General features: G+C 37.1%; 1 long non-coding RNA gene and 1 pseudogene across 1 annotated transcript; one reads left to right on the top strand and one right to left on the bottom strand.

Annotated features, from left to right (window-relative positions):
- Positions 1–57,036: 57,036 nt before the first annotated feature.
- Positions 57,037–105,558, top strand: Gm2033 (annotated as a pseudogene).
- Positions 105,559–116,106: 10,548 nt separating this feature from the next.
- Positions 116,107–142,038, bottom strand: Gm36741. The gene is made up of 4 exons (XR_870388.2): positions 141,931–142,038; positions 124,396–124,463; positions 122,149–122,233; positions 116,107–117,310 (listed from the first exon to the last, which is right to left on the bottom strand). It is a non-coding gene; the product is annotated as a predicted gene, 36741 (long non-coding RNA).
- Positions 142,039–144,179: the final 2,141 nt, after the last annotated feature.

Here is a 144,179-nt window from a genome sequence, read left to right as displayed (position 1 = left end):
CCAAGCCAGGCGGACACCTGTCCTCTGGTCCGGATAGTGGCCGGTTATCTGCGGCCCGCCCAGGCTGCTGCCTCAGCGGCTCTCATATATTCTTGTCTTCACATAAAATTGCATTGAAGTACAAATGGGCAGAGTAGCTCTCTAACATACTGCTAATGTGAATTTCAATCATTCAAATGTCTAAAACGTTTTATTAAGTAATAGGATAATATTCTAAAAGGAAGCATGTATATGCAAAAATCATTTAAAATATTTACCATAGCTTAGGTTTTGTGAATAATGCTACAATAAACCGAGGTGTACAGTATCTCTGTAAAACACTGGAATCACAAAGGTAAATACCCAGGAGTATTACCGTTGGGTCAAATAACAATTGAGTTTTAGACTTTTGTGGTGCTTTCATACTGACTGCAACAGTGGCTAGACTAATTAGGTTTTTACCAAGGGAAATAAGTATTCCCTTTGTTAGTATCCCTAACAACATTTATTCTTGTCTCTTATTGATCTATAATGTTAGTACAATAAAATAGAATCCCAGTGTAGCATTAGTTTGCATCTCCTAAAGGTTATCCTGTTAAACACTTTTTATATCTTTCTTAACCATTTTTATTTCATCTTTGTGGAAATGTCTGCTTATTTTCTTCTCCAAATAAGGGATTTGGCTGTATTCTGGATAATGATCCTATCAGATATACAGACTGGAAAAATATTTTTTGATGTTGTAGGTTATTGAAAATACTGCATTTTTCCCATTGGTTTTATCTCCTTTGTCAAAGATGAAGTGACCATAGGTGTGTGGGTTCATTTCTGGGACTTCAATTCTATTCCATTGGTCTACCTGTCTGTCTCTGTACCAAGACATGTGGTTTTTATCACTATTGCTCTGTAATATAGCTTGAGGTCAGGGATGGTGATTCCCCCAGAAGTTCTTTTATTGTTCAGAATGTTTTTTTTTTATATATCCTGGGCTTTTTTGTTATTCTAGATAAATTTGAGAATTGCTCTTTCTATCTCTGTAAAGAATTGAGTTGGAATTTTAATGGGGATTGCATTGAATCTGTAGATGCTTTAGGCAAGATGGCCATTTTTACTAAACCCAGTAGCAAATTGTCTGTGGTATTATAGGAGAGGCTAACATACTGCTCCTGTTATCAATACTACATAAGTATTTAGCAGACATCATTTGTGATAGAATTGTGAAGGGCACAAGCTAGGACAATATATTAATAGAAACAGAGTAAGAGAAAAGGAAACTGCTGCTACAAATTCACAGAGTCACATTAGTGTAGCTCTGTGTCCCCTGAACTTGACCCTACTTGAATGCTCAAAGTCTAGAGAGAAAATAACGTTTCTCTCTATTTTTCTTTCAAATTTCTCCAATTATAATTTACTTCCTTTTAGCTTCTGCTCCTTGCTTATGATGCTTTTTAACATAAAATAATTCCCTTTAACTAAAATCCTTATTTACAAGTTCACGTTCATTTGTCTCTGTTGAAGCCTTTCCAAAGTAGTCCATGTCAATATATGTATGTATGTATGGTTTTGCCGAGACAGGGTTTCTCTGTGTAGCCCTAGATGTCCTAGAACTCACTTTGTAGACTAGGCTAGCCTCAAACTCAGAAATCTGCCTGCCTCTGCCTCCCTACCAAGTGTTGGGATTAAAGGCGTATGCCACCATTGCCCAGCTACATTAATACTTTTATTTAAAATTACATATATATCTGTGTATGTGTTTGTGTAGCAAAGTGAAGTGCTGGTAGTGGTTGTTGTCGGTGGTGGTGCTGTGTGTTTGTGTATGTGTATCACAACTCTGGTATAACTATTTTTTAATTTGGTATATGGCATATGATATCGTATATACTACATCATAACTATGATATAAAATTTTTCCCTTATATATTTTTTCACATCTATATTTCAATATTACTTCTTTTGTTAAGGATAGCTGCAATTTATTTATTCAAAACCTACTTAATGATCTGATATAATCTTTTCTATATGCATCAAGAGTGAATATTTTTTCCAACAAAATTTTCCAGTAAATATTTTTAAATTCTTGTGAAATCATTTGCTGGGCAAGTACTAGAATGAAGGAATGCTGCTTCATTTTTCATTGTGCTAAAGTGAATTCCAGTTTGTTTTCCCCCTAGGCTCCCTTGAAAGCAGACTTCCAGGGAGACGCAACCATTGGTGAAGATTTCTCATTAGATTGACAGGTGAAGGTGGCAACAGTTTTTTTGTCTTTTTCTTTGGTGTCTCTGGTGGCAGCAGAGGTAGCATATGGAGGTGAATTGGTGACATAGTGGCAGCTGTAGGTGGCATAGCCACCAATGCGTGGGTATTTCAACAGAACTAGTGATATGAATGCACAGTTTGAGTTTATGTGATATGGCAGGCAGAGCAGATGAAGGATCTGTGTCTTTAGCAGACAAGAGAGTGTGTGGTCTTATGATTCTATTGAATGCCAGCATGGTACTTGAAAGACAATCTTAATCCCCATAGCATACTCTTTGTTGCAATGTTTTCCCATTTTGGTGTTTCTTGTCCCAGTGGTCTAATAAATTTGGAAATATTACTTATTTCCAAATATTATTTATTGGAAATAAATATGGAAAGTCTCATAGCAAATTTAATTTTAAGTTAAACTTCCTTCACATGAAATGTCTGCAATTCCTGCTACTGGTGATAGAGACCAACAGAGCTTTCTACCAGTTTTCTGTTTGGGGCAGAAATCATGATGGTGCACCCTCTCAAACAGGTACCACTTCTTTCCCAACTTCATCCTATAGAATTTTGATAGACTCAAAACAGTACATCTTATTTCTAAACAGCCTTCATTGATAAAACATTTTCTGTTGTATTGGACTGAACTCTTCCACTGTTTCTCCTTCTAAGTTTCTTTTTAGAGTACCTCATGTTCATTACCCCAGACTAGGTTCTGAGGATGTTTTGTTTAGATAGCTCCATCAATTTCAATACAAAGATCTGTCAAAGTATTCTGTGGTGCTTGAATTTTTCTTAATATAGAAAGCATATAACACCTTTATTTCATATATTTGAGGGCTCTTAAATTAATCAAGCATACCTGTAAATCTCAGGTATATTGAGATTGAGTTATGTAAAATAAAATGAGTCCTTCCTAATTATGTAGTTGAATAGGCATTGTCAATGTATGCAAATTTTGTGGCCAAAGTCCTGCATGCCCATTTATGGGTAGTTCGCCTATCCTCCCTTGCAGCCATCAATGTGTCTTGTTTTGCCATTCCTGTGTCTTAGAAAAGATTCCTCTGTAATAAAACATCCCATCCAAGAGGAAAACTTGTAAAAAATCAGAAATTAACCCAGATACTGAGGATCATAAATAACTTGTAAGTCTCAGGAAGTCCCGATGATGTCTGGGATCCACAAGGTTTGTCCCAAGGTTTAATCAACAGGAACTGCTGAGAAAGGTGCTCTCATCTGTAAAGTTGTCTGCAAGGCATACAGAGAGTTTGGGGAAACAGCTCTTGAATGTCATCACTCAGGTTTCAGTGGTTTTCTCAGTGATGAGTCTGCCATTGATTCATCTGCACACACTCCTGCAAACAAAGAAAAATCATACAGCTTTGTAAAACTCGAATATTGCCACTGTATGCAAAACATAGGTTTAGAGCTTTGGTCAAAAGTACTTGTCAGTCCATCATATGAATTAATCAATTTATTCACCGACATTCTGCTGTTTTCCATACAATCAATACTTCTTAAGCCCAAGTATTGATTCAGGCAAAAGCTAGGCATTGGCGTGACTGTAGAAGAACCAAACAAACTGATTCCTTAGGGAGAATCTTGAAGCTAATGCAAATATATGTGATGATCCATTTTAAATGTACGATATAGATTAGTTAGTTCTACTTCCCATGAGTAAGTAAATAAAAGTCATGAGGAGAAACCTGGAGAAAATAGAAACATAGAAGAGACTCAAATTGAAAATCAAAAGTCACAAAACACCCATGGAAGGAGTTACAGAGACAAAGTTTGGAGCTAAGACAAAAGGATAGACCATCTAGAGACTGCCATATCCAGGGATCCATCCCATAATCAGCCTCCAAACGCTGACACCATTGCATATACTAGCAAGATTGTGCTGATAGGACCCTGATATAGCTGTCTCTAGTGAGACTACGCCGGGGCCTAGCAAACACATAAGTGGATGCTCACAGTCAGCTATTGGATGGATCACAGGGCCCCCAATAGAGGAGCTAGAGAAAATACCCAAGGAGCTAAAGGGATCTGCAACCCTATAGGGGGAACAACATTATGAATTAACCAGTACCCCGGAGCTCTTGACTCCAGCTGCATATGTATCAAAAGATGGCCTAGTCGGCCATCACTGGAAAGAGAGGCCCATTGGACCTGAAAACTTTATATGCCCCAGTACAGGGGAATGCCAGGGCCAAAAAGTTGGAGTGGGTGGGTAGGGGGGTGGGGGGAAGGGTATGGGAGACTTTTGGGATAGCATTGGAAATGTAAATGAGGAAAATACCTAATTAAAAAAAATAAGCTTAAAAAAAAAAAGAAAATCGAAAGTCAGAAGACAGAGATTCCTTTGGCTTTGACGATTCCTGGCCTTTATGAAAACGCAGACACAAGGGAAGAGAGATCATACTGAAATTTTTCTTTGTTTAGATGTCCGGTTGATGAAACTTGAGAAGAGTTTATTGGAAACAGATATCAGGTGATATTTAAAAGGTGTAAGAAACAGTTTGTAGTGGACCCTGAACAATTGGAGTGGAAAACGACTTGAAATTAACAATGGCCATAGAGAGGAGGTCACTGAGAACCAGATAGTTGAAAGAGACATTCAAGGTGTGAGGAGGGGAAATCTGGAGCTATAAAAGATAGAATCACCAAAGTATGCCTACTGACACCTAGCCTGAACACAAGTCTAATTCTAATTTTATTGAATTAAACAATCAAGAGTCACTTTCCATTCTGAACCTTTTAAGAGCTTTCAACTTTTAAATTATTGGGAATATAGGCACTTTCATATACAACAAAATGTAACATTTGTTTGAGACTGTGTAAAAAATGTTTCTTATTCCTCAACTAAACATAAGTATTAATGTATTTCTGGTTGTATATGTCAAGTTCATATGCTTTATTTTTTAATTATATTCAACTTTTTGCACTGCAATTACATATTTTATTTTTTATGATATTGTTTCATTTTTAATTTTTTATTATTAGAGAAATATTTGATATGATTCAAGAATATGGCTTAAATCTTGATTATCACCAATACTAGATTCATTTATTTTAAGTAATCTTAAGAGAGACCCAGTTTAAACTTCTACAAAGTCTAGTTTTCATTGTCTAATATAAGATATTATGAGTATTAAAACTATTTCTAAGATGGGACTTTTCTATTTCATTTGTAATTCTTACACTGTCAAAACGAGATTATGATTTGCATTCAAAATTAGAAAAAATATCATTTACATCCTTTGTGGATTCTGGTCCAAATTTTATAATCCTGACAAGATAAATTTACTTTTGTCTACTATTACTATAAAATGTGAAGTGTTTATGGTAAGCACACTTTAATTTTCTAATATACTATCCTCCTTTCTTGTTAAATATTTTTTTTTCTTTTTAAAGCTGAGAACGTAGATAACTTATTATGAAGTCAAAAATGGGAGAACAATTCCTTTCTAAGCTTGTTACTAACAGGCAGTTGATAAATGTATTGAATTAGTTTGACAGTTTTATAATATCATATCTAGAAATATCATTAAATTAAGGAAATAAAAAGAAAATGCTAGATTTCTAATTAGAAAAAAAAAACAAACAGTATTTTCTTAACATGCACCCACCTAAACATGCACCCAAAAAATACATATTTCAACTTTAAAACCAAAGACCTTTGATCTTGTAAAACATTTAATATTTATTAATTTTAGCTATAACATCTCATTATATAATAACTTACATTATGCCATTATAGTATAAAGGTCTGTTTGTAATTTTTATAGCCTCATTTTAGAGTCAGTTATCACATCTTTAAGATTACAAATTTTATCTACCAAAATTAAATAAACATAGAAAAAATTTCAGTTTTCAGTGTTTTTAATCCAAACTCCGAAATAATATTTAACATTAACTGACAAGGGCTAAGTTAGTGAACCTAAACAAACAAGATCATTATTTCTAGGAAGGAAGTTTGCAAAGATACTATTTATAGTTTCTATATTATTATTTGATTATTAAATCATGCATCAATGTTATAAGATTAAAATCATATCTTGAGAGGTGGTATGTAATTTTGAATGTGTTAACATTAAAGGTTAATCTAGTTATGCTTGAGCTTTTTTTTTTTTTAAATCCAGTTATCTATTAGCATCCACATGTTCTTTATCAGTGAGACGGAAAGAAAAGGGAGATTGAATTAAAAAGCTTAAGGAGCCCTGGCTTTAAAGACACTTTCTCAACATTACAGAGTAAGTTGTAATTCCATGTATTGTATATCATACTAGTTAAAATATCATTTTCAGTATCAAATGTGATACAGCCTTTTTAAATAGCATTTGCATTCTAAGTGATTTTGCTTTTGACTTTCTTTTTCAAGCATAGTTTCAAATAGAAATTTTAATGTCCTAATAATATGTAGTAACTAATAACTAAACTCTTCCATCAAAGTAATAATAATACAGTCATTATTACTTTCCCTCAAATATTGGGAAAGAAAGCAAATATTCAGAAATGATCATCATAAATTTGTCATAACTGAAGACAAGTCCACTTGTCCTTTCTTGTGAACCAATTAAACGTGATTAAAATCAGCTTCACATTTGTGGCTGAGTCATTATCTTTGAAAATATAAATTTGGATCTAGGCATATAAAATAGAAAAGACAGATTATTAAAGGAATTTACTTAAAAATTTATCCTGAATATTTCCTAACAGAAATTTCAAAGCATAGATGCTACAATGCAGGATAGCAAATGTTGTTTTAAAGATATTTAAACCATCTCCTAGAAGATAAAGAGTAATAGAAATGAATATTATGAGTATTTTGTGGTTATTGATACAGTTTATATGTTCCGTTATGTAAAAAACTTATTGTGTCGACATGCCATAGGTCTTTAGGAATGAGCAGGACCATTAACAACAGTGTGTTCATGATTCTTTAATACACCTTTCTCTGAATCCAACTTGGGACATGATTTGTGTTTAATTATATCTTCAACCTTATTAAAGATGCTAAGGTCTTAACATCCAGCCTTTGATAATGAGATCTTATTTGGAAAAAGGATTGTGACAAACATAACCAAGTTAAAACAAAGCCTGGATAGTGTTTTTACAAAAAGAAAATCTAAACTTCAGAAAGGCCACACACTAAGGAACATGTAAAGATCTACAGATAGCCATTGGGCTGATGTGATTCATAGACCAGAGTTCCTGGAACTAGAATACTGAGATAAGTCCAAACATATTCCTATCTAGAAATTTCGAAGGAAACATGACCTTGATCACATACTTCAATAGCCCAGACCTGTGAGACAACACATCTCTGTGTGTGACCTACAGATGTGTAATACTTGGCTATAACTGTCCGAATATACACCTTCTGATTGAATTTTGAGCAGAAGGGAGAGTAGAGATCACACATTTGTATCCAGCACAGGGAACAGAGACTCGGGCTTTTGCATCATTTCTACCCATGAATAAACATCAAAGTTTCAGAAATCAAATTTGCTAAAGGCAGAATTTATATTGTACTCTTTTTAACTTTTCCAAGAAGCCAGGATCCTGAAATAATAAAGAAAAAAAAAGAGTAGAGAACATACTTGTCTTATGAAACCTTCCTTGGAAATATCTCATGGAATAGGTAATTTACCAATAATGTACTAACTCTATTAGCTTTCTTTAACTGATTTAGCAAAATGGCATAAACTTAGTTGCTGACAGCACAAATTTATCTTTTATCGTTTTGAACGTCAGAAATCCAAATTCAGCATTTCTGGGATGAAATCAAGGTATTGGCAGAATTGATTCTTCTGGAAGCTCTAGGGGAGAATCAATTTCTCTGCTTTTGCCAAGGACTCACCTTTTTGGCTAGTGGCTCTCTTAAACCTTCAAATTCAGCAGCCCAGGTCTTCCTGTCTTTCCTCTTGGATGTTACTTTCACTGTGTCACCTTTGCAGTCATTGAGCAGCCTGCTTTCCAGGACCAAGAATCCTTTGATCTCCTGGTGCCCCAGGTAACTAAGAACAATCTATTCCTCTCCAAATCTTTACTTTAGCTATACATCCAAGAGTTTATCTATCTGCTATGTTTTATGAGTTGTTCATAGATTAGGATATTAAGATGCAGTCATCTTTGTGAAACAGGAATAAGTTATCTGCAAAATACGTTGCTTTAAACAATGATTAAATCTTCAACATAAAAACATCTAACCTTCTCCTGTTGCTCCTAAAGAAAAATATACAAAAAACCTCCACCAACTTAGCGCATCTCCTATATCACTATAATGACAATGTTTTCATTAATTCAGGTCATTTTTTTATTGAGCATATGTGCTAAAACACTTAGATTTCTCTGCAGTAAGACCGATGCCTTAATTCAGAGAGGAGGCCATGCTTACATAAATAAGTGATCTAATATTCTACCGTCAGGTCCAGAGACATCTTGTAAAAAGGCAAATGGTTTAACTGAAGGAATTGATCATAGGTAACTACAGTAATGGGGATGTTTCTCAGAACCTGACACCTGCAGAGCATTGAGTTAATACGGGATTAAATTCGTATAGACAAGAACTAAAACGAACTTAAATAATTAACTGAGATTATTGATTGGAAATCTTGAATTAATTGTAGAAGGAAACAAAGTAGTGAGCACATGGATATGGATTTTCTGGATAAGAAATTTGTATTCATCACTTTTAGTTTCTATTCCAAAGACATACTATTTTTTGTTTTGTTTTGTTTTTTGTTTTTTGTTTTTGTTTTTGTTTTTGTTTTCGAGACAGGGTTTCTCTGTGTAGCCCTGGCTGTTCTGGAACTCACTCTGTAGACCAGTCTGGCCTCAAACTCAGAAATCTGCCTGCCTCATGCGCCATCACACCCGGCTCATACTATTTTTTTTTAAATTATCTTTTGTTTATTTACACTCCAGATTTTAATCCACCACCACGTCCACCCTTCAACTGTTCCACATCCCATACCTCTTCCCCATACCCCTGTCTCCACGAGGATGTCACCACTACCCACCATCCACTCAACCAGGCCTTTAAACTCCCTGGGGCCTCCAGTCCCTTGAGGGTTAGGTGTATCTTCTCTGACTGAACCCAGACCCAGTAGTTCTCTGCTGTATATGTGTTGGGGGGCTCATATCAGCTGGTATATGCTACCTGGTTGGTGGTCCAGTGTTGGAGAAATCTCGGGGGTCCAGGTTAATTGACCTCCTACAGGGTTGACCTCCTCCTTAGCTTCTTCCAGCTTTTCCTCAATTCAACCACAGAGGTCAGCAGCTTCTGTCCATTGGTTGGGTGCAAATATCTGCATCTGACTCTTTCAGCTGCTTGTTGGGTCTTTCTGAGGGTAGTCACACTAGGTCCCTTTTTGTGAGCGCTCCATAGCTTCAGTAACAGTGTGAGGCCTTGAGCTGGATGCCACAGGTCCACTGTCACTGGACCCGCATTTCCTCAGGCTCCTCTCTGTTTCCATTCCTGCAGTTCTTTCAGACAGGAACAATTACAGGTCAGAGTTTTGATTGTGGGATGGCAACCCCCTACCTCACTTGATGCCCTGTACTCCTGCTGGAGGTGGTCTCTATAAGTTCCCTCTCTGCCGCAGACCCTCTGGGCCCCTTTGTCTGCGTGGAACGGGTCTCTAGTTGCAGGTGGGCAAAGCATTGGATGGAATGACAGACAGATGCACACAGGAGAGGTTGTGTAGAATCTGAATGTAATTTGTTAAATCGAGCATCAAACTTTTTATACAGAAGAAAATAGGGAAGTTGGGTGACACCCCAACAAGGTACAAAGAGGTTACTGGATTCTTACACAAAACAGAGGAATACAAACACAGAAGGGAGCCGTCCACCGTCTGGACCAGAGGACAGGTGTCCGCCTGGCTCGGGAGGCGGCCTCAGCCTCAGGAGCAGCGGGCGCCATCTTGGTTCCAGGACTCCCTGGAACTTAGGAATTTAGTCTGCACAGGTGAGAGTCTGCACCACAGAAGCTGACAGCTTCTGGGACCTGCCAAAGCAACACAGCTTCTGAGAAAGGTCCTGTTTTGCGCCTTCTTCGGCCAGGAGGAGGTCCAAACACAAGATATGTGCGCACCTTCCCTGTAAGAGAGCTTGCCAGCAGAGAGTGCTCTGAGCACTGAAACTAAGAGGAGAGAATCTGTCTCCCAGGTCTGCTGATAGACAAACACAGAAGTTCTAACAGGAACCATCTGGGAGAGAATTCATTGTTAACAACTGGAATCAAAAAAGAGCTCCACCTAAGATTCACTTAATCTTAGAAGCCAGGGTCAAGGACTTCGTGCCCTTGCCATAGTTCCTATTTTAGTCTATTGTATAGTCCACCTTTCCCTTAGGCCATTGTAAATACGTGTGTATGGGTGTAACTCAGCTATCTATAGTTCTAAGTATCTATTCTGGTTCCTCTTTAGGTCTCACACTTCCTTCTTCCTAGAAGATGGTAAATTCCTGTGTAGGGTAGTGACTTAGCTTTTATTCAAAGTGATAGTGTAATGCCAGAGGCAATTCTGAATGTCACTGAATAGGCAACATTCTTACTGAATTCCAAGCCCATGGTCTGCTCAAGGACTTTCTAGGACTGTTGGAACACTGGTGAAGGCTTAGCTATGTCAGAATTCAATTTTAAAAGGCACTTATAAGAAGATAATACTAAAAGAGAGCAGGTAGATCCATATACCAAACTAACGCGGGAATAGAATATGAGTATATGGGTTAAAGAGAACGCCAGACTCCAGGAGGTCAGTTTCTTTGAAACTCTTTGCCTCATGAGTGCTTCCAGGCCTCTCGGCCTGTCAAGCTGACTCGACTGGAGTGCATGGCACCTCTCCCTACTATTAGGCATTTCATCTAAGGTCCCTCCCTTTGAGTTCTGAAAGTCTCTTAGCTCCCAGGTCTCTGGTGAATTCTGGAGGGTTCCCCCAAACTTTTACCTCCCGATGTTGCCTGTTTCCATTCTTTCTGCTGGCCCTCAGGGCTTCAGCACTTTTCCCTCACCCAATATCAGATCAGGTTCCCCTCTCCCTTACAACCAGTGTCCACTTTCTCTCTCAGGTCCCTCCCTCCCTCCCCACTTGTGTTTGCTTTCTTCTCCCTCCAAAGTGGGTCTGAGGCTTCCTCTCTTGGGACTTTCAGCTTGTTGACCTTTTTGAGTTCTGTGAACTGTATCTTGGGTATTCTGTACTTTTATTTATTTATTTATTTATTTATTTATTTATTTATTTATGTCTAATAGCCATTTATCAGTGAGTACATACGATGTATCCCCTTTTGGGTCTGACTTACCTCACTCAGGATGATATTTTCCAGTTCCATCCATTTGCCTGCAAAAGTCAGGATATCCTTGTTCTTAATAGCTGAGTAATATTTCATTGTGTAAATGAACCAGATTTCCTGTATCCATTCTTCTGTTGTGGGATATCTAGGTTGTTTCCCACTTCTCGCTATCACAAATAAGGCTGCTATGAACATAGTGGAACATGTGCCCCTGTGGCATGGTGGGGCATCTTTTCTGAGGAACCTCCAGATTGATTTACAGAGTGGTTGTACAGTTTTCCATCCCACCAGCATTAGAAGAGTGTTCCTCTTTCTCCACACCCTCTGCCATTATGTGTTGTCACCTGAGGTTTTGATTTTTAGCCATTCTGATTGTTATAAGGTGGAATCTCAGGGTCGTTTTGAATTGCACTTCCCTGATCACTTAGGACTTCGAACATTTCTTTAGGTGTTTCTCAGCCATTCAAAATTTCTCCATTATGAATTCTCAGTTTAGTTCTATACCCAATTTTTTGATTGGGTTGTTGATGGTTAGCTTCTTGAGTTCTTTATATATTTTGGATATTAACCCTCTATTGGATGGGGACTTAGTTACAATTTTTTTTCCAATCTGTAGGTTGCTGATTTATGTTATTGACTATGTCTTTTGCTTTACAGAAGCTTTCCAGTTTCATGAGGTCCCATTTATCAATTCTTTGTCTTAGAGCATGCACCACTGGAGTTCTGTTTGGGAAAATTTTCCTCTTTGCCAATGAGTTCAAGGCTCTTTTCCACTTTCTCTTCTATTAGATTCAGTGTATCTGGTTTTACGTTGAGGTCCTTGATCGAAGTGAATACCAGTTGGTGGATATCTAAATACAGCTAATACATTTCTTTTAGTTCATTCCCATGACAATTATAATTTTATGGATCTCAAAGCAAAATAACAAATAATGATACTCCCTTAAATATTCCATGCAGAAACTGATATTTTATTTTAAAGAAAACAACTTTGGAAAGCACATGCCCATGATCTTTAAGACAGGTAGAAAGGAGGGTTATTGAAACCTCCTTTTAATTATCTCAAGACCATTTTCCACATAACCTTCTTACTTGTTGGATTAGCAGTTAAGTTTAGAATCATGGACCAAAAGAAAAAAAAGTATGCAAGATAAATACATATGACTTAGATGTATGTATATAAGTCACATAGGTATGTAACTCGGTATTTCTCATTTAGATGATATTTAATATCATAATCTCATATATAAATTCTACACTTAATATATATGTATGAGAATTGTTGGGACCCTGGCGCATATGTAGCAGAGGGATGCCTGGTCTGGCCTTAGTGGGAGAGGATGTGCTTAATTCTTGCAAGACTTGATGCCCCAGGAAAGGGTGATGCATAATGGAGGGTGGTAGAGGGAGAGCACCCTCTTGTAGGCAATGGGGAGGAGGAATGGGATGAGGAACTGAGGGAGAGGGGCCAGGAGTTGGGGCAATGCCTGGAATGTAAATATAATAAAATAATTTTTAAAAACTGTTGGAGATGTTACTTTTATTTATGAATAGGAGAGGCTATTTAGAAGTGAAAAGACTAAAATGTCAATATAGATTTATATATATTAGAAACCACAAGTTAAAGTATAATGTAGTATAGTACAGTACAGTATAGAATGGTATAGTATAGTCTCTAATTGATGGTGTACTGTTCTGATCACATGAGGTAAGATTTCAGTGATCCATTACACCTCATTGAGAAGCAGTATCCCAGACATCTCTCCTTTCCCTTTAAAAAAAATTCTTGGGTAGGGGATTGGGGGGGTGGGTATGGGGGACCTTTGGGATAGCATTGAAAATGTAAACGAGGAAAATACCTAATAAAAAATATTAAAAAAAATTCTTTCCCAGGAAACAAAAACAATAAATAGTAGTACCAATTGAATCTCCTGTTCACATGGTAATGGTATTTACAAGGATAAGAATTGTCAGCTTTAGAATTATTCTTATTAAGATTAATTTAGTATACACAAACTTTCTCATGGAAAACCAACCGTAAATTTGTATATTGTCATTGTGATGTCCTATTCAGGACATAATGTGAACATGATTGTGGTGGACAATGGACAAAATACTACTCCCCAAAGATGTCCAGACACTTTTCTCTAGAATCTATGGATATGTCCCCTCATTGAGGTATAGATGGAGTTAAAGTTCCTAGCCAGGTGGCTTTAAAGAATAGATATTTCAGGTTATTTATGAATATACAATGTCATCATAAAATTTAAGTTTAGAATAAACCATGAGCAAAATTATGAAAAGTATACTTTGGGAATATATTGAAGAGACTTTTTGACTTTGAAGATAAAGTACAGACTTGGGAATAGGGCCAGTTTGTAAATGGAAGCATAACTCTGTTAATCCTTTGATTTTAGCCCAGTGACATAACATTGGGATTTTGTCCACAGAACAGTTAAGGTATTAAAGTAATATTTTAAACCACTGAGTAGTGGTAGCTTATGCTTCCATTAAAAATTATTACAGTAGTTTATAATGCAGCGGTATTTTTTCTTTTTGCAATTGGTGGCATGCAAAGCGCTTGAAGAACTTATTACTAACTACAAGTGATAGTGTTACCAATAGGTAGAGCCTGGAGTGGCCATATCTAAGCAAGAATAATCTTGCTTCTTATTCAAAGAAGGTAAAATAAGGCTCACCAGACTTTCAAAAGGAGCAAGATAATTTTATTTGTATCAAATTGATAGTAAAGATTAAGACAAATATACTTTCAATTTTGACTCTGGGCCACATTAGTGAAAATACTCAATTTTCTTTTATTATTATTCTGGTTATTCCCTGTGACTTCCTTTCACTGGTTCAAGAGAACAAAGAGTTGCTTCCTAAGGGGCATAGTCTGGGTGGCTCCATATTTTGATAGAAACATTTGATCATACAATCATTTCTCTATTCAACATGCCCTTTTTTGTATGGTGTGCCAGATTTTATTCATCTGTTTGTGCTACTGTGCATATCCTCAAAATATTAAATAACAGATTTTCCCTAAAAAGTTTCTGAAGGTTACATTTCACTATATACATATATACACACACACATATGTATTATACATTATATATACACACACATACACACACACACACACACACATACATACAAATATATATTTTTTCTTTTACAGTCCAGTCCTTAACTCCCTCTGGAGTGCCCTCTGCAGTTCCTCATCCCATTCTTCCTTCCCAGTCTCCAAGAGGATGTCCCATCCCACACCAAACCAACCCAAACTGCCAGGCCTCCCCACTCCCTGGGGCTTCAGTCTCTGGATGGATAGATGCTTCTCTTCTCACTGAAGCCAGACCAGGCTGTCCTCTGCTGTATATGTGTCCGGGGCCTCAGACCAGCTAGCCTTATGCTGCCTGGTTGGTGTCTGACTGTCTAAGAGATGTTGTGGGCCCCAGTTAGTTGAGTCTGTTGATCTTCCTATGGGATTGTCCTATTCCTCAATAGCCTGATATTTTTAAGATTCCTAGTTATCTAAAATATTTAAATCAATTTAGTGTTTCAGAAGATCTTCATTAGTGCTTGAGGTTTTAGTAGAAAACTGGAAAGTCACCTCACACAGTTCAATATACGTTCTGCGTTGTTTCGCATTCTGAGGGAAGATGAAAACAAACATAAAAGATATAATTCCAGAGAGAAAACATACTGATGGCAGAACAAAGAACTCAGAAGATTTTGGGTGGTTCCAGAGTGGCCCTAATATGGATAAGTGTAATTCATTAGAAGAGTTGTCAATTCCATGCAGAGACAGACCACAGTATGACAAGGCCTCTGAGGAGAGTACAGACCCCAGAACCCGATATCTGGACCCATTTAGCAGAAGCCAGAATCATTAGACCTTTTGGGGAATGGAAGGAGGTTTTAGAGTGGGAATCTACAGTTAGTTTTTCTAGACAGAATGCAAAGTAGGAGCTAGGGTTCAGAATATATAGTTACCAACATATGTTTTGATATAAACTTGGCATCTAGACATCTTTTAGCTACAGTTTCACTAGACTGCCTGTTATTGTCTGCAGCAGGTATTGAAGGTTTAGCAGCAGCTAGATTGTAACATTATATTCTTTTTTTCTGTTTTTTAAATTATTTTTCTTTAATCTTTTTTTTTTTACAGTCCAGTTGTTATCCCCCTCCCAGTCCACCCTCTGACCATTCCTCTTCCCATTTCTCCTCCCCTGTCTTCAAGGGGATGCTCCCCTGCACCCCACCAGACCTGGGGCCACTCTGTGGAGCCTCAAGTCTCTTGAGGGTTATGTATACCTTCTCTGACTGAGTCCAGACCTGGCAGCAGTCCTCTGATGTATATGTGTCAGGGGCCTCAGATCAGTTCATGTATACTGCCTGGTTGGTGGTTTAGTGTCTGAGGGGTCTCAAGGGTCTTCCTATGGGGTCGCCCTCCTACTCAACTTCTTCCAGCTTTTCCCTAATCCAACTACAGTAGTCCCTGGCTTCTGTCCATTGGTTGGGTGCAAATATCTGCATCTGACTCTTTCAGCTGCTTGTTGGTCCTCTTGGAGGGCAATAGGAGGTCGGGGGGAGGGGGACCCTCTAGGATGTATCAGAGACCTGGGAGGTGGCAGACACAAAGGACTCAAAGGGAGGGACCTTAGATGGAATGTCATATAATGGGGAGAGGGAACTTGTAGAGTCCATCGCCAATAGAAAAATTGTTCATTGAGTAGAGGGATGGGGTTGCCATCTCCCAGTCAGAATCTCTGACCCAGAATTGTTCTTGTCTAGGGGAACTGCAGTGACAAAAATGGAGAAGAGACTGAGGAGAAGGAGGTCCAGTGGCAGCCCCAAATTGGGACCCATCTCAAGGGGAGACCCCAAGGTCTGACACTATTATTGATACTATGGTGGGCCAACATTATATTACAGCAATGGTTACACCAACGTCTAACTTGGTGAGCAACTGAGTTTTTTGGTGTTACATATAGGAATATGGATGAGGGTTTACTTATAGGGCAAAGGGTATTTCAAAGGCAACTACAGCAACAAAACAAAACACTAACAGGAGTAATGGCTTCCAAAAGTTGTGATCCTGGAACTTTTTTTTTCCCATTTTTATTAGGTATTTAGCTCATTTACATTTCCAATGCTATACTAAAAGTCCCCCATACCCACCCACCCCCAGTCCCCTACCCACCCACTCCCCCTTTTTGGCCCTGGCGTTCCCCTGTACTGGGGCATATAAAGTTTGCAGGTCCAATGGGCCTCTCTTTCCAGTGATGGCCGACTAGGCCATCTTTTGATACATATGCAGCTAGAGTCAAGAGCTCCGGGGTACTGGTTAGTTCATAATGTTGTTCCACCTATAGGGTTGCAGATCCCTTTTGCTCCTTGGGTACTTTCTCTAGCTCCTCCATTGGGAGCCCTGTGATCCATCCATTAGCTGACTGTGAGCATCCACTTCTGTGTTTGCTAGGCCCCGGCATAGTCTCACAAGAGACAGCTACATCTGGGTCCTTTTGATAAAATCTTGCTAGTGTATGCAATGGTGTCAGCATTTGGATGCTGATTATGGGGTGGATACCTGGATACAGCAGTCTCTACATGGTCCATCCTTTCATCTCAGCTCCAAACTTTGTCTCTGTAACTCCTTCCATGGGTGTTTTGTTCCCCATTCTAAGGAGGGGCATAGTGTCCACACTTCAGTCTTCATCCTTCTTGAGTTTCATGTGTTTAGCAAATTGTATCTTATATCTTGGGTATCCTAGGTTTGAGGCTAATATCCACTTATCAGTGAGTACATATTGTGTGAGTTCCTTTGTGAATGTGTTACCTCACTCAGGATGATGCCCTCCAGGTCCATCCATTTGGCTAGGAATTTCATAAATTCATTCTTTTTAATAGCTGAGTAGTACTCCATTGTGTAGATGTACCACATTTTCTGTATCCATTCCTCTGTTGAGGGGCATCTGGGTTCTTTCCAGCTTCTGGCTATTATAAATAAGGCTGCTATGAACATAGTGGAGCATGTGTCCTTCTTACCAGTTGGGGCATCTTCTGGATATATGCCCAGGAGAGGTATTGCTGGATCCTCCGGTAGTACTATGTCCAATTTTCTGAGGAACCGCCAGACTGATTTCCATCCAGTGGAAGAAAGACAGCATTTTCAACAGTTGGTGCTGGCACAACTGGTTGTTATCGTGTAGAAGAATGTGAATCGATCCATACCTATCTCCTTGTACTAAGGTCAAATCTAAGTGGATCAAGGAACTTCACATAAAACCAGAGACACTGAAACTTATAGAGGAGAAAGTGGGGAAAAGCCTTGAAGATATGGGCACAGGGGAAAAATTCCTGAACAGAACAGCAATGGCTTGTGCTGTAAGATCGAGAATTGACAAATGGGACCTAATGAAACTCCAAAGTTTCTGCAAGGCAAAAGACACCGTCAATAAGACAAAAAGACCACCAACAGATTGGGAAAGGATCTTTACCTATCCTAAATCAGATAGGGGACTAATATCCAACATATATAAAGAACTCAAGAAGGTGGACTTCAGAAAATCAAATAACCCTATTAAAAAATGGGGCTCAGAATTGAACAAAGAATTCTCACTTGAGGAATACCGAATGGCAGAGAAGCACCTAAAAAAATGTTCAACATCCTTAATCATCAGGGAAATGCAAATCAAAACAACCCTGAGATTCCACCTCACACCAGTCAGAATGGCTAAGATCAAAAATTCAGGTGACAGCAGATGCTGGCGTGGATGTGGAGAAAGAGGAACACTCCTCCATTGTTGGTGGGATTGCAGGCTTGTACAACCACTCTGGAGATCCTGGAACTTTTGTATGAATTAAAGATAGTGAGACTGCTGGAGGAAGAGACTCAAGCCACCTGAGCTACCTGGAGGAGACTCTGTCCTTGACTGGGTTACTGTACATTTTGTTTGTTTCAGGAATTTCGTGAAACTTGTGAATTAATTACTTCCTAAGTCATATGAGCTTCTAGCTTCCTTCCTGGGATCGGGGGGGCGGGGGGATGTTTAAACTTAGAACATCCTAGGTTTTGAGGACTCTCCTACAGGGATGAACCAGATCAAGTTGGAGAAAATCAAGTCATGGTACTTCTGTAGAGCATCTTCATACTCAAATAACACTTGGGATCAGAACCTTAAAAGATATTCTGATGAAACAATAGGAGTCTAGGTGAATATTCTATGCAGAAGGGAGCAAGGCACGGGAAATGAGAATAGAGAAAGAATTTGTCACCTGGTCACCTGGAGTCTTAGTCTGCCTGTGTTTGTACTGAGGTGAGCTGAAAACTATCCCATCTCCTTAAGACAAATGCTAAACCTTTAACCATATTACTGTTACTTTTATCTTTGACCAAGTTAAAGACTCTTCCACGCATAGAATTTGATCTGTGTCAAGCTTCCCTAACCTCACATATTTCCATAATTTCACCTTTTTTTAAAGCTTTTGTTTGATTAAGGTCAGGAACACTATAGTTAATTTACATACTAGATTTGTGGCCAGTTAAAAGCATTGCTTCTGGTTTGCATTCAGTCTAATAGTAGCAAGCCCAAGCTGCTATTTTGATCATTTTTAACTTAACACTGAAAAGTGTTTTGAGCATTATTTTTCTAAAATATTAGTGCCTAAAATAATAGCAGGTTCTGCTCAGAGAATTTGTTACTCTTCCCTAGTCCCTAATGCCTTGCTTCCCCAACAGATTGTGTGTTGAGGTACACTATTAGATACCATGTAAATGTATAATAAATGAGTATGATCATTTCTATAGCAAAGATTTGCAAATCTACTTGAATCGTTTCAACTACAACTAGAAGATACCATAATAATATTTTAAGTTGTCCTTTGCACAAGATGGAAGTCTACAGTACTTACCATTGACCTAACAAGAATGGTTATAACTATGCAGTAATCTGAGTAAACATTATATATTCTTACTGATAAGAGAAAAATAGCTCTAGAAAAACAGTGTCAAACAGAAAAATAAAAATGTCTAAGAATATATTTAATATTGACAAACTTCATATTCTCAAGGAGTTATGTATCACTGAACTATCACCAAAGTTAGAGTATAAGCAAAGGATTAGAAATAGTTTGTTCTACTCAACTTTTATTCCCTGTATCAGTGTAACAAGGATAAAGATAATTCAATAAGGTGAAAAGTCCAAACTTGACATATCAAGAATAAATAAACACAAAATCTGAATCATTATTGCATTAGAGATTAAAAATGACTTAAAAATTGCTATTTTACTTTTCTGTGAAACTAGCACATCAATTTTGAGAAATTGATTTCATTCTGAGATGTAATGTCTGAGCTAAGATAACAAGAACAAAATAAAAATAAAAGTCTCTAAAATGGAGAAATTAGTTTAAAATCCCTGACGATATCATTAATACCTGATTAAGTTTCTATAGATTAGAAGTGAAAGCAGTACAAATAATTGAGATTATTGAAAGGTGCATAGAAAGAAATGATTTCTTAATATGTGTAATGATGACTTAATAAAAGATTTCAGAGGAAGGAAATATTTTTTTTAATTTACACTACCTGAATATTTGTCATTATTATTTTTCTAACTGAATGCCCACATCATAAAGCACTTTGCAGCCAGGAATGGTAGCCCATTGCTGTGGTAACACAGCCTTTAGAAGGCTAAATAGCCTCTTGTTTACCAGGCAATTTTGGTGGTTTCTGTAGATGTTGTATCAGAAGAACTGTTTGATCTGGGGGCAGCTATAGAAATAATAGCTAACATTTACTCTAGGCTCCTTAGATATCAGATATGAAATTTTTTATGAGCACAAGGTTAATTTCACTAGTTTCTTTTGCATTCCAGATGAGGTTATTCATGTTTAGCCCATTCTTTTTATTAAAAAATGAGGCTGATTTTTATTATATTTACTTAGCACAGTACATCTAAAATATAATTTTAATATGTAGTCATAAAATAAAATCTTTTTAAAATTTAACTTTTTTATTGATTCTTTGTAAGTATTACATCATACACCTCAATCTCTCTCATCCCCCTATGCCTCTGTACCTTCCCTTTGTCCTGGTAATCTCCCCACCAAAGAGAAAAGAAAATATCATCGTTGAAGCTATAGAGTGTCATGAAACTCTCTCCTGTCCCTGAAACCTATGAAATGAGACATCCATTCAGTCTTGTGAGCTTAAAATTACTTCAGAGTCCCTTGTATCCTGTCTGTTAGCATCACATCATTCCATGCTATTAATAACTCTTCAATAAATCTTTTAACTCAAAGGACAAATATGTCATTGACCCTTAAACCAAAGACGTTTCAAATAATGAATGCTTTCAACAAATGGCATATTAACTTATCATCGTTTCTTTCTTTTGTTTTTGATTTTTTTAAATTGTTTACTCATTGTGATGATTATTCTCGTTTGTCAACTTGGCTATATCTGGAATGAACCACAGTTCAGAAATGGAGGACACACCTGTAATCTGCATCCTGAAACAGAAAACAATGTGTAATTTTTGATCTGGATCTTAAGTCAGGAAAACACATGTGTTTGACCCAGATCTTGAGGTCAGATGATACATGCTTTTGATCTGGATCCACACATACCTTTAAATCAGATCTTAAGGCACACTTTTAATCTTGGCCATACCTTCTGCTATAAGGATAATGGAAGAAGGAAGGGATTATTCTTTTTTTTGCCTGCTTACAGTCTGCCTGAACATCCACTGGAACCTATTTAATCTGGATCCCAGTTTATACAGAAGAACAGATGTTATACCCAGTTTTATGGGACTGAGCAACTACTAGATTTTTGGACTTTTCCTTCACAGCTGTCCATTGTTGAATTAGTTGGACTGTAGCCTATAAATCATTTTTTAAAATTCCGCATAGAATCATATGTTTGAAAGCTTGGCCCATAGGGAGTGGCACTATTAAGAGGTGTGGCCTTTTAGCCTGGCAGCATACACTAGCTGGTACAAGGTCCCAACACATATTCAGCAGAGGACTGCTTGGTCTGGCCTCAGTGAGAGAAGATGCACTTAAACCCTTGAGAGACTTGAGACCCTAGGGACTAGTGAGGCCTGGTTGGGGGAGGTTGGTGGGGATGGGAATATCTTCTTGGAGACAGCAGGAAGGAGCAATGGGATGTGGAACTGTGGGAGGGTGGACCTGGACAGGGTAATGATTGTACTGTAAAAAAAAAAGTTAAAAAAATAAGAGAGAGAGAGAGAGAGAGAGAGAGAGAGAGAGAGAGAGAGAGAGAGAGAGAGATGGTCTTGTAGGAGTAGGTGTGACCTTGTTAGAGAAATGTGTCTCTGTGGAGGTCAGGCTTTGAGGTATATGCTCAAGCTCTACCCAGTATGGAATTCCAGTCTTTTCATGGCTGCCTCCAAATCAAGTTGTACAACTCTCAGCTCCTCCAGTACCATGTCTGCCTAAAAGTTTCCATTCTTCTTTCCTTAATGATAACAGTCTAAACCTCTGGACCTGTAAGCAAGCCCAAATTAGATGTCATCCTTTATATAAGTTGCCTTGGCCATAGTGTCTCTTCAGAGCAATGGAAATCCTAATTAAAATACTCATTTGTGTTCACCTGTGGATGAAACTACATTGAAGCCTTAGATCAAAATCTTGTCCTATCACATCACACATCCCAGACACATTATAGTGTATTGTTTTTTGATGATACACAGACAAGGTGAAAGTATTCTTACGTAAAGAACATTTATCTCTGTAGCAATTCTTGACAGCAGAAGTCCCTCCCCCACGAAGGGATGAGGAGAGCATTACTGATGATGTGCAATTTAGCTGAATGAGAATTGCTAAACATCACTTAATGAGAAAACATCGAACAGCTTTAATCATGTTGAAAGATTTTCAGGCTTCAAGATGGATGGATGTTAAAACACAATGAATATCCAGATAGTTACATTTGTCGTATCAAATTGCTCATTGTTTTGAGTATGGTTTAGAATTTCCCAATTTATTCACCATTCTACACTTCCTGCTTCATATTCAATGTGTAGACTCTTATGGTTCGTTCATGTCTGATTCTTCTAGAGACCACTACTTTACAGTATTCTAATAAAAGGTTAAATTTGATCAAAGATCATATTATTTTACAAGACACACACAGAGTGACTGTTTACCTTTTACAGTCAACTCTAAAGTCAGTAACATGTCATCCCCAAAAGTAATTAATGTAATTTATGTACAGGGAATTTTAAAAGTACCAAGAAATCACTGTCATCACAATATTCTTCGGAGGGTTCTCAGTGATGTAAGAACTAAAGTGTGTCTTTTTTTATTAGATATTTTCCTTATTTACATTTCAAATGTTATCCCCTTTCCTAGTTTCCTTTCAAAAAGTCCCCTATTTCCTTTCTCCCTTCCCCCTTGCTCTCCAGCCCATCCACTCCTGCTTCCTGGCCCTGGCATCCTGCTATACTGGGGCATAGAACTTTCACAAGATCAAGGGTCTCTCCTCCCATTGATGACTGACTAGGCCATCCTCTGCTACATATGCAGCTAGAGACACAAGTCCCACCATGTATTTTCTTTAATTGGTGGTTTAGTCCCAGGGAGCTCTGGGGATACTGGTTCATATTTTTGTTCCTCCTATAGGGATGCAAACCCCTTCAGTGTGTCTTAAAGAATAAGCAGAACTCTAATATTAAATTTAACACATAAAATAGTAAATATGTAAAAGTGTTTATTGTTATGTAAAGTAATATAATATAGTAATACAACTCAATTATTTTACTTTGTCCTCTGAACCTTGAGTCATATTGTATGAGAGGTAGAAGGTGATAAAATGTCATTGAAGTACTACACTTCCCAACACATGACCAATTAATTGTGGGTGCCCTGAAATTTTTGGAACAGCAATGATGTTACTATTGAATTCAATCTATGAAAGACTGGGTTGTAGTAGTATAGAAACCCCCAAATCTGATGGCATAAGCACGTTTCCAGGGCTGTCCCAGCGCCATTTTCTGAAAAGGGCAGTGTTTATTCAGAATGGATATGCTTTCTCTCTTATTGATAAGCTGTCATTTTTTTCTTTCTTTTCATAATATTTGTATTGATTATTTAGGAATTTCATATCATACACCCAAATTACACTCACTTCCAAGTCCTACAAGGTCTGTCCTGCACCCTTCTGACCCCCCTGAACTCCCAGAGAAAAGAAAAAAATGTCCAATTTGTATTGTCCATGTACTAATTGAAGTGTGATCAAACTTCCATTTACCATCACCTTAAAGAAAACTGAGTCCTCCCCCACCTCATACTTCAACCAGAAACCATCAGTTCTGCAGGCCTACATTTCAACATCCTTATTACAGTTTTTAAGAGTTTACTTTGATGGCTTTCTGTCTAGCCTGTTATTTTTTGAGGAAATGGGGGTGGAGGATGTTGTCACAGAAACCTTCTATGCCCCTCTTTTGTATGAGATCTGGAAGGCCAGATTTTTCTTTAAATTATTATGTGATGACATAAATAGCTTATCAGGCTCAGAATGACACCTGGTAAAGGTCACTAACACAGGATGATTTCTCAATATATAATTGTAGGTATGTGTGAAAGAATATATTTTAAAATTTAAATATTACCATTAAAAATGAAAATGACTGTTAGGACATTTTCTAGTTTGATTTTGTTTTTTGAAAAAAATATCATTTTTTCCCCTCAAATCATTAACAAATTGTCAAGACTATTGAATGCCCACTAGGAAAGAATGATACAACTATATACTGTTTAGATTTGAAAAACTTCAGTTTTGTGGTATATTCACTTTGCAGACCACCAGCTTCCATCAGCCTAAGTGTCATCAGTTTGCATCCTCTTATAAAACAGATAACAGTCTTTGAGAAAAATAAATGTGTTTTATTAGCATTATATTACACCTGGTTATACAGTGGTAGTGATTAAAAAGAAAGCATGGCTAAAAGTCTATCATGCTGTAATTTTTATGGAATTTTTTTTGGTTCGGTACAATATTATATTAATTTAGTTTCTATAGCCATGATAAACACAATGAGTCAAAGCATCCTGGGGGAGGAAAGCATTTATTTGACCTTCATGTCCAGATCAGAGTCCATCATTCAGGAAAGTCAGAGCAGGAACTCAGTTAGCAGCAGTGACTGGAACCATGGAGGAATGGAATTTACTAGCTTGCTTGACATGGCTTGTTCATCTTTCTTTCTTTCTTTTTTTTTCCTCTTTTTTTAATTAGGTATTTTCCTCGTTTACATTTCCAATGCTATCCCAAAAGTCCCCCATACCCACCCTCCCAATCCCCTACCCACGCACTCCCCCTTTTTGGCCCTGGCGTTCCCCTGTACTGGGGCATAAAAAGTTTGCAAGTCCAAAGGGCCTCTCTTTCCAGTGATGGCTGACTAGGCCATCTTTTGATACATATGCAGCTTACTTTCTTATATAACCCCGAACTACCTGTCCAGATGTGGCCCATTCACAGTGCACTGGGCCTTGAGCCATATTTTTAAAAATATTTTTTATTAGGTATTTTCCTCATTTCCATTTCCAATGCTATCCTAAAAGTCCCCCATACCCTCCCCCCAACTCCCCTACCAACCCATTCCCACTTTTTGGCCCTGGCGTTCCCCTGTACTGGGGCATATATAGTTTGCAAGTCCAATGGGCCTCTCTTTCCAGTGATGGCCGATTAGGCCATCTTTTGATACATATGTAGCTAGAGACATGAGCTCCGGGATACTGGTTAGTTCATAACGTTCCACCTATAGGGTTGCAGATCCCTTTAGCTCCTTCGGTACTTTCTCTAGCTAGCCATCAACTTTTAATCAGGAAAATGCTTCACACATTTCTTTACAGGTAGTTTGACGGAGGCATTTATTTAGTTGGGGTTCCCTCTTCCTAGATAATTCCAGCTTGTGTCAAAGATGAGAAAGCAAGCAAGCAAGCAAGCAAACAAACAAACATAAATCATATGAAATGCTTTTTATAAAAAAGGATGTACAGATAGAGTGTCATAAGATAGGAATAGATTGCTAACTATGGACTTTAAACCATTTCAATACAAAACTGATTGTCTCATTGATATTAACCTGTATGTTCAATGTTCAGATAATTATATGCAATTTCTGAAATCAGACATAAGATTGCTCGTGCATGTGATCAAAATATCTGAGGGAGGGAGGGAGGGAGGGAGGGAGGGAGGGAGGGAGGGAGGGAGGGAGGGAGAGAGAGAGAGAGAGAGAGAGAGAGAGAGAGAGAGAGAGAGAGAGAGAGAGAGAGAGAGAGAGAACCCTTACCTCAAAGGAGACATCTTTTTCTGGATCCAAATGTATGTATGAACTTGTGAACACAGATTTTTATTACTTCTAATTCCATATCTTAACACGGAAGGTTTTCCATGAAACTTTTATAGCAACAAAACAAAGAAAGTAACAAGTTGAGACATTTGAAATACACAGTTGGTAATGAAAGACAGACAGTTAAGCAGAAAACTCTCAGCTATAGAGCAAGATGTGATCTGATGAGTTCCTTAGCTCTTGTGTTGGTGGAAGCTAAAGGGTTGTTATGTACTTTGCTGCTATATTCCAAAAATTTTTTAAATTTATTATTCACAGGATGTTAGGTCTCACACAAGGTCGGACAAGGAATGGTTATTCAGGGGACTAAGATAGTCCATGATAATTTGTAATTAGACTCCAGACTTCTAATATTTCCAACCTTCCAAAAATCACTGAAATTCGAATCAGTTTATAAGCCTTCCAGAAGGTTCAGCTTCTGTCTGAGACATCCAACAACATACATATGTCTACACTTAAATTCTGAGTTGTGGATTAGCTTTCTGGAATTACCATAGCCTAGAAACACAATGGCTTAAAACAATAGAAATCTATCATCTTGGAGTTCTAGATAGCAGCATTTGGAGATCAAAATGTGAGCATGGCCTTGCAACTCTGAACCCTCAAATCCTCATGTCCTCCAGCTATTACGATCACACAATATCTTTCAGCACTACCAAAAATCATGTGAAAATCCATTTCCTTGTAGTCAGGGCTCTGTATTTTTTGCCTAAATTGCCCATTTTAAAAGGGCAGTGTATAGAATCATATTGGATTAGAATCCACTTTAATGATCTCATTTTCACATAATTACCTCTGTGAAGTCCTTTTTTCTATGGCAAGCCATAGTCTTAGGTCCTGAGGGTTATAACTTCAATATATATTTTGTAACTTTAATTGTAATTTTAATTTAATTGTAAATTCAATTGCAATTTTTGAAAGCTGTGATTTTTCCATAGAAGCATATGAGTTTTGGCTAGTATTTAAGTCAGTGGTAAATGCGCTTAGCATTGTGTGGCCTTGGTTCTATTCTATTCATTTTATAATTTTGAGACACAACACATTATAACGTTTTATTGAATTTGCATCCAGTTGTTCATAAAATATTAGAACTGCCTGTCAACTAGATTTGATTTGGCGCAAAATATAACAAATAATTTCAAATTCATCAAAATTAATCTATTATAGTTAGGGTAACATAGTCCTCTTTAAAAAAAGCCAACAAATTACTTTGGACTAATAATATTTCTGTAAATATTGCTAGTCATTATTAATGTTGTCTCCAAAAACTTTTATGAACTGGTGTTGGGAAACATTTTGGTTCCAGTACCTGTGGAATATTTCAAGCTGTGTATGTGATGGTTGTAAATACTAAGAAACAGAGGAAGCATATTTGAGTTATTTTTCATTTTTAATTTTTGCATTTCTCTCTTCAAATTAAAGTGTGTTCCAAGTAAGTGCTACATTTTTTCTTTTTTATTAGATATTTTCTTCATTTACATTTCAAATGCTATCCCAAAGCTTCCTATACCCTCCCCCTGCCCTGCTCCCCAACCCACCCACTCCCACTTCCTGGTCCTGGCATTTCCCCTGTACTGGGGCATATAATCTTCCCAAGACCAAGGGCCTCTCCTCCCAATGATGGCTGACTAGGCCATCCTCTGCTAGATATGCAACTAGAGACACAGCTCTGGGGGGTACTGGTTAGTTCATATTGTTGTTCCACCTATAGGGATGCAGACCCATTCAGCTCCTTGGGTACATTCTCTAGCTCCTTCGTTAGGAGCCCTGTGTTCCATCCAATAGATGACTGTAAGCATCCACTTCTGTATTTGCTAGGCACTGGCAGCCTCACAAGAGACAGCTATATCAGGGTCCTGTCAGCAAAATCTTTCTGACATACGCAATAGTGTCTGGGTTTAGTGGTTGTATAAGAGATGGATCCCTGGGTGGGGCATTCTCTAGATGGTCCTTCCTTCTGTTTCAGATCTGAACTTTGTCTCTGTAACTCCTTCCATGGGTGGTTTGTTCCCCATTCTGAGAAGGATCAAAGTATCCATACTTTGGTCTTCCTTCTTGAGTTCATGATATTCTTAGGCAAATGGATACATCTAGAGGATATCATCCTGAGTGAGGTAACCCAATCACAAAAGAACACACATGATATACACTCACTGATAGGCAGATATTAACCCAGAAACTTAGAATATCCAAGATACAATTTGCAAAACACATATTTGAGGTTTTTAAAAAATATATAGTTGCTTGGAAAATGATATCACTATCTATTCCATGCTTGTGAAACACAGTAAATTGTAGAACCTTTTAGCTCTCATTTCCAAGGTATTAGTACAAGACCAAGATTACTAAGGACAGGATTTCTTTATTGGGTATTTCAAAAGAGCACATTGACCTGTATATTAACTTAAAGAACTTAAATCACAGCTTTCATGGAGAGATGCACAGGGAAAATTTGTTGTATTAATGTCACTTAATGAAAGATAGCTCTAGAATTTGGGATCCCGGGAAGCAACACACACACACACACACACACACACACACACACACACACACACACACACACACAAAGGGAAAAAAAAGGAATTTTTCATGCAGTATATTTATTACCCTTTTGGGGGATAAGCCATCAAAGAAAATAGGGATAGGTAGGATTAACATAGAAAGAAATGAACCACAATGCAAACTAAAGGCAGATTTGATCCCACGGAAAAAACTGCCTGCTTTACAGGAAAAAAATGCTTTATTGTCCCTGGTTGGGTGAACATAACCTGTCTTTAAAATCACTTGGAAAGTAGTCACTGGGTCATATCCTGAGATGGAAATCCAATTGCAGTAAGTGACCTTCTCTAACTGAGCCAACCTCTGAAGAACCTGACAGATGACTAATTTTTGCTCCCAGCTCTTGTAGCAACCAGACATGCTTAGCTGGGGCATCTGGCAAGCACATGACATTGTAAGCACAGGATTAGGAAAATAGGACAATTTAAGACATCATATCCACTATGGATTTTCTGGCTTGAACCGTAATATGAATCCACACATACTTTGAATATTAAAGTAGTGCTTATTTTATTGTATACTAATAAAAATACTCAGATATTTTTTCATGAAGAATTAATTCATTACTAATATTTTTGAATATCATGTAGTATTTCTGTTACTTCAAAATTTCTGTTCATTGAATTAAAGGATATGAATATGAGGGTACATCTTAAATGTGAAGAGCTGTGCATATATGTGTGCATTAAAGAATACATTCATACAGACTTATATAAAAAAGCTTTTCTCTAACACAAAAAGCAGGAATCCGAGAATCACTGTGTCATCAAGAAATTTACAACTGTCTTTGGCCTAGCTACAGAGATGATACTGGACCAATTTCTTAACACACTATGAATAGTATCTATAATTCCCTTTTACTCAAGCTGGAAGATAACTTTTTTCAGCAAGAGAAATGACTGTTTAGAGAAAATAAGTCCCACTGAACTTAGAGATCAATTACATTCATGTCACAGGTTTATGGAAAGGACAAACATATGGCACTGTCACCACTTGTCATTTTTTCTAGTACTTTGTCCTTAAACATATAAGAGCAAATCTGGCCAATCTAGGTACCACTTATACATCTCATTTACTTAGTATTGATCTTGTCTTCCTATTCTGGAGTTCCATTAAATTAAATTCGAATCTCCAGAAATATTACAAAACATATCATTCCAATCAAGTTAATTCAAATGCCTGTTTGGATTATTTAAATAGCTTTCTATCTTGTTTCCTTAACTCTCCACAAAATCAAAACAGTCACTTTAATTTTCCAAATATGCAGCTGTGTTTGGATCACATTGCTGCTCAAAAAACATGCCCCTCTGAGCATATGAAATTTAGTAGAACTTCACTTTAAATTCAAGGCCCTTCATGGGATTGTTTCCCTCCACATTTAGGCTCTTAATTTATCCCAGTTCCATCAGTGTTCCCTTTTATATCTCAGTGTTTGGCTTGCCAACCTGCAAGAGCCCAATTAAATTAAGCATAATTGAAGTCTTGAATCTTGAACTCTTAAGTTCATCAGAAGACGTTCACCCCTCTCCCTTCTCCCATGTTGATAGGAAGTTAATTGGCTAATTTTTGGTACTTCTCATAAGAATTTAATTTCTTATTAATTACTCTTGCTTGATATTATCACACATTTTCAGTTGTTCCTTTTATTCTCTTATACATCCTGTTCTCCATTGAACATGCTTGGAGTTTCTGATTCCATTCACAGAATGTGAAACAAGATTTAGTGGAATTTCTTAGATGGAACTGACTTATAAATATGACAGTGAGTGTGTTCTTCTATGGCAGTGGGTCTCAACCTTTATAATCCTATGGTCCTTTACCACAGTTTCTCATGTTGTGGTGACCCCAAACCATAAAATTATTGTTGCTGCTACTTCATAACTGTAATTTTGCTACTGTTATGGGTCATGATTTAATAACTGTATTTTCCGACGATCTTAGATGATCCCTATGAAAGGGTCATTCTACTCCCAAAGGGGTCGTGATTCACAGATTGAGAACCACTGATTTATAGGTTTAGTGCAATCTTCACAATCTACAAATTATTTTATCTTGTTTGCTAAATGACCCAAAATATTTAAAGCTAATCCTCAAATAAGCATGTAAACTTATGCAATAATTAAACATTATTATTTAGAAAAACAACATGTGTAATAGTCATCCCTTTATGTCACATTTTTATGAGCAAATTATTTGAGCTTGGGTGTGATTATGTGAAGATCTTGTAGTTAAATTTCTAATTATTTTGCTTCTAGCAAGGAGATTAATTTGTGATTTTGGTGCTAAATTGGTAATTAGAAAATGTTTCTTAATAAAATTTCCAAGAGTGAGACATCAAAACAAATAGATAAGAATAGTTTAAAATTAATGAAGTTATTTGCTTCATAAACAGTCAACACTGTTGTGATGAAGAATTCTAAGCAAATATGTAACTGTATAGAAGCAACATGTCAAACAACATAATGCAAAATATTTTCCAATGATAAATAAACTTCTTGGGCCGATAAATTCTAAGATTATGTGGGTGAATACACAATACATAATCATTAATTAGGAAGGAAAGGCCAATGATCTACAATAGACACTTAAAAAAAACTGATCTACATTACTCAATCATTCCAAATATCAGAAACCAATGGAAAATTCTATGAAAAGAATTTCGTTTTGAAACTAAACATGATGTTTTTCTTCTGTAATGAAAACAAGCATATTCATTTATACAAATTCTTTAAAATACATGATGTCAAGGCTAGAAAGATGGCTCAGTGGGTGAAAGTCTGCTGCTCAAGCCTGAACAACTAAAAATATATCTACAAAAGTAACTAGTATGCATTACTCTAACCGGGAAAGTCATTGTTTAACCAAGAAATTGGTTTCTTCATATTGTGCACTTTCATTAGCTTGATCACATGCAAATATGTAGCACTCATGGTTTGTATTGTTTTGTTTTGTTTTTTGTTTTGTTTTGTTTTTAAATATTACTCTCTGCAGTTAGGATTCTCACCCACAAGGGAGGCCAATCAGAGTTAGCCATGAATATATATCTTTTGTAGATATATTTTTAGTTGTTTTACTGACCTCTCCTATCTCATGTCCATGCTGTCATCATAACAGTAGACATCCCACCTGTTGTCTTTTCATTTCTCACGCACAGATGGTGCTTGAGACAAGCTGTGAAGTTCATTTCAAGTTATAACCCAACATCAAATAAGCAGTAAGGACATACATGACTTAAAACCAGGTCTGCTTCCCTTATATGCAAATGTGTACTCCAGAGCTTTGTAATTTATTTATTATCAGTTCCATGATGCATATTTTCAGTTATTTCTACCTCATTTTGATTCTGAAGTTTGGCAGGGAGATAAAGCTCTCTGAATATCCAGTACTTAATTACTATACAAAATAAAATTTCCATAATATAATTCAGACTAAATGTGATGAACTTCAGTAGAATCATTCATTGAAGTCTTCCTTTTTTTTTTCTTTACCTTCCATGCCTGCTCATATCCATGCTCTACCCTTGCAACCTACCCCCCAACAAAAAAAAAAACAAAAAAACAAAAAAACCACACACACACACACACACACACACACACACACACACACACACACACAAACAAACCAACAAATATATAACAAAACGAAGCCTAGAAAACATCTATTCTTGGAAGTTGTAATGTGTTCAGTGTGCCCCAGAGCAGCCTTCTCTCCACACATCCTCACTTGTGATGTTCCTTGCAGTGAGTCATTCATCTGATTGGAGGTCTCTGGCTTCTATGACACCATCAATGTTGGATCCTCACCAAGACTCCTTTCCATTATCCTGATGTTGCTCTGGGTCATGGAGATCCCGCAGTTTAGGATTAGCAGGACCAACCCTTTCACATTCCCAACAGTTCACAGATAATCTATATTTTGGGGGTGGGCCAACTCAAAGTCCAGGATCTGGGCCTGGGTGGTAGCTGAGATGGTTAGCCCACCAGCTCTCCCTTTTCCACACCACCAGAGTGAGCTATCCAACACTGCTCTGACTAGGCTACCCAGTGCTGCTCTAGGCAGCAGGTAGGGTCAGCCCTTCTATTCCCATTCCCAGAGAGTCAACTCACCTGCACTTAATCCTCCAGAGTCAGCGCCACTATGTTGCCTAGGTGAGGTAAAGGCCTGTTTTCCTCAGTGCTCCAGGAATCAAGGGGCAGATTCAGCTCACCTGCTCACAGGACCCCAGAGCCTGCTCTCCTGACTGGCTCAGGTGAGGATGAGTGACAGAATGCAGAGCATCATCCCCACACCCAGTTCACCTCATGGCTAATGAACGCAGAGCAATCTTTCCTTCCCTCTTTATTCCTTCTCTTCTCTAGTTCCATCTCCATTCATAAGGATCAAACTACTCTGCTTCTCTTTCTCTCCGATCTGTCCACCACATACTTCTACTTGTACATTTTAGTGGCTTCCGCTGCAGATGGTACACATCATTGGTGGGCTTCTGGGTGACTTCCTCTGTCCTTCCTGCATGGCAAGTGGATCTTTAGTTATCTACAACCTCCCCCTGTGGTATGGTATTGGAGGTGCTGGTGGTGCTGGTGGTGGTGGGGTGTCTATGGATGTCTTCTCCCTTCTGCACCTATTCCATGTGACTTGGTGGCAGTCAGGCCTTTGTGTGTTTATAGCCTGTCCTACAGTACATCTATGGGTGTCTTTCCCCATCTGCATGTGTGGGAGGGTACTTGATAGGTCTCTGGATGTCTCCTGGCCTTACTTTTAACCTCCACTGCTATCAGCACAGTCCTTGGATACTGTGAGGACCTCCTTGTCACAGACCTCAGCATAGCAGCCACAGGACCCAGCCCAAGGCAAGTCAGACATTAAAGCCTTCTTAATCAGGAAAACATGTCAATATTAACTGACCAGATCTAGGCTAAGGCTGAAATATATGAAGCACTACATTTTCTGTAACTTCTACAGGAAATACTAGACTTGTGCCCTCTCTGGAGATCTTAGGTTACTAACATACCCAATTCCTTGGCAGGTTCTCTATGCTCTTGTTTAATGTATTTTACATGTGATGAACTTTTAAAAAAAATCTCAACAATTGTTATTCATAATGTAATATTGTTTGTGAACACAAAGTATGTGGTTAAAATATCAACAAAAACTTATAGGACATTACAGCTGAGGTATGAATAATTAAATATAGAGTCAGGTTTTGGTACTTTGAGGTAACTCTGGGACTCCTAATCATATGCAAGGATTGCAAAAGAAGCATCATATTTGAAAGCTTAATTCCAGAGTTACACATGATTAAAAAATAGTTTACAATATGCGAAGAATTACTTGTATAATTATGTAAATTTGAATCAATCATACTACATTATATCATCTTTTGTGACAAATTTGTTTTCTCCTTGGCAAAAAAAAATGTTAAAAACCATTTTGCAGCCATTGCAACATTAGGAAAAACAATTCCAGCTAAATCCTTCCAATGCAATAAGAATCTAGGCAACACAAGCCTGCTGAGGCAGGAGACTGCTCTTCACAGTATATCTGTTCTTTAGAAAATCATACATTTAAAGCATAAAATAAAATACCCATATTTTGTTGCTGGTTAATAAAATTTTCTATAGTTAAGTACACTTCCCTCTAAATAAACATATATAAGTATATATTTATAAGTGCTTATATATTCTCTAAATGAATTCTATACTTATATTAAAGAATTCAATATTTTACTTTTAAAATCCAATTTAAGGAACTATGGAAGTGGCTCAGTGATTAAAAGCATTGCTGATCTTGCAAAAGGCTTGGGTTTGGTCCCCAGCACTGGCACAATTGCACACACCAATATCTAACTCCAGTTCTGTTGTGTCTGACATCCTCACCATCTGACTTCTGAAGCCACCTGGCACACACATAGTCCATGTACACAGTAGGCCAATAGTCATACATGTAAAATAAGACATATACATTTAAAAATAAAACCAAAATTTAACATTATTAAAAGATATGAATTGACACTTTGTATGTGAAAAGATTGAGATAATGTAAAATTGAGAATTTTAAAATTTTAATTTGATATTTCTTTATCTTTATCAGTCTGGTAGAAAAGAAAAAAATGTCTGTGCACATAGCTTATTTCAACAATGACTTCATTATTAAATGTTCTAGCCAGTTTTCTTATGGGACCAGAGTTGGTCTTTGCCTTTGGATAATATTCTTTAATAATAAGAAGAAATGTAGCACGTTTTTTTAAATTAATTTTAAACTTTTTGTGCCCTATATAGTTTAACCTAATAATATTTAGCAAATAAAATTTGTATAATAATATAAGAAAGAATTTGCCTGCCAAAGATTGTTTAAAAAGTGATGGAATCCCAAAAACCAATCTATTTTACTTTTTTTTTTAATTTGAGAGGATTTAGGCTGTCAGTCAAGTAGCAATGTTCTTGGAAATTGTATATTATATACATATATAACATGATGATATATATTATATATCATGTTGTATATGTTTGTTTGCTCCTAAAATGATTTGCCTGATCTGTTTTATTAACATAAGATTTATACCATCTACAAGAACTACAGACATAGAAGACGGAGCAGAGATTGAGAGAATGGCCAGTCAATAACCGGTTCAACTTGTAACATCCCATGGACAAGCAATAATCACTGACACTTTTATCAGTACTCTGTTATGCTTGTAGACAGGAGCATATTGTCCTCTGAGAGGCTCCACCCAGCAGCTGACTTAGACACATATAGATACCACAGCCAACAGTGGATGGATCTTGGGGACTCATATAAGAATAGGAGGACAGATTGCAGGCCCTGAAGGGGATAGGAACTCCACAGAAGACCAACAGGGTCAACTTACCTGGACCCGTTGTGCTTTCAGAGTCTGAACCACCAACCAACAAACATATACAGGCTGGAAGTAGGCCTCTCCACACATATGATGTAGATATGCAGCTGGGTCTTCATGTGGGTCCTGAACAACTGGAATATGGACTATCCAAAAGCTGTTGTCTATAAGTGGGATATAGTTTTCTTTCTGGGCTGCCTTGTCTGGCCTCAATGGGAGAAGCACCTAGATTCACAGAGATTTGTAGTACCAGGGTGATGGTGATACCTAGGGAGTCCCTAGGGAGGAGGTGACCAGGAGAGGGCAGTGAGTGGGATGTAAAGTGATGAAGTAAAAACTAAAGTAAAACTAAAAATAAAGAAGCTACATTATGAAGCGTCACTCTAATGACTGTCCAACCACACACTTAACAAAATGATAATCACGAACCTGTCAAACTGTTTGAGACATCAACCCCATTTAAGGAAATTTAGGCAACTTAGGAAAGCTGGAATAAGAGAGGTGGTATTTTTCAGGAAAGGACAGACCAATTAGTTTTCCAGTTTCAACCATCACTGAAGCCATGCATACAACTAACATTATAGAGACCCTAAGAGATCATAATTAGAAGGATATATGCATATACATTCATGAAAAGATAGGCTGAACTTGAAGGAGAAAGGGGAGTGGTTTATGGGAGATTTTAGAGAGGAAATATAATTAAATTGTACTAAAAGATTTTGATTTAAATCTTAGAGAGATGGATCAATATCTACTTTCATATTTCTGTCAATCATATGAATCCACAAAAACATGTTGCCCTCACCTTAACATCCTAAGGCAAAAAGAGTCTCAACATCAGTTTGTTTCATTTGTTTGCTTAATTAACCCCTAGTACATGAGATTTGGAAGACGGGTGATGAACTAAATTCTAAATAGAGACAAAGCCTTCAGACAATGTTAAGGTTTTGTTTTAATTTTAAATGTATTTTTCTTATTTTACATGTATGACTATTGACCTACATATGTGTATGTGGCCTACACCATGTGTGTGCCAGGTGGCTTCAGAAGTCAGATGGTGAGGATGTCAGACACAACAGAACCGGAGTTAGATATTGGTGTGTGCAATTGTGTCAGTGCTGGGGACCAAACACAAGCCCTTCGCAAGATCAGCAATGCTTTTAATCAGGGAGCTATTTCCGTAGTTCCATAAACTGGGTTATAAAAGTAAAATATTGAATTGTTTAATGTAAGTATAGAATCATTTATAGAATATATAAGCACATATAAATATATACTTACATATGTTTATTTAGAGAGAAGTGTACTTAACTATATAAATATATACTTACATATGTTTATTTAGAGAGAAGTGTACTTAAATATAGAAAATTTTATTTACCAGTGGCACAATATGGATATTTTATGCTTTAAAAAGAAAAATGTGAACAAATGTATAAAATAATTGTGGATTTTAAACTTCCTCCATAAGTAAAATAGGCAGTGAATCATAGATTATTTTAACAGTATTATTTGTCAATAAGAGCTAACTAACATAATTTTTGGCTTGATATCAGCAATAGTATGGGGGTTTGGTGTCAGCAGATGGAATGGATCTCTAGGTCAGTTGTTCTTTGGATGGTCTTTCCTTCAGTTTCTGTTCCACGTTTTGTCCCTGTCTTTCTTTTGGACTAAAACATTTCTGGGTTAAAAATTTTGAGGTGGGTGGGTTGGCACTATTCCTCAACTACATTTACACAATGGAATACTACACAACTATCAAAAACAGTGATTTCATGAAACTCACAGGCAAATGGATGGAACTAGAAAATAGACTCACTTTGATTTCCCTCTCTTTGCTTGTGTTGTTGAAGATGTAAGCTTTGACCTTCCTGCTCCAGCTGCCGTGGCTCCCCACTATCATGGTCACCTAACCCTTTGCAACCCTAAACTAAGTAAACTCTCTTTTCTTTAAGTTGCATTTTGTCAGAGGTATGTTATCACAGCAATAGAAAACTAATATACACAACTCTGAAACAAACTCTGTTAAAAAAGACAAGATATAAAACTTTAATATAGAACCAGAACAAGTCATAAATTTCTCTTAAAATAGAAAGAGTAAAAAAATCTATTGCAAATGGTAATCATAGAAACATTATAAAGAAAACTATGCCACAGTTATAGTTAAGTTTGAAGTTTTCAATCATTAAAATACATAAAATATAATATAAATTCTAGTCCATTATAATAGATGCTTTGATACTGTAATAAGTCCATTACACAGTATAAATAGTATGGAAATAATTCTGGTGGTGCACTACTTATGGAATAATAACAGGAAAAGATGTATGTTTTCAGAATGGCTGCAGTTGTTTTTTCATAAGTGTTTTTGTTCTGTGATTGCTTATGTGTACAGACCCAGGCCCCTTGGGTCCAGAGAGTCAACTATACCTTAAATAACATTGAAATATTTTCCAGTGTTATATCTAACTTATATTTCTGAGACAAATCTTAGGCAATTGTGAATAGCATTTTAAATATGGTAGATTTTATTTGAGGATTGTGATTCTGGAGTGTCCTTTTCTAGTGAAGTCACTGGTTTGACATGGATTTTCTAGGTTCACATAGTGAGCCAGGCCACCCTACTTTTGTTCTACAATGTCTGGGTTTGTTTTTATAACCTTGGCTGTGGGGTGTCAGTTTTCTGTATGGATCCAATACCTGGAAGATTATGAGTAAAGCACAACATAACTATTCCTACACCCATCATACACACGCAGTGCTAGGCTGACTGAGTGCTTATGAGAGCACATGAAGTGTGGAAGCAAAAGAGCGAGGGGCACAGAGAGAAGCGAGGGGGAGAACATATGGCAGAGTTGAGCAAAACACATATATTGGGAATGCTCAAACAGAAAATCTCACTAAAAAAGGGCTTGCAGCATATGAATGCAAATTTTTAAAGGAAATCTTTGAATTTCTTCCTTTTTTTCATTCTTGAAGGTTTCTGCCATTAAATTTAGTCTTGCCATGTTGATGAAATATATTTTAAACTATATTAATTTTTCAGATATGATTTATTAATAAATGTTCTTAATGCATATAAAACTTGGAGCTCATTAACTATTTCTACTGTGAACTAAATTACCATCATGATGGAGCAGCACAAATTAACAAGATAATATAAAAAATAATATTCAAGTAATTACTTACCTTTATATTTTGTGTTGCTCAAATCCAGTATGATAAACTACACTACTAAACTATGGAAATTTTTCATCGTTAAAAGATGTCTACCTATTTCACAGAATTAAGTTATTTTTATTGTTTCAAAAATTATAGGTAAATACTATGCAATGAATTTTAATACTTTTCTTAATAGGCTGCATACTGATATGAAGTTTGAATATTTATTATAATGTTTTTCTTATCCTGATAATAATTTGCATAGATGTCTAATAAAATTTGTAGCAATTTTCAAGAAAAAAAAGAATGCTAGTAACTGAACTCACAAGATGCTTATGATATTGTACAAATTTAACACTAATTTCAATCTTGATTTACTTGTACTTTGAAATGAGTAATGTAGAAAAAAATTAAAGAAATCCATTATCAAGTGATTTCATGAGGTTAAAGGGAAAAATCATGCCATATTATTCAGAAAATGTGTACTAATATCATTGTTTTTCCATGAATACACTCGGTAGCTGATAAATGAAAAGGCTACCATTTTGTTTCCTTTATCTTTTACCAAAATTAAGATTTCTAGCACAATTATACACCAGGTTCATAATCACTAACATATTCATACTACAAGTTGATGTTCTAGTCCTGCCCATGAGAAGGAAAACAATGTAACTACCTTACATTGTTTTAGATGAATCAAGAAAATAATCTATTTGGAAACATCTCAGCAACATCAGTCACTGACTCTCTCATCCCATTTTGTGAAACTGTACTGCTAGTCATGTCTGGTAAATAAGAGTTACCAGGACTTTCTGTTTTATTGCTTTATTTCATTTTTAATAATTTTAAATAGCATGTACAACTATATTTAAGGCAGCATGGGTTTTGGTTCCTTCCAAAATATTTTATTTTTGATCTTAGCATGTATGTTTTCTAATTCCTTTATGATGTTGGCTAAAATGTATCTAGAAAGTCCTGACATCTTTGTAAAATTAAAACGTTACTCTAAACATTACTTTCTTTTGCCTAATTTATTCTGGGGAATATAGCCAGTAAAGGCAGGAAAATTTTTTCAGATGACTGTGGGGTATTTTTGAAAATTTAATGTGATAATTTCAGTGCTTATGTAGCTTGTAACTTATTAATGGTTTAATTTCAAACAAATATGAAAACATATGTCATGTTTCTTCCCATAAAATTAAATTAAAATGAATGAGAAAATTTCTACTTAGTATAGATGATACTGCCTATGGTAGAAAATCACCTAAATTTATCCAAGTGAGAAATTACTAATAAAAAATTTGAATCTGATTTATCTCTATCACTAAGAGATCAAAAATGAATAAGGAGCAGAAATTTTCTGCTAATTTCTGAAAATTACCAGACTAAAAGAGATTTCACTATTAATCTGTTATTATTGAAAATAAAAAATATTTTAGATGCAACAAATAATATGTCAGTGTTGTATATTGTTCAACTTTAAACATTTGGCATGATTTACTAATATAATATAAACAGATCCAAAGATCCTTGTTTCCCTTGGTGACAGCAATATTCTCTTCTCTTGGAGAAGAAGCAATATTCTCACCTGAGTAAGCTAATTGGAACGTGGCATTGTGAATGGCTGTTGGTTTGCTCTGTGTTTGTTATTATATAGTTATTCCCCAAGCTACAAGCCTTATTCTCTTAGTTTTATACAGTGACACATAACTTTAATCCTAGCATTTGAGAGGCAGAAGCAGCTAGATTACTGGGAATTCAAGGCCAGCCCTGTTTCCAATATAATAAAAACAAATGAGCAAAGATGGCCTAGTCGGCCATCACTGGAAAGAAAGGCCCATTGGACACGCAAACTGTATATGCCCCAGTACAGGGGAACGCCAGGGCCAAAAAAATGGGAATGGGCGGGTAGGGAAGTGTGGGGGGTTATGGGGGACTTTTGGGATAGCATTGGATATGTAATTGAGGAAAATATGTAATAAAAAATATTTAAAAAAATGAAAAAAATATTTTAACTTTATGTAATCCCAGTCTTTTAGTCAAAGAACAATCCACAAAATGCACACCCACACATGTTTTCCAGGCCTGCAACTGAGCGTGGGACCTGCAGACATTTTAGTAATTACCTTTTTTCTTCTAAAACAGAACATTTCCCACTTGAACCATGTCAAACATGTCAAATTGATGAGCAGATTTTGAGAAAAAAATATATCAAAGTATTATATAAATGTATTTGTTCAGATAAAGACATCATACATCTTAACAGCATATATACATATTTATATAATATATATGTTATACAGAGGCTTATATGTTCATATGTGATAAGAATATAGGAAAGAATAGATGTGTATACATGCATATATGCATACATATGCATAACATGTAAATATTCTTTGTTTTATGACAGCTAAACTAAAAACTATATAAGGCATGCACTATAAAACCTGTTCTCTTATAGGTACTACCTTAAGATCCCCAATATATTAGTCAAGGTACAAATTTAGGAGCAAAAGACTTGATTATATTTATGGTAATAATCCAACTATATTTCTCAAAAAACAAGAAGTTATTAAATAAGATAGTGGAAGGCAGGAAAGGGAAAATCAGTTTGGGTCATAAAATACTTATTTAAAGGGGAGTTAAAACTATTAATGAGTGAGACATAACCCTACAGGAGAAAAATTTCAGAATAAATAACTAAAAAGGAAACTAAAGAATTCTGAGAGCAAGAGAAAGCCTTTCTATAGACAAGAATACAAACTGTTTATTCAATATCAAATGGGCAGCCATAAAAACTTACATATAAGGGGCATTGTATGGAATGATATATATATATATATATATATATATGTGTGTGTGTGTGTGTGTGTGTGTGTGTGTGTACACATATATATGCATGTACTTATAAGCATAAATGTAATAACTACATATAAATGTAATAATTAATGAAAGAAGAGAGCATTTGTTTGAAAGAGAACAAAGAGGATGTATTGCATACTTTGGAGAAAGGAAAGGGAAGGTGAAGCGATATAAATATCATCTCAAAAAATAAGAGATTTAAATAAAGTAATTTAAAAAAGAACACATAGAACAAATATTGAAGACAGCATACAAATACATGCATTCGTGCATGAAAACTTATGTATAGCTTACATATGATGAATATGTATTAAGGCATACTTAAATATGCATAATTGTGTATAATAAAATATATTCTTAATGGTATTCTCCTTGTGTTTTTAAAAAATTATCTGAGATCATTTGGTTTGGCAGATTAAGGCTCACAGATGGAGAAATTGTTTATATGATATGAAGTACTCACATAGTTTTTCTACTTAAAACATTTCACATTTTCCTTCAGCATATTGCAGTGACAAATGTCTTTTCTGGGATGGTATCCAAGTTTATATGGATCTTATTTCTTAGATCAATAACCCCATCCTTTTATGTTGCTGACGCTAAATATGAAGTTTGTTGACATATTGGAAACTTCCACATAGTATAGTTTTCGAAAATTTGCTTTATTCTCCTCTTAATCATGGTTCAGAAAAGGACATTAGGTAGAAACTTGTTATTTTATCTTCAGAGCTCTGCAATATTCAATGCTTAAAGTTTTGTTTAAAAACATAAAATCAAAGTCATTATTAGCTCCTTACAGATTGAGTTGCTAGTGATGTTAACTGTCTCAAATGACAGACACTGGCTAGTCTGCCAACACCAACATTGTCAGACTTCATCCTTTTTCTAATACTTCTCCTTCAACACTAAATGCTTGCTTCATCTCAGCCATTTATTTTTCAAGTTTCACATTTCTTAACTCTTCTTTCCATCTTCTCTTCACTGCCAATTCCTTTATACAACAGGGAGGACTTCTGAATTTAAGCTTGCCTGATGAGTCACTTAAACCTCTGTTTCATTATTTCTCTTTTCCTCTTGGTAAATGTCAATGGTTTTTTAAGTGCTCGCCATTTAAGTTCAGATTCCTTGGACGGTGACCCATGGCTACAGAAACATAAATTCTCATCATCACATAGCGTGTGGGATACAACTCAGTTGATTTACTTGCCTTTTCCCAAACCAAGTATCATATTCTAAAGCTGGAGAGCAAAAGCATATGGGCTCCTTCTGCAGCTAGAGTTAGGCTGCAGTGGAGAGTAGCCATTTCTTCTATCCCACATCTTTGTGTTGCCTGAAAGTCTTAATTTCTCTCTTACCTCTGTAATAAAATATCTTGACAAAAGTAATAGAGGAAGTGGGGTTATGTAAGTTCACAGCTCAAGGTTTAGTCTATGATGCTAGCAAAGTCAAGGCAGCATGAGCTTGACGGAGCTACTTATACTCTGTCTAAAGAAATGAATGTTGTGTTACTGTGTGTTGAGGGAGTCACAAATGAATATGGATTCCAGGAGAGTGGGAAAGGTCAGAAGAGGGAGGGTCTTTGATGCTAAGGAGCTGTAAGTACAGGCAATTTTGAGCTTCCTGGAGCTATAAATGATAGAAACTAAACTCAACTCTCTGCATGAATAGTGCATGCTCTTCATCCCTGAACCATCTTTGTACCCTTCCTACCTCAGTAAACATAATCAAGATAATTCCCACAAGTAAGAGACCCCTCTCCTTCATTATGCTATTTAATATCCTTGGCATGAACCATGACACCATATAACCCAAAATGTTGGGATCTTGAAGTTGTTATGAGAAATTATGGCACCATCAAAACCAAAACAATTTCTATTATTCTCAGTACAAAATAAGTATTTACTCAAGGTTAACTTGCTTAAAACAGTTTGTTTTTCTACATTTTAGTATTATTTAGAGAGTTACCATATGAAGGAACACTTTAAACAATTATATTGAGTTGATGAAATACTGATAAGAAGATATAGATTATTGATCTGAATGATAATACATAGTCTCAAAAGAATTATTTATTTAACCAAAATGTTCTTGTGACTTAAAAGGAAGGAACAGAGTTGTTTGGTTGGCTTGGCAGTTTTAAGAATTTCTGCAATATATGACTTCATGACTGTCAATGTTTGTCTGAAAGCTGTATGTGTTTTATGAAAACTCACAAGCATTTTGTAAATTTAATATTTTAGGAACACAGAAATTGACAAGTTTCCAACAACAAAAGTATTTAGTATTAATTTTTAAAATGTATTTGATTCTTTCTTTATATGATCAACTCAATGAACATTGCATTTTCAGGAAAGTTTAAATACGTGTAGGTTTGAAGTCGGAAGTTTGTTGGTAACAGTTTTACCATCTGCGGTGAGAACTCCTGCCTTACTCAGGGTTGAAGAGTTCCCATACCAAATCCAAGACAGAAACGTGGGCTGGTAGATCTCACATCTTTCACTAACTGGCTTGTTCAGACACATGCACTGCAAAGTGGTGCAAGAATGTCAAAGAAGGATTTAGGATCCCTTGTTATTCCATGTCCTAAGTATAGTATTGTACTCTGAAATTTGCCTACTTCTATGTTTTAAAAAATATTACCAGAGTGGTTCATTTCAGAATATTGGACTCTAAGAACCCAGTGAAATAAAACTACCAGGTTGATTAACTGTATTTCAAATACAACACCATATTTCAGTGCTTTCTGATTTTTGAATTATGAGGATATTTGCTTTGAGTTGTTCATAAAGCAAGGCTGTATCGGATTTGCTGTGTGTTCTGGGTCCTCTTGCTACAACTAACTTGAAGTCATATTTGTTTACATGAGTACAGTTTTTATTACACTCTGATATTGTTTGGAATTATAATGGTACTTCTCTTATGCTAAAATGATCATCCTAATCAGTGTCTTTATTGTGTTTTCAAGTGCATACATTCTTAATGTGTCATGTTAAATCAGTGAATTTCTCCATAAAGCCTTATTTCCTGTGATACGCTGCAGAGCTTTGTACCATCTGTATCCCGACTTCCAGCAAAGCAAGGTGTTGTTTTGTTCTTTTGAGAATAATCATCATCTGCTCAATTGTGCTTGCTTAATATGGATATCTTCATTTCGCTGCAGAGGAGCAGCTGTGTGCGTTTTATTCTGCATCACAGTGGGAACAGCAGGCTAGTGAGCAGTCTTGTGTCTACAGAGAACGCATCACATGGTGCTGAAGTTCGTGGCCATTGCCTTCTTCCACAGGGTGATTGAATCTGATTGCTCCTTTTGAAATCATTAAGTTGAAAGTATTATTTTGAGGCCATGAACAAAGCATTGTAACTATGATTTATTCATTTGAAAATGTATTTCCTAAAGCAGCAATAAAGAGATTAAAGACTCCTCTGATTCATTTTCACATCATTCTTGGTAAACTTATACTGGGGGTGAGGTAGAGAAACTCATTTCACATGTGAGTAATTTGACATTGTGGGAACTTTGATAGTAACACCAAACAGCATGTGGGCAATAAATTCAGGATCAGTCCAGAAGCTTTCCAATTCACAGAAGTGCTCTTTCTCCTAAAACACACAACTTTCTCTGTAAGAGCACAAAATAATTTTACAAGCTTAAGTGGGCATCATTTGTACTCTATGAAGGAACAAGGAACTTACCTGCTAATTAAAACATTTCCAACAAGAAGAGTCTTTGTACAAAAAATTTGATATCAGCCGATAGAATTGGGCAGACACTAACATCCACACGAGATACAGTTTCAAATTTATAAATAGTGTATTGACTGTGTATACAGAAAAGCATTCAAACATAGATAAAAAGACCTATAATATGAGTTAGGGTGTTCATCTATGACTGTGTTCTGGTCCATTGACAGTGTGAAATTTGGACTTGTTTTTTGGTTTGTTTGCATGTATGTGAATGGCATAGATTTATGTGTATGTGCATGTGCACATAGGAGCCACAGGCAACGTTGGGCATCTTTCTTGGCTGTTCTCTACCTTATTGTTGCCCTCTGGTCTCTCATTGAACCTAGAGGTAAACAATTTGGATATGTTGGCTAGCTGGTGAGCTCCAGGGTTTAGCTTGTCTATATTGCTCCAGAGCTAGGTTTCTGGGCACTTATTGCCACCCTTGGTTTTTTTTTTTTGTGTTTATTTGAGATTAAACTTATGTCCCCATGCTTTCACATTGATTAATCATATCCCTGACTACAGACTTTTATGTCTTGAGACTGTATATTGTGTTAGAAGCTCAGTCTGGCTTTGAATTCTAAATTTTCCTGCCTTGGCTTGTCCAAATGCTGAGATTATAACCATAAGCTAGCGCATCTGTCTGTTGCCTAGTATTAGTAAGTTATGAATGCAGTTTTGATAATGTCCTCCTGTTTTGTTAAACACAAATTCAGGTGACATTGTGGGAAACTATAGAAAAATTAGAGTTTAATGTATTTAAAGAATGATTCAATCCCACTACATCCAGGTTTACATTAAAGGCTATAGGTCAAAGGTTGGTTCTGGGTTGTCACTACTTAGTCCATTTTATTTCCTTTGTGTTTTTATCTTTGTAGGAAGGATTTCAAGTGTAAGTGATGAGAGTTGAGAGCAATATCTTGCCATATATAACCAATTTAATTTTTTGTGTCACGAAAGCAATACGAATCCATTTCAAATGATTTCTCTGAAGTGACACAAGTGCTCATGACAAAGTAAGTAGAAACAAGATACATATATTCCCAAGGCAATATCTGACAAGAAATGCCATGTGACTATGAAGTAAATATATATTTACATGCATATTATATAAAATTGCACGTTAATGTATTATTAATATATAGTATATAATAATATAACATATAATCAATAGATAATATTCTATATATTATGTTTATATATTATAGTACATTCTATATTTCAATTATATATATTATATACATATTATATATTATAGTTTATATATAAAGATATAAACTAAAGAATGAGCACTTCATTTAACTAATATAAGATTATTAACAGGCTTACCTATCCTCCAAAGAGATACCTATGACTTAGAACAGCCTTGGCTTAGTTAACTTTCAATACTCATTGGTTTATAATGAACGCCTTCTTCTGAGATCTCTTATCTGGAAATTGTTATTTAAGTTAAGCATATAGCAAAAACACAAAACAACAATAAAATGTCTTTGGGGGCCTGTGAAATGGCTCACCAGGTTTGTGGTCACCAAGCCTGGTGAGTTGAATTCAATACCTTGGCTCTACATGGTAGAAGGAGAAAACTCACTCCTAAAACTTGTTCTTTAAACTCAGCATACAGATCATAATATACATGTGACCAAACATACAGACAGACAGAGATAAATAAAACTAATAAAAATATCAAAGCCTTTTATTTCTTTTAACTAGTTTCTTTATTTACATTTCAAATGTTATCTCCTTTACTTTCCAAAAAACCCTTATCCCACCTCCCCTCCCCCTGCTCACTAACCCACCCACTTCTGCTTCCCTGTCCTGGCATTCCCCTACACTAGGGCATCTAGCCTTCACAGGACCAAGGGCCTCTCCTCACACTGATGACCAACCAAGCTATCCTCTGCTACTTATACAGCCATGGGTCTCTCCATGTGAACTCTTTGGTTGGTGGTTTAGGCCCTGGGAGCTCTGGGGGTACCTGTTGGTTCATATTGTTGTTCCTCCTATGGGGCTGCAAACTCCTTCAGCTTCTTCTGTCCTTTCTCTAGTTCCTCCATTTGGGGACCCTGTGTTTAGTCCAATGGTTGGCTGAGAGCATACACCTCTGTATTTGGCAGGCACTGGCAGAGCCTCTCAGGGGACAGCTATATTGGACTCCTGTCAGCAAGTACTTGTTGGCATCCACAATAGTGTCGAAGCCTTTTTAATCCATCCTCTATTGCTGTTCAAATAAATAATTAGTATCAAATATAAATTAAAATTAATCTTTCTGAACAATTAGACTTTGGACATTTAAGGAGACTTTTAGTGCTTATTTTTCTATAGTTACCCTGTCCATCCATTTAACTCATGAGCCACTATGTATCATAATTACAGTGTCCATTGTTGAGAAGAACTTTTTTTTTAATTAGAGAATCTCCCCTTTGCCTCTCTCAGGTTTACTGTGGCTTCCTTTGCTCAATGTGAGGTTTATGAACAGAAATCATGGAAACCCATTTGTGATGGTTTATATATCCTTGGACCAGGGAGTGGCACCATCTGAAGGTGTGGCCTTGTTGGAATAGGTGTGACCTGGTTGGAATGGGTGTGTCACTGTGGGTGTGGGTATAAGATCCTCACCCTAGTCACCTGGAAGTCAGTCTTCCACTAGCAGCCTTTGGATGAAGGTGTAGAACTCTCAGATCTGCCTGTGCCATGCCTGCCTGGTTACTGCCAGGCTCCCACCTTGATGATAATGGACTGAACCTCTGAACCTGTAAGCCAGCCCCAATTAAATGTTGTGTTTTATAAGACTTGCCTTGGTCATGGTGTCTGTTCACAGCAGTGAAACCCTGACTAAGACACCATTTCTTTTGTAAAGCGGTTGTATTTGGCTCACCCATTTGATCTTTGTCTTGATGAGATCGTTGCCTTGACGACTAATACTAATTACCCGAACCTTTAAAACCATATATTCAGTTACAGAGCCAACCCGTATTCTACCACTCTTAAAATAAACCTTTCATAATCATTATGAACCATGTTAATAGACTTATGCTGTGGTTTTTTTCTTTTTTGATTAGTTAGATGATTTATAACAGTCTACCATGGACTACTAGAAGAGTGTTTTCCAAAGCTACCTGTTTCTCAGCACTTTACCTATTGACATAGGAGAATGTAAAAACACTAGCTTATATTACATTTCCAAACAGTAAGTTTTAGAATGTTGTTTCTAAGGTGCTTTGCTCAGTGAGGAGCCAAATATAATTTGATATCATTATACAATCTGGATTGTCCCCTCACATTTAGTCCTTGCTTCTGAGTTTATTGTTTCTTTCTACCTATACCTTCAGGACTGCTAAAATACTGAGGATATGAGAATCATTGATAAATTGTACTCTAAAAATAAAGGTGAAGGGGGGATCAGTGCGAATAGCTAATCCTGTTCTAAAGAAAATTGAGGCTGGACACGGTGTCACATACTTGGTTTTTTGGTTTTTTTTTGTTTTTTTTTTTCCAATTAGGTATTTTCTTTATTTACATTTCAAATGCTATCTCAAAAGTTCCCTATACCCTCCCCCACCCTGCTGTCACTTACTTGTAATCCCAAAATTCAGAAGGCAGAGGCGGAGGTGGAGGTGGAGGCTGAGGCAGAGGCAGAAGAGGAACTCAGGGTTATATCCAGTTGCACAATGAGTTCAGAATCAACCAGAGTCACATGGGATTCTGACTCAAAATCAAAAATCCAAACCAAAATGACAGTAAAAATGAAGTGAAGGGGAAGCTCCAAAGCCTGACACTATTACTGATGCTATGACTTACACACAGGAGCCTAGCATGGTTGCCCTCTGAGAGGCCAAACAAGCAGCTGATTGAGACAGAAGAAGATAGATATATCTAGCCGGATACTCCTTGATCAAATTAGAGAAAGGTTGGGAGAAGCTAAGGATGAGCATGAACCCATAGGAAGCCAGCAGTTTCAACTTACCTGGACTCCTGAGATCTCTCAGATACTGAGCCACCAACCGGCATACACTAGTTGGTCCCCTGACACACACACAGCAGAGGACTGCTTGGTTTGGCCTCGGTGGGGAAAGATGTGCCTAACCCACTAGAGACTTGAGATCCCATGGAATAGGAAGGCCTGTCGGGGTGGGGAAATCCACTTGGAGACAGAGCAGGAGGAATGAAATGCAGATCTGTCAGAGGGTAGAACAGGAGGGGATAACAAGTGGACTATAAAAAATGATAAAAGATAATTTAAAAAATAGTGAAAGATAAAGAGCAGAGGAGGTAGATCGAGGCCAGTAGGAAAATGATGACATGTGTCTTAAACAGTGTTGGTGAGTACTCATTCAATGTCTCTGATTATCCCACACGTGGCAAGCATATGTTCTTTACGAGGGAAAATAGTTCAGAACTGGAAAACAAGTGACAGCATGCTTTCTTGAATTTTCAAAGAGTTCACTCTCACAAACTGATTACAAATGATGTCTTTGCAGAGTGTTTTTAAAAGACAATTACTAAATAGTTATGTCTCACATATGAATATAGTCTATTCTGAATATAGAATATCACGAGTTTACCTTTTCAGGAAAAAGTGTTTTCTGCAATTTGAGATATATTTCTTCAAATGTTATGAGAAATAAGCTTGTCAGAAAGAATAAGAGACAGAGGCAGACATCTTGCAGCAAGTGGATTGAGCACATGTTATCTGGTTAATGAAAAGAAAACATGTGCATAGCTCACCCATTCCCTCCAAACACCCATTCTAAGCCATATTTTTTTGATCTGAAAAAGAAATAATTCATAATGCAAACTAGCCTCAACTCTTTTACATATTCAAAGTTAAACAAATTGAGATTCTGAAGGGGAACATATTAAGATATTTTTTATCTTATGAGATAGAAAAAGGATGACATGAATTCTCTATGAGCATCCTGAGGGCTCTGAATAATTATGGAAAATGATATGAAGATAATACATATCTATTTCGGAATTGCCACAAATTCTTATATGGACTTTAGGGTATTTGCAAATCTTGGCAATATGAGCCCATATTATTCCAAAAAGTTTATTGAGAATCTGTCTGGTACCATCTCTCTCCTCTTGTTGATTTTGAGGATCTGTTGTGGCCAAATCACATTATTTAATTCATGGTGCATGGAAAAAAAATGTGTGTTTTGAAAACCAAATGGATGTATAGGACTCATCATACTTTAGTGGGAAAAAGCAGAAAAGGGGAAACTCCATGAATTTTATAAACATTATAGTTTTGACATAAATAGTAAAGGAATAAATTAGACATAACAGAATTAACCTTGATGCAAAGCCGCCCATTCAGAAAAGCCTTAATAAGTAATGCTTTCTTCTCTTGATTATCACATAAAGGAAGGATTGATGAGATTCAGTCCCACACAGCTTTTTAGAAGAGACAATGGATATGTTCTGGAAATTACATGCTTACATAGGAACAGGCATATGCTATGTTTTCTTGACATTATGGGAAGAATCACTTTTATGGTTCCAGCTGAATGAAAACCCAGAAATAGTCCTGTTGCATGCATTAAAAAGCATGTTAACACTGGGATATTGGCACAACTATTAACCCATGTGTAAGTGTGTGTGTTCCTGTGTGCACCTGGGTGTGCATGTATGTGCATGCTTTGGAACCTGTGTGAAAGTTACAGGGCAACCTTAGATTGTCAGTTCTTGACTTCCACTGCCTTTTTATTAATTATTTTATTTATTTACATTTCAAATGTTGCCCCTCTTCCCAGTCCCCCACCATGCCCCTTCTCCTCTTTGTCTCTAAGAGGGTACTCCCCCAAACACCCACCAGACCTCGCTAGCATCACTGTTCTCTGAGGCATCAAATCTCTACAAGACCAAACACATCCTCTCCCACAAAGGCCAGACAAGGCAGTCCTCGGTTACATATGTATTAGGGGGCCACGGATCAGCCCATGTCTGCCCTTTCATTGGTGACTTAGCCTCTGGGAACTTGGAGGGGTCCAGTTTAATTGATACTGTTGAACTTCCTATGGGGTTACAATCCTCTTCAGCCCTTCCCCTAACTCTTGAATTTGGGTTCCTGGGCTTAGTACAATGGTTGGCTGTGAGTATCTGCATCTGTATTAGACAGATACTTGTAAAGCTTCTCAGAGGACAGCCATGCCAGGCTCCTGTTTGCAAGTATATCTTGGCATTAGTAATAGTATTGGGGATTGGTGTCTACACATGGGATGGACCCCAAGTTGCCCAGGGGGTGTGTCTCTGGATGACCTTTTCTTCAGTCTCTGCTCCAATTTTTGTCCCTGCATTTCCTTTAGACAGGAGCAATTCTGGGTAAAAAAAACTTTGATTGTTGGGTGGCCCCATACCTCCACTGGGGCCCTGTATATCTACTGGAGGTGTACTCTTCAGGATCCATCTCCCACTGCTGTGCATTTTGGCCAAGATCATCCCTATTGGGTCCTGGGAGCCTCTTACATAACTTGTGCCTGGAATTTTGAGTGGTTCCCCTCCCCTGTTCTCCACCGCATTCTGCTGTATATTTCTATTCATTCTCTGGGTCCTCTTGACTTCTACTCTGTCTCTCTATATACCTGATCCTGTCCCTGTTTTTTCCTTTACTTCCTAACTCTGACCCACGTCCCTCCCTCCCTCTGCCTCTCGTAATTATTTTGCTCCCCCTTTTAAGTGGTATTGAAGCATACATACTTGGGCCTTCTTTCTTGTAAAGCTTCATATGGTCTGAGTTGTATCATGGGTATTCTGAATGTTTTGGCTAATATCTACTTATCAGTAAGTAAATATTATGCATGTCTTTTGGGTCTGGATTAAGTCACTCAGGATAATATTTTTCAGTTCCATCCATTTGCCTGCAAAATTCATGATGTCCTTGTTTGTCATAGCTGAGTAGTATTCTATTGTCTAAATGTCCCATATTTTCTGTATCCATTCTTCCATTGAGGGAAATCTGGGTTGTTTCCAGCTTCTGTTTACTATAAATAAGGCTGGTATGAATATAGTGGAGCACTTGTCTTTGTGATATGGTAGAGCATTTTTTGGATTTATACCCAGGAGTGGTGTATCTGGGTCTTCAGATAGAAGAACTATTTTCAATTTTCTGAGGAATCACCAGATTGATTTTCAGAGTGGTTGTACCAGTTTGCAATCCTACCAACAATGGAGGAGCATTTCACTTTCTCCACATCCTTGCCAGCATCGGAGTATTTTGTAATCTGAGTATTTTTATGTCAATATTCATAAGTGAAATTTGAAATTTTTTTCATTTTCCTTTCTCTCTCTTCATTTATTTATTTCTGGTCATGAAGGTAGAGGAGCCTGGAAGATTTTGAGGAAGATCAGGAATGTATAAAAATGGTGTAAATAGTGTAGTCTTTATGTAATACTATAAATGATATACTAAATAAAAATATCAATTCCAAGAAAACCACATCTTACAAAGCTAACTCAATAAGTACAGTGATAGCTTTATCTTTAAAAAAAATAAATTTGCATGCATCAAAACAACATGCCAATGATTTTATATAATTTTAAAGTTTTGTTTTCTTGATTCACAAATGAGCTCATATTCCCTATAATCTATGAGCCTATTGTGATGTACAATGTGTTCCCAGGAAAGGTAAAAAGAATGAGCCTACTATCATTCTTTTTACAACGACTATTTAATTGTGTTAGTAAAGAGAGAGAAGGATGACGTAATCATTCTCAGTCATGGTCACTGACAGCAGACATGAGCTTGATCAGAAAATATTTCAGATTAAAGGTGCAACCCATGTTCTGCATAGCAGCACTCCATAAGCAGAGGTAGACCTGATAGTTCTCTATGAATTCAAGGCCTGCTGGTCTAGCTAATCATCAAAGAGAATGATATGCAAAATTAGGAATAGACGATCTTTACCATTTATCTCAGCAAATTATAATGACAAGATATGATATGGTTTATTGATAGCTTTCTCATTTACAGAACTTGAGTATCTACTTGTGTTTTAAGACATATGTATTTAATAATTCCACATTGAGAAGTATAGAGATGAGCCCTAGTGAAATCAAATTATATCACCTCATTTTACAAGAATATTACTAAAGAGAACACACATGGCTGGCATGTAAGATTTAAGATGCTGTTGTGAAATCTGGATTATAGGCCCATATTATTTTATTTCTTTATTTACTACCTGATAATGGCATTTCCTTTTCTATGCCTACAATTACTTCTTGGATGAAATAATTTCTTTAACTCTATATTTCATAATTTTTCTCACAGAAGAAGGTAGAGTTTTAGATATTTTCAGCAAATTTACATCTTTAAGAGAGTCATAATAGCTCAAAATATCTCTATATGGGATTTAAATAGTTATAAGTGCCACCTGAGAAATTAGATAAGCTAAGAGTATGGAATGCTCATGGAGATAGGTGAGAATGTACATGATAAACTGTTTTAGCCTGTGTCTTCATTCAGCTCCTTTACACATTATTGACCTATTTCCTTAGAGAATGTTGCAATTTGAGGAACCAGATACTTTAAAAGGTGAAAAATTTTATGACTATATTTAAATTTTAGTGTCATACACTGATTCTGATGAAAGAATACAAACTGCAAATCTCAGTAAGCATTACAAATTGCTGTTTTATGTATATTGAAACACGAGCTGGAAGATTTAAATAACCTAATAAATTTAAATTTAAGCAAATTTAAATTCATTGGTGATTCCATGTTGATTATCTCTGCTGCCTGTAGCTTTATTTCATTTTTCAATAAAGAATGAAGAAGAAATATCTCAGACTTCAGTGTAGTTATTTGGGTTTTATGTTTGTGGTGTTTAGCAAGATTAGCAAAACATTGCATAAAAGAAAAACTTTTCTTTCCAATGTAGCTGGGTGCTCTTCTAGCAGGTCAGGAACACACAGAAAACAACATAAAGACCTTAACAATATCTGCTCATTTTATTTTAGAATATATCATCAGTTCATGGCAATGAAAATACTGGGTGGTGTATGTCTTTATTATAGTTGTAGCTCTGAACCAGACCACTGGTCATGAATACCAGAGATAAATATCCCTCACTCTAGATCTTCACCCAGTATAGACGATTTTCAGACAGTTAGTAGAGATGTGGTTCTTCAGGTCCCTTCACGTGCATGCTTTACTTCAATCATGCCCAGACAGTCACTCTTACTCAACTTATTCTTAAGAAAAGTACTCTGCATTCATTGACAAAACGCTGAAGACGAACAGTCTCATGCCCTATAACAAAATCAGATAGATTTCTATCCACTATTGTTCCCTTCAGAGACAAGGTAAATGTGAACTCAGACAAATCAGCTTTCTCAGTTTTATTATGTCAAAACTTTTCATAAGCTCTTTAAGTGCATTATAATTAGTATCACACAAGATACAAGTTAAACCATGTTTGCACTAGTCAAGTAAAAGTGTTTACACTTTAGTATGACACCCTTTGACTTATCACCATATTTACTATTTATGAAATAAGTAGAATTTGCCAAGAAGATGTTTTTATTGAAATATGCTTTCTTCAAATCACATCTGCAATGTGATTGAATAGTATAAAAACACAAAAACTAGAGAATTTCAGCAATGTTTGTTTGTGACTAAGAAGATGTTTGTTGATATACTTCTTAGAAGTATATACTTAGCATGTCTATCCCAAAATAATTGCACACTGCTTATACATATAAAGAATGATACTTATGTTCAATGCATTAGGATAAAAATATTACTTTTGGAAAAGAATCCATGATTCATTTTCTCAGTAACTCCTGAGAAAAATAAGTATGCTTTTTGATCTAAGAATGACATTAGCTTCATTGATATGACTGTCTTTTTTTTTCACAAAATACTAGTAATTAACTTAGGAGGCTTAATTTTGTGATCTCTTTAATATTTATAAGGTATCTTCTTGTGGTATAATTGTCAAGAATTATTTGGTACCATATAACGATTGTGAAGGCATTTAAAAAAGCAATAGAAAAGGCCAAAACAAAATAGTTATGATGCAATCTCATTTTGAAGACACAATTACATAAAACTATTTTATATGAAAAATATTTAACAAAATTAAAATATTGAAAATCAGTGATGCAAACAAAACCTGGTTATGTAAAAGCTTTGGAAATGTAATGGAGAAAGCATTGAAGATATGGAGAAAATATCTAGATCATGCGTTTTTTGCCATCACATAACCTTTTTCACTAAGCATTACATTAGTAGGTTGGGCGCAATATTCTTACCTTGCCAAATGAATAAATATTTTATGTTTTTCGTGTTTATAATAAGGAGGCTTGGTTATGGATCTTTAAAAGTAAGAGGACTTCCTTTAATTAAAAGATCAGGCTACTTTCTGCATGTCTCCATTACTATTTCCATGAAGTAGAGTAACCACCAGCCCACCCCTTTCATTAGTGTATGTAACAGCAGAACAAGTCATTGTATTGTCATCAATGTAGTGACATACATGTGTTGAATGAAGGGTCTTGTTGTCTATGCCTGCCCATATTTAAAAGGGAGTCTGTCATTTGCACTGTGTCTCAATGGCATTTACAGATACCCTTCTTTGTGTTTTTTAGAGATCCTGTTCATGAAGTTGTTTTCTGTTTGCATGGTTATGATATGTACTCACATCACTAACCGGCAAAATGTATAAGAACTTCTTTGTGTCCTCTATCTCTTTAAATGCTTTTCTTGAATATATGTTCTAGCTATGACTTACCAAAAATCCATAATCCGGTCACAGGAGACAGAGTGCAAGAATTTAGAAGTATGACAACCACGGAGAGGACTGAAAGATGACTCTCACTCCTAGTTCTTGCTAAATATGTTTTCCAAATGTTTAACGCAGTTTTTTATGTCACAGAGTTGTTAAAAAAAAAAAAAGAAGAATGGCAGAATGCCTTCTATAAAATTCGTCTTTTTCTCGGATTCTATTTTATACCAATATTGATGAGGCAATTTTATATATTATTATCTCTCTTAGAATGAGCAGTTAGAATGAGAAATGAACTTGAGAGTGATATAATTTTACGAGTAATGTTTAATGAGAAGGATAGTATTTAATAAATAATGAGTTGAAAAAGAATAAAAAGTTGTAGATCAGTAATTTTTAGTCCAATACAGGAATACTGTGTTACTAACTCAATCCTTCTTGTTGTTTGTGCCTTATTTATCAATGAAACCAGTGGGCTTGCATGATTCAAATGTAATATGTATACTAACCTGGTAGTACAGTATTTGCCATAAACATGATAAAATTTTGCTATTATTATCAAATTTTATTCAATTTTTGGGATTGAAAATATCAATGATTAAAAGGCATGATATAAGACTAATGACAAATTGTGCATAAAGTGTGTTGGGTAAATTCCATGTTTTTTTGCTTCACTCATTACATGAAGAATATTGTGACTTAAATGTGATGTTAGAAAGAAGCACACTTTACCAAGAATTTGTGATGTTTGCTTCAGGAATTTACTGCAGCCAAAATGTCTCTCTAGAAGCCTTCAACAAATTCTGAAGATTCATATATATCCATATCCTTTGGTCTTCTACCTCACTGGAAGTTAAAGGAAAGCAAATATGAATGATTCTCATACTACCTTTTAGAGAATTATTATATCATAGAGGCCTTCAGTTTTTGTTTCATGATTAATAAGCATCAGACTTAGGAAATCAAGCCTTGGCATGAGATCATCTAAAAACAAGAAAATGAGAGATAAGCAGTAAGTTAATGAAGTTTAAGTATTTAAGCCATTTCGTGTCCTAAACCATTTTCAATCATAGCAGAGACCGCTTCGGGGAAATATAAAGAAGCCCCAGAGAACAAGAGTGAAAATGATTATTCAAATCACTGTGATTAGATGACAAACAGAACATCTCTTCACAGCTCAAGCTTCACAGAGGTTATGTTAATCTTGAATTCTCCTGCCCTCCCTTCTCGCCTGTACCGAATGAGGTCTCCGGGCTCAAGTGAGTCACACAAATCACTTTTGTACCATGTTTCTCATGTGGCAAGGTCAGAAAAGTTTGTTATACACAGTACATGACCAGAGTCCGGGATCTATCACCTCTGATCTGCCGGTCTTTCTGGAACAAGCTCACATCTCATGAGATGTCCTGGCCCCACCCTACTCCACAAAGTAAAGCTATAGTTTGCTGTCTTTGTCAGGATGCTGGATGCCTCCCTTAATTAAAAAACAAAACCAAAAAACACCCCCCCTGAAAAAAAAAGAAACGAACAAAAAACAAAACCAGACCACTTAAAGTTGTTTTACTTTTGTTCCAATAATTTCAAAACAGATTATTTTAATTTTTTCTCCAAATTTCCTTACATTCATGTAAGAATAATGTCAAGGAGAAGGTGTGGCCAATGAAACTATTAACTGTGAGGACTTACAGTTCTTCTTTAGGATTATGAAGCAATCAATTCTAAATTAATGGCATAACTAGAAGATTCTCTCATTCTTTCGTGGACTGCAATACCTCTCCCAGGAGACTTTCAGTCATATAAACAAACCCCATCCAAGTCATCAAACTGCTTTCAGACACACATTCCTTGACAGCAGGATGCCAAGGTCAGGACCATGTCTGATCTGATCCTTGCCTTCATATAAAGTAAATACTGTGTCTGGTGGCATTGGGTTTTCAAGTACATTTACATATGTCTTAAATCCTATTGTTGTACAGACAAAGCTAGTTTTAAATAAGATTTCTACTAGACAGAAAATTGAACTCCCTAGTTTACATTATTCTAAACATCAATGGCATTCCTTTACTTTCTAAACGACTTCTTTTTAGGGTCCACAATTAAGAAGGAACATATCAAAGCCACACAATTTGTAAATGATTCTAAAAGATCTCTGAATGATGACAATCATGAATCATCTGAACTTGACGTAAGTTTCTAATGTAGCTTCAGAGAAATAAATGGGTGATTTCTGTTATCAGTCATTTAGAAAATTGCCTTCAAAATAAGTCTTTTTTATGTAGTTCCCATAGCTATCAAATATATTTAATTTTCTGAAGTCTGTCTTAGACAGAGGTATGTTATGTTAGGGTTTATGTGAATAGGAAGCGTTCTAGGAAGAGTCAGTTTGGAAGTAAGGAGGAAGAAATTGCAAGGAATCGGGTTCTTTGGACACTGTGCTATGGATAAACATAAGAACTGCCATGCTGCTTGAAGCTATTCTCAGTATCCACTTGACCTGGAATAGTTACAAGCTAGAAAAGAAGAGAGTTATATGCTTTACAGCACAATTCTTGAATACATGAGTCAACTAGAGTTATTTATTTAATGTGTTAAAAATAGAAGCATACAATAACATCATAGTTATAGTTCTCATTTCAACCCATTTTATATCCTATACATAAAATTAAAAAAATAGAATTCTTTTGTAGGACTAAATTATATTCTAAGGTCACAACATTGACCCACTGTATCTTAAAATGTCATTCTTCATTCCTATCAGATATTTTATTTTCCTCAGAAAAATATATTGTTTACTTCTGTGAGTCTATCTGTGATATTCCTCATCCTGTAAATGCTCATTCATGTCTGTCCAGTTTGAATAGTATTTCAGTATATATTTTTGTCACATCCTTGAGAACTATTCATAAAGAAGACATCACTAAAGACATTTCCCTTTTGAGATTTTACAAGCCACACACCCATTGTCTCTTTGCCTTCAAAGTGAATAATGTTCTGTCTTGTGACATTTTGTATTTCATTATTTAACAATTATATAAGTATAATATGTTTGTGTGTGTATTTGTGTGTGTGTGATATACAATTTTTCTTCAATACTCTCACAATTAGATTAAAAGTAAAGGAATATAGGGTCTTAGTATTTTTTAAAATTCAGCATAATATTAATGAAAAGAACAGTATGCTGTCACTTATTTATTTATTTATATTTGATGGTTACGGTTGAAAAAGTATAAGATGCATTTTAGGCAAGTGCTCTATCACTTCAAGATATATGAGACATTAGTCAATTAATTTTAATTGAATAAAATTACACGCAATTCAATGAAAAACTTGGGGCATCTTCAAAAAATGATCATATAATTGGGATCATTACTGTTAATATCAGAAAATTATTATATGGGATTGGTATGTCAGGTTGGTATTGTTGTAGACTGTTTTGGAAAAAGACAAAAACGATGCTAGAATATGACATTACAGCTGACATGTTTCTTTAGGATAGGAAACTGGAAGTAAATAACCTTCATGCCCATGAAGTGGGTAACTCAAGTCTGAGATATTGAAATGTTAAAAATGAAGATACAAATATTTTTGGGTCTAATGTGAATTTATCTGTGACATAATTAGGCTAATTCTTTGAGCACAGTCATTATTCTATGAATTCATTCTTTATGTATTTTTATATTTATTTCCACTTTGGAGTCAGGGTAAAGAAAAAATTTATTAAAAAACAAACAAACATAAAGCTACTTTTGTGTTTGAAAGCCTACTGAGTTCACAGTGCTGAATGGATTCTTTTTTCCCAACATATATTTTTTATCCATTATTTGAGAATTTCACACAGTGCACATAGATCAAAATTGATTCTCATTCTTCCAAGGTCTACCCTCCCACCTTTTACCTCAACCCCCTATTATAAAAAAAGTACAATTTGTATTGCATATATACTCATTTGAGCATGGTCAATTTCATAGTACCCATCCACTTAAAGGTAACTATATAAATGACTCCTTTCCCACCACCCCTGCAAGAAGCTACAGTTCATCATCTTTATCATAAATTTTAAGGACTACCTTCAATGCCTTCCCATGTAGACTGTTTACATTTTGCTTTTACAAAGGGCAGGAATGGGGATTGCAGGTAAGGGGATTGTTGCAGAAGCCTTCATTGTCTCTAATCCCCAACCATAACTCTAGATCCATCAAACCACTGCAATAGAAGTTTGTCTGCCAATAACAGCCAGCAGCATCACAAAGCATCAATTTCCACATGATTTCCCATGACTGGAAGTGCCACAGACATCCACAAGTTCTCCAGCAGCAGTACAGACCACAGCTATCATGGCCTCTGGCAGCAGCATGGATCTTGAACATCAACATTGCTCTTGGCTGAAGCTCAGATTACAGACATCAACCGGGCCTCTGGTGGCAGAAGTGAATTATCTCAAAAGACAAGGGCAAAATTTAATCTATTATTTGCTTCCGTCAGGGAACCTGTGATTAAAACTTTCACTTTAAAATGATTTACCAGATAAATAGAGTTAGGAAACTTCAAATCAGATTTTTGTCTCAACTAATAACTGCAAAGATGTACATTTGAGCACAATCTTAGCCAGCAATTTCCTCTCAGACTTTATACCCTTGAATTAATGCAGTCATAACAGTCCAATTTTTATAAGAGTCAAAAGAAATAGCATGCAACTTCTGATTCATTGCTGATTGGACAGCAATTAGTAGGTCTTCAAAATAAGAACAGATTCTGTCTCAGGAAATTGAAACTGATAGGAAGACTGTCCCCTTTCTCTTAATTGGATACAAAAGGTGACATCAATTTAAATTAGAAGTGTGTATTTTTAGGGGATTATCATGAACAGATGCAGTGTTTGTAAGGGCATTGTTGGAAAGATAGGATATTAGACAGGCAGGCAAGAAAGTCTCACAACTCTAGAGATTGGTAAATATTACCTCAGTGCTTCATGATAGCTCAGCTATTTTTGCAAGTTTCAGAAGTCCTATTTTCATTCGACTTTTGATTCTATAAACCACTCCTCTACACTTCTAATAATTGCCACTAGCTTGTTTAAAGTCCAGGTTAGTATTATCTGGTTCTCACAGTGACTCTATTTTTCATTGCTCTGTCTTGTCTGGATAGAAGGAGCCACTGCTCATAAACAGAACAGATAGCTCTGCTGTTAATCTCCAGCAACAGGCTTACAGACACATCCAGAATGTGTATCACTAATAGTCACTCTTTATTAACTCAATGGAAAATTACAATTAACCATACCTTGTCAACTTGATACCCGATGACATAATTTTATACCGTAATTTGCCACATATGGGTCATAAAGTCATTTTCTCATCTCAGATTGCAAAATTCACTTAATTAAGATTCAATATTCTCCCACGTTTTAACAATTTCAAAGTTTTTTGGAAACCAAAGTTTAAAGTCTGTTCTGAGATTCAAGGGAGTCCTTAACCGATAGTCTTAAAAATTAAATAAACAATACTGAGAATACATAGTAGTAGAGCACAATCATAGTCTGAAAAGAAGAAATGAGTGTGCTGTAGTAGTAAGGATTAGACCTTAGCAAGACTAAAATAAAATCCAGGGGGAAACGTTAAGACAATTCAGCTCCAATCTAGGCTCTCAGGGCTTATGGGAGCACCATGTATACTATAATGAAGTTTATTTCTTCTCTTATAGCTCTTGGTCTGCTCTTGGGCCACCCCAGAAGATGCCTGCATCTATTTAAATGACAAATAAAGAAGAAATCCAAGGTCTTGCAGACTGTTCTATCTGCTGAACATTTGGGTGTTCTTATACCAGATGCCCAAGTGCCTATACTTTTTCTTTAATCCATGGCCATTGCTCTACCCACATAGACCTCTAAACTGACAATTTTAAAGGGAGGGCTATTAATTTCCAGATATTTCCCGAATTTCTTGTTTTATCTAGAGATGCTGCTCTGTCCTTAATTTTAATGCTACTTCTGGCTAAGTCCAGAGCAGTGTTGCCTTCTTTAGCAAGCCTTAAGTCTTCAATACCAAGTTTGGATGAGCTATTCCATGGTTGACAGGAAATGTTTGGCTCCTGTTGCTTTCCTAAGCTAACCTCTTAGTAGGTTTCTCCATATTTACAGAATTATCTCCTAGGGAGTTTCCTTTTGGTAAGGAATGACCTCAAATATCTCTTACTGATCTGTGTTCATTATTCCAATGTCTACACTTACCACACCTCTGCAAAGCCTGGAAGGCTGACATCTTCTAGAGAAGTCTCTAGAAATGACTTTTCTATAATCTCTTTTCAATTGACCTTGTCCCCAGTGGTCAAAATGATAGACTCTTTGATGTCTAGGATTATTGACCATTGCTTGTCTAATTATATAGTCATTAATGTCAATATCAGAAATAGTTCTAATCCATTCATCCATGGGTGCTGAGTCTCTCAGGAGTCAGCTATATCAGGCTCCTGTCAGCAAGCACTTCTTGGTACACACAATAATATCTGGGTTTGATTATTGTATATGGGATGGATCCCTAGGTGGGGCAGTCTCTGGATGGCCTCTCTTTCAAGTCTGCTCCATACTTCTTTCCATATTTCTGTTATGTCTTGACTTGAGGCAGGGTCAGCCACCAGGCAGCACTCTCAGCACCTGAGTATGAGCTCATTGTAGTTTTTGTGATTTTGGTCTTCATAAGCTGACAGAAAAATGTTTAAGGTCATAGTATCAGTCCCCAAATTCTAAGCTACAGGCCTGATTGATCACTTTTACTGTGTGCATTCAATGAACCATCCAAGTCTGACTGAGATTAGTTTTCGTGTGGATTGTGGTTGAATCCTGAACCCAAACACTTAGAACTTCTTTTAAACTCTATATTTGTATTTTTGAAAGCTAAAATTTTAATTATTTCCTATCTTCCATGTGGATCTGATATTGCCATGTTTCTAGTAGACATTAATCTATATCATAAATCAGTAAAAAGTTTCTTTGCAGATAGGCATAATCTTTGTGAATGACATAGACCTTTTTTCCTCGTTCCTATACATGCTCAGGCTCTTATAACTACTAAAGTACATTGTATAATAATACCATAATTAAATACATATACTGTCTTTTTTTTTTTAATTCTTCAATCTTTTTTTTTTTTACAGTTCGGTCTTTATCCCCCTCCTGGTCAGCTCTCTGACTATTCCACATCCCATAACTACCTCCCACCCCGTGTCTCCAAGAGGATGTCCCCATCTCTCTATCCCTACCCCATCATACCTCTCCACTCCCTGGGGCCTCAAATCTCTTGAGGGTTAGGTGCATCTTCTCTGACTGAGTCAAGATCCAGCAATTCTCTGCTATATATGTGTTGGGGACTCATCAGCTGGTATATGTTGCCTGGTTGGTGGCTTTGTGTTTGAGCAATCTCAGGGATCCAGGTTAGTTGAGACTGCTGGTCCTCCTATAGGGTTGCCCTCCTCCTTTCCTAATTCAACCACAGGGGTCACCAGCTTCTGTCCATTGGTTGGGTGTAAATATCTGTATCTGACTCTTTCAGCTGCTTGTTGGGCCTCTTGGAGGGCAGTCACCCTAGGTGTTTGTAAGCACACCATAGTATCAATTATAGTGTTAGGCCTTGCAGCCTCCACTGAAGCTGGATCTCAATTTTGGCCTGTCACTGGACCTCCTTTCCCTCAGGCATCTGTGGTCTTAAATCAGAAATTTGCCCTTACCTAACAATTCATCTTTCTTATAACACCTTTAGACCTATTTAGATTTTCCATAATTGCAGCTTCTTACTTCCATGTCTGCCTCTGTAATTGATAAATAGCTTCCAGTTCAGCTGCTTATAAATGCTTTAAGTCTTGGAGGATAATCCTGCTTTAGATAGCCTAGGTAGTTAAGATCTGTCTCATTTACTATTCCATGTGTTACTATTGATTCTTTAAAATGTTTAAGATCTTGAATTTCAACAAGATTCCAGGATAGTTGTTCCTGGTTCACTGAAAAAGCTATTGGGGGTGGCTACCTTTCCTCAATGTCATTAAGACATGGTGCTCTAGGATTAATAGGCTTTCTATCTTGACATGAAAAGACTGTATATATTTTTCTTAATAATTTGTGTTGAAACACTATAACACTCATTTTTTAAATTATACATTGCAGTGGTTTGACATATATTCAAAAATTATGCCAATGTCACCACTGTCTAATTCCAGAATATTGTTATTATCTCAGAGGGAAATTTCATCCTGTCTAGGAATCACTCACATTGATCCCTGCCCCTTCCTTGGCACAAGTCTACTCTCTGTGGATTTCCCTGTCTGGACATTTTCTTTAAATGACTTCATGCCATATGAGCTGCTTTCTTCTGCCATAATGTTTTCATTTCATTCATGTTATATTTATTATTCTTTTTTATGGGCAAGTAATATTGAACTGTATAAAAGTATCACATTTTGTTTATCCACTCTTACAGGGATGGATCTTTTGGCTAACACAAAGAACATTTATGTATAAGTTTATGAGAACATGTGTTTTTAGTTTCCTTGGGTATAGAATTAAGAGTGGAATTTCTGGGTTAGATGATGACTGTTTAATGTTTTGAGGAACTGTCCAACTGTTTTCCAAAGAGGTTGTACCATCCTTCATTCCCACAAGCTTTGTGTTCTCTGCCTTTTAACTACAGTCATCCTAGTAGGTGCTCAATAATATTTCACTATCATTTTAATTGGTTATTTCCCTAATGGCTATTAATCCTGAATATCTTTGCATACACCTCTTGGTTATTTGTATATCTTTGTTATAGCTAGGGTATAGCTCAGTGGTAAACAGTTGCTTGGCACACAAACAATCCAGATCCTAGGCTTTTTAATTCCCAGCAACACAGGCATGGGAGTGTATTTTTCTCTGGAGAAATATCTATTAAGGTACTTTGTCTGTATCTAATATGTGATGTCTATATTATTAACTTATAATAATTCTATATACAATGTTAATACTGGACTATTATAAGTGACTTACAAATACTTCTCACATTCAGTGGTTTGTGTTTCTACATTTTTTGATGGAGACAAGGTCTCAGACTATAGCCTAATCTGGACTGAAATTCATTATTGTAGCCCAGGCTTGCCTTGAACTTACAGAAATCCTTCTGCCTAAGTTTTCTGTGTGATGGAATTATAGGTGTGAATCACCTTTAAAACAATGTCTTTGGGATGGCTTACTGTGATTCCATATCTCAGAGGCTCCAGTGTCATTCCTTGGCCTGGGCTGAAGGCTTCCATAGCTTTAGAGTCTACTGAGTCTCTCTGGGTGTCCAGCCAAACTGAAAAAACTGATGCTTCCTCTGAAGATAATCTCAGGCAAATTTCTGCTTCTGTGGCTTTGTCTAATGTCCCGCGCTTTCTGCAACGTCGGTGAGATTTCTTCTTTTCCAATCATGTTGGGTTCCAGATATAAAAGTAACTTTTATTCATTAGCTGCAATTGCCTTCTTGGAGGCTGAATAAGCTCACCATTTTGAGTTCTTTCTAAACTCTGGCTGGCTGGTTCAACTCAGCTCTTCTGACTCAAACTCCTGTCCAAGCTGAGTGATTCAAACTACCTTCTTTCCTCTTCTCACTGAGTTGCTCATCTTGGCCTCATACTAACTCTGGCAATATGTTCTCATCTTTTGGCTCCTTCTCTTTCTCTGGCTTGTTCTCTCTGCAAAACTGTCCTGCCCCAGCTGCCACTTAACTAGAGGATGTTGTCAAACATTGCTTCTTCATTCTTCAAACTAACCTTGTCTATACTGTTTGGAATTAATTGTGTTTATTAAGAGTGTGTCTATATTCCAGCCAGAGGGATTAAAGGTATGTGGTATGTCAGCATTTCAGTCAGACTACACAGACCTAGAAGGTTTTGGATGTGACCTCTTGCCAGATTGGCCTTATTGCTGCATTAAAATTTCTCTACATTCATCTTTCTCATGCATTTGTCATTTCCAAGATCCTAGGGACTCAAGCAATAGTTTCCCACATTTCTTGCATTGTAACAATACTTACCTCATCAGTTAGATCTTATTGTAACTCTATAGTTATAACAATTTCCTTCTACCTTGCAAAAGGACAGACTCATTTGCTCTCTTGAATGATGGAATAAACATCTTATACTTATCTTAAAACAGTTCACTAAAGAAAATGCCAATAAATAATAGTGCTATTCACCCATAGCCATTCACTTTCATGTTAGCATTTGCTTTTAATTACCATTAATTCATTTTTAATTTAAATTAGAATAATTATTTAGTTTTAAATTATTTATTTTATTTTTATTACATCTCAAATGTTGCCTCCTCCTGGTACCCCCTACCAGAGATCTTCACCCCATCCCCTCAGCTTCACCTCTGAGAAGGCATTAATTGCCCCCCCCACACACACACACACACATTCCTCTTCCTGGAAATCTACAGGATTAAGCACATCCTCTCCCACTGAGGCCAGACAAGGCAGTCCTTACATCATTTAGTTTTAATATGTTACTGGTAAAAACTAAAGAGATGTGCTTAAAATAATACGTGCCAAAATCAGTATTCGAGGTTTCAAACTCTTTCTAATCTAACTTTGTGGATAATAATATTGTCTACAAATAATTTTCCTAATGTTTGTTCTTTAATTGACAAGTCTTTATTATTCAGAGTTTATCTATAGTCACCTTAATGAAAGTTCATCTGGGGGATTTTGTGCTCTCCCTGCCCTACCTCTCTCTTTCTGCATTACTCTTCTTGACACTCACTCAATATTTTAAATTGTTTCTTTACATCACCGCCTCCCATCGAATTGTGAGTTCTTATGCTCAAGCTCCATTATGCCTTTCCCATTTAATATCCCCTTTGTCTGACACAGGAGAAGCGTAGTACAAATATTTTCTAATTGAATTTCATTACATTAGAGTGAAGTCAATATCATATTCCTATAGCATATCAGTAAGCACATTTTTCACATGAATGGCTGCATGAAATAATGTTTCTCAATGTCTCTCACAATTCCAGATGTTTAAAATGAAAGGCTGTATTCCACTCCCTCCCCTCCAACATGCAGCATGAAACAAAAACAGAGCTTTTGTGTAAATGTATGTATCTCTGAAAATAAAATTCAAATATATATCTTGTTATAAAATGTAATCTTTTCATGTCCTCAATATTAATTATTTCTTTGTTTTGTCTATCCTTTCACAACATAAAGTGTGCTATTATATTTTTATTTATATTATTTATATTTTAATAAATTTTCTTTTGAACTTTTATATATTTCTTTTTAAATGGACTCTTCTTTTCAGTCAAATTATCTGTTGCTTGCCTAGTCTATATTTGTCTTCTGCCCCATACACCCAGAAAATTCATTTACCAGATAAAACTATAAAAAGAACATTTCCTTATCTATAATAGGATAGTTAAGTGATAAGCAGGGACATATTGTTTAGATGTATTTATTTTTATTTTGTATGTAAGAATTTTTGAGCATGGCCCAGTAGTTACTGCAAGGCCCAGAAGAAGATATTTAATCCCCTGGACCTGGAACTACAAATGATTGTGAATTGCCATTTATGTGGTAAGTGTTGAACCCAGATGTGTGAGGTGATAGTAGTGTACTGGCTGGTTTTGTGTGTCAACTTGACACAAGCTGGAGTTATCACAGAGAAAGGAGCCACCCTTGAGGAAATGCCTCCATGAGATCCAGCTGTAAGGCATTCTCTCAGTTGGTGATTAAGGGTGGGAGGGACCATTGTGGGTGGTGCCATTTCTGGGCTGGCAATCTTGGCTTCTATAAGAAAGCAAGTTAAAGGTGAACAACAATATGAACTAACCAGTACCCGGGAGCTCTTGTCTTTAGCTGCATATGTATCAAAAGATGGCCTAGTCGGTCATCACTGCAAAGAGAGGCCCATTGGACTTGCAAACTTTATATGCCCCAGTACAGGGGAATGCCAGGGCCAAAAAGGGGCAGTGGGTAGGTAGGGGATTGGGGGGGGTGGGTATGGGGGACCTTTGGGATAGCATTGAAAATGTAAACGAGGAAAATACCTAATTAAAAAAAATAAAAGAAAGCAAGTTATACAAGCCAGGGGAAGCCAGCCAGTAAGTAACATCCCTCCATGGCCTCTGCATCAGCTTTTGCCTCCTGACCTGCTTGAATTCCAGTTCTGACTTCCTTTGGTGGAAGGCTATACAGAGAAATCTTGTCTCAAAAAACAAACAAACAAACAAACAAAAAAGTTATTGATAGTCAATAGCTTCTGTGGAAGGGCAATGTTCATTAAGGGTATAACCACTAATAAGTAACATAGACTTTGCTCCAGTACATGGACCCACACCCAAGAGTACTTAGGCAGAGCACATTAAATTATACTATTTAAAAGAGGGAAATGAGATATGAGTGGTGGCAATATGGAGGGTGGATCTTAGAGAAGTTCGGAGGAGGAAATGATTGTTATGAAAATACATTGTAAGAAGTTCTCAAAAATTAATAGAAGCATTGTATTCAAATGTTTAAAATTGTATTTACTTAGTAAATAAATTAATAGGAAAGTGAAAAACAAACATAAAAAACTTATAGCCTTCCATTGTTGTAAGCACAGTTAGCACTTGCTGTGCTATTAGGTCAACTCTAAAGACAAATCATTGGGACTCACCCTGAGAAGGATAGGCACAGCAGAGAAGGACACTCTGTCACTTCTGTATCTGCTGTCACTGATAACATGCCACAGGGCAATGAAAGCCACTGACAGTTGGTAGAGGGCTTGGAAATTTCTACCAAAATTTCCAGAAATAATAGACTAACTCTTGCCTATCAGTGAAATGTACTGAAGGAAGGTAAAGGAGATGTTCATAGTCATGGCTTAGCCTCTCATTAAAGACATACTAATGATCTTCACAATTCTGAAGATGTCTCAGGTGCCTATTTTCTTTTGTTGCTTGTGCCTTCAGTGTCAAATCTAAACACCCTCCACCATAGATAATGGTGGATAATATTAAAAAAAGAAGAATCTTTCAATAGTACTTCAAGTTGTGGGCTTGGGGTTTCATTTATTAATTTATTTCATATCTTCACTTTTTGAACATGGCAATTGTTTCTTCTTTAATGAGTAATAAGACCTAATAACAGTAAATGATAATTTATAGCCCCATGTGTATGATCAACTGTTTTAAGCTTAATGTATAATTATTATTATAACGAGAAATCAGATTGAAGATAATTGGTGTAATATTGATATAACTCAGTTGTGATCTGTATGGAACATTATGCATCTAAAGAAATGTGTAATGCAGAAAATACTCATGGAAAAGTTTAAACAAACTCCTGTGTATAAAGATGCAGCAGGCGAAGAAATAAATTTGTAGTACTGCTAGATACCATAATCAAAAGTTGTTCTTGCTTCCTGATCAGGTTATTTTAAAATAACTTGAATCAGTAAACCCTACTGAAAATGTACAGTGAGCTTTAATCTGTTTTTCAAATTGGGTAGCAAAATGTGTAGTATGTATTAGCATGGTTAATGAACCATAAAACACATTCGTTGTTTTATTCAAAGAGGCTTCTGCTAAAAAATCTTGTTATCTGTATCTGCAGCTATAACTAAAGGGCTGAATACAAAATTGGTATTGCTTTCTAAATCATACAGACTAAAAATAATTCCCAAAGTAAGGAAAGGCAAATCTCTTTGGCACAAGGCTTTGATAACAGTATTACACCATCTCAAATATCACATGCTCGTTTGAAATGGTGATGCACTTTAAAGAATCAGTTTTTCCAAAACTTACTAATTAAGAGACTTCCAGTCAAGGGGCTGGAGTTCACTTCCTTCCAATGCCCTTCCCTGTATAATCCAGCCCTTTGGGTGATTTAGCCTTTTTGTCTACCTCTTACCTTCCTGGTCTCTTAACTCAGCCTGTCCCTCTTGGTAGGCATCTCCTCTTTCCTGTCCCTTTCCTCCTCTCCTCTCACCTCACATAGCCCACCTCAGTCTGCCCAGTTTACTTTTGACTCTCCCAGATGTGCCTGCCTCTGTCTATGCTCTCCCTTTTATCTGCACTAACTTTCTCCTCCAACATAAAAGGAAAAAAAAACATACAGAGAGATGCATTGTAATTTTAAAGACTAGCACTGCTTCTTGGACTGTTTACTGAATAGATAACTCTATCTTGTCATTTACTGTTGATTATGTAGCATTGACTGGAGTCTGGGATTTGCTTTCATTCACGTTCCTTGATCTAACAGGATTTTGCATTTGCCACATTCCAGTTCAAGTTTCATTCTTCATGAGTGTATTTTGCCTCTAGGCTTTTGTTTCTATCTTAGCCACAAATACTACTCTAAAATAATAGAGCCAAGGCCAGTGACCAGCCCATGTAGGGTAACAAATGATTTTGGTTTACACAGGACTGACCAGTTTCCATGGACATATGACTTTTATATCTATGTTTATGGGGAGATCAGAAAATACACAAAGACTACAACAGGCAAATTAGGAAATATTTTGCCATTCCAAACAAAATTTTCAATAGTGAAATTCTGCCACTTCTTTTTCAACATTTCTTTCTTTGCTTGAATGAGCCAAATATACCCCCTCCCCACTCCTTATATCGTTTGGACAATTTGTGTTTCTGCAATCCCCTTATTCTACATGCTTCGGTATCTCGTCATGTAAATAGTTGTATTTGCCTTGAGCATTTGTATATGTTGGTACCTATCAAATGATGCTTTTCATGACCCGACTGTAGAAAACATGTGGAACAAAATGCAGAAAAGTGTGTGTGTGTGTGTGTGTGGGGGGGAAGCACTGTATCCAGTTCTTACTGTAGAATAATTTATTCATTAAAAAAAACTTTTTCTGTATTTGATTTGTTTTTATTTTTACTGTTTCATTTCCACCCATGGCCCAAGAATGTTACCTAGATGTTTTACTCTTTCTTAGCTCTACTAAGTATTGCAAAGTTCAAGCATGACTTTGGTTTTGCAGACTCCAAAGATGGAGCTGGAAAGAGCAGTGTGAGATAGTCCTACAAGCCATGGGATGGGACTGGCTACAGAACTTGTGGTACTCAGTAACAGAAGGACAGTACAGCGCCTCATCTAAAATCACCGGTGATGCTTGTTCCCCTTTCCCGTGTCTCTTTGATTCAGGTCTGAATTTATAAAATTTGTAATCAATGTCACACAACCTCAGAAAATAAAGACTTCCACCAGTGTCTATGGGCCTACTATTTGCCAGTTTGTAAATATACCTTGCCTAAACTTCTCTATAGCCATATATAGGTCTCCGCTAAGTGTAAAGATGGTCAAAGAAGAACACTATTAATCCAAAATCTTTGGAAGCTGTCCAGGGAAGACAGGTGTATACCAACACCAAATCAAAATGGGTTCTACTGGCAGCATGCTGAGTTTGTCCACAGTGTCCATCTCTGGGGGAAATCTCTGTTTCTACTCTAAAACACATAATGTAGAAGAAGAAAAAATGACTTCAGCAAGTGGTCAGCCAACCTCTGCTGCCGCACTGTAGTATGCACATGCATGCACAAAAATTAATAAGTCGAACTGTAATAAAATATAGCATGTACCTCACTGACCTGAACAGAACCCAAAGGCCTCAATGGCATAAATGGTTCAAGAATCGACAAATAATCTAACTAACTAGAGAATATCTTAAGTACCACTGTGCTATGTGCTAGGTCTCCTGACTTCAACAATTGAAAATTCCTAGAATATATTTGTTAATTTTATATCACCACATAAAAACACGTAACAAAATGTCACCACATAAAAACACATAACAAAATGAGTGCCTTGAGTCTTTGCCCTATAACAACTTGCAGTTTTTTAAAGGGTTAAATGACTCAAACTCATCCCTTGCCCAAGCAGCCCAGAGTTTCAGAAGACAGTCCTGTACCAGGTTCCAGATTCTCTCTCTTTTTAAAATTAGATCTTTTCTTTATTTACATTTCAAATGTTGTCCCCTTTCCTGGTTTCCACTCTGAAAACCCCGTAACCCCTCTCCCATTCCACTGCTCACCAACTCACCCACTCCTGCTTCCTGGCCCTGGCATTCCCCTACACTGGAGCATAGAGCCTTCACACAGCCTCTTTTCCCCTTAATTTATTCCAAATTGTTGGCAGAATCTATCTGCTTGCAAATGTAGAATTAACTCTGTCTTCCATTGACAGAGTACCTTTTTCTGATGGTTCATCTTCCACTTTTTTTTTTTTCGAGACATGGTTTCTCTTTATAGTCCTGGCTGTCCTGGAACTCACTCTGTAGACCAGGCTGGCCTCAAACTCAGAAATCCGCCTGCCTCTGCCTCCTGAGTGCTGGAATTAAAGGCATGCGCCACCATGCCTGGCCATCTTCCACTTTTTAAGCGCTAAAATGATTAACTAGTGTGAGGGTTAATTTGATCTGTTTGATTTGGGCACAGAGGACAGATATAGACCCAGTCTAAATTCTGGGTATTTCTAAGTGTATTGTTTTTAATGAAATTAACATTCAGGTTGATAGTCTTTGAGAAAAATAGATTTTTGTCTGTAATGTATGTAGATCCCACACAGTTTGAGTGGAATGCTACTAATATTTTCCATTGTGAATGGAAAGAGAGCAAGGCATCATTCCTATGAATGAAATACGTTTGGAGAGATTAGATAATTAGAATAGTGTGCTCAAATCAACTCACATATGCTTCAATATTCATATTTATTGCATTTTATAGATTTTCTATAGATTATTCCAAAACCAACAGCAATGACATAGACCTCATAGACACTCTTACAGTCAGTTGGGGATAAGGTATTTTACTAGATGGCTTCCCAAAAGCCTGTCACTAACAAATGAGCTTACAATAGCACCATAGTGTGTTACCCATTATCTGGTGGATTTCATTTGTCTAGAAGACAATTCACACATAGGATAATTTTAGTATTTTAGTCAGACACATTTTGGGTCAAAAATATATTTTACAGATTATATTTTAAAGAACTCAATGTCCATATGCTTATGTTAATTAGTTCTATTTTGTTTTAAGAGATTTCCTTTTCACAAACATGTGTTTGCTGGCCCAGTGTGCAAACATTCCTTGATTTTCAGTATGCTGTAAATGTGTCCAAAGTTTTGCAAATCACACATTAATTCAGAGCAATTGCATATATACAACTTGTCAACAAAGATTAAGTGAAACAACAGCTAAATCAACTTTAAGAGAGTCATTTGGTAGAGTATCTTTACAGTAACCAAATTAATTTTTATCTTCTACATACAACTGCATATGATTTTATAATTTTTAATTAGTTGTTAGTGTTTTGAGATAAGGTTTCTCTGTGTAGCCTTGGCTGTCCTGGAACTCACTTTCTAGACTAGACTAGCCTTGAACTCAAAGAGCAACCTGACTCTGTCTAACCAAATGCTTGGACTAACATTGTGCACCACCACAGCTTTTAGGTGATTCATGAGTTTCTAAACATGAATTATATTATATTTTGGAGGATTTGTATATATTTATGAATATATATCTGATATATATTCACATACACATGTGTGTTTGTAGTCAGATAGCTTCATAGTAAACAATAATAATAGTTCAATGATATATATGCACATATATAATATATTTGTATTTTAGGCAGATAGTTTAATAAGAAACATTAATAATCCAAAATTAATTATTTTTAAGTATAGATTAATAATACAAAATTAATAAAATATAATGCATTCATTGTTAACAAGAAAATATTTTTTATAATTAAGAATGACTAGGAATTTTACCCCCTCACTTATGTTAAGAGCTCACCTTCCTCTAAAACAACTTAGAGTAAATAGAAAAGTAATCCATACTTCCATATAATTGGGAAATATGGTCTATATTTGACAAGGTCATACAAATGTGTATAATTTATAATAAACTATCCTAAAATGTTTATGTGATTGAAAAGGTTGAGTTAAAATTAAAATATTTATGTGCATAAAATATAAATACATGAATATATACCATACAAATATATACATGTGTATGCATAAAACATATTTAGAAGTTTAAAGGATTATCAGAGATGATTGGCAAATCAAAGGCTAATTGCTCAAAATACATTTTCACATTGAAAAAAATATTCTGAAACCAAATCTTAAGTGTAATTAAACCTTATAAATCTAGTTCAAAGGGTAGCATCTTAATGCAGGATTGAGCAGTCAGATACTGAAATGATTCTTGATGTCTAACTTAGAAATGAGTCTTGGTGTCTAACTTAGAAAGCAAACAGCAGATTCTCCTTCATAAATAGAGTTTTGAACTGTCACAGAAGCAGAAAGAGCATAAGCATTCATGCCATAAGAAACCAGGGAAGACTAGTTGGGATCTGTGATTTCAACTCCAATAAAAGGACTCTACATTAAATATGCAAGTAGTGCTTGCTGACAGGAGCCTGATATAGGTGTCTTCTGAGAGGCTCTGCTGGAGCCTTACTAATACAGATCTGGGTGCTTGCATCCAACTATCGGACTGATCACAGGAACACCAATGGAGGAGTTAGGGGAAGGACTGAAGGAGCTGAAAGGGTTTGCAACCCCATAGGAACAACAATATCAACGAACCAGACACCCCAGAGCTCCCAGGGACTAAACTACCAACCAAAGAGTAGACATGGAGGGACCCATGGCTCCAGCAGTATATGTAGCAGTGGATGGTCTTATTGGGCATCACTGGGAGGGGAGTCCCTCAGTCCTGTGAAGGCTCGATGTTCTAGCTTAGTGGAATGCTAGGGTGCTGAGGCAGGAGTGTTTGGGTGGTTGGGGGAGCTCCCTCATACAAACAGGAGGGATGGGGAATGGGATAGGGGATTTGCAGTGGGAAAACTGGGAAGGGGAATAATATTTGAAGTGTAAATAAATAAGGTAAACAATAATAAATAAATAAATAAATAAATAAATAAATAAATAGCAAGTAGTGTAAACTGAAGAATACACCAAAATACTTGAAGCATCAAATGTTTACATTATAAATACATGGGTAGATTGGCAGATGATACTAGAAGCAATCAGTTTCTTTTTCATGTAACCAGAGAGCAGTAGTGGTTGTGATCTCAGGTACTGAAGTGGGAATACCATGCTAACAGTTGGCTATACATCTTCCTAGCTTTGTAACCTTAGGAAATTACCATAAGCTCTGTTTCATGTCTCAGATGTATCTTGTGATAAATATATATTTTTCCCTAGGAATTAGAGTTAAAGTCATAAGGAGAAAACTTTACTCTCTGGCACATGGTAAACATTTAATGAATATTAGCTACCACATTGAAAATTTACTGAGGGATGACAAATTATGCCCAAGTAATGAGTTCAGGGGCTATAGATATGTCTCAGTACTTAAGAGCACTTCTTGCTCTTTCAGAGACCCCAAGTTCTCTTCCCAGCACCTGCCTTAGGTTGTTTAAAATCTCCAGTAATTTTAGCTAAAGGAGATCTGATTGCTCTGGCCTCTAAAGACACCTGTGCTGACATGCACATATCCACCCACCCAACACACATGTATCGATCAAAACTAATAAACATAAATCTTAAAAAACAAAAGTTTTAAACAATGTTTCAAAATTGTTTAAGAGAAGATAACAATGTGCCTCCAAAGTAGAGTGCTTTCCTTGGATTCCTAGAATCAGTTCCCAGCATGCACAATTGTATGTAAGTGAACAGCACACACACACACACACACACACACACACACACACACACACACACACACACACACACACACACACATACACACACACACACACACACACACACACACACATGCTTGCATATCATAGAAAGCATTATTTAACTTATAATTAGAGTTGATAATTGGGCTGAGTTTACAACCTGAGAAGTTTCTATTTGTCACCCCCGCTCAAGTCTCTATAAATTTAGAAGTTAAGGGTTTTTGGAAAACCAGGTTATTTCTTGAATCCATGTGTACTTTAGTAGAGCAAGTAACAGTGTTTAGATAGTCACATAAATAAAAAACTCTAAGACTTCTGAAGGCCTTCAGTGTGGTGGGAAATCTTTACTCTCAACGTGGCTGTAAGAAATTCTTGGGAGATTAATAAAGCATCCGAAAAAGCAGCCAAAGGAGGATCACCTACAACGAATTTTGATGACATCATCTAATATTTGGGGAGTAGAGATATAATAAAGATGTAAAGTGGGCCAGCATGAAAACTGTGTTCTTCTGAGTATGGAACCTATCGTCGATGCTGTCCTCTGGTGGGTATCAGATGCCCATTTCTTTGTATTTGAAATAGTCTTCACTCTAAGGACTCCACAGTGCTGTCAGAGTTTCTGTTTTTCAGTGGGAACACAGTTTAGCTTCCTCTGTTGCAAATCTTTTGACTTCTTGAAGTGAGCAATGATCAGACTGTCTACATCTTCAATGTGCAAATGTGCCAATAGCTGTTTTACTGCACTACCCAATTTCTATTCATGGATGTCAGTCTAACAAATCCTCTTTCCTTATCAGTAGTATATCTCTACTTCTCTGAATAACAGTTATGAATACATATAATTTTAAAACTAAAAAACCCACTGCTATAATAATTGAAAATATCTTAGAAGACTAACCTACATCCTAGCAGTAGACAAATATGCTGTGTCAGTTGATATAGATTAATCACTATTTTTGAAAACTTTCATACTCTCCATATCTTCTCCTAGTATGTTCTTGATGAAAAATACCGAGTTATACATTTGTTCAGGATTCACGTCTGTCTATGCAAAAACAGAAGCGAAGAGATACATTTATTGTCCATCAAACAAAATCAACTTAAAGCCTCAATGGAACACTTGAAGTGACTCTTGAAATATGTAGCCCATGATTTGGGTAGATCATCAGAGAGAGGTGTTTTGAAATTGACCTTCATGGTAACATTGACAGAGTTCACAAAGGCCTAGAATATCAGGTCTCCAGGCAGGAAAATGTTCCCAGTGGGTAAGGCACTGCAGCTAAGCCTGATGACCTGAACTTTAGGTCCAATAGGCGCCTGGTGGAGAGAGAGAACCACTCCTGCAAGTGGTGTTCTCACCTCCACAGTTAATTGTGTCATGTGCACCCCGACCTACACTCAAAAGAAATATATGTAATTAAAATATCAGGTCTCTTTCTCATTTCACAATATTCTTTATGCTCTCTGAACGTTATACACTTGGGATTTTAGCCACTTCAAATTCTGCCAAAATGATACATTAATGAACCAAATATACTATTAGTAAATAATTATGTTTCAAATACAAATACATTCATCTCAGCTTGGTACGTAATTTCTAACATTTCATTCTATCCATCAAATTGCGGCTTTACATGGAAACTAACAAAGTATTATTAATTTTCAAAGGAATATTATAAATCTTTTGATGAAATTTGCAATAAAAACGTAGAGTGTGATTTAATAGGGAAATAACTGTCTCTTTAGAGAAACTAAAAATGAAATCAAAATTACTATACAAGCAACATCAAAATACCTCAAGATGATGGATAAAGATGACATTTACAAGGCTTAGTAATGCAGAATAGTAAAGTTTACAGGAGATTAATCTAATATTGGAGACATATCATTTTTCACAGGCTCTGAATCATAATTCAGCTGTCTCCCCCTGACAAGGTCAGAATTTACCATTATACACTCAAACACTGCAGCAGGAGCAGCTCTGTCACATTCTAAATCAGGTTCTGTGTAATTTCATATACAAAATCTAATTCTGTGGAAAGTATCTGTTCCTAATATATTAAAAAGGAACCAAGAAAAGCCTTGGAAACTTCATGCTCAACCATGACAGAAAAAAAAAAGTAAAACTCTAGTCTGATACGTAATTTATCAGAGTTATCAGCAGCTGGGTTTTATCCAGATTGCTGGGAATTATCACGCAAAACAAAGCCAGCTGTTTCTTTCAGGATATCAACTTCATTACTGTCTCAAGAGCTATTCTGATTAAGGCTAACATGATGTGAGCGCTTTCATTACCTCACAGCTGCTCTTACAGTGTTGAGATTTCGAAATCAGCATATGCTGTATATTCAGAAACCTAAGTAAAGCACCTCCACATCTGTGCAGTTTAAACAGTTCCCAACCTAACTTACACGTGTCCTCCAATATGGTAGAAGTTCCCCTCCTCTCCAGTTGTGATGTGCTTTTCCATAGACATTGTGATATTGTAGGCATTGTAAATGGGACATAGGTCCATTGCCTGGAGCCGTAGGGTTTAGTATAGAAAAGCTTATAAAGTATGTGTCTTTTAGAAAATTGGAAAAGGAAAAGTGGGCAGAGGGAACAGAGAGATGTTACAGGGAGCTTGCATAGTGGGTGTTGCACAAAGGTAAGCTTTTGAGTTTGGACTAGAGAGCACATGTCATAAGTTGGGTGTGGCTATACCTACCTGTAACCCTGGTGCTGCAGGAGTCAGGAAGAGATAAAGGGCTGTGGCATGCTGGCCAGTAGCCAACCTTCAGGTTTGGTGAGCACCCATGTCTCAGTGGAGTAATATGGAGAATGGTTAAGCAGGGCACCTATGTCCTCTTCTGGCTTCCACATGTAATTCCCTATACATTGTATATGCCACTCACAAAAAACACACTCACATACGTCCTTTCTGTGTCTTTCCCTTTCTATTTCTCTTTTCACACACACAAACACATCCCACGTACACATTTATAATGAGAGAAAGAAAAACCTATAGCAACTTTCATGTTTTGTATTTAGAAATGACATTCCACATCATGATATAATTGTATGTAATATTTTATTTCTTAACCAATCTCCTGAATAATTGTACTGTAGAAAAACGGGATTATTTACCCTGACCTTGACCTATTACTTATATCTGTAATAATTAAGGGGGAGAAAGTACTTGAAAACCATCGCTCTGTGTGCAGTGGCCTTCCCGATAGACATTGCAAGTACAACCGGAGTGGCTCGTAACTCAGCAAGCCTCTCCTGCTTCTCTTGATACCCCACCGCCGTCATGACTTTTGCAAAGATGTTTATTATAGTAATTGAGTACAGGTTAACGAGGCATCCTATACTTCCCCACTATTTATTTCTAAGGTAACTGTGATTTATGTACATCTGGGAGATGTTCCCACTCAAACACCACAGTGCTTTCTTTCCACCAGATACTCAGTCTGTTATTGTGGCAAGTTCAATTATATAAAGCTTTTTTCTGGGTAGGGTCAATAGCCCAGCCCTTGCCAACCTTCACAATCTCCTGGGCTCAGTATTCTGTACCAAAATAAAATAAATTAGTAAGTAAATGTATCCTACCTTTAAACCGAAAATTGAAGGAAACATCTTTGTCTTTTGACTAGCTGTTTGACTAGTCTGAAACATAAACATAAACAAAATCTCCCTTACTAGATTCTACCTCATCAGTTTATTTTATATGTAAATAAATAAAGAAAAGTATTCTGAAGAAGTACTCCAAATCACAAAGCGTTTTACTTTTACTCTGTCTGAGTTACCTCTTGTATCTTGCTCTACCCTTCAGAAATGAATTAGCCTCAAAATGTTGTTGATGGAGATGTAAGATGATACAGTTGCTTTTGGAATGGCTTGGGGTTCTTTGTGAGATTTACAGCAGAAGTGCTATGGGACCGAGTGTCCCGATGCTGAGTATTAACTGAAAATGTTGAAAAAGTTTCAATCAAACTGGTACAGACATGTTCACAATAGCATGCTTTGAAACACCTAAAAGCTATCCGCAATCAGAGTATGTGTCCACTGGCTAACTGAAGAAATATGGTTCACACACACAGTGGAAATATTATTCAGCACTATAAATGGGAGAAGTTTTAACAAATTTGAAAATGTAGTTATATGATACAGACTCTAAGCTAAACGATAAAAGCAAGTACAAAAGATGAAAGGACGCTTAGGGTTACTACAGTTGGCCAGTGTAGAAATGGGAAGTATAGCTATGATTATTCAGACATTGGATAAAGGAAAATTGGGGGACTATTGTATGCATAAAATACTCACAAACTCTGCTCCATGAAGTCTGAAATACATCCACATCATAAAATCATGAAAAATTTGAAATTGATGAAAGAACAGATCTTAGAAAACTACCAACAGAAAGGAAAGCTAAATAAGGAGTAGACAAACATAATGAAGGAAAAATGTGCCGTTGGTAAAGACAGCTAAATAATAATAGACTGCATAAAAATACCTGTTTCCAAGCCCAGGGCATGCATTTGATCTCAGGATCCACAAGATAGAAGGACAGACCTAGCCCCTTCAAATTATACTCTAGCCATAGTGTGCACACTGCCCTTTTGCTCTCTCTCTCTCTCTCTCTCTCTCTCTCTCTCTCTCTCTGTGTGTGTGTGTGTGTGTGTGTGTGTGTGTGTTTCTCTCTCTCTCTTTTGGTAAGATCAGATGCTGTCTTCTGGTAGTGACAGTGACAGTGAAGTGTACTAACATATATGAAATAAATAAATTTTAAAAAATTAAAAGGGAAATCAGGACAAGACATCAACTAGGGTCTTTGGTACAAAAACAAAAATATTTTCTTTATATTAAAACCATATTATCTGCTTTTTTCCCTTTTCATGACTGCAGTATGAATCCTGTTAAGCCTCAGTAAACTGCAGGATGTTTGAATTAGCTTCTAGAATTGGGTCCCTTGTGTTGAAGTCAAAGAAATCCTTCCAGGGGTTTCTCTCACATGTAAGCATATTTTCTCTTATGCATTTTAGTTTATTATTTGGGAATTTCATACATGAATACAATGCACTTTGACCGTATCTACCTATCAGTCTCTGGTAGACCTTCCCAATTGCAAATCCCTCCTGCATTTATGCCCTCCCTTTTTTATATTTCACTTAGTCCAAAATCCAGTTAGTGCTGTTCATGTGTGCACTGGAGCATAGACAACCTCTCAGGGCCCACATGAGTCAATAAATTCAACTCTCCCTATCTGAGACACCGTTTACTGCTAGTGTCTCCTAGGCATGTGATGGCCACATGAGCTCCTCCTTATCAGCTGCTTTCTTTTACTGCAAATCGATGGATCACAAGCGATTGCCCCATTTGCAATGATGATTTTTTGTCATTGTTGTGCATGGGCAAATATCCCAAATGTCACACGACAGTATACTTGCATTCCATTTCTTGGATAGCTCCATTTCTGCTTAATCGGAAGTTTATTTACAGGGCCATCATTGTCTTTCTTCTACTTCATTTTAACCATCTTTGTACAATTACTTCTTTTGTATAGGAGAGTGGGGGCTCCTGATGGAGGAGTTGAAAAAGAGACTGAAGGAGCTGAGGGGTTTGCAGCCCCATGGGGGCAGAAATAGTGTCAACTGCCCAGATCCCCTGGAGCTCCCTGGGAGTGGACCACCAATTAAAGAATACACATGGAGGGACCCATGGCTTTAGCCACAAATGTGGCAGAGCATGGCATTGCTGGATATCAGTGGCAGAAGCTGCCCTTGGGCCTGAGGGGGTTCGATGCTCCTGTGTAGGGGAATGCCAAGGCAGAAAGGCTGGAGTGAGTGGATGTGGTGGGGGGAGCACCCTCATAGATGCATGGGGAGCAGGAATGAAATAGAGGATTTCTGGAGGGGAGACTTGGAAAGGGGATATCATTTGAAATGTAAATAAAGAAAATATCCAATAAAAGAAGGCAGTCATTTTGTGATATGAGAAAGAATTCACTGCATAAGTGCTGCTATTACATAAACTGCATAAGATCAAGGGAGAGCCAACATCAGCAGGACTGAAGCAGAGTGATATGACTCAAGTTAGGGTGTGTCTGGCACTTTGCATTTGATGAGTGGGAACTGCTAGTGGTGTTTATACTTTGTGCAATTCATAGACATTATTCATAGTTTTGTTACTATAGTAACTAGGATTTGAATCATGATATTGGGAGTCAAGTATTCTTTAACTGTGCCTTAGTAACTGGGATTAGGTTCCATGTCACATTCTTTTTTCTTTCAAAATTTAAAATGTTAAATTAAACTATAAAGACTATTTAACAATTGTGATATTACTAGCAAAAAATTTCAAAATTAATTTCATTTAAAATTAATAATTTAGGACTAGAGTGATGGCTCCGTTGGCAAGAGCACTTCTTGCTTTTCTAGTGCACCTCAGGTTCCATGTAGGGTGGATCTACTGCAGGGAATCAAATGCCTTTTGAACTCCAAGAACACCTGAACACAAGTCTCTCTCTTACATACACATACACGCACACACACAATCACAAGTTTTACATTAAAATTAAAACTGAATGATCACTATCTAATCAACAATTCTAAAAGACTGATGATTATAGCCATATATAAATACATTAAAAAAAACTCATATTATATTACACAAAGAGTCAAAGAAACCAATAGAAAAACACACTAAGAATATGAATGGACAATTGGAGAATGACAACATATAATAATTAATCTGTTCCAATAGACTTATTAAGATTATCACAAGAACTATTAAATTATTGAAAAAAATCTACTTCTATTACAAAATACTTTCTTTAAGCCACTGAATATCATCTCATGAAACATGAAAGTTTTCTTACTCAAATTTGTATTTCTGGCTCTTATACCATTTTTCTTCTAAAAGACATTTCTTGTTTGGCACTGGCAGTAAGTTTTTTTCTTTCCTCTTCCCATTATTGTAAGAATAAACCCCATTGTCTTCCTGCATCTATGATTCCACCAAGAAAACTGCATGGCCACTGCCATCCCATCACCTTACTTTCTACATGTCTTTTTCTTTTGAGATTTCTCACTATCACTAGAGTGAAAGATTTGATTCTATGGCAACTTGGAACCATTTCCTCATTATTATTTTGGGGCTTGCTGATCCTCTTAATACCATAGGTTTATATTTTTTGTTTTATATTTTTAAAAATTTTAAAGATTTTTTTTAAAGCTTTACTTTGCTTTACCTTGTGTGGATGTGTATATGTGCTTGAGAATATAGGTGGCCAAGGAGTGCTCTTTCTCTGTGTGTATTTTTCCTCTCCAGAGTTCTTTTGTAAACATGATAGTTCTCTGAGCTTTTCTGATTTAGCCTCTTTAACTCTGCCCCCCATCCCACATTCTGTTGAGTTGTCCCACCCTTAGCTATGGTCCAAACATTCTTTTCATCAAGTAACATGAACATACAGAGGTGTCTTCTGTTTGCCCTCATTTTCAGGAGTCACTGCTATTTGTTGCTTGATGACCAACTTTTAATGTCAATATTTAATCTATTATATATTTTCTATTATTTATTTCATATGGGTATAAACACAGTCACCAGTCCCAAATTGAATATTTATATTTGTATTGATTTTTATAATAGAATTTTAACATGTGCTGGTTAATACAAAAAATGGAATGGTATAGAACTTAGAATTAACTGCAAAATTTTAGGCATCAGGCAGCTTCTACAAAATCCACTGGTACTGTAGCTTAGAGAGTTGAGTCCTTTACTTGATCAAGATGTTTACTAAAACTCTCATCATGGAGCATTTGGGAAGTAGACCATATGCCCACTAAGCTTCCAGTGGTAGAGAAAGAATTGGCATTAAGCCAAAATGTCAATAGATATAACTAGTTCCTTGAGGTTTATGGGAAAACATTATAAAAATAGAAGTGAGTTTAGGCAAAATTTGGTGTTTAATAAGCACAGAAAATAGCTACATGTGTACCCACATTGAATTCTCTGTCAGTGCTAGTGTTTCAGCTAAACTCAAGATTACATATATATGCAGGTGTGAGGAACAGGAGACAGAGAGCAAGAAGTGGGTAGAGAGGAAAGAGGGAGGAGAGAAGAGGAGGAGGAGGAAGAGGAGGAAGAGAGGGAGGGAGGGAGGGAGGGAGGGAGAGAGAGAGAGAGAGAGAGAGAGAGAGAGAGAGAGAGAGAGAGAGAGAGAGAGAGAGAGAGAGAGAGAGAGCACACAAATAATAGTTCAGGCAGAAATACAATGTCCAGAAAACATTTTGATATACTTTTACACAGTGTGTACATGGATCTGATTGTAATCAACGTTTCCATATCTCTTTTGATTTTGCAAACAAACATAATATTACTAAATGAAAGAAACTTGGTCTAAAAATATTCATAATTTCTCAACCCAACATGATTCATAGAATTCAAAACACACATACTAAAAGCAGGCTGTGATGCATTTTCTTTTCCTCAAAAAATTATGCTCTCCTGTGTCCACTATAGAGACCCAGGACAACAGACAAGAAAGAACACTTCAGAAGACAAAACTGAGGCCAATGTAGCAAATGTCTTCATATACTCGTTGAACACTACTGCATTGCTCTTTGAGCTATAAATCCTATGGTGTCATCTCTCCTTTCTCTAACTGTAAATTTTTATTGTAAGCACTTTGTCATCAGTGTTTGTTGTCAGGGTCTTGTCTCTAATGCGTAAAAAGCCATTTTCAGAATTGATGAAGTGGATTAGAAATCACTTACAAAACTTCAGGCTTTGCATTTAAGGCAGAGACTCTACTGTTTTAGCTTGAGTTGAAAGGTAAGAAGAGTGAGGTAACCCAATCACAAAGGAACTCATACAATATGTACTCACTGATAAGCGGATATTAGCCCAGAAACTTAGGATATCCAAGATATAAGATACAATTTGCTAAACACATGAAACTCAAGAAGAACGAAGACCAAAGTGTGGACACTTTACTCCTTCTTAGAATTGAGAACAAAACACCCATGGAAGGAGTTACAGAGACAAAGTTTGGAGCTGTGATGAAAGGATGGACGATCTAGAGACTGCCATATCCAGGGATCCATCCCATAATCAGCTTCCAAATGCTGACACCATTGCACACACTAGCAAGATTTTGCTGAAAGGACCCAGATATAGCTTTCTCTTGTGAGACTATGCCGGGGCCTAGCAAACACAGAAGTGGATGCTCACAGTCAGCTATAGGATGGATCACAGGGCTCCCAATGGAGGAGCTAGAGAAAGTACCCAAGGAGCTAAAGGGATCTGCAACCCTATAGGTGGAACAACATTATAAACTAACCAGTACCCCGGAGCTCTTGGCTCTAGCTGCATATGTATCAAAAGATGGCCTAGTCGGCCATCACTGGAAAGAGAGGCCCATTGGACTTGCAAACTTTATATGCCCCAGTACAGGGGAATGCAAGGGCCAAAAAGTGGGAGTGGGGGGAGCATATGGGGGACTTTTGGGATAGCATTGGAAATGTACATGAGGAAAATACCTAACAAAAATATTTAAAAAAATAAGAAAGGTAAGAGGTGTACTCTAACTGTGAGTAAATTAAACGGTCATCTAATACTCAAGGATCAAATAGTAAAAAGGACTGGGGTGTGACCAAATGGGCAAACCCTTCTTCTTAATAAAGTAGGAAAATTATATTACTAGTTCCTTTGTACTTAATGCTGCCTTGCTCTCAGATATTGGCTATTACAAATAGAGTACAAGTTAATTGTGTTTGTCTGGGTTCTCCCTATAAAAGTGGACAGATAAATTGGCAATAATAAAATATTAGAAATTGAAGGAGCCTCACAATAGAAGCTGCCTGGATTCTTGAATAACCAACTCCTTAGAGAAGATGTTTTTGGGTGGTAAATGTATATAATTCAAATTATACTGTGACCAAACAGCAACTTTACCACATTATCTTTCCACTATTGTCATGTTTCCTGATATTGTTAATTATTTCCTGTTATTGTTACTATAACATGAAATACAGGAATTTCTGACTAAGATAGAACCTTGACAATCTGTTGCATACATGCTTCAAGGTACTATACAAGGATATACAAAGGCATATATTAAGTTGAAATGTAACAATGACCTGTCCCTCACTAGAAGACTAAATAAATATAGATATAGATTAGATATAGATATAGATATATAAATAAATAAATATGAATTTGTTAAACAGAGGGTTAATATATTAAAATAAGTTTTGCAGGAAAAAAAATCATACGCTTTAAAATCCACAGGTCTTAAATGGATGTCTTAAAAGTCAGACTCCAAACACAACTATGTCAGCTTTCTATTACTATAACACAGTGCCTGAGATGATCAACATAAAAGAGAACAAGTTTGCTTTGTTTCGCTGTCTGGAGGTTTGGTATCTGTGCTTCTGTTCCTCTGAGGGAACATATCTTCTGGGTAGTATGTGGTGGGTGGAGCTCTTGAACTCATCTGAGAAACAAACAGAGAGGAAAAGAAACCAGATTCCCATCATCCCCTTTAAAACACACTCCAGTGATCATACAACTTATCATTAGAGCCCACCTTTTTAAAGTTTCTACTATCTCCCTGTAATGTAAGAGACAGATAACAAAGTTATTAATGTATAAACCTCCAAGGAACAGGGCAAACCATAGCAACATTGTGTATGTAACTTTAAATAGAGGTGGATAGACTAGAAAACAAAAATAATACAGAAAATGAATAATAGACAAAAACATATGAACTCAGTTTCAAACAGTTTTATCTCTTCAGTTATGTACTGGGTTGTCTCTTGACAATTATAGGATCATGGTTTATAGTTCACACAGATTTTACATAATTTCTTTTCAGTTTTTGATATATTATTTAATCCTATTATATATAAATTTTGCAAAAAACTTTAATAAAACCTACGGCAGATGCAACCAATTCATTTTCTACTTTGTCTCCTTTGATCCTTTTTCATAACCAGGCTACACAAGTGCACTGGAAATGACAAGCAGAGAAAACAGAGTAGACCATAATGACTAGACAATAATGAATAATATGAACAGGGAGACTAGAAACTGTATTACAGAACCTAGGTAAAACATGTTTGGACCACAGCCCTGACCCAGAGGGTGGAAATTTTAACAGTCTGCTTTTCCATTCTTACATCTTTGCAGTGAGAGCAAAGGTACTGTGAGTAAAACCATAAGATCTGAATTATTGAACTCAAGAGTAGCAGAATTTAATTTCTATCGTTTTAACATCTGTGACAAAAGGCAGGCTCAAGAAGAATGGGGCGAGTTCTGGTGTGACATAAAGCATAAACTCTTTAGTACAAAAGAGGAGAGTCAGGAATGATCTGAAGAGCAGCCGGCAGGTCCCTATTCTCAGGCTTCAGCTCATATTAGGCTATGGGCACTGACAATTTCTCCCAGGGTTGAGGCACCGACTTTAGTCCCTGAGGCCAGAGAGGCTGACAGTGTCACTATTCTTTATCCAAAAGAAAATGTAGCGAAAGAAATGTTATATGCAGGGGGTGGAGGGACCATCACACATGACCAAACAGCAAATTCTCCACTCCACCTACCAGACATCACAAACCACTGCCACCTTCATCATTCACTGATATCTTATAACTATGGCTGATAAATTTATGCTAATTTTAAAAGAGGAAGTCTCAGATATTCTCAGCTGTAGTACTACAAGTAGACTAAAGCTTCACAGCCACAAAGCAAGATGTACTTGGGTATCTTTACTTCTTCATGTTAAAATGCAAAGACAAGTGTTTAGAGACACTGGAAGGTAGTAAGAGTCAATGTCATCTTTATTCTTACTAAGATTGTAAGCAACCATGTTACAGGTCCTAGGAATTTCATGGGGATAATCTATTCAGCTCTGCCAAGAAGTTTGCTTCCAGATTGGCTACAATGGAAAACTGATCAATAAGTAAGTTGAAAGAACCTTTATTGTTTTTCTGAATCAAAAGAAGAAGAAGAAGAAGAAGAAGAAGAAGAAGAAGAAGAAGAAGAAGAAGAAGAAGAAGAAGAAGAAGAAGAAAGAAGAAGGAGGAGGAGGAGGAGGAGGAGAAGAAGAAGAAGAAGGAGGAGGAGGAGGAGGAGGAGGAGGAGGAGGAGGAAGAGGAAGAGGAAGAGGAAGAGGAAGAGGAAGAGGAAGAGGAAGAGGAAGAGGAAGAGGAAGAGGAAGAAAAAGAAAGAACATGAGAATCTACCTGAGATTACTCCAGCAGTCTGTGTTCAGGATGAAGGAAAGGGATGATGTTGCAGTATGTTGACTTTATGTTCATATAGATTAGAGAATGCATAGTAGTGGGTGAGTCATCTGAATCATTGTATAGACAGAGCACATTCATTGTATGTGCTAGCCAAGTTCTTTTACTGCAACACAGACAAATGTAATTGTTTGATGAAGAGAAATTTTTCATTTTGATCCACAGTTAAACACAAGTGTCCATGAGAGGTTTGTCTTAATGCTTTAGGGTCTTTAAGAAGAAAGTACACTAGAAATGAGATAGGACTTAAAGACAGAATATCCTATGTCCTGATACATAAATTCTCTATAAAGAATAGACCTTTAATAACAGAACTGGCACACACTTAGAGTTTTCTTTAATTCTGATATCTTATCAGACATAAGTTTTGTTGAAAGTCAGCTTTAACACTACAGGGTAAACTGAAGTGGGCCATAGAGTCCCTGACAAGAGTCCAGTACTGATGTTAGCTGGGGTGGTGCAAAGGTGTGTCATTGATGGCAGCTAGTGACTGGAAGAAGGAAGATGGTCAGATAGTCTTTCTCTCTCTCTCTCTCTCTCTCTCTCTCTCTCTCTCTCTTTCTCTCTCTCTCTCTCACACACACATGCACACACATGCATATACATGAGTGGATGAAGCAAGATAAGCTCCATCAACTTCACACAAACATATTATATACATATGTATGAACATACATACATACATACATACATACATACATACATACATACATACATACATACATACAAACAAACAAATATAATACATACATTAGATGGTTGGAACAAAGCTCCAACTAACTTTACATATATACACATATATCTCCATATATGCACATTCGTGGATGGAGCAAACTCCAATGGGCAAGCTCCAACAAACTTCACACACACACACACACACACACACACACAAAATTTGGTGGATGAAGAAACCTCCAACAAGCTGGCTCCAACAGCTTCATTTTTTTTCTTTTAGCCTTTTTTTATAACATCTAAGACATATTCCCTATGTAGAGAAGAGATTACCTCATATACACAAGTTAGATATTTTCTAAAACCAATCATCACAAAAACATATTCTTCAAAAAAAGACTAAAATTATTACACAAAAGGAAAAAAATCAAGAAAATTATTGATTATGTATTCTTTTAAATCTCCTACTAAACTAAACATTTCTGATCTTTCTCTCCACAAGTTCATCATAACCCCAAAGCAATAATTCTTTTGTCATTGATTAACAAAGTTTAAACAAGCCAGTCTATAGTAGCCAAGTTTTTCCTATGGTTAGCTGATGATAATTTGTATTTGCCAAGAAACAGATCATCATCTATCTTACATCTTATTTTTGAAGTCTTGGTAAGCTCAACAGACTAATCATCTTTTCTCTACTTTTATGCTCATAATATAATTATTTATTCTTTATTCATAACCCTGTCTTTTCATGGTACACACTGAAACACATGGTCACATCCCTACATTGCAAGATCCAAGAACTCAGTCCCAATCTAGAATGAACACTTTCTTTGATGTCTAATATGTCCCAAGCCTATTTTTTTCTTCCAAGTTCAATTACATGGTTGTTACACATGGAAGTTCACTGTAATCCATTTCTAACTTATGAGGCCACACTTCAGGGGAGGAGACACATTCTATTCTTAATTCTAACGTTATTATAACTTAAACCATCTCCCAAAGCCTTTTATAAAATACACTTACTTCTTAAAATCTTATCAAATCAGAAATTCTGTAAAATCCTTATTTTGCCGAAGCAATATTATTTTGTGACAGTTCATCTTCCTATGGATCTATAGGGAAAATGCCCTAGAGAGTAGGCTGCCTTTCAAGGAGCACTACTGGCTTTTGCAGTTCCTGATTGGTGTCTGCAAGAGTTCAAGCCTTATTATACATATGTATGAACATACATACATACATACATACATACATGTAACACCATTGTAACATACACAGCTTAGCTTATCCTCACCAGGGCAGTGAGAAAGGTTACTGTTAGATTAAGGAAAAAAACCTCGAGGTAGCATAGAGATAGAATGATTTTCCCAGTTAGGTCGAGTATAGTGCACTGAGTGGACTGGAAGGGACCACCCATGGGGGGTATGTAGGTGTTCAGAAGGACTGCTAGGCCATTTTTCTGGTGGCCAAATGCACTTGTCTCTGGTGTTCCTCCCCCCCTCCCCTTATTACCACAGGAACAAGACCTTTGTAGTTGAAATGCATGGGCAGTGGCATCCTTAACTGATTTCTACCTGGACACCTAACATTTCAGGAAATGTTTGACTTATCTCACTTAGAGAAAGCAAGTTCAGTTCTCGATCATAGTAGTCTGCCCTAACTCCCAGCATGTGTAAAAGTAATTTGGCGGCCCCTCAAAGAACACTGATCAAAACATTTCAGTTAAGTATTAAGTGTTCATTCTTTTTCTCTAAGAGTAAGTACATTTTAAATAACATCAAAAAGAATGTCAGGGATCTAATATAAGGTATTTCTATATGGTTAATTAATTTAAAAATCTGTAGTGGGCTGGACCTCATAAAGCAATAAAAAAATAACCATTTTGTCATAAGAAAATGGGAAATAATAGCTAATTTTGCATTTAAATGCAGGTTTTAATAACATTATACAGAGTAGCAAACACAAAATGTTGTTCACCTCGTTATATTTAATCATTCAGAAATGGTAATAATTATTCTGAAATATTTGTAAATCAATGCAAAACACTTTTGTGGTGAATTTTGGGAAATGGATAACACTCTACAGCAGCTGTCCTGGCCATCCTTCCCTGCTTGCCTGTGTGCATCATCTGCACTTGTCTTTTAATAGACTGAGACTAAATTATTAGAAAAAAATTGTATCACCGGGGAGTAAGGCTTGTCAGATGCCAGTGAGATGTAATACATCAAGCACTCTGGGCTCGGCTTTATCTTTCAGGCTGTTTATTTTCAGGACACACGTTTAAAAAAAAAAAAAGGTTTTCAGCCTATCTAACCTGTTCTGATTTCAAATGAGCAAAGTAATGAGTGCTCGCAACGAGGAGAAGAATAGAATTAATGAATCTTGGACAACAACATATTAGATAAAGGATTTGTGACTGAATGCAAGGCAGTGCGACCCCTCTTCCCTACAAACAAACAATGTTCTCTCAAAACTAATTAAAAGTTCTGAAGGAAAGACTTTTTTTGTAATAGCCAGGATACAACAGGGGCTTCACGTCCTTCAGAAGCATATTTTGCAAAAGAGAAATTAGTGACAGTAATTTTTTTTTTAAAAAAATCATTGTCTCAAGAATACAATGTATTTATGGGAATTGTCATCTGTGTCTAATAAAACTGCACATAGCAAAAATGATTGTTAAAATAAGCTTCACATAATAGCAAGATCATGAGTCAGGAGATATTTTAATTATTAATGATTGCAGACAAATTCCCTTTTAGATTAATTTGATCAAGCTTGACCCTGTTTGATGTCTCTGTATCCATTTTATCCACATCAAGCACAAACCCAGTTCTGAGACCACTCCCAGCTCCATACTATATGAAAGCTGTTTCTCTATTTCCCATTACAGTAAGGGGCTCTGCTCTGTTCTTCCATAATGAACATGCTGTCATCATAGGCATTCATCAACCGACGTATTTCTTGACCTTCCAAACATAAGTTGTTTAGGCTCTCCGTCTTGGAGTTTTCAGAGGAGATAGGAGGCAACATGATATGTTCTAAATGTGAACACTCCCACACACTGATATGTTTCCTCTCAATTCTGCTGTTAAAATGTTCAAGACAGCTTTAAGGTTTCACTGATTATGTTATTCTCTGTCACCATATACACTTGCTGCTAGTTGGAATGTATTGATAATGCTCCTAGTGGCTGATAATCTGTAGATGTCATACAGGGAAGGAAATAGAAGCACCTCACTTCCCCCTTGGTGTCATTTAACTTGAGTGAGCCAGGATTTGAACTCCCTCCTTCATGCTTCCTATTTCCTCCACTCCTGATCTGTCGTTTTAGTCTGAATCTAGGCCTATGGGAAAGTTCTGTTGTGAATCTGTCCCTGTATCTGTGTCAGTTTGTGGGTCTGTGTGCTGTGTCTGTCCCTCACAGGAGGTTTTGTTCTGTCTTTATTGAACAGCATAGAAATTATCACATGTGGAAGGAAGGTAGGAAGGAAGGAAGGAAGGAAAGAAGGAAGGAAGGAAGGAAGGAAGGAAGGAAGGAAGGAAGGAAGTTAGTTTACGAAAATCTGTAACAGAATTTTACCAGGCATTCAATCACTTATTCCAGGTGACTCCAACTGAACCAGATGACAGACAATATTATAAACAGTGTTTATCAAACAATATCCAAATGTACTCAACATTTTCCAGAAATGTTAAACATAGCTTGGAGGATATTCATTTAAGAGGATTCCTTTGAAGCCCGGTATTTGCTGTGTTCAGGAGATGATTATTAATACAGCATGCATTGATATGGGTCAGGGGCATGGAAGAGTAAGCTAAGGTGACAGCTATACATTATTTTAGTTTGTAGAACTTGATTACATGAAAATCCAAGGCAAATGAGGTTGATTGTTACATTGTTCTTTTGAAGGCAGTGAAAAAATGGTCGGGTAAACAGTAGATATTAAAGTTAAGTCTGAAGTGAGTTCAAGATAGGTGTAGTAGGAACTGTCTGTGAGGTCCAGCAAAAGTTTAAGCCTTTTAGAGCATGAGCAACATCCTTAGCATAATGCATTGCCACATCCACTGTCAGAAGTGTTTGCTCAGAGAAAATGTGCAGATATTTATCACAATGATGGTGGCATTAAATAGGAAAAAGTGGGAACAAGAAATATTAAAAAGCAAGTGTGTTAATTTATTATGGGATGATTCATTAACTACAAAAACAAAGCAATAAAATAATATTACAAATTGCTTAGTTGAATATAACTTTTAAGTGAACACATCTAATGAAAAATTTATTCTGCATTTATCAATTTCTGTTAGGAATCCAAGGTCTCAAATGTGCACATATAAAGTTTAAAAAGAGGTATGTCATACTATATGTCAGAAAGAGAAAACTGTTATATTTTCTTTTATTTGTCCTATTTTAGGCATATTTAGGTAGAAGTGTTATTTAAAAATACATATACTCTTTGCTGCTTATTCTTGGGGAAAGATGATTTTCAGATCTGAAGAGTTTGGAAAAGCTTCTGATAACATCTTTTACTCCTTGTAAAGAGCAGTAGTGTCCTTGGTGAGCATCTTTATGCACAAGAATGAACAGAGGTCTACATTTAGATTCAAACTCTGAGAAAACATAATACTCTTGCTTTTTATTTAATGTGTTTTCATCTTCATGAGGGAAGCTCCAGTCAAAGGTACTTGTAAGTTGTTTCCAAACCTGTACACTTATAAAATTTTCCCACCAGTGCTACTTATGGATTTGTGTACCAAATCTTTGAAAGCAAGGCTAAGTAAGGCTCTTATATCTTGACTCAAATATATGAATAATAACCTTTAAAATTATACTTAGGACTATGTCAACATGATGCCTTTGCAGAATTATTTTCAAAAGTGGTGAAAATATCAGTCTTCTTTCTTATCTTAACTGAGAATTGCAATATCTAATCCCAAATGTTTCAGATATTTTATATTCATTTGCAGAATTTTGACCACAATGCATAATGTGGTCTCATCCTATTCAAACTTTAAACAATATAAAACAATATAGACCTTTTCATTTTTACCTGATAGATTTATGCTTCTATCTGAGCCAAAGATGTGTGAGTGTGTGGGAGTATGTGTATTCATAGACATACATAAACAATGTATACACACTAGACCTATTATTCTGTCAAAAATGCTTTTAGCACTATATTGTTTCTTTGTTCAAATAACTAAATTAATTTTCTGAATTGTTTAATGTAACAAAATAGTACATAGATACATAATACACATAAGCACACATACACAAACATATATACAATTACATGTAATAGAAAACATTGTGAAACATGATATATAATAAATTTTACATTGGTATATATAAAACACATATATAAACTATACATCTATGTATTACTATTAACTTATAATCATTGTATATTTTGATAATAAAATATATAATGTAGAGTTTTATTATGTCACAACTAGTGTCATGGACACCGAAGAGTCTTCCAGACTCGAGACTCGAGCCCCGGGCTACCTTGCCAGCAGAGTCTTGCCCAACACCCGCAAGGGCCCACACGGGACTCCCCACGGAACCCTAAGACCTCTGGTGAGTGGACCACAGTGCCTGCCCCAATCCAATCACGCGGAACTTGAGACTGCGGTACATAGGAAAGCAGGCTACCCGGGCCTGATCTGGGGCACAAGTCCCTTCCGCTCGACTCGAGACTCGAGCCCCGGGCTACCTTGCCAGCAGAGTCTTGCGCAACACCCGCAAGGGCCCACACGGGACTCCCCACGGGACCCTAAGACCTCTAGTGAGTGGACCACAGTGCCTGCCCCAATCCAATCGCGCGGAACTTGAGACTGCGGTACATAGGGAAGCAGGCTACCCGGGCTTGATCTGGGGCACAAAACCCTTCCACTCCACTCGAGCCCCGGCTACCTTGCCAGCTGAGTCGCCTGACACCCGCAAGGGCCCACACAGGATTCCACACGTGATCCTAAGACCTCTAGTGAGTGGAACACAACTTCTGCCAGGAGTCTGGTTCGAACACCAGATATCTGGGTACCTGCCTTGCAAGAAGAGAGCTTGCCTGCAGAGAATACTCTGCCCACTGAAACTAAGGAGAGTGCTACCCTCCAGGTCTGCTCATAGAGGCTAACAGAGTCACCTGAAGAAGAAGCTCTTAACAGTGACAACTAAAACAGCTAGCTTCAGAGATTACCAGATGGCGAAAGGCAAACGTAAGAATCCTACTAACAGAAATCAAGACCACTCACCATCATCAGAACGCAGCACTCCCACCCCACCTAGTCCTGGGCACCCCAACACAACCGAAAATCTAGACCCAGATTTAAAAACATTTCTCATGATGATGATAGAGGACATCAAGAAGGACTTTCATAAGTCACTTAAAGATTTACAGGAGAGCACTGCTAAAGAGTTACAGGCTCTTAAAGAAAAGCAGGAAAACACAGCCAAACAGGTGATGGAAATGAACAAAACCATACTAGAACTAAAAGGGGAAGTAGACACAATAAAGAAAACCCAAAGCGAGGCAACGCTGGAGATAGAAACCCTAGGAAAGAGATCTGGAACCATAGATGCGAGCATCAGCAACAGAATACAAGAAATGGAAGAGAGAATCTCAGGTGCAGAAGATTCCATAGAGAACATCGACACAACAGTCAAAGAAAATACAAAATGCAAAAGAATCCTAACTCAAAACATCCAGGTAATCCAGGACACAATGAGAAGACCAAACCTACGGATAATAGGAATTGATGAGAATGAAGATTTTCAACTTAAAGGGCCAGCTAATATCTTCAACAAAATAATAGAAGAAAACTTCCCAAACATAAAAAAAGAGATGCCCATGATCATACAAGAAGCATACAGAACTCCAAATAGACTGGACCAGAAAAGAAATTCCTCCCGACACATAATAATCAGAACAACAAATGCACTAAATAAAGATAGAATATTAAAAGCAGTAAGGGAGAAAGGTCAAGTAACATATAAAGGAAGGCCTATCAGAATTACACCAGACTTTTCACCAGAGACTATGAAAGCCAGAAGAGCCTGGACAGATGTTATACAGACACTAAGAGAACACAAATGCCAGCCCAGGCTACTATACCCGGCCAAACTCTCAATTACCATAGATGGAGAAACCAAAGTATTCCACGACAAAACCAAGTTCACACAATATCTTTCCACGAATCCAGCCCTTCAAAGGATAATAACAGAAAAGAAGCAATACAAGGACGGAAATCACGCCCTAGAACAACCAAGAAAGTAATCATTCAACAAACCAAAAAGAAGACAGCCACAAGAACAGAATGCCAACTTTAACAACAAAAATAAAAGGGAGCAACAATTACTTTTCCTTAATATCTCTTAATATCAATGGACTCAATTCCCCAATAAAAAGACATAGACTAACAGACTGGCTACACAAACAGGACCCAACATTCTGCTGCTTACAGGAAACCCATCTCAGGGAAAAAGACAGACACTACCTCAGAGTGAAAGGCTGGAAAACAATTTTCCAAGCAAATGGACTGAAGAAACAAGCTGGAGTAGCCATTTTAATATCGGATAAAATCAACTTCCAACCCAAAGTTATCAAAAAAGACAAGGAGGGACACTTCATACTCATCAAAGGTAAAATCCTCCAAGAGGAACTCTCAATTCTGAATATCTACGCACCAAATGCAAGGGCAGCCACATTCATTACAGACACTTTAGTAAAGCTCAAAGCATACAGTGCACCTCACACAATAATAGTGGGAGACTTCAACACACCACTTTCTTCAAAGGACAGATCGTGGAAACAGAAACTAAACAGGGACACAGTGAAACTAACAGAAGTTATGAAACAAATGGACCTGACAGATATCTACAGAACATTTTATCCTAAAACAAAAGGATATACCTTCTTCTCAGCACCTCACGGGACCTTCTCCAAAATTGACCATATAATTGGTCACAAAACAGGCCTCAATAGATACAAAAATATTGAAATTGTCCCATGTATCCTATCAGACCACCATGCACTAAGGCTGATCTTCAATAACAACATAAATAATGGAAAGCCAACATTCACGTGGAAACTGAATAACACTCTTCTCAATGATACCTTGGTCAAGGAAGGAATAAAGAAAGAAATTAAAGACTTTTTAGAGTTTAATGAAAATGAAGCCACAACGTACCCAAACCTATGGGACACAATGAAAGCATTTCTAAGAGGGAAACTCATAGCGCTGAGTGCCTCCAAGAAGAAACGGGAGACAGCACATACTAGCAGCTTGACAACACATCTAAAAGCCCTAGAAAAAAAGGAAGCAAATTCACCCAAGAGGAGTAGACTGCAGGAAATAAACAAACTCAGGGGTGAAATCAACCAAGTGGAAACAAGAAGAACTATTCAAAGAATTAACCAAACGAGGAGTTGGTTCTTTGAGAAAATCAACAAGATAGATAAACCCTTAGCTAGACTCACTAAAGGGCACAGGGACAAAATCCTAATTAACAAAATCAGAAATGAAAAGGGAGACATAACAACAGATCCTGAAGAAATCCAAAACACCATCAGATCCTTCTACAAAAGGCTATACTCAACAAAACTGGAAAACCTGGACGAAATGGACAAATTTCTGGACAGATACCAGGTACCAAAGTTGAATCAGGATCAAGTTGACCATCTAAACAGTCCCATATCACCTAAAGAAATAGAAGCAGTTATTAATAGTCTCCCAACCAAAAAAAGCCCAGGACCAGATGGGTTTAGTGCAGAGTTCTACCAGACCTTCAAAGAAGATCTAATTCCAATTCTGCACAAACTATTTCACAAAATAGAAGTAGAAGGTACTCTACCCAACTCATTTTATGAAGCCACTATTACTCTGATACCTAAACCACAGAAAGACCCAACAAAGATAGAGAACTTCAGACCAATTTCTCTTATGAATATCGATGCAAAAATCCTCAATAAAATTCTCGCTAACCGAATCCAAGATCACATTAAAGCAATCATCCATCCTGACCAAGTAGGTTTTATTCCAGGAATGCAGGGATGGTTTAATATACGAAAATCCATCAATGTAATCCACTATATAAACAAACTCAAAGACAAAAACCACATGATCATCTCGTTGGATGCAGAAAAAGCATTTGACAAGATCCAACACCCATTCATGATAAAAGTTCTGGAAAGATCAGGAATTCAAGGCCCATACCTAAACATGATAAAAGCAATCTACAGCAAACCAATAGCCAACATCAAAGTAAATGGAGAGAAGCTGGAAGCAATCCCACTAAAATCAGGGACTAGACAAGGCTGCCCACTTTCTCCCTACCTTTTCAACATAGTACTTGAAGTATTAGCCAGAGCAATTCGACAACAAAAGGAGATCAAGGGGATACAAATTGGAAAAGAGGAAGTCAAAATATCACTTTTTGCAGATGATATGATAGTATATATAAGTGACCCTAAAAATTCTACCAGAGAACTCCTAAACCTGATAAACAGCTTCGGTGAAGTAGCTGGATATAAAATAAACTCAAACAAGTCAATGGCCTTTCTCTATACAAAGAATAAACAGGCTGAGAAAGAAATTAGGGAAACAACACCCTTCTCAATAGTCACAAATAATATAAAATATCTTGGCGTGACTCTAACTAAGGAAGTGAAAGATCTGTATGATAAAAACTTCAAATCTCTGAAGAAAGAAATTAAGGAAGATCTCAGAAGATGGAAAGATCTCTCATGCTCATGGATTGGCAGGATCAACATTGTAAAAATGGCTATCTTGCCAAAAGCAATCTACAGATTCAATGCAATCCCCATCAAAATTCCAACTCAATTCTTCAACGAATTGGAAGGAGCAATTTGCAAATTTGTCTGGAATAACAAAAAACCTAGGATAGCAAAAAGTCTTCTCAAGGATAAAAGAACTTCTGGCGGAATCACCATGCCAGACCTAAAGCTTTACTACAGAGCAATTGTGATAAAAACTGCATGGTACTGGTATAGAGACAGACAAGTAGACCAATGGAATAGAATTGAAGACCCAGAAATGAACCCACACACCTATGGTCACTTGATCTTCGACAAGGGAGCTAAAACCATCCAGTGGAAGAAAGACAGCATTTTCAACAATTGGTGCTGGCACAACTGGTTGTTATCGTGTAGAAGAATGCGAATCGATCCATACTTATCTCCTTGTACTAAGGTCAAATCTAAGTGGATCAAGGAACTTCACATAAAACCAGAGACACTGAAACTTATAGAGGAGAAAGTGGGGAAAAGCCTTGAAGATATGGGCACAGGGGAAAAATTCCTGAACAGAACAGCAATGGCTTGTGCTGTAAGATCGAGAATTGACAAATGGGACCTAATGAAACTCCAAAGTTTCTGCAAGGCAAAAGACACCGTCAATAAGACAAAAAGACCACCAACAGATTGGGAAAGGATCTTTACCTATCCTAAATCAGATAGGGGACTAATATCCAACATATATAAAGAACTCAAGAAGGTGGACTTCAGAAAATCAAATAACCCCATTAAAAAATGGGGCTCAGAACTGAACAAAGAATTCTCACCTGAGGAATACCGAATGGCAGAGAAGCACTTGAAAAAATGTTCAACATCCTTAATCATCAGGGAAATGCAAATCAAAACAACCCTGAGATTCCACCTCACACCAGTCAGAATGGCTAAGATCAAAAATTCAGGTGACAGCAGATGCTGGCGAGGATGTGGAGAAAGAGGAACACTCCTCCATTGTTGGTGGGAGTGCAGGCTTGTACAACCACTCTGGAAATCAGTCTGGCGGTTCCTCAGAAAACTGGACATAGTACTACCGGAGGATCCAGCAATACCTCTCCTGGGCATATATCCAGAAGATGCCCCAACAGGTAAGAAGGACACATGCTCCACTATGTTCATAGCAGCCTTATGTATAATAGCCAGAAGCTGGAAAGAACCTAGATGCCCCTCAACAGAGGAATGGATACAGAAAATGTGGTACATCTACACAATGGAGTACTACTCAGCTATTAAAAAGAATGAATTTATGAAATTCCTAGCCAAATGGATGGACCTGGAGGGCATCATCCTGAGTGAGGTAACACATTCACAAAGAAACTCACACAATATGTATTCACTGATAAGTGGATATTAGCCCCAAACCTAGGATACCCAAGATATAAGATATAATTTGCTAAACACATGAAACTCAAGAAGAATGAAGACTGAAGTGTGGACACTATGCCCCTCCTTAGATTTGGGAACAAAACACCCATGGAAGGAGTTACAGAGACGGAGTTTGGAGCTGAGATGAAAGGATGGACCATGTAGAGACTGCCATATCCAGGGATCCACCCCATAATCAGCATCCAAACGCTGACACCATTGCATACACTAGCAAGATTTTATTGAAAGGACGCAGATGTAGCTGTCTCTTGTGAGACTATGCCGGGGCCCAGCAAACACAGAAGTGGATGCTCACAGTCAGCTAATGGATGGATCATAGGGCTCCCAATGGAGGAGCTAGAGAAAGTAGCCAAGGAGCTAAAGGGATATGCAACCCTATAGGTGGAACAACATTATGAGCTAACCAGTACCCCGGAGCTCTTGACTCTAGCTGCATATATATCAAAAGATGGCCTAGTCGGCCATCACTGGAAAGAGAGGCCCATTGGACTTGCAAACTTTATATGCCCAGTACAGGGGAACACCAGGGCCAAAAAGGGGGAGTGGGTGGGCAGGGGAGTGGGGGTGGGTGGATATGGGGGACTTTTGGTATAGCATTGGAAATGTAAATGAGTTAAATACCTAATAAAAATGGAAAAAAAAAAAGAGTCTTCCAAAATTTTGCTTCTAAAAAGCATTGTGAAGACACGCTTTTACATAGAAGCCTTTGGGCTATCATACACACAATAATTCTAGAATTCAGTCATTGGTATGTATGAGTAAGGTGACATAGCCCCATATGATTATGTCATACTTCTAAATGTGTTGATGAATTAATAATGGACAGAGCCTAGTAGCATTTAGATATTTCAATATTCATGTGTTGATTAAAAGGAAGACATAAAACTGTAATATTCCTTCAAGTCTGCAATAAAATTTCTTTATACTGTTTGTCAACATTCCTAAGGTACTACTACTATACTCTTCATTATGAAAAATTATCATATTTTCTTTCTTCCAAAATAGCTGTGTTACCAGACAGTACAACTCCCTGTCATCAGTGTGTGATGGAGTAGATGCAAGATAATTGTCTGTGCCCACATTTAGCCTCCCTTCTCCAGGTTTTCTTCACTCTTCAAAATATTTCTTTTTTACATTTAAATATAATTACTGAAATCTCCCTTTTTCCTTTCTTTGAACTTCCAATATAGCTCCTCCCTGTTCTTAAAATTCATGGCCTCTTTTCTCTGTAGTTTTTATTGTATACATACACACACACACACACACACACACACACACACACACACACACACACACACATGCACACACACGCACACACGTGCACACACACGCACACACACACGTTTTCTCCCCACCTTGCCTCTCATTGTTTATGGACACACAGAAAGGATCCAAAACCTTTCTGCTTCTCTTTTTAAAAAGCAAATATTCATCTCATGGGTAACAATAAAATAAAATAAAACAAAGAAAACCAAACAAACCAGAATAAGACAAAACAAATAAGAAACAGAGCTCTAAGTGCATATAGACACAAAAACACACAAGGGGATAATGTAAAAACACAAAACCAGACCCATAAAGCAGCTCGCAATACAGGTAATGTTGAAAACAATGCCTTGACAAAATTATGAGACATAGAACCTCCAGACCCTCCAAAGATACTTTTGAAATTGCTTTCTCTTGGCCATCTACTTCTGGGGATGGGGTCAGCTCTTAAGAGGAGTTTCTTTCCCTACTGAGACTCCCTTGGAGGACACTAATTTTTACTTTGTAAGTGGTTACCAATTTCAGGTAGTTTCTGGGTTATGGATAGGGTAGGAGTATGTGTACACTTCTCCTTTCAGGTCTAGGACGCCATCTGGCACAGATGTGTGCAGGCCCTGGGTAACTTAATTTCTCGAAAGCTCTTCATCCCAATCTTCTGGCAGCCAGATGATTGATGATGATTGATTGAAGGTGAGAATAATATTTTATCAAATATTCTCTTAACTTGAAAGATAAATTCAATAAGTTATCATCTATTTATATTATTCATATCTTATAATGTTTCATTGAATGTAGCATTGATATGCAAATTAACATTTCATTATGACTGAATTGAAAAGGGGGAAATAAAATATACTTGCCCTGAGAAACTCTCTGACATCAAAGGTAGTAGAAAGCCATAACTCTGATTTGCACTTAGATATATTGCTGCTTTACTGAGAAGCTCTAATGTACATGATATAATGTATCACATACACACAAAAACACACACACACACACACAGACACACACACACACTCACACACACACACACAGACACACACACTCACACACACACACACACACACAGAAACACACACTCAAGCCTACATCAGACATCTTTCCTCACTAATTCCCTTCCCCCCTACCAAACTGTAGGAAATGGCTGAATAGGAAGCAAAAAGAGGAAAGGATGAAACAGTGGGAGTCTGGGGAGGAATAGTGTGAAATGATGTCATGTGTGGTTATTACATAAGCTCAGGAACTCACAGCACTTGTGCTTACCCGCATAAGACCTATACAAGGTCTAGGTAGACACAACGCTAAGTCACTGTAGTATGCATTGGCAGGTGATAACTGCTAGAGAAGTGAGAATCAACTCTGAGGGTGTGGTCACTGGCAGGTTTCCCATATTTCAGTGACTATCCCTGCAGCCCATTCATGGACCACACTACTTGGACTTATATCAACGGCAACAACTGAAAAGAAGACAAGAAAGTTGGGTGAGATTGCATCTTTGTGTATGGAAGGAGTTGAGGGGGGAATTGAGAATGAATGTGATCATATTTTGTAGCCCATATGAATGAAATTCTCAAAAATAAAGGAGAATTACAAAAGAAATAAATACAAAAACATTTTCACAATAAAGGAGAAAAAGTATTAATTTTGAAATTTTCCTCTTTGGTCTCTATTGATCAAACACTCTGAGGTTCCCTCCTGGCCTTTTTCTGCTCTGCAGGCAACTGAATATTTCTGGCTGTGTTTGAGAACATTTGTCCCACAACCCTTTGCTAGAGAGGGTGTAATAAGACATTAAATATGAATGAGATTTGTAAAATCAAAAGAAATTAAGAACAAAGAACTGATATTGGGATTTAACTATACAGTCCTAAGAGACCAATTCTTCACCATGAAGGGAAAACAGCAACTGAGAAATAAATCAACCTTCTCTTCCCTCTGCATCAAGTGATGCTCCCTTAATTACCAATCACACAAGTAATAAAGTCACAATTAAATAAAGAAATCATAATGTTCTTAGACCCTTTCAAACTTAGCACAAAAGGGTATGCATTCTAACCGACTTCATACAAAATTATCCTATTTATTGCCTAAGATAAATAGAATTTAGTTTTCCTTTATTAGTCATGATTCTATTCAGTTAGAAGAAAGATTCAAACTAGCACAGTGCCTGATGGTGGATTTTTTAACTCAATTTTCTTTTGATTCTTGGACAATAATTTGTCTAACTTAAAAATATATCAGAGTTGCTTCAGAATTCTGGTGTGCTTAGTCACACTGTAAGTGTGGTCATTCAGCAAAGATACTTGAGGAAACCCAGACCCAAAACCAACTAATGAAGGAAAAAGAAGTTGAGACGTATACATTTCAGACAGTAGTTGTCCAGTTATTGTCCTTGATCATCAATACTTTCTATTTGAACAAAGAAATCTTTCTGAGGGAGAAATACATTTGATGTTCTAGATAAAATCAGATACAAGAGCTTGACAAACCCTAGTAAACTTGATTTGGGGAAGAATATGCACATTAATCTCATTCTCAACAAGCAACATCAAACCCTCATTATTGTGGATACTGGAATTGGAATGGCTAAGGTTGGCTTGATCAATAACCTTGGCACTATTGCCAAGTCAGGCACCAAAGTCTTCATGGAGTCTTTGCAGGCTGGTGAAGATATCTCTATGATGGGCCAGTTTGGTGTTGGTTTTTACTCTGCATATTTGGTTGCTGAGAAAGTAACTATCATCATGAAGCATAATGATGATGAGCAGTATGCCTGGAACTCCTCAGCTGAGGGAATATTTCCCAGTGAGAATGGACACAGGAGAAACATGGGTCATGGTTCAAAGGTTATCTCACATCTGAAAGACCAAACTGAGTATTTGGAGGAAAGGAAAATAAAGGAGATTGTGATGAAACATTCTGTTTATTGGCTATCCCAGTATGCTCTTTGTTGAGAAGGGATGTGATAAGAAAGTCATTGATGATGAGGCTGAAGAAAAGGAAGAGAATGAAAAAGAAGAAAAGGAGTCTGGTGACAACACACTGAAATAGATGTTGGTTCTGAAGAAGAAGAGGAGGAGGAGAAGGAGAGGAGAAGGAAGAAGGAGAGGAGGAGGAGAAGGAGGAGGAGGAGGAAGAAGAAGAAGAAGAAGAAGAAGAAGAAGAAGAAGAAGAAGAAGAAGAAGAAGAAGAAGAAGAAGAAGAAGAAGAAGAAGAAGAGAAGGAGGAGGAGGAAGAAGAGGAGGAGAAGGAGAAGGAGAAGGAGAACGAGAGAAGGGAAGGAGAAGGAGAAGGAGAAGGAGAAGGAGAAGGAGAAGGAGAGAAGGGAAGGAGAAGGAGAAGGAGAAGGAGAAGGAGAAGGAGAAGGAGAAGGAGAAGGAGAAGGAGAAGGAGAAGGAGAAAGATGGTGACAGGAAGAAAAAGAAGATACAGAAAAAGTACATTAATCAAGAAGAACCCAACAAAACAAAGCCAATTCGAACCAGAAATCCTGATGACATTACTGATGAAGATACAGAGTGTTCTACAAGAGCTTAATCAGAAATTGGAAAGAACACTTGACAGTAAAGCATTTTTCTGTTGAAGGACAATTATAATTCTGGCTCTACTTTTTATCTCAATTGGTGGCTCCTTTTGATTTATTTGAAATCAGAAAGAAAAAGAACATCATCAAGTTGTATGTATGAAGAGTTCTTACCATGGATTACTGTGAGGAGTTAATCCCTGAATATCTGAATTTCATTAGAGGGGGTAGTGGATTCCTAGAATCTCCCTCTAAATATTTCCCATGAGTGCTACAGCAAAGCAAAATTCTGAAAGTCATCAGAAAGAATTTTGTCAATAAATGTTTCGAACTATTTACTGAACCGACAGAAGATAAAGAGAACTACAAAAAAAATTATGAGTCCTTCTCAAATAATATAAAGCCTGGAATCTGAAGGAGCTTTCAAAGCTGTTCTGATACTACACATCTGTTTCTGGCGATGAGATGGTTTCTTTCAAGGATTATTGCACCAACATGAAGGAAAACCAGAAGCACATCTATTTTTTTTCCCACAGGTGAGACCAAGGAGGATGTTGATAACTCAGCTTGTGTGGAATGTCTCCAAAAGCATGGCTTAGAAGTAATCTATATGTTTGAGCTCTTTGATGAATATTGTGTTCAACAGCTGAAGGAATTTGAGGCCAAGACCTGGTGTCAGTTACCAAAGAAGGACTGGAACTTCAAGAAGATGAAGAGAAAAAGAAGAAACAGGAAGAGAAAAAGACAAAATTTGTAAATTTCTGCAAAATTTTGAAAATAGTTTGAAGAAAAAGGTTGAAAAGGTGGTTGTGTCACACCAATTGGTGACATCCCTGTGCTGTATTGTCACAAGTACATATGAGTGAACAGCAAACATGGAGCAAACCATGAAAGCTCAAGCCCTCAGAGACAACTCAACAATGGGTTGTGTGACAGCACAAGAAACACTTGGAGATATACCCTAATCACTCCATTACTGAAAGTCTAAGTATTGGTTTAGGAATTGGACTAGGTATTGATGAGGATAATCCTACAGTGAATACCAGTGGTGCTGAAACTGAAGAAATGCCATCTAATCTTCACCAGAACGATGTGTTTGATGCTTACCTTCATTCCTTCTGGTAATATATTTTCCATGATTTTTGTTTATTTTTAACCTTTAAACCATCTGTAGATAAAATTTCTACATGTGATACTGTGATACTATAGGTTTGACTCAAAAGGTTGATAGAATGTTTGTTTTAAGATGTAATGTAACCTACTGACTGTTAATGTTAACTTTGTGGTCTGAAGAGTTTAGTTGTTGAACTGGATTCCTTAGTAGACTAAATTAAGATGGCTTAACATTCACCTTAATTTTTTTTCATTCCCTGTGGTTAATTCTGCATGTAGTAGTCTTAGAAGTAAATATAAGTTAAAACAACTTGACAGAGGAATTCCCCAAGTGGCTTGTTTTCCAAAGTACCAAGAATAAAACCCTAAGTTTCCCTAGGTCTTGTAGCTTAGCAAGGCTTGTGAATGAAAGTATAGTGTCCAATCATATTCTGCTTTAAAAGATAAATACATATGGGATAAAAAGAAAAAAATCATATTAAAAATGTATTGCTAAAAGTGGTAAAGGGAGATGGTACTGGAATGCAAGAAACTTGTCTTTCATGCCTCTACACTGTTCCTGCTGACTCTAGAAGATTGTTTATTGTCTTGGAAACTATTCTTTTAGCATACCAACTGTCCCTGTGTCATTTCCTTTTGGTACATGGATTCATTCATCTCTATAGAAGGTCTTTTCTCATAGAAATATACCAGAAGATACAATTAAGTATATTTTTCATTGCATTTTACTGTGCTTCTTAAGCATATCAATACTGTGGTGGAAATATTAATAATTTAGGGAAGATACTAACTCATGAATAATGGCTCATTATTTGAAAATGACTTGCATAAAAGATGTGTGCTATGTTTACTTGTGATTTAGAAAAAGCAGTTTTAAGTATGGGGGAAGTGATCAGTTGATAAACTGCTTCATATGCAAGCATGAACACCATATAAAGAAAAGCACAGAGCTACTAGCTACCCTAGCTACGGGAGGACGGAAACTGTGGAACCTTGGTGCTTGGTAACATGTCAACCCAACCTGATTGGTGAGTTCTTATTATGGTTTGCCTCCTAGAATTTGAAGGTAAGATTCTACTACTGAAGGTGCCACACACTTTGGACAGAGGGCTTGGAGTAATAGAACTGGAAGTGACTTAGAACCCTTATCCATGATGACTGGCTTTTGGAGTTTCAGAATAGTCTTTGCAAACTGTTATGGGTGAAAAACATTCATTAGTCCTATCCAACTGGAAGGCCTATAAACCACAGCAATGACTAGAACCACAAGATATTATGGCTCACATATCTTGGGAGTATTCAAAAGCTGTCAAACTGGTCTTAAGGCCTGCTGAACAGAAGGAGATTCAAGACTAATACTGTAAATCTAGCCAACTACCTGTGCCTGGAGAGGTTATAATCTATGGTGGAGAATATACTACCAATATAATTTCTAACTCTAAATTCTAACATTTATATCAAAGATAGTTGTGAAGCTCACTTCTCATAAGAAGCTTCTTTTTTCTGCATATGGAGACCATCACAGAGATCCACATTTAGGCAAAATACAGAGAATAAGTAGAATGCCCAACTACAACAGAAACATCTGTAATATGACTCTTAGACTCAGAAAAAAAAAATCATGGAAATGAGGATGGAAAGATAATAAGAGCCAGAGGACTAGGATAACTGCTCTTAGATAGTTTCTTCCAGACACAGCAGGGAAAATATTTCCATTATCAACACAATGGTTGCCTAAATATAACCTTAAATATTTATTCATAATATTTGTTGACAAAGTATGTGGGTTAAGGAAATTGCATGAGTTCTTGGGCCTAGATGAAGAACTCTATGCAATTGATTGCTGAAACAAAATCAGTTTTCTCAAAAAAAAAAAAAAGGCTCCATGATAGTTTTTCTAATGCCAAGGGTTAGCTGTAAACATGTGTGTTTATGTATGTGTGTGTGTGTGTGTGTGTGTGTAAGCAACACTAAATGGGTTCAGTAGGTTATATATTTGTATGCACAATATAATAATTAAAGAAATCATGAGTTTGAGAGAGGGTGCAAGCTGAATTAGAGATAGGAAGGAGGGATGAAACAATATAATGTATTAATCACATATAAAATTATTTAAAAAAATCTTTTGAGTACAGCTAGGCACAAGATAAAGCTTTTGTCTATTTACTTTACATCCTGATCATTGTCCCTCATTACAGTCACTGGTCCCTTAGTCCCTCCCCTCACTCCCCCCTCTCCTCCTCTGAGACTGTGGCGGCCTACCCTGGGTATCCCCCAACTTCCTCTTCCACTGAGCCAGACAGTTCAGGTGAGTTGGGAGAACACATTCAACAAACAAACAACATCTATAGGGATATCCCCTGTTCCCGTTGTTGGGACCTACATGAAGACCCTACTACATGGGGGGGGAGGGGGTCAGGTATCCTTAATGATTGGTATTTCAGTCTCTTAAAGCCCATAAGAGTCTAGGTTAGTTGATGCTTTTGGTCTTCCTATGGAATTCCTCTCCCCTTCAGGACCCTAAATCATTCGCCCAACTCTTGCATAAGAGTTCCTGAGCTCCATCCAGTGTTTGGTGTGACTCTATGTATCTGTCTGAGTCAGATGCTGGGTAGAGCCTCTCAGAGGGCAGCTAGGCTCCTATCACCAAGCATAGCACAGTATCATTAATAATGTCAGGTATTAGTGCTTATTCATGGGATGTGTTTCTAGTTGGGCCAGTTATTGTTTGGCCATTGCCTCAATCTCTTCTCCATACCCTGTCCCTGAATCTCACATAGATGGGGAAATACAATAGTTGTAGTAGGATGCTAGAGGGAGGAAACTGGGTAGGAGAGGAAATGGGAAAAATGGGGGTTTGGGATCAGGTGTGGGGAGAAACAGAGGAGATGGCCAGATAGTCATGAGAATGAATGGACATCTGCAGCTGGCAGCATTGGGTGGTAGTGGGTGTTGGGGGCATCTCAAGGACTGTGCCAGAGACCTGGGATAGGAGAGGCTCCTGAGAATCAATGTTTGTGTGTGGAAGGTCACCTTAGCTTAGACTCACAGCAGTGGGGATATAGAACCTTAAGAGGCCACTTCCTGTGGTCAAGCAGAAACCCCAGAGGAGTCATAGAGGTACCAACCCACACATAAAACTTTCAACACCAAATTTCTCCTGCCTATGAGATAGACACTTTTCAATTGCTAAGATTTAATGAATGTCACATCTACTGTTGTTAGAGATGCTACTATAATATATACATTAAAAGGGTAACAATTTAAATGTAATTACTAAGAAACTATTGTAAAACATCACAAAAGGAAATGCGTAAAACTAAAGTCTCCTGCTTAGTGAATTATCTCAAGTGCCCATTATTCTTCCTCCTCTTGGCACTGGAATACCGAATTCTGTCAGTGTGGCAGAAACTTCCAAAATTCTACCTCTTCCCAAAGTGACAACTTCCCTGATTGTTGCTTTAAAGACCTAATCTAGATCTATGTTCATAAATTTAATCCATCATTTGCAACATATCAAATAACCATAGGATGGCTACTGTTTTGAATTGACATTTAAGGAATTATTTTTCCTTTAACACAAACTTTCCAAGATTCATCCTTTTCATTTCTTGTATTCATGAATCAATAGTTCTTGTTGAATAGTGTTCTAGTGTATTAATAAATCATTATTGTTTGTTCCTTTTTGGATGAGCTTTCTCCTTTTTTAAAAATTTGTTCATGTTCTGATGGGGTTGTTACAAATGATACTATTCTAAATGTCTGACACACATTTCCAAGTTCATATTTTCTTACTTTCTGAAATATATAACCCAAAAAATGGAGTTTTGTAACAAAAGGCATACATTTATTCAGCTTTGTGGAAAATATGAAAATGTCTATTTTCTAAAATGGTTTTACCAAGTCAAATGGGGCATTCTTGACCTACAAATATTTTTCAATGTTTCACATCTATTCTAATATTCTCTTTGCTTAGTCTCAAAGAAATTTTGTAATAAACACATTTTTATAAATCACAGCGAGGTGGTTTGAATGTACTTGACTCAGGGAGTGGCATTATTAGGAGACATGGCCTTGTTGGAGTAAAGGTCTCCTTATTTGAGGAAGAGTGTCACTGTGGGAGTGGGCTTTGAGACTCTCCTCTGATCTAGCTAGAAGACAGTAGTCTTTTCCTGTTTGCCTTCAGAATAAGATGTAAAACTCTCAGCTCCTTCAGCTCTATGTCTGCCTGGACACTGCCATGCTTCCTACAATGATGATAATTGACTGAACCTCAGAACTTGTAAGTCAGACCCAATTAAATGTTGTCCATTATAAGAGTTGCCTTCTTCAAGATGTCTCTTTACAGAAATGAAAATCCTAAGAAACCCAGTGTATTAAAACTAACAAAAGACACATCTGTTTAAGTGAATAGAACCATGGATAATTATGGTTTGGTATGTATTTAAAACAGCCCTCTGCACCTTTCACAAAATTATTTGTTGAAGATGATTTCTTCCTTACTTTCAATACACTGTCTAGTGTTGGTCTAACTTTAAGACCAGAAATTAAGAAAGCAGTCCATAAGACAATTATGAGGAGGGCAAACCTTTAATACCAAATTAAAGTTGCTAAAACAGGAAAATTAGAAGTAGATATCATTATCACTGGGGAAATTTTACTATGGAAATCATTAACAAATAAAACTCAGGAATACATAAAAATATTAACATGCCAGGCCAAGTTTGCAGTTGTTTGTACTAAAGGTATGATCTGCCTTGGAATTTCAAATCAAAAAATGAAATGGGAGTAGTAGTAGTAGTAGTAGTAGTAGTAGTAGTAGTAGTAGTAGTAGTATGATGCTAAGTCAATGAATATAAACTATCAAATTAAAAGAATTAAGGAAAAATATAATTACAAACACAAAGAGAAAGCTTTTTGCTAAATTTAAATCATTCATTTATTTAAAAAAATTCATCAAGTTAAAATAAAATACAATTAATAAAGCGAAGGAACACTATCATTAATCATGTTAAACACATGATGTTTACTAACAAAATATGGAAAGATTTCTGCTGATATTGTAACCAAACAAGAATGTTTCTTTTCCTTCCTTATAATCATTACATCAGAGATCTCACAAATACAGCTAAGCAAGAAACCTAAATATAAAAACTGAAATGGAGGTACAAACTTGTTGCATGTATACTCACAGTGGCATGTAGGAAATCCTAAATATAAACTGTAAGGCCCCTTGGGCCACAGCAGTAGCCACTCCACTCTCTAGACTTCTCTATTGACCACAACTACCATTTCCAGAACCTCAAGTCTTCAGAGTGGCCAAGTTCTGCCCTACATGGGAAAAAAATGCAAGAGCAGGGTACAAAATCCCACCAACCCCTGATCTTGCCATAGGATCAGGCCATTTAATCCCTCTGACCACCCTGAAAAGTTCTTCCCCACAAGAAACCCTATACAAAGCCTAGCATGGCTGCTCAGCTCTCTGGTGCTTCTTGCCATAACAGAGGCAGCAAGCCTCTTGTGTTTTTGCCTCTCAATATATCTTCTGTGAAGTTTGTTGCACAGTATGACATTATGATATAACTTGGCTCCTAATTTCCAGGATACCTTTCCCTCTCAGCTGTCACACTTACATACTACAATATATCTGTTATTATGAGTATTATGGTGCCTCGGGATGTTATTAATTAAAAATAAATGTTGGTTCATGACTGAATACTACAGAATTCTGTTTCTCAGAGAGGAAAACATTATCCAGTATAAAAGTTTGCATTATCAAAGCTTACTTCTACCTTGTAGAATACAACATTTTGAAAACATTGCATCTGATATGGTTTAATTTAAGGTTGGTAACGATTTTCTAGGCAAAAAGTGAGTCCCTGTACAGTAATAAGATTTGAAATAATTATGTGGACATCTTTAATTTATAATTAGAAATGCAATTATCATAGAGATGGAAAAGACCAAGCTATCACAAGCAGTATATTTTTTTGTGTTTCAGTAAGTCGAATTCATTAGTGAGTGTCTATTTACATCAGGCAGTTTAGGTACAGCTGGTAAAACAAAATTTAATAACGTTTTCTAGCCCATGCTTTCTTAAATTTTTTCGCTCAATCACTTCTTTTGAGGAAATGTATACAATTTTTGTATATTGTTATATAAAATAGGTATACCAATAAAATATTTACTGGTAACAAATTATAAGAAAAATTATTTTCAACAAGTCTTTGGAACTTGTGCAATTTTACCATTCATTCCATATACAACCACCAAACCCAGACACTATTGTGTATGCCACAAAGATTTTGCTGACAGGACCCTGACATAGCTCTCTCTTGTGAGGCTATGCCAATGCCTGGCAAATACAGAAGTGGATGCTCACAGTCATCTATTGGATGGAACACAGGGTCCTTAATGAAGGAGCTAGAAAAATTACCCAAGGAGCTAAAGGTGTCTGCAACCCTATAGGAGGAACAACAATATTAACTAACCAATAACCCCCCCCCCCAGAGCTGTGTCTCTAGTTTCATATGTAGCAGAAGATGGCTTAATCAACCATCAATGGGAGGAGAGGCCCTTGGTCTTGCAAATTCATATGCCCCAGTAGAGGGGAATGCCAGCGCCAGGAAGCAGGAGTGGGTGGGTTGGGGAGCAGGGTGGCAGAAGGGAATAGGGAGCTTTGGGGATAGCATTTGAAATGTAACCGAAGACAATATCTAATAAAAATGCCAAAAAAGATGAGAGATATTTTTACACTATTGAGTGGGAGCCCTTGTTTACTTTTACAAAAATAATTGATTTATTTTGTGTGTGTGTAATGTTTGGAACTCCAGACTTATAGCATCTTCATTGTTTTCTAGAAATTATTGCATTAGATTTATAACAATCAATGCTGCTAACACCAGTGCACAGACATGTATTACAAAATGTCAGAAGTAGATTTAGGGTCATTTCTGAACTTCTTAAAGAATCCCATCCTAATTCTAAGCCAAGACCTCTTTTATGAAACTCATTTGCAACTCAACCATCATTTTTGAAGTCTAACACAGTACAATAATTTGATACTTATATTTCAAGGGACAATGATAAGAAAATATTGAAGTCTTTATTTTTTTTTTACAATGAGAAATGTTTTTTTTACAAGGGTAGAAAACATTGCATGCACAGTAATCACACTCTGATCCTTAACAGGTGATGCCCTAAATTTTGAACTGATTTGCTTAAGAAAGTATTCTCTCATTTTGTGTGATATGCCATCATGAACAGTAAAGTCTGCATGCTGTGTGTGTTGAGGATCAAGGCTGCAATGAAGTCAGAACATGCAAAATTCACTAATTCACACATACTTTACATTCATCCATATTTGATTCTATATTATTTATGTGTATTGTGCCCTCAGGAACCTTTTAATGTTTTATGACCCTCATGTTCATTTACAGAACCCCAAATAGGACCCTATCCCTGACTTTACGAAGCTTTGTTCTAGATTACAATGGGAAAGATATGGCAACAGGACAGGCTATATACAAAAGATTCAGCCTCATGACTTGCTTCATAAATACCCTGATTTTACTGCTAAGATGTACTATCCATAGGAAACTTTTTGATTATTCCTCTGTTATTTCTGTGGCTCAAATACATACACTTCTGAATATTCAGCATCCATTATTTTCCCCTAGTCTTAATCATTGCACCTTGCTCGCAGAATCCAAACTAAAATCACCATGAATTTTAAAATATACTATACTTATTACTGCAATGCATATTGATTTGCACCTGGTTTTCCCCTGTCATGTTGGGGGAGTTTTTCATAATGTTCTTCACAAGTGCCTTAGAGACAGGAAGCATTGGAAAAGCTGCATTCTTTGTATGGAGGGTCCGCTTGCGACTGGTAAGACTAATCACTATTCAATGTGCTTAGTAGTATTAGAGAATACAAATATTGTAACACCAAAAATATGCTATTTAGGATACAGTTTCAGAGTCAGGCAGTAGTGGCACACGCCTTTAATCCCAGCACTTGGGAGGGAGAGGCAGGCATATTTCTGCGTTCGAGGTCAGCCTGGTTTACAGAGTGAGTTCCAGGACAGCCCGGGCTACACAGAGAAACCCTGTCTTGAAACAAACAAACAAACAAACAAACCAACAGGATACAGTTTCAGCTCATTAGTTGGTCATGACATATGGTTCTCTAGATTAACTCCTTCTGACATGTTTATCCCAAATTTTTGTTTTATTAGCATATTTTATTTGTATGTAATAAAGAATGTGATGGTTTGTATATGTTTGGCCCAGGGGTTTCTCTTGGGTCCTCCCTGATTCTGGCTTTTATGATGTCTCTGCCTCACATTGAGCCTTGAGAACAGAGGTCATACAAATGTCTCACTGGTCATGTGGGGCTGAGAACTCTACTAATATTTGTTCTCAGCATGTTGATCAGTTTTGAGTTTCTTTGTTAATCATAGTATACTGCACGAATAACATTTTCTGCAGTAGTCCGAGCTGTGTGGATTTTATGGAATTCTATTTTAAAAGGAGGCCTTAAAGAAATAACATAGTTCACTCGTCTGATCAGATGACTTCTGGCAAAGCACAACGATGAGCTATGTCTGATTGAATCTATAAAACATCTGAAATACAATTTAAATAAAATCAAAGAAAGTAATTATAGATATATGCAGACTATGTGACATAATAATTGAACAAAGTAATATATTATAAATTTAAGTATTATATATAATTGAATCTTCTGTTATGTAAAATGTAAATTAAAAGAAATGTATGCTTTAAATCAAAGCATTTGGGGTTAAATAAGCTTTAAACATTGATAGGCCCTTTAGATCTGTAAAAATAGAAACGCAGAGATTAAGAACATAGTACAGGTTTAGGCAAATATATTTCATTGTGTATTATCTTAATAATTTAAAGAACTGACCAACTGACTATGACTATAACATATAAAATCATTTGTTTTCTTTGTGATCTTACCAAATGGTGAAGAAGCAAGAGGCTAAGAAGGTACTAGGTTCCCTTGTCTAGTCAGCTGGACAGAGCTACCAGCAACAGATGCTGGCCATGCCCAAGCCTTCCACAGTCCATAGTGTATGCAGAGGCACTTTCGACATTCTTCCCGTGAACTGAGAGTAGGTCATTGCAAGACAAACTGTTGGTGCCTCTGTGTTACCTTTTCATGGTTACACTTACAGACACAAAGACCTCATATCACATAAAGCACTTTTGTGTTTCTTTCAACTAATGTTCGGTTTGTTTTTGAAGACAGCTCATCTTAAATTGATTACAGACAGCCTAGAGAGCAATTGAAAGTATAATTTTGTCCAATTGCCAATTAATCAGGAGTTAAAAGCACTTGAGCAGAGAATTGGCAAATGCTCCAGTCACAGCAAAGACTGGGGCCTTCTTTATCATATAAATGAAGACATTTTCTATCAAAGTAAAAAGTCATGGAAAATGAATAGGCATTATGATCACATTACCAAAGTCATTTAATTTTGTTTTTCCTCTTTTATGAAATTTGTCATAGAATAAGTAGATGGCACTGGGCGTAACACATTGCTGCTGGTAACTTAACCACATGGATATTTACTGACTCTTCCAGAACAGGATTTATCTTTCCTTGTGATGCCTTAAAACTTCCAGTGCATGGTGCCAACTGTCCTCAGCCACAGTCAGTTGTGCTTTAGACTTCTCTTTGTTTTATGTGGTCACAGGCTCAGCAGTGAGCTCGTTCCCAGATCACGGAGCTTCCTTTGTCAGCTTCCTTCTGCACTGTTACAGAAGTAGATTGATGTTGACAGTGTCCACAGGCACAACAAAAACTTCTAGGAAAATGAGGTACCTCACAAATGTAGCTACATTCCTGTTAGAGTTTGAAATGCAACTTGTATTCTATTTTAAACAGTCTTTTCATGGCATGAAAATCTGTTCTCATGTAAGAAAAAGTGTTTATGTCCAGCACAACCACATGACACTCAACTTTACTTTTCTACAAGGCATGTGGAGAGGAAGGCATTAAATCAAGTGTTTTCATTCATTCATTGATATGCAATCTCATGAATGATATCTTTATAATCCAACTAAAATGTTATCTGGAATGTTGTTGCATAGGAAGGTTTTGAAATCCAAGCAAATTTGTTTACTCTATAGAGGGCTAACTGTCATAAAAGGTATGCACACATTTACATTACTTACAACTGTTATGATGTACAGGAGCTTTGTGAAACAGATCGCATATCATATTACATTGACTTACACATGAATCACATCCACTTGACTTTCTCACACTTACTAGGTTGCCTGGGGTGCTGAAGATGCATTTCTTTTTTTATTAAATGTTGACTTGATATGCATTGTTAATTCTAAACTATGTAGAGACCTGGTAAAATGCAAAAGAAAGTTGATCTGATTTGCATAGATCTTTCATCTTACCTGATCTAAATGGATCTCTCAAACAAATGCAGTTCTTTCTGTTTATTGAACAGCACAGAAAATATGGTATAAAAAGAGAATGAGATTTTTTTAAATCGTTTTTTAAATTTTTATTTATTTATTATTTATTTGTTTTGTCAATCTTGCCAGGAGTCTCACAAGGGAGGAAATTGTTGTATGCCATATTGACTCAGAATAGCCCACAAAGCCAAAATCAGATTTTTTTTTTTGTCAATCTATAACCATATGTTATTTTCAACATTTTTCTTTGTCTGAGGGAGGGTGTTGTTTTCAATCTCATGCTGTTTTCAGTGAATGACCTTGGGCTATCTACCACATCTTACACATACATACACTGTTCTGAATCAGAGGCATGACTGGGTCAAAAGGAAAATAAGTATAGTACATCATGGAGGCTAAAGCATAGTTACGTTGATTACAATGCATCAGTTTTCTTAAAGGTAATTTATTTCTGAATGGGTCAAAACCACAGTATTTAAAGGAGAATGAAATCCTTGTTATGAATGATATGAAAACACACTATTAACTTGGTGGCTGGTTGGATGAAGGCCGATTTGTCAAGACAAGCTTCTAACAGCATTTCTCTCAGGAGTCATAAACGTGTTCATGGTCACTCTTCAGGTTCAGAAACAAATTTTCTATTATCTTCTAAGCCTTTTACGAGGTCTTGCCATGTTTCATTAACATTTCTTTGCTTTGGTAGAACATCTGTCACAGTATTTGTAACTTCTTTGTCATTAACTTACATCCTGTGACTGTTGTATTATGTACTATGGAAATATTTGGAGTGACCAACTCTGAAAAAGTAGATAAAGTTAGAATTGATAACAAAGTAATGATAAACATATACAGAAGAGATTAGAAGCCCAATAAAAGAAGACAGGCTATGGTGTCTAACAGGAGGCAAATGTAAATTGATTTTTCTGTTTACCTAAATATAGTTACTGTTATTTTTTTCCCTTCTTCCCAAAGATCTATCCTCAAAACAGGAAACATCTGATGGTTACAAACTATGCTCTTCTGCCTGTTACTCTTGTGCCCCAGCTTCTTTGCATACATTAAATTTAGAATCTTATGAAATCTAACAATATGTCTTACCTTGTAGCCTTCTGAGGCTCCTTTTGCCCACCCAGTCTAAAGTAAATTCATCTCACCGGCAATGCAGCAAGGGCTCCAAATACGTTTTCCATTTTCCTTCCACACATTAGCAAACGTTCTTATTTCGTTGTGTAAATGTATCACATTTTCTGTATCCATTCTTCTGTTGAGGGACATCTGGGTTCTTTCCAGCTTTTGGCTGTAAGTGGATATTATTAGCCCAGAAACTTAGAATACCCATGATACAATTTGCAAAGCAACATGAAACTCAAGAAGAAGGAAGACCAAAATGTACATACTTCTCCCCTTCTTAGACCTGGGAACAAAATACCCATGGAAGGAGTTACAGAGACAAAGTTTGGAGCTGAGATGAAAGGATGGACTATCCAGAGACTGCCCCACCTTGGGATCCATTCCATAATCAGCCACCAAACACAGACACTATTGCATATGCCAGCAAGATTTTGCTGAAAGGACCCTGATATAGCTGTCTCTCATGAGGCTATGCCAGTGCCTGGCAAACACAGAAGTGGATGCTCACAGTCATCTATTGGATGGAACACAGGACCACCAATGGAGGAGCTAGAAAAAGTACCCAAGGAGCTGAAGGGGTCTGCAACCCCATAGGTGTAACAACAATATGAATTAACCAGTACCCCTAGAGCTCGTGTCTCCAGCTGCATATGTAGCAGAAGATGACCTAGTCATTGGGAAGAGAGGCCCCTTGGTCTTGCAAACTTTATATGCCTCAGTACAGGGGAATGCCAGGGCCCAGAAGTGGGAGAGCAGGGTTGGGGGAGGATATAGGGGACTTTCAGGATAGCATTTGAAATGTAAATGAAGAAAATACCTAATAAAAATTTGGAAAAAAATTTTTTTAAAAAGTTCTTATCTCAAGGAAATTAAAAAAAAAAAAAAGATTTACTGCTAACACAAAGGCTAATTTCCAGGAATGCATTTGTAGATAATCTCCCTTATCACAGGCTTGTTTTGTGCTTATAAAACTCTTCTGTTATTTTTTTTTCTTATCAGCTACATCACAGCTGTAACCCCTGACTCACAGTACTGTGCTAAGCAGGCTTCTTTTACATAATTTACTTTGGCAATTGTTTTGCATCAAAAGACATGTAAGAATTGAAAGACAGATCATGAGAACATGTGTACGTAGAACATGTATCTTCCCAAAGTCATAGAAACAAGTATCCATGTGAGACAAAAAAAAAAAAAAGTGAGAGTTACAAAGTCAACTTTTTGAGTTGATAGAGACACAAATGAAGGTTGTAATGCAACCAAATATTACACTTGAGAATATATTATTTTTTCTTTAAATGTTCATAGCAGAAATACTTTCTTTATAGACTTCTTAAAGATTCAAATGAGTTAATATACTTTGTATAAGCATAACATCTGAATTTATAGATATAACATAAATTTTGTCTATTTTGCTTGTTTAAGTTGTAGCTTAGAACCATAACAATGGTTACTTATAAAGAAGAGTACTAACCATAACTTACTCTAAGTAATAAGCATTACGTGCTATTACATATCAATCATACATTTAATAGGCATTTTGAATGGCTATGGTAATTAAGATTTGGGTACAAATGTTTTATTCATTCACATATTCATTACATATATCTCCATATGCTCAATCTTATTTTCATTATAATTAACTATGATGTACCTACCAATTTAGTACGACTTTGGTTATGTCCATTAAATAAGTTTAACACTGTTCACAACAATTACTATTTTATTAAAAAGTGATTAGGTGATAAAAAAAACTTAGCATGATCATAAAAGACATCATTAGGATTTAAATAAAATTATTCAGGATGTAAGTATCATTGTTTTGAAAAATCACCCAGCAGACTTGTGTGTTTTATCTCAGTGGGACAGCATGGTTCAGTATGCATAACCTTCATCTCCAGCATAAAATCAAAAGAATAAGAGAGTAATAAAAACAAATAAGGAAAGAACACTAAGCTGAAATTAACTGACCTTATAATAATCTTTTTTTTTTTTGGAAACATAATTGAAGCAGATGTAAGTGAGCATGAAGAAACTTAAATGCTCTACAGTGAACAAAGAAATAATTCTAAGAATGTTATTGTAAGTACATGTATATGAATGTGTGTGTGTGTGTGTGTGTGTGTGTGTGTGTAGTATGAATAATCTTTTCTTCAGAGCAGTAAGAATGCATTCTTAGATGGTAGTCATTAAGGAATAAATAATATTAATGAGCACATTCACACTCATTTTCTATGTTAGCTCATTTATTTTTCAAACACACATGTTTTAGTTATCATATTTTGGGTAATTGAGCTAACAAAAATAATGTCATTTTTAGGTAGAAGGATAAATATTTATTTTTGTTTTATATTTTACAGAGCAGGTTTATATTTGAGGTTGAAATTAACAGAAAAAATGTGATAAGCATTTTGATTGTTTTAAACTTTTTCAACTATGTTCTTTTCAAAACATTCCCACCTAAAGTCTCAACAAGATAAAAATTAGCTGCCTTATTCCTAATTTCTTTGACATTTCTTTGTCTTGTTCCTGCACTACTTTCTTCTTTGTTTATTCATACAGAATGCCCTTTTTAATAAATTTTCATTTTTATGTTTCTTTGTTTTAAGAAAGAGGAATTGGGAGTGGGTGAAACCTGATAAAAATACATGTGTGAAATGATTAACATTAAAAATTATTTTTGTAATTATCTTTAATCTTCTTTTTTTATGTTATCCCCCTCCATTTCTACCCTTCGACAGTTCCTCTTCCCATTTTTCCTCCCCCATCTCTAAGAGATGTCCCCATCCCCTCATGCTGCCAGGCCTCCCCATTCCCTGGAACCTCAAGTCTCTCTAAGGCTAGGTGCCTCTTCTCTGAGGCCAGACTAGGCAGTGCTCTGCCTTGGACCAGCTAGTGTATGGTTTGGTTTGTGGCTCAGTGCCTGAGATATCTCAGGGGCCTGGGGTTAGTTGAGACTGCTAGTCTTCCTATGGGGTCGCCCTCCTCCACAACTTATTCCAGCCTTTCCCTAATTCAACCACAGTGGCCCCCAGGTTGAGTCCATTTGTTGGGTGTAAGTATCTGCCTCTGTCTTGGTCATCTGCTTGTTGGGCCTCCCGGAGGCCACCATGCTAGTAGGCTCCTGTCTATTGGTGATTTTATTTACTGACATTACAAATGTTAAGCACACCATAGCATCAGTAATAGTTTTAGGTCTTGGAGCCTCCCCCTGAGATGGATCTCAATTTGGGCGGGTCACTGAACCTCCTTTCCCTCAGTCTCTCAGTCTCTTCTCTATATTTGTCCCTGCAGTTCTTTTAGACAGGAACAATTCTGGGTCAGAGCTTTTGACATGGGATGACAATCCCATCACTCCACCTGATGTGCTGTCTTTCTATTGGAGATAGACTCTACAAGTTCCCTCTCTCCACTATTGGACATGTTCTACTTAGATGTGCCTTTTCTGTTTAACCATCCTGTCCAGGATCCTATTGTAACTGTATCCTCTGCACTTAGTTCCTGGATATCCTATCATGCCTTCAGGTCTGTTTTCTATTTTTTTCATAATCTCTAACTGCTAACTCACATTCCATCAGCCAGGGGATCCATCATCAAACTGTTCAGAAACTCTGTGTTCTCTGGCAATGTCTGTGCCTGTGTCCTCTCCATTGCTTGGTAGCTATTTTTCTCTTGAGTCTTGCTTTCTTGTTTTTTTTGGGTTTTTGTGGGTTTTGTTTGTTTGTTTGTTTTGTTTTGTTTTGTTTTGTTTTTTTGACACACAGATATTTGAACATGTTGGCTCAAAGTTTACATGCTAATGAGAAACTCTCTGGTGTGTTCTCTCCAATAGATGATACCTATTCATTTTAGTAAGAGTCTAAGTATGTCACTTAAATCACTGAAAAAGGAAAATGACAGCACACTGAAGAACCTGAAGAAACATAGTTTCCTCCTTGAAGAACCATAGGATACTGTGAAAGTTCAGGACTGGTGCTCAAGTAAGATGCTTGGCCCATTTGACACAAGAAACAGAATTTGAATTTAAGTATTATACATATTGTTTGTTATTAAGCTGTTTTCTAACTTTATTTTTTACAATGATCAAGTATAGTGTTATTTCCATTTGTGTGTGTGTGTGTGTGTGTGTGTGTGTGTGTGTGTGTGTGTATGTGTGTATTTTTGTGTACATGCATGTGATATCATGGAGGAAAAAAGAAGCTAATGTCCTAAGGATTTTCAAGTGTCTATGGTAGAGACTAACTGAAGGTTGATCTGTACTTCATTTGTTAGGGAGAAGCAATTGCCCTTGGTATATAGATATATAAGATCAAGGTTTTATGAACCATTGGCCCCAGGTGGAGAATTGCTCTACAAAGACAAGTCTATAAGATTGATATCCTAATGCCTTTCTTTCATTTGCCCTTTCTCTTTGATTTATTGTGCAGATTATTTTCTATTTTCTTTTATTTTTGAGGTTACAATATAATTGCATAATTTTCTACTCTTTTCTCCATAGCATGCCCTTATACACATCTTGCTCTATTTCAAATTCATCTCTTTTATAAATTGTTGTTACATATATGTATACGAATATAGATAAATGTTCCTAAATATATCTTGCATAGTCTGTATCATGTTACTTCTATGAATGTTTTCAGGGTTGATGATTTGGTATTAGGTAAACAATTGGTGTGTTCTTCCATGGGGAGGACTATTTCTTCCAGTATCTGCTTTTCTTAGTTGCCTGTGGTTCTTTTGTAGGGTTGAAGTATCCTGGACTTTCCCTGTCCATGTTTAACATGTCTAACTGTTGTTCTTGATCAGATCAAGTTTAGGCAGTTGTGTTGCTGAGAACTTATTGATGTAATTTTTGGCATTTCTAGAGACACATTCTCACATCAATCTCCCTGTTCATCTGGTTCTTTCTTTCATCTGGTTCATCTTTCTGCCTCCTCTTCTGCATTGTTTCCTGAACCTTAGGTACAGCAAGAGTATTTTGAAGATGTAGCCACTGCTACTACGTACCCCAACTCTGTTTTGTAATTGGTTGTAGTTTTCTAAAGTGGTCTCCATCTGTTGCAAAGAAACATTTCCTTGATGAGGGGTATATCTGTAGGCATAAAGATAAATATTTATAATATAACTAGGAAATGGGTTGGTTTAGTTAAGTGATGTATGTGGGTTTTCCTTCAAGATCCATGGTTTTATTAGTACTACGCATTTGGCTAGGATTCCAGAACCAAGAATAGTATCCATCTGGTTGAGCAATTCTTAGTCCACTTAGAGATCTGTTGTTTACCATCAAGGCATCCAGGCCACTACTGCACCCTTTGTGTTGTTACTCCACACTAAATAGTTGTGATTCTTGGATGTAGCTGGTTACATTGTTTCCTTCCTTTGAAATGTTAAAAGCTAGTCCTCAGGGAGCAGGCAGTCATATCAGTTCCAAGCCAGGACCCCATGTCTGAAATGAATAGTGTCTTCAGCAACAGACTTACCTTCCACCTCTGGAGGACAACCAAGGTCAACAATAATAGTCTGCAATATCTTCAAATTCTCTTGAACAACCCTGTCCAATGGGTCAAAGGTAGGCTTCTGATGCCAGGTGTGTGGGATTTTGTAAGGTATCTTCCTACATGAGCTTATATGTAGTATGTTGTTTTTTTTTTAATTTTAGGTAGTTAATAGTATGATCTGTTATGATTTTTCAGCCATCTTTACTGTTATTTTACCTTCTTTATTCTCTATTAACTCCCCTTTCTCTCCCTAATAAGAGCTCTCCATCATTTTCTCAGATCAGATTACCTGTACCTTGTCATTTCCCTCTCTATTGTTTAAGTCTCCTCCCCTGCTCATGGTCCTTTTTCACTTCCTTGGTCTGCAGTTACACCAGGATACGTATCCACACCTATAACATTCGAGCTCAGAGCCTCCAAAGAGAAAGAACATGCAACGTATGTTTTTCTTTGTTACTTCATATAGCCTTTTCTGGTTCCATCCATTTACTTGCAAAGATCATTATTTCATTTTTCTGTACAGATAAATAGAATTCCATAGTGCGGAGGCACCACATCTTCATTATTCTATCATCAGCTGAAAGGCATTTATGCTGTTTCCATTTCTTATCTATAGTAAATAGAACAGCAATGCACATGGTTGATCCAACATGGATTCAGATCTTTGTGAGTATGCCAGGGCACAGTATACCTCAGTCATAATGTTCACCGTCCCTACAAACGAAATCCGAGTCAAAACAACTTTGAGATTTAGTCATACCCTCCTCAGAATAGCAAAAATCAGTAAAACAACTGACAATACATTAGGAGAGGGGGTTGTGTGGGAAAAGAAACTCTCATTCCCTCTTCCTAGGATTTCAGACTGGTGCAGACACTGTGAAAATCAGTGTAGAGAATTCTAAAAAAGCTATAAATAAATCCATGATTTTTTTTATTTTGGGTTTTTTGTTTGTTTGTTTGTTTTTTAATAACAACTTGAGTCAAGCTAGAATCATCTGAGAGTAGAGAACCTTAATTGAGAAATTGCTTTCATAAGATTGGACTATCAGCAAGCTTGTAGGGCATTTTCTTACTAAGTGATTTTGTTGGAAGGACACGCCCATTGTGGGTGGTGTCCTAGATGGTGTTCCTGGATTATGTAAGAAAACAGACTGATAAGACCATAAGGAATAATAGTGATCAGCACACCTCCGTGATCTCTGCATCAGCTCCTGCCACCAGATTCCTGTTCTAACTACCCTTATTGATGAACAGTGATATGGATGTATAACCTAAATAAATCCTTCCCTTCCCAGCATGATTTTGGCCTGGGTGTTTCAACAAAGCCATAGAAACCCTATTTAGCAGGAACATCTACTTATGTTACTGGTGCTGAGATACATATATCTTAACAGTACACTAAGGACGAACAGAAAGTGAGTCTTATATTGACCACAGAAAACTAACATTTATATTTCACTGTGATAGGGTCCACCTTTCCCTGGAAGCTTTGGAACACATTGTGGTTTGTCAGAACTGTGAGTACTAACATTTGACAGAAAACTACAGCATCATCTTATAATCCATGACAACCACATAATCTACCCAGAAAGTGATGAGGGTCTTGAACTATATTTTACATTGAAGTCAGGAGAGATGGAGGAACAGTTCACGAGAAGCGAGAATGTGAAAGAGTTTCTACAACGTGCTCATTTGGGAAACTTTAACTTAAATTTAGTTTTAATACTATTGAGTTTATGTTCAATGACATACTTACTGATTTTATTTCTTTGTAGTTTTCCCTTTTAAGGCAATAAAATGCAGAAGCAGCATTTCATAGATTATCTAAGAGAAAAACAGTATTTATAGGACTCTGTAGAGATTTTCAAATCATCCATCCTGTTTTTAATTTTCCAAAGTTTTAAAGATATTAGTTTTCCAATACACATCACATCTTGTTAAAAGAAACAGTTTAATAAGAATACATTATCTCCTTCTCTAAGGAATAGTAATAAAGGAAATGCATGTTAAGTGTATTTGAGAGTAAAATAAATAATGCAATCTCTCAGCAAAGGAAGAAAGTGGAAAATATATATTTTATACTTGTTTGGAACACCATGTTGAGTAAGATGTAGAATATTCTTTAATTTTTAAAATAAATGTTTCTTTATGTTAAAAGTCCCACCCGTGGCATAGCAATAGCATATTAACTTCTATTCGTGTGTTAGTCACCTACTCCTGGTCATCAAGTCTACCCTGAGACTCCATTAGAGAAAACTGATTTCTACCTTTGTCAGTGGGTGTCAACTGGAGATATCTTTTTGGTTAGCAGTGGGACCTCCCAAACTCACATGTTCACTTCCCCCTCTCAATGCCAAAACCTCATCTGTCTTGAACCTGTGTAGGTTTTGTGCATATTAACTAGCATCTCATCTAGACCTAGTGATTATAGTATGACAGCTGTCTCATGAAAAAAAAAAGGAGGGGGGGGCATGGTCCTTACAGAATAAGTTGTTGTATATAAGATGCATAGGGGGAATACATCCGGGGTGTTCCATCAACAGAAAAAAAAATGACCTTAGCTGACCAGAGAAAAGAGTGAAGAAAAATTAGATCACAAGTACAGAAGTAGTTACAGATCATGCATGTTATAGCAAACCATCATAGAGAGCTTGCTTTCCATTCTGAGAAAGGAAGTCATTGGAAGATTTTTGAACAAAGAATTTCTATGATTGAACTTTTTACTTTGTCATGTCATCACTGGAAATTTGGTTCAACAATTCAACTTTACAAGCAAAGACCAACCTCCCATTGGTTTTCACCAATCGAAACCAATATTAAAAGATAACGCACTCATAAAACTAAAACCATGGTTATCATATAACCCATTGTACCACCCCTAAGTAATTCCTCAAGAACTCTAGGTTAAGGTATCCTAGAAATCCCCTGCATGTCAATAATTTTTTACAGAATTATTCATAATAGTTATGTAACCAGCTTAGGTGTCCAACAACAGAGAAGAGAAATTTTAAAATTCAGTTTATTGCAATTATGCTCACCTACTTTTTGACAGGTGCTAAACATGTACAGTAAAAGAAAGAGAGCTTTTTTAATCTTTAGTCTTGAGATAACTGGATGTCTACACATATGTATTAGTCAAGGTTCTCTAGAGTAACAAAAAGTATGATATATATATATATATATATATATATATATATATATAAACATGTTACACATTATATGTATGTTATATGATGTTATATCTTATATAATGTTGTATATTATGTGTGTATTATGTGTTATATGTTATATGTAAAGGGGATTTATTAGAATGACTTCTAGGCTATGATCTAGCTAATCTAACAAATGCTGCATTTAAATAGAAGTTCCAAGGATACCATACTTGGCATTTAGCTTTTTTTAAATAGCCCAAACCTTCAAGGAAGAGCTTTTTCTCAGCCATGCTGGGCACCTCCTTTCCAAATCTTGTGTTCAGTAGAAATATCTGGGTTTTTATAAATATTTTTGCTAACCTCATCATTTTGGTTATTCCTTGTTTGCCTTATCATTCCTCTCCAGAAGAAAAGGTTGGTTCTTTCTGACTCTATTGGCTTTTCATCAGAAATAGATGAGAAAACACTAATGTGAAGCTATCAAACACCATGCTTGCATTTTTAAAGAAATAAGACTGGAAATTACCGGGAAACATCTTCTGTGATGGGTAGTGTCCACAGGGCTAGAAGCTGATATACAGTATGCCAAGGGTGAAGAGAAAAGTGATCAATGACCTTATTCAGCTCTTAACTTTATGAACTATAATACCCATGTCTTACAGTAAACTGCAATACTGTGTTCATTTGTGCAATAGTGTCATGACTATTACAATACTAGCCAAACATGCTCTTTATTCAAAGCTTATTTCATAGGATGAAACCCATTCATGCTACTGTAAACCCTCTCAAAATTTATTGCAACAGGTTATAGCCACTTGAAGAAAATATTATCTGTTGTTTAGTGTACCTAATGCAACAACATACTGGTGTGTGTGTGTGTGTGTGTGTGTGTGTGTGTGTGTGTGTGTGTGTGTGCCAGGAGACAAGGGTAAAGCCTATGAAATGCCATAAAAACAAAGACTTTGCAATTACCAACTTCCAATGTAAGGATGATTCACTGGGACCTGTCAACAAGTAGGCAAGAATTAAGAAGGGGATAAGAGGCCTCTGTCAATTACAAGGATGTTTTATGTAGATAGACTCATGGAAAAGAGGAGTCATAGCCTTCAGTTGTATACCCACTGGTGATTCTCCAGGATACCATGGATAATATTGAATCACATACTTGCACATGTATCCTTGGTTAAAATACATGAGTTGCACAACAAAACTGAAATTCATGAATATAACAAAGTAAGAAGTAGCCAGAAAGGGAGTTGGGTAAAGACAGGAGGGGGATAGAGACAGTGTGGGGAAGAGCAGCCAGAATGAATTATATATGTGCATAAAATTGTCATGGAACTCAGTTAACGAAAAATGTGATTATATATACAATATATACTCGAGAACTAAAGAATGCAATTGAAGATAATCACATCATGCAAATCACTAAGCAAATTAAGCTAGCCAGTATTAGAAAGGCTGATTTGTGGTTTCTAGATTTTATATATCTACATAAAATACTGGAATAATGGCAATGGAGAAAAAAGATATGGGGTACAGAAGGGACTATGCTCTTCCTACAATACAAACATTTATAAAAACAATGTTATGCAACATAATCCATATGAATATACACAAATACTACTATGTTAAACAAGCCTTGAAGTACAAAGTCACATGGTCTGCAGTGATTTGGACTTGGGATGAGTCAAAATCTGGTATATGCAAATTAAAACTATGTAATATTTTTAATAAAGAAGTTGTTTTCCTTAAAATTGTTAACATCGTCTTTTTACACATACATCAACTATAAAGCTGTATATATCATATATAAAAATAAAAAGAGTAAAGTTTTAGTAAAGTAAATTTGCACTATTTTCAGTCTGTGAAGATGTTATTGGTTTTTATACCCTCTGGAGAAATGGTTGCACATCTCAGAAGAAGATGAATAAAATAATCTTTGCAGATGCTTACAAGTAATGATATAAAATAATTAAAATGCTTGTTAATAAGAGTCTAACTAGATGGTTAAATTTTGAGAAAGAATAATAATTATCATAACAGACAGAGTGGATTGAGGTGGGTGTGGAAGCAATAATTTGAACCTCAGCTTGAGAGGTGCAGATAGGAAGAGTAGGACTTTGAAATGAGGCCACGATCGTGAGTCATTATCTCAAAAGAAGGAGGGGAAGAGAGAGGAAGAAGATAGCAAGGAAGAATGAATTGCAGTTATAGACGGTAATTGTAGATGGGTATAGAAAGAAAATATTAATAGAAAATAAAAATTATCACAGAATTCACAAAATAACATTTATTTATTTGTTATGAATAAACTAGGTGAAATAAATACTGTAAAAATTAAGGTGAAAAACAACTATTGTACAATTATTGCTAAAAAGTTTAAATTACAAACTAGGCTTGGCTCCATGAAGACAAAAGAGAGGTTAATGGGGCAAGATGGCGCATGTAAAAAGCCTAAAAGATAATGATAAATTCTATTTCTGAACTTGAATAATAGCCATGCACATGTATGTTAATTCTCAATCTTATATACTCGCCTCATAAATTAAAAATGTTAGCCTTTCTTAGATGCTAAGAGATTCAGAGAACACTGAAAAGGGTGGCAAATATGTAAGAGCTGGTAGGGAAGAGGTAGTTCTGTGAAATGCTATTCTCTAGACGTGAGGTGGCTGTTGCTTATATAAAACTCACAGAAGAGTGGTTAATGATACAAGATCTTCACAAAAGGAAGCCAGTCAACAATTTTAGCACAGATGGTATAAGGATGCCATTCCTGGCTGAGAACCTGTTTTTAGTTGATGGCTTATGCATGGGAGGCAATCACTTGTCTTTGGTAAAATGTGGCCACTGGTAGGGTTACACAGACTCCAGTGGAGGGCGACAAACCATTGTGCATTTGAAGAGCACTAATTTGACTATAGACTCTAAATTTGAAGAGGAGAAGAGAGGAGAGGAGAGGAGAGGAGAGGAGAGGAGAGGAGAGGAGAGGAGAGGAGAGGAGAGGAGAGGAGAGGGAGTTGTGAAGGAAATACGGTGAGAGAAACCTGAGGAAAATGGGAGAGTGGTGCATGGATATGTTCAAGCATGAAATGTTCAAAGAATAAAATAATAATAATATTTTTATTTTATTTATTTTTAGTGGTTATTTATTTATTTAATACCCTTCCCAGTTTTCCTTCCTCAAACCCCCTATGTCATCCCCACCACTCCTGCTTCTATGAGTGTGCTCCCCCATTTATCCTCCCCCTCTTACCTCACTGCACTAGCATTCTCCTACATTTGGGCATCGAGCCTTCACATGACCAAGGACCTCCCCTCCCATTGTTGCCATATAAGGCCATCCTCTGATACCTATGCAGCTGGAGCCATGAGTTTGTGGTTTAGTCCTTGGGAGCTTGGGGCGAGGGGGTCTGGTTGGTTGATATTGTTATTCTTCCTGTGGGGTTGCAAACCCCTTCAGCTCCTTCAGTCCTTCCCCAACTCCTCCATTGAAGTCTCTGTGATTTTTAAAATCCCCTTCAGATGAAGAGATGCTCAGCAATTTGCTGCACAAGACTGATGACTGTATAGTTCAGATTCCAACACCTACATTAAAAGCTGGTAATTTCCCCAGACATGCCTGTGTTCCTATTACTGGGTTGAAGTTTGCTGCAGCTCCCAAAAATCAGACTATTAAAAAAGGAAACCAAACCAACCAAACAAACAAAAACTTCACATTACATAGAATAAAGATTTTGCCCCTCTCTCAGTGGGGAAGGAACTATGTGAGAGACACATATTCTGGTTTCCTTTCCATAGCTGGGAAAAAATACTGACCAAACCTAACATGGGCCAGGGGAGGATTTATTTGCCTTAAAAATCTCAATTATTGTCTTTTATAGTGGGAAATTGAGATAAGAAATCAGAGCAGAAAACTAAAAGAATGTATCTTACAGGCTTGTTCTCCATGACTTATTAATGGCTTATTTTATTTGCTTATTATGTGACCCATGGTTATTTGCTCAGGGTTGACTATTTCCACAGTGGGATAGGCTCTTTTACACCAATCATTAATAATAATAATAATAATAATAATAATAATAATAATAATAATGCCTACAGATAAGCCAACAGACCAATCTAATGGAGGCAAGTCCTCATTTGACATTCCCTCTTCCAGGTGATGCTAGTTTGTGTCAAGTTGACGAAAGCATATCACACTCCTTCCTTTGGACTCTTCACATGTGCAAAGAAATACATACACACACACACATCACACACACACGCATGCACACACACACACACACACACACACACACGCACGCACACACACCATGCATACAGATACTTTAAGCATATAAAAATACTAATTTGTGTTCATCTCCTACTTTATAAAATAGAAACAATTCTTTATAAATCTGCTAACTGTCATGAGTCATAATGAATTTAATTCACACATAGGTCAGTTCATTATCGTATGTAATCTTCATTTCACATAGATACTCATTGTCATATTTAGTTTTGTCAAGATCATTTTTATTTCATGTCCATGCATGTGTGCCTAAACATATGTGTATGTACATGCCTAGTGTCCACAGATAGAAAAGTTTAAGTCCAGCCTAGTGGAACTGGATTTTGGCATGTTGGTGAGTCACAGTTTCACAAAGTCATGAAAGGGACCAAACTCATGTCCTTTGCAAGAGAACCCAAGAGACTAGGGTGCTCTGAACCCTAGTCAACATTCAAGTTCCTTTTAGACATGTTTACAAGAGTTGTGATTTATATTACTCTATTAAATCACGTATTCCAGCTTGTTATATAATATGCTTTACAATGTCTGAAGTGCATTCACCAAACCTCCTTGTGTAACAAATGTCTAGCTAGCATCTCAGTAGGCTTGTAATGAATTTCCTTGTTCTAATGTGTATATGAGTGAAGGGGTATAAACACTGTGCAGTGCATTCATCTTATAATTCCTCACAGTTTGTGGCCCTGTGTAGGGTTTTAAGAATCAAATATCATAATATTTGTCATATTTTGTGTGTTTCCATCCTCATCCTATAATCATACCGCAGCTCAAGTTGAAATGTATGTGGTTTATACAGATCCTGCTGAGAAAAGCGCTATATTATCCAGCCACATGCTCATTTGTTCAGCAGGTCTGTGAAGAATAATCAGCTTGCTTTAGGCTGTGATGCTGTAGCTAACCATGCAGTGGCTCTGCATTTAGGGAGATATTTGTAGCACAGAAGAAATTTAAATCTAAACAATTGAATTAAGATGAAAAGTTCATTTAGGGCAATGTTTTAAAAAGAAAAACCAATGAAACTTAAAAACAAAAAAATATTTAAGGGTAGGAAGAATTATTTTGATAAAATGATCAGAAATGTCAACAACAGGGTCATCTACAGAAGAGTACTACAGCAGACCTTCTCCTTGTTCTCTGTTCTCCCCAAAAAAATCCCTCAGTCTTGCCCCTAGTGCTACAACTCATCCTCAAATGCAGCCTTTCCTCACCTCTGTCCACATCTCCTGTGTATCCCCCAGAACATCCTCTCCCACTTAATGCTATACCCAGTCCCAGCTCCAGCAGGCACCCTCTGCTCAACCACAGGTCATGACTGCCAGAAACTAGGTAGGCTACCTGCAGACCTTTTAGTTTTTATTTCTCCAGAACCAACCCCTAGTCTCTTCCCTAATGCTGCAAAAACCACCAGCCGTATGTTTCTCTCACTTCTGCCCACATCTCCTGTGGATACCTTCCCCAACTTGTTGCTTTGTCCCAGAACCAAACTCCAGCAAGCATCCCTATCCGTGCTAATGCAAAGGCCACTTCTCCCAGGGCTACAAGTAGGCTAAAGGTAGACCCACGAATCTTCAATAAATGGTACTGGTCAAACTGGAGGTCTGCTTATAGAAAAAATGCAAAAATTTCCATATTTATCACAAAACTCAAGTCAAAGTGGATCAAAAACATCAACATAAAACCAGATACACTGAACCTGGTGGAAGATAAAATGGCGAACAACACAGCAAACAACTTCCTGAACAGAACACTGATAACACAGGCACCAAGATCAACAATTAATAATGGGACCCCATGAAACTGAAAAGATTCTTTAAGGCAAAGGATGCTGTCAATTGGATAAAATGAATCCTACAGAATGGGGAAAGATTTTCACAAATTGCACATCTGATAGAGGACTGATATCCAAACATATAAAGTGTTCAAAAGACTAGATATTATTTAAAAAATTTCAGTTTAAAAATGGTCCACAGATCTACATGGAATATTCTCACTAGAGGAATCTCACGTGGCTGATAAACATTTAAAGAAATGTTCAACATTCTAGCCATTAGGGGAATGCAAATCAAAATTACTTTGAGATTCCATCTTACACCTGTTAGAATGGCCAACAGTGCAGTGTAACCTTCCTGAACTCTAAGTGACCCTAATAGGGATCTCACCTGGCCATCTCTTGGAGCCAAATGAGGGCTTCAGTGGTAGGATGTGTTGGCATGTAGTCGAGGCTCTGCTCCACAGTCGCCTGGCAATAGCCAGATATGTCTGACTCACTATGAAAGGGATTGTTTGCCCCCTCTTCACTCTCTTGCTCTCTCTTTTTTTTCTTCAGTTTTTTTATTAGATATCTTCTTCACTTTACATTTCAAATGCTATTCTGAAAGTCCCCTATACCCTCCCCCTGCCCTGCTCCCCTCCTACCCACTCCCGCTTCCTGGCCCTAGCTTTCCCCTGTACTGAGGCATATAAAGTTTGTAAGACCAAGGGGCCTCTGTTCCCAATGATGGCTGAGTAGGCCATCTTCTGCTACATGCAGCTAGAGACATGAGTTCTGAGGGTACTGGTTAGTTCATATTGTTGTTCCACCTATAGGGTTGCAGACCCCTTCAGCTCCTTGGGTACTTTCTCTAGCTCCTCCATTGGAGGCCCTGCCTTCCATCCAATAGATGACTGTGAGCATCCAGTTCTGTATTTGCCATGCACTGACCTAGCCTCACACGATACAGCTATATCAGGGTCCTTTCAGCAAAACCTTGCGGGCATATGCAATAGTGTCTGCTTTTGCTGGTGGGATTGCAAGCTTGTACAACCACTCTGGAAATCAGTCTGGCAGTTTCTCAGAAAATTGGACATAGTATTACTGGAAGATCCCGCAATACCTCTCCTGGGCATATACCCAGAAGATGTTCCAATTGGTAATAAGGACACATGCTCCACTGTGTTCATAGCAGTCTTATTTATAATAGCCAGAATCTGGAAAGAACCCAGATGTCCCTCAATAGAGGAATGGATACAGAAAATGTGTTACATTTACACAGTGGACTACTACTCAGCTATTAAAAACAATGAATTTATGAAATTCTTGGGCAAATGGATGTATCTGGAGGATATCATCCTGAGTGAGGTAACCCAATCTCTTGCTCTCTTGCTCTTGCTCTGTCCTCTTGTTGCTGCACCTCCCCTCTCCCTATCTTAGTTCTATTCCTGCACAAACATCATGACCAAGAAGCAAGTTGGGGAGGAAAGGGTTTATTTGGCTTACACTTCCATACTGCTGTTCATCACCAAAAAAGTCAGGACTGGAACTCAAGCAGGTCAGGAAGCAGGAGCTGATGCAGAGGCCATGGAGGGATATTCTTTACTGGCTTGCTTCTCCTGGCTTGCTCAGCCTGCTCTCTTATAGAGCCCAAGACTACCAGCCCAGAGATGGTCCTACCCACAAGGGGCCTTTCCCCCTTGATCACTAATTGGGAAAATGCCTTACAGTTGTATCTCATGGAGGCATTTCCTCAACTGAGCTCCTTTCTCTGTGATAACTCTAGCTGTGTTAAGTTGACACAAAACTAGCCAGTACACTCCCATTCCCCACTTCTCTCCAAGGGGTCATGATCTGCCTTTATTCCTTTCCTCCTTCTCCTCCTCTTCCTCCTCCTTGTTCCTCTCTCTCTCTCTCTCTCTCTCTCTCTCTCTCTCTCTCTCTCTCTCTCTCTCTCTCTCTCTCTCTCTCTCTCTTCCTTCTCCATTCCCTAAGTAAACTCTATTCTCTGTTATACCATCATGTGGAGCTGGTCCCTTGAGGGGGGTGGAGAAGGGATGTCTCAGCATGAGATCACAGAGGCACCTCTTTCCCCTACACCTTACTGCTCCTCCACCATACATATACCTAGTTTCTCTTTCTTTTTATAAAATACAACAGGATACATTCTGTAGAGGGCCAAGAGGGTCCCATGGAAATTCCCAAACAAAACAATCTGCTTCTGAGGCAAAACTGACAGCTGGGCTCCATTGCTGGGAACAACACCCATACATCTCATTGAACCTGAAGAAGTCAAGTGGTGCCTACAGGGAACCCTCACCCCTACATTGTAGTCTCTCTGGTGTTGGAAGGTTCTTTATAGGCTACCAAAAAAAGAAGTGTGGGCACCAACATGTGACCTAGAAACTATCCTACCTGAAAAATGTGCTAAAGTAATGGTGGCAGAGAATTTGCGGAAGGAACCAACCAATGTCTGATTTGACATAAGTCCTACTCCGGGAGAAGCAACCCATCATTAACATCACTTTCGTAACTAGATAGACCGGGGATCTAGGGAAAAATAAACCAACACTACTGGTCGAAAAAAAAAAAAAGATTCCTAATGTCCTAATGATATTCTTTTATAAATCAGTGTCATATGTCAGGAGCCATTTAGGTAAGACTAAGTAAAACAAGTGGCTTTCTGGAGAATGTTCACCATGTTGTATTCTGCAATGGGTGAACTCTAAATTGCTGGACCTTAAGAGATCTCATTTCTGGATTGATTCTTGTTGTTGATATACCTTTCCTGTCATTATTTATTTATTTTATTAGGTATTTTCTTCATTTACATTTCCAATGCTATCCCAAAAGTCCCCCATACCCTCCCCACCCACTCCCCTCCCCACCCACTCCCACTTCTTGGCCCTGGCATTCCCCTGTACTGAAGCATATAAAGTTTGCAAGACCAAAGGGCAAGAATGAATTTATGAAATTCCTAGGCAAATGGATGGACCTGGAAGGCATCATCCTGAGTGAAATAACCCAATCACAAAAGAACTCACATGATATGTACTCATTGATAAATGGGTATTAGCCCAGAAACTTAGAATACCCAAGATACAAGATACAATTTGCAAAACACATGAAACCTTTCCTGTCATTATTAAATAATATAATGATTCCTGGAAATTAGCCTACCCCATTGGATTGATTTTCTGCAGATTAATAAATATATATTCTATTGTAGTAATGCTATGTAGATAAATTGATGATTTCTTAATTTCTAATATGATTCTATAGAATTCCTAAATTTATACAAGTAATTTTGAGCCCTCTATAGTATAAAGACTCCAATTAGAATTCTGTGAACCTTTGTGTGTCATGGGCTAATTGTGCTTGGATGGAAAGCATGCTTGGAACAAATTTACAATCAGGGAAAACATTCCTTTTAGATTAGCTGTGAAACCATCATCTGATAGCTAAAGGTCATAAACTGGGAATGGACAATTTATCAAAGGTATAAGGACAGAAGATAAAATATTGACTGGATTTATCTATACAAAACTTCAAAACTAATGAGACACAGGGCAGATGATTTGCCTCTTGACAAAACTGTGCTAACTTATGACATAAGAATGCTTTAAGCTCATAATGAACTTGTGGATCTAGTGACAGATAATAAATGTTTTTTAGATATGAGAATTAATAGAAACACACGCAAATATTCCTGCTGAAAGTCCTTATTTGATTTATGATGAATATTTGGAATGTAAAGATGCTTGGAAATCCATGTGATCTATTCCCTTGAGAAAGCATAAGAACTAAGAATGATATCAGTAAGAGACAGAGGGCTTCTCTCACTCACCAATAATAACCAACAACAAAAAGAAAGAAAGAAAGAAAGAAAGAAAGAAAGAAAGAAAGAAAGAAAGAAAGAAAGAAAGAAAGGAAGGAAGGAAGGAAGGAAGGAAGGAAGGAAGGAAGGAAGGAAGGAAGGAAAGAAGGAAGGAAGGAAGGAAAGAAGGAAGAAAGCCACTTTCTTTCAGCAATAAAGAGTAGTAGGATTTTTCTTATTTAGGGGCTTTTCCTTATTTAGCAATAAAATATTCTTTCTTTGAACAATAAAGCTTTATCCAGGAGGAATGAGTTCTTTCTGGACTGGGCTTTACTCAATGAAATCTGTTCCTGATGGCTTCTGTTCCATCCACCAAATATATATGCATATGTATAGGTGTATGTATGTAAATGTGCATGAATACTTGTAAAGTTAATGAGGAAGGTGGTCAGACCCAACCAGAATGTATGTGTGTGTCTGTATATATTGCCTCTGGAAGAGTGTTTTATTTACATTTCAGCCATTGCCACTCCCCCCCACACACACACCGCTCCAGGTCCCCCACCCACAATTCTTCCCATTCCCTCTCCCCTTTGCCTCTGAGCATTTGCACCCCCACCCTGCATCCTCCTTCCATGGGGTCTGCAAGTCTCTGCAGGATTGGGCACATCCTCTCAAACTGAGGCCAGACAAGGCAGTCCTCAGCTATATATGAGCTCAGGGGCTGTGGTGGTTTGTATATGCTTTGCCCTGGGAGTGACACTATTGGGAGGTGTGGCCTTGTTAGAGTGCATGTGTCACTGTGGGTGTGGGCTTTAAGACCCTCATCTTAGCTGCCTGGAAGCCAATATTTTGCTAGCAGCCTTCAGATGAAGATGTAGAACTTGAATGTCCTCCTGAGCCATGCCTGCCTGGATGCTGCCTTGCTCCTACCTTGACAATAATGGACTGAACGCATGAACCTTGTAAGCCAACCCCAAATAAATGTCCTTACAAGAGTTGCTTTGGTCATGGTGTCTGTTCACAGCAGTAAAACCCCATCTAAGACAAGGGCCTAGGACTAGCCCTGGTATGATCTTTGGTTGGTGGCTCAGTCTCTGGAAGTTCCCATGGTCCTGGTTAGCTGATATTGCTGGCCTTCCTCTGGGGTTGCCCTCTCCTTCAGCTTTTCCAATCCTTCCCCTAATTCAACCATAGGGATCCCTGACCTCAGTCTAGTGGTTGGCTGTATTTTTCTGGGTCTGTCTCTGTCAGCTGCTGGTAGAGCCTCTCAGAGGACAGCTCTTGTCTGCAAGCACAACAGAGCATCAGTAATCGTGTCAGACTTTGGTGCTCACCCATGGGATGGATCGCAAATTGGGCGAGTCACTAGAAAACTTTTCCTTAAGTCTCTCCTCCATTTTTGTCCCTGCATTTCTTTTAGACAAAAATAATTCTGGGTCAGAAATTTTGATTGTGAAAAATTCCCCCATTTGCAGCCCTGTCTATCTATTGTGATGGTCTCTGTAGGTTTCCACTCCCTATTGTTGAGAATTTTGGCTAAGGTCACCCACATTGAGTCCTGGGAGTATCTCACATTCCAGGTCTCTGGGACATTCTAGAGATCCCCTCAAACCGCCTCCCCCCACAGAAGCTGCATGCTTCCATCTATTCTCCTGATGCTCTGGACTAATATTCCCCCCCATAACTTATCCTGCCCTCTTTTTCCCTCCCCTTCCCTCTCTGGTCCTTATTCCTCCCTCCAGCTACCTACTTGGATTATTTGTTCCCCCTTCTAAGTGAGATTGAAGCATCCTCACTTGTGCATTCCTTCTTGTTAAACTTATTATGGTCTGCAGGATACATCATGGGTCTTCTGTATTTTTGGCTAATATCCACTTATCAGTGACAATAAATGGTGCTGGTCTAACTGGTGGCTTGCATATAGAATTAAAATAGATCCATATATATCACCTTGCACAAACCTCAAGTCCAAATGGATTGAGGACCTCAACATAAAACCAGATACACTGAATCTAATCTAAGAGAAAGTGGCAGAGAGCCTCAAAAGTATTGGCCCAGGAGAAAAATTCCTGAACAGAAAACCAATGGCACAGGCTCTAAGATCAAGAATTGGTAAATGGGACCTCATGGAACTGAAAAGCTTATGTAAGGCAAAGGACACCTTCAATAGGACAAAATGGCAACCTACAGATTGGGAAAAGATCTTCACTAACTCTACATACAATAGAGGGCTAATATCCAAAATATATAAAGAACTCAAAAAGTTAACTTTCTAAAGTACCATATAACCCAATTTTAAAAATGGGCCAGGGCCTAGCAAACACAGAAGTGGATGCTTACAGTCAGCTATTGGATGGATCACAGGGCCCCCAATGGAGGAACTAGAGAAAGTAACCAAGGAGCTAAAGGGATCTGCAACCCTATAGGTGGAAAAACAATATGAACTAACCAGTACCCCCGGAGCTCGAGTCTCTAGCTGCATATGTATCAGAAGATGGTCTAGTCGGCCATCAGTGGAAAGAGAGGCCCATTGGTCGTGCAAACTTTATATGCCTCAGTACAGGGGAACACCAGGACCAAGAAATGGGAGTGGGTGGGTGGGGGAGCATGTGAGGGACTTTTGGGATAGCATTGGAAATGTAAATGAAATAAATACCTAATAAAAAATTTTAAAATGGGGTACAGAACTAAACTGGGAATTCTCAACAGAGAAATCTCGAATGGCTGAGAAGCACTTAAATAAATCAACATCCTTAGTCATGAAAAAAATACAAACCAAAATGACCCTGAGACTCCACCTCACACCAATCAGAATGGCTAAGATCAAACACTGAGGTGACAGCACATGCTGGTGAGGATGTGGAGAAAAAGGAACACTCCTCCATTGCTGGTGGGATTGCAAACTGGTGCAACCATTCTGGAAATCAGTCTAGTGGTTCCTCTGAAAATTGGAAATAGTTCTACCTGAAGACCCAGCTATAACACTATTGGGCATATACCTAAAATATGCCCCACCATGCTACAAGGACATGTGTTTCACTGTGTTTTTAGGAACTTTATTTGTAATAAACAGGAGCTGGAAACACCCTAGATGTCCCACATAGCAGAATGGATATAGAAAATGTGGTTCATTTACACAATGGAATACTATTCAGCTACTTAAAAAAGAGGACATCAAGAATTTTGTAGGCAGTGGATGGAACTAGAAAAGATTATCCTGAGTGAGGTAACCCAGACTCAAAAGGATCATCACTTTCTAAAGCACAGAGCGTTACACAGTAAAAGATCAGCATTTACTAATGCACAGAACAGTAGAAGTTAAATTTCCAGACACCATCAGTCTCTGGCCCCCAGAACAGTAAGAAAGAGTTAAAAGATCAGAGATCTTCAGTCTTTGGCCTTTATCTGATGCCTTGTTCCACCTCAGCTCATTTCTCAGCCATGTAGGCCCCTAATGCCTTATCCAATCATCAAGGCTTCCTGTGTGAGCAGATGAGAACATATACAGAGACCCACAGCCAGACATTAAGCTGAGAGGGTCTAAGTTGGAGATTTCCTCAAATCTGTTCCCACATAGCTCAAGAAATCCTGCTGAAGAGGAGGCACGAAGAGTGTGAGACCTAGGGGGAGTGGTGGAGGAGACCGGCAGAGCAGGAAGCTCTGAACCAATTAAGCAAGACATGTATGAGCTCACCGAGAATGAAGCACCAAGCACAAAGCCTACCCAGGTCTGCACTGGGCTCTCTAGGTACACATTATAGCCATTAGCTTAGTATTTACATGGGGCCCCTAATTGTTAGAACAAGTGAATCTCTGAATCTTGTGTTTGCTCTTGGAACTCTTTTTTTCTTCGGTTGGGTTCAACTTTCATATGATAGTTTCTGCTTCACCCATTATATCTTAATTTGTCTTGTTTTTCCATTATCTTGGAAGCCTATTCTTTTCTAACGAGAGACAGAAAGGGAGTAGATCTGGAGGAGAGGAGAGGTAGGGAGATACTGGGAATAGTAGAGGTATAGGAAACTATAATCAGGGCATATTGTATGATAAAGGAATCTATTTTAAAAAATAGAAAAAGAAGACTACCCTAATGATGATACCAATTGATATGAAAACTTGGATAGAGAAAATCTTACAGGGCTCATGAATGAAGTGCTACAGTTAATAAATGGCTACTGAGGAAGGGAGAACTGATCTTCTCAAGGAAGAAACTTTCTGATAGATTATCCAATTCCAAATAATCAGTCCTAAAGTACTGATCTACAAGCAACAGTAAATGAACTTAGTAGTTATACACATACAACCCCCACAGGCAGAGAGAAAGACACAGAGAGAGAAAAAGATAGGGAGAGAGAGGGGGGAGAGAGAAGAAGAAGAAGAAGAAGAAGAAGAAGAAGAAGAAGAAGAAGAAGAAGAAGAAGAAGAAGAAGAAGAAGAAGAAGAAGAAGAAGAAGAAGAAGAAGAAGGAAGAAGAAGAAGAAAAAGAGGTAAAAGAGGAGACAGAGGAGCCATAATAAATAAATAGATCATTCTTTTGTAAGAGAATTAAGGTATATGAGATATTTATACATATTAAAATTGGTGTGGGGGGAAGTGATAAAAAAACAGTTGTCCTCAGATTTGGGAGAAGAGCAGTACATACAGAGAGAATAGAGAGTTGAAAGAATTGTGAAGTGTATGCATGACTACAGCAGTCTTAACAGCAATAGTCTGAGCAAGGAAGGGACAAAGATACTGGGTCATATCGGTTTATAGACATAGATGTAAATACACATTTCAGTTACAACAGGATGCTCGAATAGTTTGATTCTGAAATGTCCCTCATAACTCCTTGTATTTAAAATCTTCCTAAGAGCCCTTGGCATCACTGGAAGATGGTGAACCCTTAAGAATTGACAAGAGTCCACAAGGTGATTCCACCAGAGGTTCTTTTATCATTGAGAAGAGTTTTTGCTATCCTAGGTTTTTTGTTATTCCACATGAATTTGCAGATTGCCCTTTCTAATTCATTGAAGAATTGAGTTGGAATTTTGATGAGGATTGAATTGAATCTGTAGATTGCTTTTGGCAAGATAGCCATTTTTACTATATTGAGCCTGCCAATCCATAAGCATGGGAGATCTTTCCATCTTCTGAGATCTTCTTTGATTTCTTTCTTCAGAGACTTGAAGCTCTTATCATACAGATCTTTCAGTTCCTTAGTTAGAGTCACACCAAGACACCATTTCATACACCAGCAAGATTTTGCTGAAAGGACCTTGATATAGCTGTCTCTTGTGAGGCTATGCCAGTGCCTGGCAAACACAGAAGTGGATGTTCACAGTCATCTATTGGATGGAACACAGGGTCCCCAATGGAGGAGCTAGAGAATACCCTAGGAGCTAAAGGGGTCTGCAACCCTATAGGTGGAACAACAATATGAACTAACCAGTATCCCCGGAGCTCATGTCTCTAGCTGCATATGTAGCAGAAGATGGTCTAGTCAGCCATCATTGGGAAGACCAAGAGGCATCCCTTGGTCTTGCAAACTTTATATGCCTCAATACAGGGGAATGCCAGGGCCAAGAAGTGGGAGGTGGGGGGGGGGTTAAGGGAGTGGGGGGAAGGATATGGGGGACTTTTGGGATAGCCTTTGAAATGTAAATGAAAAAATACCTAATTAAAAAAAAGAATTGACAAGAACCAGAATGAAGTTATTTAATTTATTAGAGGTATGCCAGGACAAATTATTTCCTTCCTGTCTCTATTTTTTTTTCCTGACCACTATGAGAGGAGAATTGTGCCAACATGTATTCCCAAAATATACCCTGTATAGGCACCAAAGCAATAAATTCAACCGCTTATGTATTGATGCTTCTGAAACCATCAGTCAAAAGAAAGATTATTTTTCTCTGTAGGTTGACTACTACATCAGGTACTTCATTCCAGGGATGAAAGCTAACTAACGCTGATGCCACTGAAGAATTCTGAATAGGGAAATGTGTGCAGAAGACAATAGCGGGACACACAAGAGAAACATTACTGTTGTGATATATTTTAAGGAGAGAAATCAATGACAGTAACAACCCTTGTTTTGTTTCAGTTTGCTGTCATTTTGCATGTTACTCCCAAAATTGTTTTTCTTGCTGGGTGATCAATTTTCTAGTCTTGCTGGTATTCACGTATTCATGCAAAACATTATAAATATTTCTTGAAACACTACACACAAAGCATTTTTTCCACTATATTTTGAAAAGGAGAGTGATTTTTTCATTAGAAGGATTTAGGCATCTCCTCACCTGGATCTAAAGGAGGGCTTTGCATGGGTCCTTCTTTTAATTCTATTCCAGTGCTAGAAGTTTGCGAATTATATTATTTCACATTAAGATGACACATATGAGACGATTCCCAGCCTGCTGCAAGAAATTATCCAAATGGATTATAAATCATCTTTTTATTATCCCCACAGTTGCTACTGAAATGTTTAGATGGAAACAAAGTATCTGAGTCTTTTATTAGGTTGGACAAAAGTGGAAAAACAATAAAATGCCCAGAAAATGTGTCACACAGGAACAATAAAGAGGTGATAAAAATGACTTGGGTTTTGTTATTCATTTTTGATGTTTGGCATCCAGGGCTTAGGAAGCATGCAAGAGGGTCTTCTATAGTAGACAATAAATTATTCAACAACATTGAGTTGTAGGAGTTAAGCACTGAAGTCTTGTGATCTCTCTCTCTCTCTCTCTCTCTCTCTCTCTCTCTCTCTCTCTCTCTCTCTCTCTCTCTCTCTCTCCCTCTCCCTCATTCTCCCTCCCCTCTCCCTCCCATTTCCTCCCTTGCCCTTCCTTTCTCCTTTCTCTCCCTCTCCCTCCCTTTCTTTCCCCCTCTCTCTGTCTCCCTCTCCCCCTCCCTCCCTCCCTCCCTCCCTCCCTCCCTTTATTTCTCCCTTGCTCTCCTTCTATACTCTGTAACAAGGCCGTTTGTTGGAGTATAATAAAATGAAATTGGAAAAGGAAAAGCAAAGCCTAAAACCACCCCAGCCGGGAACACAGTGAAAATGTAGGCACTAAAATCAGGAGCATTTAAAAATCCCAGAAAAGCAGGCCAAATGACCGTCTCTAGGAGCCAGCCTCTAAAATTTAGACATTGTGCACTATTGTTCTATTTACATATCTGCTGTAGCTACAGTAACATAACTTTTTTTCTGAGTGTTTAATATTTTATTATTACTGCTGAGAAGAGTCTAAAATATTAAACCTATTGATGTAGGCCTTAAGAAAAAAGCTATATGGAAGTAAATTCTGAACATAATGATAAAAAAGGGGCAAAATGTAAATATGACACTCAACTATATGCCCCACAAATAATGTTTGTATTTTACTTGGATAGAACATTGTAGTGCCATTCTAATACATCAGAACCATTGTTGTTTCTAATGGGAGGTGTCATTTATACGTTTTACATAGTTTCTCTGTTAGCTTTATTCTAGTACAATGATGAATGCTAAATGATGATCATTTGGGATAAATCTCCTGAGATGGATATTACATTGTGTGTAAAGTATTCCAATTTGGTCATTTGTACCATTTATTTTATAAAACACAAACTCAAATAGCCATATACAGTGGGAAACGTCTGTAAACCCAGAACCAAGAGACTGAGGGAGGAATGTGCTGTCTTTCAGTCTATTCTATTCTACATAGGAATATCCTTCCCCTATCCCTAATTCAGTAACATCTAATTTCCACAAGTCAAAGTTTAGCCTGTTCTAGAAATACCATTTCAAGTCAAACATGGTGGTTCACTATTCCAATCTCAGCTGTAGGGAGGTAGAGGCAGGTGAATTTCTTTGAGTTTAAGGTCAACAGGGATACATACTAAAAGCACTTTTGATCCCCCCAACACACACACACACACACACACACACACACACACACACTTCTGCAGGTCACTGATTTTCTAAACAAATCAAACAAAGCAATCAACACAAACTTTAGTCAGGAACATGGCTTTTTTCCTTTTGTTTCTAATTTTTTTGTGATTGTTCTAAATGCCCTGGGGTTTTTTATTTGTTTGTTTTTTGTTTTTGTTTGTTTATTTGTTTTGAGGATTCCTTGCCTTTGAATCCCAGGGCAAAATAACTCTGTTGCTTGCATGCAACTGGCACACTCATTCTTTAGGAAAGCAGCACAATATGCTGGAAGCTTGGGTTCTGTGTTGGTGGTGATGCCAACAAATTGGTAATCTGATGCTGATTACCATACAAGACTAAAAGCACTAGGGCTCAAAACTCTTCCAGCACACAGGATGCTAAGCACAGGGTGAAGACTTATCAGTTTCCATTAAACAGCTCCGAGTTGTCAGATATTACTGTGATTATTTTTCAAAATACATAGATTTCTTCATTTGGGTCTTTTAATCACAAATAAAGTTTGGAAATCTCCACTGTCCAGCCTAGATTCAACGCAGGCCCCTGAAGTGAGAGGAGGTGGAATCATTCTTTCCAGACCATGGAAACATGACTGAGTGGAGTTCTATTATCCTTGGC

Source organism: Mus musculus, chromosome 8 (assembly GCF_000001635.26).
Source record: "Mus musculus strain C57BL/6J chromosome 8, GRCm38.p6 C57BL/6J".
Taxonomy (NCBI): Eukaryota; Metazoa; Chordata; class Mammalia; order Rodentia; family Muridae; genus Mus; species Mus musculus.
Note: the sequence above shows the minus strand (reverse complement) of the source record. Positions and strands in the feature narration are given on the sequence as shown.